General features: G+C 38.5%; 6 protein-coding genes and 1 pseudogene across 8 annotated transcripts in view; 5 read left to right on the forward strand and 2 right to left on the reverse strand.

Moving 5' to 3' along the window:
* Window positions 1-14,125: 14,125 nt before the first annotated feature.
* Window positions 14,126-19,120, reverse strand: cabp5a (calcium binding protein 5a). The gene is made up of 7 exons (XM_052103158.1): window positions 18,989-19,120; window positions 18,710-18,813; window positions 18,047-18,077; window positions 17,083-17,226; window positions 16,203-16,312; window positions 15,356-15,503; window positions 14,126-15,230 (listed from the first exon to the last, which is right to left on the reverse strand). The coding sequence occupies exons 2-7, from the start codon at window positions 18,743-18,745 to the stop codon at window positions 15,202-15,204; spliced, it is 498 nt and encodes a 165-aa protein (XP_051959118.1). The 5' UTR covers window positions 18,746-18,813; window positions 18,989-19,120; the 3' UTR covers window positions 14,126-15,201.
* A 5,201-nt stretch (window positions 19,121-24,321) lies between these two features.
* On the forward strand, window positions 24,322-60,663 carry taok2b (TAO kinase 2b). 3 transcript variants are annotated; one of them, XM_052103147.1, is made up of 19 exons: window positions 24,322-24,739; window positions 25,922-26,062; window positions 26,191-26,262; window positions 30,057-30,158; window positions 30,376-30,421; window positions 36,299-36,395; window positions 36,618-36,731; window positions 36,996-37,087; window positions 39,088-39,181; window positions 39,298-39,379; window positions 39,509-39,676; window positions 41,035-41,241; window positions 41,540-41,899; window positions 42,042-42,170; window positions 45,260-45,463; window positions 49,363-49,602; window positions 55,127-55,339; window positions 55,582-55,764; window positions 57,888-60,663. In XM_052103147.1, the coding sequence occupies exons 2-19, from the start codon at window positions 25,931-25,933 to the stop codon at window positions 58,719-58,721; spliced, it is 3,369 nt and encodes a 1,122-aa protein (XP_051959107.1). In that variant the 5' UTR covers window positions 24,322-24,739; window positions 25,922-25,930; the 3' UTR covers window positions 58,722-60,663. The 3 variants fall into 3 exon arrangements, with proteins under 3 accessions (XP_051959107.1, XP_051959105.1, XP_051959106.1); XM_052103145.1 differs by lacking the exons at window positions 55,127-55,339; window positions 55,582-55,764; window positions 57,888-60,663 and having other exon boundaries at window positions 49,363-53,393; XM_052103146.1 differs by lacking the exons at window positions 42,042-42,170; window positions 55,127-55,339; window positions 55,582-55,764; window positions 57,888-60,663 and having other exon boundaries at window positions 49,363-53,393.
* A 3,155-nt stretch (window positions 60,664-63,818) lies between these two features.
* Window positions 63,819-76,973, forward strand: LOC127626975 (myc-associated zinc finger protein-like). Its single transcript, XM_052103151.1, has 7 exons — window positions 63,819-64,598; window positions 64,803-64,953; window positions 67,507-67,880; window positions 67,994-68,241; window positions 68,355-68,418; window positions 69,497-69,668; window positions 70,926-76,973. Exons 1-7 carry the CDS (start codon window positions 64,566-64,568, stop codon window positions 71,270-71,272), a joined length of 1,389 nt encoding a protein of 462 aa, XP_051959111.1. The 5' UTR covers window positions 63,819-64,565; the 3' UTR covers window positions 71,273-76,973.
* A 4,186-nt stretch (window positions 76,974-81,159) lies between these two features.
* LOC127626978 (ceramide synthase-like) lies at window positions 81,160-94,544 on the forward strand (annotated as a pseudogene).
* Window positions 94,545-97,956: 3,412 nt separating this feature from the next.
* LOC127626979 (PAXIP1-associated glutamate-rich protein 1-like) lies at window positions 97,957-103,639 on the reverse strand. The gene is made up of 5 exons (XM_052103156.1): window positions 103,497-103,639; window positions 103,159-103,310; window positions 100,715-101,045; window positions 98,444-98,532; window positions 97,957-98,356 (listed from the first exon to the last, which is right to left on the reverse strand). The coding sequence occupies exons 2-5, from the start codon at window positions 103,298-103,300 to the stop codon at window positions 98,106-98,108; spliced, it is 813 nt and encodes a 270-aa protein (XP_051959116.1). The 5' UTR covers window positions 103,301-103,310; window positions 103,497-103,639; the 3' UTR covers window positions 97,957-98,105.
* Window positions 103,640-103,889: 250 nt separating this feature from the next.
* LOC127626980 (vacuolar protein-sorting-associated protein 25) lies at window positions 103,890-111,257 on the forward strand. Its single transcript, XM_052103157.1, has 6 exons — window positions 103,890-103,986; window positions 107,222-107,367; window positions 107,519-107,572; window positions 107,673-107,761; window positions 110,245-110,320; window positions 110,476-111,257. Exons 1-6 carry the CDS (start codon window positions 103,940-103,942, stop codon window positions 110,586-110,588), a joined length of 525 nt encoding a protein of 174 aa, XP_051959117.1. The 5' UTR covers window positions 103,890-103,939; the 3' UTR covers window positions 110,589-111,257.
* A 6,650-nt stretch (window positions 111,258-117,907) lies between these two features.
* Window positions 117,908-144,179, forward strand: part of LOC127626971 (serine/threonine-protein kinase WNK4-like) — a 76,934-nt gene continuing 50,662 nt past the window's right edge. Inside the window, exons 1-2 of the mRNA XM_052103144.1 lie at window positions 117,908-118,002; window positions 118,283-118,891. Coding sequence (XP_051959104.1) covers window positions 118,310-118,891 — 582 coding nt within the window. The 5' untranslated portion in view covers window positions 117,908-118,002; window positions 118,283-118,309. The remainder of the gene's footprint in view (window positions 118,003-118,282; window positions 118,892-144,179) is intronic.

Below are 144,179 nucleotides of genomic sequence, written 5' to 3' on the forward strand. Positions count from 1 at the left end.
TGAATCTATTATTTTCTCTGGTTCATTTACATGAACTGTCAGAAATGACAGATTTACTTAAATATGGGGTGCTCATTACGTCGATCACAAGAAAACCACTGGTCTCATTAACAGATCTAAAGGGAAAGGGAGAGAGAGAAAGTACACAAATAAAGATAATCTCACTCTCTTCCAAAATGCCATCATACCTTTTGGAAATACACCTCCTGTCTGATGAGCAGCTTCTTTTTTTGTGCATGTTTATGTGTGATCTCACTGTAATGCGAATAGGCCCCTGTGTGACATTCAAATACACTTGAAAATGCCTGTCTTAGTGAGGTTATGTCTAAATTAAACGCAAACACCAGGACAAAAAAGCGTATTTATGTGAAAATATTGAATTTGTGAATTAGGACTTATTAAGGGACTGCAGTGTAAATGCAGACTAATAGACCTTTCACTGTCTATGTCGTTAATGTAAGCCACCGTGAAGTTCCTTGATAGAGCACATTTGATATTTTACCAGATTGTCAGGTACAGGAAGTGGGTGCAGGACATGTTAAACCACTTTTTTAAATAGCCAATATGCTTTCGTTTATAGTCACACACACACACACATATATATATATATATACCCATTTTCATCGTGCTGCTAATGTCAGAGCCATTTACTGGGGAAACTTGAGAAGTGATCTCAATACTGGCCAGCTTTTACAAAGACTTGAGAACAGAACTAAATATAGTTCACCCAAAAATGGAAATTCTCTCATCATTAACTCACTTTCATGGCATCTCTGATGTGTATGACTTTCTTTCCTCTGCTGTCGAAACTAAGATTTTTAGAAGAATATCTCAGCTCTGTAGGTCCTTTCAATGCAAGTGTATAGTGACCAGACCAAAAATCACATAAAGGCCACATAAAAGTAATCCATACAACTCCAGTGGTTTAAAATGTCATTTGAACCAATGTAATCACTTTGTTGATAAACAAATACAAATGTCAATAATTTTTTTACTATAAATCTCCACTTTCACTTTCAGAATGTGAAACTCTTCAACACTATATATTATAATTATATTCTCCACAATACAACTACTGTATATATATTTTTTATATACTCTTTATTTAATTTTTTTTATTGTAGGTGTATTCTATATTGTGTGTATTGTTTACTGTACATTGTATATTATTATTGTGTTGTGTAAGTATGTGTACATTTGATATGTAAATTGTGTTGTGTAAGCATGTTGTTTACTGTAATTGGTATATGTCTCGTCACTGTCATGACTGATATGTTGCTCGGAACTGCACACAAGACTTTCACCTACTGTTGCAATTGTGTATATGGTCATGTGACAATAAAGTGATTTGATTTGTTCACACAGTCTGGCTTTAAATCCTAAAATCATAAAAAAATAAAATAAATCCTGTTCCAGTTTGTCTCATACCCCACCTAATGTTCACTGGTCTCCTAGGGCCAGTCTCAAGTGGGACAAGCACAGGTGACACTTGAATGAATTAACTTTTATATAGCACTTTTCTGACACTTCACTCAAAGCACTTTACACCATTTTTTTCTTTGCGCCAGTACGCTCACCACACACCAGCTATTGGTTGAGAGGAGAGAGTAGAGTTATAGAGACAATTTGTGGATGGGGATTATTAGGAGGCCAGGACTGAAATGGGCCAATGGGGGTAATTTTAGCCAGGACACCAGGCTTACACCCCTGGTGCTCTAGGATTTTTACGAGAACACATTTTTACGAGAAGTGCTCTAGGATTTTTAATGACCACGGAGAGTCAGGACCTTCTTTTAAAATCTCATCCAAAGGACATTTACTTTTGTATAGTATAATGTCCCAGTCACTGTGATTTTGCATTCATTTGTACATATTCAGATACCTGTACATCCTTTTGAGATGCCAGTTGTGTTTTGAAGGTATTGAAGAGTAGCTAAAATGCAAATAATTAGCATGTTATAAAGTACTGTATGTGTATGAATAGATACATTCCTTATTTTAGAGCACTGAAAGGCTTCACTGCCCTCTATATGTTTTAGTTGAGCCAAGAGGCTGTTAAGTTCTCCCTCATTTATAGATAAGAATTCAAGCCTGTGCTTTTGTGGGGCCCTAGAGTGAGCTTGACTCAATACCGACACTTGCCCACTACCCGTGAACAGAGGAACAATGAACATTTCATACATTATGAGTCTTTCCATATATTTTGTGGCTGGAAGTTTCCATACCCATTTCTCCAACTAGCCAATTGTTAATGCCACCTTTGACACTGTCCCATGAATTGCCAATTGCTGCTTCCAGTCCTTTTGAACCAAATGCTTGAATGGTCAAAAGAGTGGTGGGTGGTAAGAGATAATGAGGTCGCAATTTATCACCTTGTCTTCATCCACGACAGCCACTCTAAGGTAATTGGTTAGTAGGATTGTTTTGATTGGACGTGGTTTGCTGGGCACCACTAACAGACCAACATCATCACACGACACCACACAGAACATACTAGTTCTACACCTACTGTGAAGCATGGTGGTGGCAACATTGTGTGATTGGGGTGTTTCTCTTCAGCGGTGACTAGGCAAATTGTCAGGATTGAAGGGAAAATTGATGCTGCCATGCACACCAAAATTCTTGAGAAAAATCTTTGGCCCTCTGTCCAACACCTGAAGATGGGCTGGTGGTTCACTTTTCAGCACCACAATGACCCTAAACACACCGCAAAATGCAATGTAGTGGCTTAATGGTAGGTCAAAGTCCTTGAGTGGCCAAAGTCAGAGCCCTGACCTAAACCCAAACAAAAACCTGAGGATAGAATTGAAGAGAGCAGTCCATCGCCACACACCCAACAATTTGATAGCTCTAACAATTCTGCAATGAAGAATGGGCAAATATTCCACAATCTATGGTAGATGCGCAAAGCTAGTAGAGACATATCCAAACAGACTGATGGCTTTCATTTAAAGCAAAAGGTAGATCTACGAATGGGTATACCACTTTTCAAAAGCCGTTATTCTAGTTTTTCATCTTTTATACATTTTTGGAACTGTTGCCCCTTTTTTTTTTTTATTTCTTGAATGTTTAAAGGCAAATTTTGGGAGGGTTACTTTTGAAATGTATTCCACTACAGAATACATACTTTAAAATGTAAATTGTTATGAATTTCGTTAGATTACTCAAGGTCAGTAATGTATTCTGAATACTTTGGATTACTTCTTCAGCACTGGTAGATTTTTTTTCACTCGTTTTGACTATAAAATACACATGTTAAAAATACATTCTCTGAAAAACCTAAATATCTTATGCAGTGTCGTTTCTTATATAACCCGCACACACACACACAAGACGAGTCGGAGGAAAAACTGCTTTAATAAAAATAAAGCAGGCAAAAGTACATAACAGGGTAAATCCAGAGGGAGAATCGTCGAGGGAAGCGAGGGTCAAAGCCGGGGTAATCAGAATAGAGTAGCGGGAAGGACTAAACAGGGGAGCTAGGGGAACAAGAGAGCTGGCAAGCTAAGGGGGTAACGAATCACAGGGGGGTCAAAACTAGACGAGACTAGCGGGGGGCAAAGACACGGGAATCTAAATACAATAACCAACACCCGTGAAACGGATGTGCTGTGGTATTTATAGGGGAATGTGCAGGTGTAAACAATGAAAGGTGATGAGACGAGTGCAGGTGAAACTAATGTGCAGGAGGATTGGAAGCGCGTGAGAAACTCGAGGAAGGGAGATTGCCTACAAGCATGTGAGCGAGTAGGAGCAAAGTGGGCGTGAGGGCTCGAGCGAGCAAAAAGAGCGTGAAAAGCTCGAGGGTGGCGGAGCGAGGGAGTGAGGTCGAGGGAGTGTGCGTGTGTGTGCTAGACGATGCGGGGAGAAGCAGAGGAGCGGGGTTCGTGACAGTACTCCCCCCTCTGAATAGGACGGCTCCTGACGGCCGCGGGAGGCGGTGCAGCATGATCGGGGGACAGACAAAGGGAAGTGAGACAGTCCATGGGCAGTTCAAGGTAAGGTCAGGGGGAACATAGTGGACAGGCGGGTGGTCGGGAGATCTAGGGGGCAGCCATAGGGCAGAGACTGGGTCAGGGGGTCTGGAAGGTGACCACCGGACAGGAACAGGGTCAGGAGGCCAGGGAAGAGGCCACAGGACAGGGAGAGTGTCAGGGGGCCACCGGACAGGGTCAGGGGGCCAGGGAAGAGCCGTGAAAGGCGGAGCCGTGGAGGACTTGGGAGACGGAGCCTTGGAAGACGGAGCCGTGAGAGACTCGGTAGGCGGGGTACTGAGAGGCTGAGGAGGCGGCGCCATGGGGAGCCCAAGAGACAGGGCAGAGGGAGGTGGTGCCGCAGGAGGCTCTAGAGGCGGAGGCCTGGAAGGCTCCGGAGGTGGAGCCGAAGGAGGCTTTAGGGGCGAAGGCCTGGAAGGCTCAGGAGGCGGAGCCAATGACGGTGGCACCGTGGGCGGCTCCAGCGAGGTAGACCTGGAAGGCTCTGGAGGTGGAGCCGAAGGAGGCTTTAGGGGCGAAGGCCTGGAAGGCTCAGGAGGTGGAGCCGATGACGGTGGTGCCGTGGGAGGCTCTAGCGAGGTAGGCCTGGAAGGCTCTGGAGGTGGAGCCAAGGGAGGTGGCGCCGTGGGAGGTCCCCGAGGCGACGACCTGGCAGGCTCTGTAGTCTCGGGGGGTAGAGCCGTAGCAGGCTCGAGGGGCGGAGCTCTAGAAAGCTCTGGAGTCTTTGGGATCAGAGCCGTGAGAGGCTCGGGAGGTGGAGCCGTGGGAGGCTCTGGAGGGGGAGCCGTAGGAGGCCCGAGAGGCGGAGCCGTAGAAAGCTCTGGAGTCTTTGGGAGCAGAGCCGTGAGAGGCTCGGGAGGTGGAGCCGTGGGAGGCTGTGGAGGGGGAGCCGTGGGAGGCCCGGGAGGCGGAGCCGTAGGAGGCTCGAGAGGCGGAGCCGTAGGAAGCTCTGGAGTCTCTGGGAGTAGAGCCGTGAGAGGCTCGGGGAAAAAGGTCGTGGAAGACTCGAGAGGCTCTAGAGGTGGGGCCCTGGAAGGCTCGAGAGGCTCGAGGGGGGGAGCCATGAAAGACTCGAGAGACGAAGCCCTGAGAGGCTTGGAAGGGGGTGGAGCCCTGAAAGACTCGAGAGGAGAAGCCCTGAGAGACTCGAGAGGGGAAGCCCTGAGAGGCTTGAGAGGGGGAGGAGCCCTGAGAGACTCGAGAGGCGAAGCCGTGAGAGGCTTGAGGGGTGGAGCCATGAAAGACTCGAGGGACGGAGCCCTGAGAGGCTTGGAAGGAGGCGGAGCTCTGGGAGGCTCGAGAGGAGGAGCTCTGAGGGGCGAGCAGAGGCTGGCAGAGCCGTGGAAGACTCTGGGGGCGGAGCAGAACCCGGCAGAGCCGTGGAAGACTCTGGGGGCGGAGCAGAACCCGGCAGAGCCGTGGAAGACTCTGGGGGCGGAGCAGAACCCGGCAGAGCCGTGGAAGACTCTGGGGGCGGAGCAGAACCCGGCAGAGCCGTGGAAGACTCTGGGGGCGGAGCAGAACCCGGCAGAGCCGTGGAAGACTCTGGGGGAACCTCTGCGGTCTTGAGCACCAGACGAGACTGGGGAGAAGGGGCCCTCTTCCTTCTCTGACGTCTTCGGCCAACAGGGGATGTGGCCATGGGGGCGGTCGAGGCTACAGGCGCTGGCTGGCTGACCGTGGCCGACATGGGCGCTGGCTCGTTGGCCGTGGCGGGCATGGGCGCTGGCTCGTTGGCCGTGGCGGGCATGGGCGCTGGCTCGTTGGCCGTGGCGGGCATGGGCGCTGGCTCGTGGGCCGTGGGCGCTGGCTCGTTGGCCGTGGCAGGCATGGGCGTTGACTCGCTGGCCGTGCCAGGCTTCGAGGCTGGGACCGTGACAGGCTTCGGAACTGGGGCCGTGACAGGCCTCGGGACTGGGGCCGTGACAGGCCTCGGGACTGGGGCCGTGACAGGCCTCGGGACTGGGGCCGTGTAAGGCTTCGGGACGGGGGCCGTGTAAGACCTCGAGACGGGGGCCGTGGTAGGCCTCGAGACGGGGGCCGTGGTGTGGAGCGCTGGTTCAGTATCTGCCTCCCCCACAGTAAACGAGGAACCAACGCACAGCAGGGCGAGGTCAATAAACTGAGCCAGGTTGAGAGAGCAGCGACCACCAGGCATGTATGATGAGGCTGGCTCATTCAGTCCAAATTGAAAAATGTCTTTCAGAACCACCTCATCAAAATTCACCTGGTTGGCCAGGGCACAAAAATCAATAACATAAACCTCCAAGGGTTGACTCCCCTGACGCAACCCCAAGAGTCGGGCCGCTGGCTCCTTAATGTCGAGGGCGGGGTTATGAGTTACACAACCGCTGCCTCGCATGAAAACCCCTTGGTCAGCGTCCGAAGAGCCATAAAACCTCTCCGGGGGTGGAGAGTGCACGGCGCTCAGAAATGCACTGGAGGCATAAACGGACTCAGGGGCAGACACAGGTGAAATAGGGTGAAACAAATCAGAAATAGCGCATACCTGCTGCCCCTGGGCCGTGAGCGCGTGGTCATCTCTCCACACTGTAGCTCCTCGCGCCGAATGTGACGTGCTTCTCCGCTCTAGTGCGCGAATCCTTAGCGCGGGGCATTGTGACTGTCAACGGTGAGGTTGGTTATTCTATAACCCGCACACACACACACACAAGACGAGACAGTCACAATGTCGGAGGAAAAACTGCTTTAATAAAAATAAAGCAGGCAAAAGTACATAACAGGGTAAATCCAGAGGGAGAATCGTCGAGGGAAGCGTAGGGTCAAAAGCCGGGGAATCAAAGTATAAACAAGGGGCAAATCCAATGAGAATGGTCGAGGGAAGCGAGGGTCAAAGCCGGGGTAATCAGAATAGAGTAGCGGGAAGGACTAAACAGGGGAGCTAGGGGAACATGAGAGCTGGCAAGCTAAGGGGGTAACGAATCACAGGGGGGTCAAAACTAGACGAGACTAGCGGGGGGCAAAGACACGGGAATCTAAATACAATAACCAACACCCGTGAAACGGATGTGCTGTGGTATTTATAGGGGAATGTGCAGGTGTAAACAATGAAAGGTGATGAGACGAGTGCAGGTGAAACTAATGTGCAGGAGGATTGGAAGCGCGTGAGAAACTCGAGGAAGGGAGATTGCCTACGAGCATGTGAGCGAGTAGGAGCAAAGTGGGCGTGAGGGCTCGAGCGAGCAAAAAGAGCGTGAAAAGCTCGAGGGGGCGGAGCGAGGGAGTGAGGTCGAGGGAGTGTGCGTGTGTGTGCTAGACGATGCGGGGAGAAGCAGAGGAGCGGGGTTCGTGACATCTTAAACAAGATTAATCAAATTGATCTTGTTTTAAGGATTTTTAGATATTTTTACAGGAAAACAATAAAAAAATTATTATCAACAATACGCTTTTTGCCCTAATATCAAAGGTCTTACTAATTATGATCTAACGTGAATTTCCATGATAAAAAAATATAATCGTGTCTGGTAACATGTGCATGTAAAATGGCTAGAATTAGCATTTTAGCTTAGCATAAAGCTGACAATTTACACAAGGTTTATTTCTATTTCTGCTGCTCCAAACTTACTTCAAACGTACTTCTCTGTCTGCTCGTATGAATGTAACACATCATAAGAAAGTGTTTCACTACTGTTCAAATGCACTTTGGATCACATCATTTATATGTATAAATATTAAATTAAACAAATGAAAATAAAAAGCAAAGTAATCTGATCGGTATTCAAAATACTTTTTGAATGTAACTGTATTCTAATTACCAATTATTTAAATTGAAAGTGTAGTGGAATACAGTTACTTATATTTTGTATTTTAAATATGTAATCCTGTTACAAGTTTTTTGTTACTCCCCAACAATGTATATATCTAACATCATGTATAATATGATTCTACTATAAATAATAACATCAGAAATTTACTAATTCAATATTACTAATGGCCACATTTAAGAATAATAGTAAAGTCATCAAAAATATGAAATAACACAATGGGAATTATGTCATGGCTAAAAGTAACTAAACAAATACTTCCCTACATTTGAGTTTTTAGTTACCACCATTGCCTAGGTTACAGGACTTTAGGCATTCTGTCTCAACTAACAGCATGAAGTTGATCCTGTGATGCTTTTAAAAAGGTATTTGAGGTGCTTAATGTAGGACTGAATCTGTAGACAATTTTATTACCAGGTGTGTCCAAAGTTTTGACAGGTTCTTAGTGTAACGCTCCTGTTCTACCCACTCCGTTCGGGACTCGAATTGGCATCTCCGGCATGGAAGGCGGGTGCGCTAACAAGGAGGCTAAAGGCTACAGCCTTTAGGGTCAGTCGCTAGTGCACCTCTTGAGGTCAGGAGAGGGAGGTTTATACACATTGCACAGCTATCTTTCAGCTGGCCACCATTCTACTCACCCCCAAACCTCACTCCCATCCGGGTCACGGCACCATTGTAACACTGCTGTTCTACCCGCTCTGTTTGGGACTCAAACCGGCGTCTCCCTATATATAAATACAATTAATGTGAGATAATAAGATCATAACTCTTTGTAATATAATAACATGTGCTTGGCATTTGTTCCTTGAATGCTTCATCACAATGCTTAATAAGCTATAGTGGGATTTCTCTTAGTTTGACACTGCCACCATTGGCTAAAAACTCCTAACAGCATCTATCAGGACAAGGAATATCTGTAATATCTGAAACACAGAAGTGATCAACATGCCAAGATTACTCCAAGCTAATGAAGCAACTCTTTATATTACATGAATAAACCTCGCTGTACTTTCGCTTCCACAATCGAGTGACGGAGGTAGCTTTCAGTTTACAGAGCATGAGAGAACATAATTTTGCGTGGCACATAATATCCAGTTCTTATAGAGGAATTCAGTTTTTTTTGAATGCCATAAACATGTTATGGCAATAATATAAAAAAGAGAAACAAGATTTAAGAAAATCCAGACCTACTATCCATTATATAAGGCTACTGCAGATTGTTACTTTAAAACATGTATTTACCACACCACACAATCAAAGAGTATTTAGCAGAGACGGGCCACTTCTATTAAAATGAATGGGAGAAATTGGAACACCTCCTGAGAGCATTCCAAAGATGGCCGCCTGTGGACTGACTTGCTAGAAAGACTTTTGCTGAGTTCGGAATTGCATATTAGACATACTACTCTTACTATTTCTGCCATAGACAGATATAGCAGATGTAGTACGAGTAATTTTTGTATTATGCAATTCCAAACTCTGCCTTTGACACTATTTAAAAAAAAAGTTGTTATTAAATTAAATTGAATATTATGCTCACATGCTGCAAAAAATCTGATTGGTCAGCATGATGCAGTTAAAGCCAAAGTTTTAAATATAAGAAAAATCTAATCGAATTTTCTTCTCTCTTCACTTTTTGTTTAGTACCATTGTTTTGTGCATTTTTATTTCTTTATTGATTTAATTGTATTTTTTAATTTGTACTCACCTACCTACATACTTACTTAAAAGGCAATGAATCCAAAGATTATGCCCATCACACTTTATGCTTTGCCACTGTTAAGTGCCACATATTTACTCAAAATTCATATCCAGCATGGATGCACTGGGATTGTGACTTAGAAGGTTTTATGAAAAAGCTGATTTGCGTCAAAGGTCATGATACTTATCAAACCAATAATGCCGCTGTTTGACCTGCTATGCTGAAGCCTTATTATCATCTTATTATCATGAATAAGAGAGAGAGATTTACGAGGATAAAACAACCTGTCAGGGATAAAACTGAAATTATGAGCCAGAAGCCATAACCATTACATCATTTGGCATCCTGTATCCCTCTTATATAGCTCTCTATCCATCTCTCCTTCCAGCTGTTTAACGCTCTGATTACTCCTTATCCTACGTTCAGCTCAAGTTACTCTAAAAGGAACTTTCTATATATGGAACGACTTTCTCTCCCCTCCAACCACAAAATAAACCACCTGATGTTTGTTTGTTTGTTAATATGTTAGATTGATTAAAAAGAATGGGACCAAGATGAAACCAATAAGTGTTACATAAGTTTTAATCAGGCACCTTTGGGCCACGGCCCAACATAAAATCACGGCCTTGGCACTGGACAGGGTGATGTGAGCGATAAAAACAGCAGGACTACAGTTGTGCGGGACAGATGTGCTCTGTGATATTGAGTGCGAGAGGAACGGGATGTTAGTTCACTTTGAGTAATTGGTGGTCTAAGTCCTCAAATCCCAGCTGTCTACCAAATTCTACCAAAAAAAATAATTTGGGTGTTCTGTATCTGTCTCTAAAATCTATTTCAGGGTTGTAACCACATAAAACACTCAGGAGGGTGCCCTCCAAGCTTTAATGCAGGATTACATACTTCCATTTCTTTGTGACACGAGGGTGGGTAAATTATGATATAATTTTCATTTTTGGGTGATCTATTGCTTTAAGAGAAACACATTTTAAACTACGCTTCTCCTTCCCTTTCCAAGTCACTCATAAATACAACATCAGCAATTTAGTGCTCAAACTCAAAATTGGGTATGAGCACATTTCATGAGAACATGTCCTTGTTATTAATCATTTGTCTGTGTATTTTCAGCACACCCTGTTCAACCACACAAATGTTTGGGTTTCTTAAGACCTTTTGGGATTTTCTTCAGTCTTGAGCTGCAATTTCAAGCTGTTTTTATCATAGCTGTTGAGATGCATGCATGAGGAATCGCAGCACGCTTGGATCTTTTTCATCTCTTAACCTTAATATCACACTTTAGAATTGGCCTTCCTATCATCCCTTGCTTTATCACTCCCTCTCTCTCATTAGACAGAGAGCCCCATTATGTAGGCTGATCCAGGACATTTTGTGATTTTGTAGTGTTTGCTAATCACACTGTGTCCTCTGTGCTTTTCCCTAAATATCATGAGCTCTATCATTCAGGGCTCTGAAAATTCATTTCATCTAATCACTAGTTTCTTAAAAAAAAAGCACAAATCTGGGTTCCAGTGAAGCACTTACAATAGAAGTGAATGAGGGGCCTGGGTGGCTCAGTGAGTATTGACACTGGCTACCACTCCTGGAGTCGTGAGTTTGAATCCAGGGTGTGCTGAGTGACTCCAGCCAGGTCTCCTAAGCAACCAAATTGGCCCGGTTGCTAGGGAGGGTAGAGTCACATGGAGTAACCTCCTCGTGGTTGCTATAATGTGGTTCTCGGTTGGGCACGTGGTGATTTGTGCGTGCATGCTGTGGTACATCTCCGTGGTAACGCGCTCAACAAGCGACATGATAAGATGCGTGGATTGACGGTCTCAGACGCGGAGGCAACTGAGATTCATCCTCTGCCACCCGGATTGAGGCAAGTCACTATGCCACCATGAGGACTTGGAGCGCATTGGGTGTTGGAGATTCCAAATTGTGTATAAAAGGGGAGAAAGAAAGAAAAAAAACAATAGAAGTGAATGAGACCAGTTTTTAAACATTAAAATACTCACTGTTTCAAAAAGTATAGCCACAAGACCTAAACAATATGAGCATTGACATGATTTTAGTGTGATAAAATCACTTACTAACTCTTTTTGTGTAAAGTTAAAGCCAGTTTTCCAACTTTGTTGCCATGACAATATCAACAAAACATAAAACGACTGTACAAATTATGCTTTAAACAACTCCAAATATTTGCCTCATTCACTTACATTTTTGTTTTCTTAAGAAAAGGAGGGATGAGTGGTAATCAATATTATGCTGTCTATTTAGCTTAACTTGAATTGAACCTGGAATATTACTTTAATTTAATTTCACCAAATTATTGTGCTTCTGATTTGCAAATTCTTTCATTGAATTGTATTATGTTTTTATGTATATATAGTCACACCAACAGCTATGTTTCAATGTGACTTTATGAATTTATTCTTTATGAATTTGTCATTTAAAAATGACATAAAACAGCAGCAATATTACATTTTAAATGTTTTTCATATCACATTTCAAATTGCAATCACAAAATGTCATTTTGACCAAGTCATGCAGCTATTTGCGATGATTATGTATCTAGTATTGTGTATAAATTTTATGTGCATATATATTTATGCTGATATTGCCATTATATCGACTGTTGACCAACCTGCTCTCTTGATATTGGCTTCGGCCATTGAAAACCCCATAATAGTGCACCACTATTGAGAATACAGTCTCCTGAAAGGAGTACCTGAAAAGAAAATGTTTTTTATTTTTTATATCTAATTAATGTAATTATCAATTAACCAGTTTATATCTAATTAATTATTCATAAATTATTTAATCTCTATCATATCTATATATTTATATATACTGTATGTATATATGCATATATACATATATACAGTATATGTGTGTATGTATGTGCATGGTTAAGTGCTCATGAAAAATGTGTCTTTAGTGATTTTTTGAAGATGAGAGTGAGTCTGCTTCACGGATTGTTAGGGAGGTCATTCCACCAACGAGCTACAGTGATGCCGAAAGTCCCGGAAAGTGATTTGGTGCCACTTTGTGTTGGTATGACAAGGCGCCGATATATATATATATATACTGCTCTGGAAAAAATTGAGACCACTGCAAATGTATCAATTTCTGTGGATTTAGGTATGGGTTGAGTAGAATGAACATTTTTGTTTTATTCTATAAAGAACTGACAATTTTTTTCCCCAAATTTCCAGTAAAAATATGGATATTTAGAGCAATTACTTGCAGAAAATGACAATGCAGAAGAAAAGATGCAGTGTTTTTGACTTTGAATAATGCAAAGAAGATGCAATATTAATTTTTAAATAACACAATACTAATGTTTAAGAAATCCGTATTTGATGGAATAATCCTGATTTTCAATCACAGCTTTCATGCGTCTTGGCATGCTCTCTACCAGTCTTTCACATTGCTGTTGGGTGACTTTATGCCACTCCTAGCGTAAACATTCAAGCAGCTCGGCTTTGTTTGATGGCTTGTGGCCATCCATCTTCCTCTCGATCACATTCCAGAGGTTTTCAATGGGGTTCAGGTCTGGAGATTGGGCTGGCCATGTCAGGGTCTTGATCTGGTGGTCCTCCATCCACACCTTGATTGACCTGGATGTGTGGCATGGAGCATTGTCCTGCAGGAAAAACCAATCCTCAGAGTTGGGGGACATTGTCAGAGCAGAAGGAAGCAAGTTTTCTTCCAGGATAACCTTGTACATGGCTTGATTCAAGCGTCCTTCACAAAGACGAATATGCCCGTTTTTGAAGCACCCCCAGATCATCACCAATCCTCCACCAAAATTCACAGTTGATGTGAACATTAACTGAAGCTCCTGTCTGCATGATTTTATGTATTGCACTGCTGCCACATGATTGGCTAATTAGATAATTGCATGAATATGTAGGTGTACAGGTGTTCCTGATAAAGTGGTCTGTGAGTATACATACTGTATACATATTGTATTGACTTTGTATGACTGACATGTTTTGATTACTTTTTCCGTTCATTTTTGTTTATGCTGATCTATTTTTTTAATTGATTGTATCTGTCAAAAATGTCTATATCAGGACATCCCACCCAGCATCACTGATGTAGCTCAATTAAGTATGGTCAAACATGTCATTTTTTTTTCCTGCACAGTCCGTGCAGCGTATCCACTTCATTTTCAAATCCCTCTTAAAACCTTTCAAAAAAAGTTTCTTTCAAAACTGAATTCTTGTCTTCACCATCTGCTAGATAGATTATACAAAGATTAAACAGATTTTGTTTTCTGAGAAATAGTAGATTAATGGAGACATTTAGTTACTGGAAGCCTGCAGGTTTGGCTTTATTCATAAAAAAACTAAATGACGTTGCCAAGAGTGACATTGGATTGCGCTGATAGACAGAGTGCATTTGAGAGGTCAGTTAATCCTCACATAGCTCTCAATCATAAAGATTAGCAGACTTGATCCCACATCAGAATGACCACAGGAGTGTTGAGGCATCCTATTGTTGAATTTTTGCAAAGTGAAGTGAACTCACATTCACATGCACACTCCATGTAATTATTCCCAAATGTTGCATTTTATCCATTCGAAAATATATTAAAAACAAACCAAATTAAAGGACAGACACATTATGATCTTGGACCTCAATGGAATTTTTTAATAAGAAATTCACATTTCAAAGAAATATTGCACAACATCCAGTCCTCTCAGTATTGCATTAAAAGCCTGAGATTTTTGCATAGATTGTGAAAAAAAAAAAAGCATTCTGTAATTTTTTTATTACATTTCAGAAGTTCACATTATACTTAAATGAGATGAAGCTAAACTTATATAACTTAATGTCAGGAATGGAAGGCTCGAGCATGAGACTCGAGTCGAGCTGCAAATTACCCCCTGGACTATTTCGATATATATATATATATATATATATATATATATATACAGCACTGTGCAAAGGTTTTAGGCACTTAAGATTTTTCACAAAAACATTTGTCTTAAGATGGTTATTTATATCTTCAGCTTTAGTGTGTCAATAGGAAATATAAATGTTAGACTCCCAAACATTACTTTTGCAAATAGAAAAGATTAGAATAGAAGAACAGGGAGCCCTGCAACAGATGTCATGGCCCCAACAGGGCCCAGAATGAACATAGTGTCTGAGATTGCATAAAGAGACAGAAGCAACTGAGACAGCCTAAATAGATAGAAGAACTGTGCTGAATTCTCCAAGAAGCTTGAAACATCCCATCTGCTAACAACCAAGAAACACTGTGTCCAGGAGTACCTACAAGAATCGGGGCTGTTTTAAAGGCAAAGGTGGCCACACCAACTATTAATTTGTATTTTTTATGTTTACTGGACTTTGTATGACCTTAATTGATAAATGAAAAATATTTATGTCATTATTTTTGAAGAAATCCTCACTATGCAACACTTTCACAAGTGCCTAAACCTTTTGCACAGTACTGTGTACAGTATAATAGAAATGAATAGAAATAAAGGAGTAGTTGGGGTGGCGGAAGGATGCCAGATAAATTGTCACAGGAGTGGTGAAAGCAGCTATTTATATACCTAGCAATGTGATTGACAGGATTAGATGAATATGATCCTCCAAAAACTTGTTTGGAGCTCCATTTATGGGTTTGTTTATAGTGCATTTGCTGTCTTATGTGCAAGCATGGGGTTATACATCTGCAATAACATAACCATGTAAGATTTTCTCAGCAACTCGACAACATCTTCACGAATTCTGTAAAAACAAGCATAATAGCACATCACACTTTCATTCACTGCCATCATCTTATACGTGTGGGAAGTGCCAGGAGGCTTTATTCTATAGGAATGTTATGCATTTAAAATTGTGTTATTGCTTACCTTCAAAGTCTACTGTACCATCACCATTGTTGTCTACCTCTCTGACCACGGCATCAATCTCTTTATGGTTCATATGCTCTCCCAGTAGTTTACTCATAGCAGATCTCAACTCCTCTGTAGTGATCGCTCCATCCCCATCCATATCAAACTGTAGATAGGGATAAAAGAAAGGAAAAAGGAAAAAGAATGGATTTAGAGAATATTTTCTGATCACTTCATTTAGCATGTTCTTTTCATCTAGAGCAAATAGTCTACAGTTAATTTATTACAAGTCAGGTATAATGTACAGTCAACAGAATTGCAAAGTAAACTTAGACAGGGAAATCAGGACCCCAATGAGAAGTGGAGCTTCTTGAATAAGTGGGTCTTGAATAATCCTGAAGGGGTTATGTGATAATGACTTGATGCCATTATCCCACCTATTACATGCTTACCAAACAAGTAAATAAATGGACACATGAAGTAAATTGAAATTTTGTAAAGTGTTTTTAGAGACTTCAAAGTAGCACAACCTAGGAGTTTGGCTGAAAGTTACAAAGGTCACATCTGGTCAATGTTCAGTTTAGTGGTCATTATACAAACATATCTGACCACAGAATGGTGCGATTGACCAATCAGAATCAAGTATTCCAATAAGTAACAGGTAATGTTGTGATACCGGGTCAAATTCTTCACCATGAGGCTACAATCACACCACCGAAATGGGATGCGGTGAAGCCAGTTGAAAGTTTTGGCACTGTATTTGGATGAATCCATATATAACCCTCTGTAGGAACATGCCAAGTCACCTTGATTATCATCATTGTGCATAAACAGACACATATTGACATGTAGTTTGTCTTCTCACCTCTTTGAAAGCATCTCGCAGTTCCTTCACACCAATCATGCCTGCTGTTTCTGCCAAAAGCTTTGGGGCCATCAACTCCACGAAGTCTTCAAAGTCTACCCTTCCTCCCACTGAGAGAAAATATGAGAGACTAAGACACTTTCTAAAAATTATTTTTGGATAGTTCACCCTAAAATGAAAATTCTCTCATCATTTACTCACCCTCATGCCATCCCAGATGTGTATGACGTTCTTTATTCTGCTGAAAACAAACGAAAATGTATAGAAGAATATTTCAGCTCTGTAGGTCCATACAATGCAAGTGAATGGTGGCCAGAGCTTTGAAGCTCCAAAAATCAAATAGAGGCAGCATAAAAGTAATCCATATGACTCCAGTGGTTAAATCCATGTCTTCAGAAGTGATATGATAAGTGTGGGTGAGAAAAAGATCAATATTTAAAAAAAGTTTTTTATTATAAATTCCACTTTCTGCCCAATAGGTTGTGATATGCCCAAAAGATCGCCAAAAACAAAATAAGTGATGTAAAAGTGAAAGTGGAGATTTATAGTAAAAAAGGACTTAAATATTGATCTGTTTCTCACCCACACCTATCATAATACTTCTGAAGACATGGATTAAACCACTGAATTTCTTACTGTATATACTGACTTTATATGCTTTTTGGACCTTCAAAGTTCTGCCACCATTCACTTGCCTAGATGGACCTACCGATGTGAGATTATTCTAAAAATCTTTGTTTGTGTTCTGCAGAAGAAAGAAAGTCATACACATCTGGGATGGCATGAGGGTGAGTAAATGATGAGAACTGTCCCTTTAATGGATAGTGCGCCTATATTAACCCATATGAACCTGATTTTAGAAGTCATCTGAGCCACTCACAATTCATGTTGATGTTCTGGCCCAACTCGATCAGTTCCATCTCGGTTGGCATATAACCCATTGTTCTCATGAGGTTTCCCAGGTCCTTACAGCTTATCAGTCCATCCTTATCCTTATCAAACTCATTAAACGCCTCTCTCAGCTCTGAGGAAAAGAGTAAGAGTAAACAAACACTTCACAACAACCATCAAGAGTACATATAAAAAGCACATTGTTGCATACAGTAACAAACACAATGGCATGAAATATTAATGCAAGATTGGAAAAAGTATTTTGTTTAAGAAAGCTCAAGATTAAGGAGTATAATTAGAGTCTCTGTAATGTTTAACAATATTTATTTGATGTTTATATATTAGTTAATGCACTATAAACTAACATGAATTAACAATGAACAATTGTATTTTCAAATATTGTTCAAAAGGAATAACTTCTTTCTTCCGTGCACTGTGTGCTCGGACAAGTTCATTAAACTTAATATTTATATGGAGACTTGTTGCCCTAAAAAAGTTCATTTTTCTGTTGTAATTTAACCACAGTTGAACCACAACACAAAATGTTGGGTTGACTCAACTTAACTTACTTTTGTTGTCTTTGCCTTGACTTTGAAGTTACATTGATGTAAAATTGATTTTTAAATAAAGAACTCTTGTTGAGACAACAGGTTAAACAACTGAAAATCTGTTTGGATTAAGTAATGTAGACTTGACCTGTTTTGTTCAAATAACATATATAATTAATTAAACTTGTTTTTGAACACAAAATGAGATGTTAGGCACTATGTTAGTGTCAGTGACCATTCTCTTTCTTTGGATCCATTTTTTTTTTTTTTTTGAAAAAAACTGTCTTTCTAACATGTTCTTTTGTGTTCCAAGGGAGACAGAATGTCATGGGAGTAAATGATGACAGATTGTTTTGTTTTTTTGAGTGATCTATCGCTTTAACACAACAGACAGTTTGTATTTACCTTCAATTTCATCATCTGCCAATTCTCTTTCCTGCAAAAGCAAAATGACACAAAGGTTAAGCTCCTCAAACAGGAGGCCTCAATCTCTATTTAGATTTTTGAAATTCATTGAAATCCTATTTCATGTCTGGGACTTATTTTGATAATGACTTTTAAAAGCAGTCACGCTCTGCGCTGTAATATATCCGTTCCTCATTCCTCCCATTTTCAGATGAATAAGAGGGTTTATGGGCTGAAGGTGACTAAGGGTTTACTGTGATAACAGCTTTTACCTCACCTGACTTAGTAAGGCTGAATGTGATTATGTCTGCTGAATCAGGCCAAACATAGATATACTAATACAAAAGAAATCCAGTCAATTTTCTGATTGCACTGCATTTCCTTTTTTCCTGTTATTTGGCCTTTTTCTTTCTTTCTTAAAAAAACAATATGCTACGGACATAACATTTTCAATCATAATACCATTCATGAGTCATGACATATCCTTCAGTATTCATAAAACCATCAGTTCACATGGGCACAAATGAGATCTTGTTACTGTCTAACACGTATAACACTATACAAAAATAGTAAAGGCTATTATTTTAAGCATCTTTATCTTTTTGGTCTATACATAGGTTGCTTTAAGAGGTGTAATATTAAAAGTTGTATATGTATACTTACGATTTTCGCTCCTCGAATGAAGACGCAGGCAGTCATATCTGTGAGTACTAGGATGCTGCTGACCAGAGTGCTGTCTGTGATCGGTGTCTGTCCTAAGCTGTTCACTGTGCCACCAAAAGAACAGATTTACTTCACCCTGCAACTTTCATGCATTTCAATGTGCAATTTGGTGAGTGTGTTTATATAGTTTGTCACATTAGTACTGACATACGTTTAAGTTACAGTATTATATCAAACAGCAAATTAAATTATTTGATAAAATGTGTCAAATATGCATACCCTTTTCTGCACTCAGTCTGGTGTGAAATTCTTCAAATGCGTTCTTGATCTTTCTTTCTTCTTATCTTGTTGCAGTGTTTGCTGACTGTGCTGGTCCAAAGCTAGTGAGTTGACCTTCCTCCTCAGTCAGTCTTTGCCCTCTGATTGACTGAATGTGCTCGTGAGTGCTTTTTTTATGGTGCGTGAAAGAAAAGGGGAGGGGTCACACTGACATCAATTTGAAAGCTGCACAACAAAATATCATCATTAATCAGACTCAAAAATGAAATAAAAGGAATGAACTGCTGATGTATATATATATACATTTTTAAAAAACTGACAGTGTGGATGTTGCCAGTAATTCTCTGTTTAAAAATATGTTGACAACAATTCAGGCATTCTGAAATGCCATTTCGGCACCATAATAATACAGGTGGTAAAAAACATGTGTGTTACCCATCAGGGTAACACACATGACATGTCACTAAAATAAACGGTATTTCACCCAAAATGAAAATTCTCTCATCATTTACTCACTCTCATGCCATCCCAAATGTGTTTGACTTTCTTTCTTCTTCAGAACACAAACAAAGATTTTTAGAATAATATTTCAGCTCTGTAGGTCCATACAATGCAAGTGAAAGGTGGCCAGAAATGTAATGCTCCAAAAAGCACATAAAGGCAGCATAAAAGTAGTCCATTGGTTCAGAACTGATCCAGTTGGTTTTGGGTTTTTACACTATAAATCTTGACTTCAAGAGTCTCCTTGGCGATCATGATTTCAAGCTTGCTTACCCTTACTAGCGCCATCTAGTGCACTGTGCATGTGTCAAGAACTAGGAAGTGCAATCGAGCTTGAAATCATGATCGTGCCCAGAGACTGCAAAGGCGACATGTCCAGTGGAAAAAGAGTTATATTTTGTTCTGTTCTCTCCCACTGGATCACTTCAGAAGACATGGATTAAACCACTGGAATCGGATTGATTACTTTTATGCTGACTTTATTTGCTTTTTGTTGCTTCAAAGTTTTGGATACTTTTCACTTGTATTTTGTGGTGCTACAGGGCTGAGATATTCTTCATAAAATCTTTGTGTTTTGCAGAGGAAAGAAAGTCACACATCTGGGATGGCATGAGGGCGAGTACATGACGAGAGAGTTTTTTAGTTTTGGGTGAACTGTCCCTTTAACTTAACAACATGAAATGTAACATAAACATGACAATGCACATACATAATAACAAAAATAAGAAAGAGAAGTTAATTTGTTAAAATAGAATCAAATGTGATATTGTAAATAATGTGTTAATTATGTAGTGAAAATATTTGATTAAATATTAAAATATTTGACTGTAAAAGAGCATGTATTTTCTTTTGAAAGATAGTTAAGAGGTTTCAAAATGTTACCTTGTAAAATGTAATATACAGTAGATGTTTCCTGTAAATTATAATTCAATTTTATAACTTACAAAAAATATGTTTTGACAGTATTTTATGGTAAATTATACATATTGTCTTGTTAAATCTAATATTATTTTCAATATATAAGATCAGGTAACTTGCAGTAAATTATGTTGAAATGTAAACAAATGTAACAATATTTTACAGTAAACATATCTAATCTAACAAGTTTTAACTATTATTTTTCTTTTTTTTTTCTTTTTTATAAAAATGACTAACATTTATACGGTTTCTTAATCCTAAACAAATAAAAAATGTTTTCGCTTGCATATTTTGTTCTTTTTTAAGCACCGCAAAGATATTATGTTATTGAAAACACGTCGTATTTTAACATTAAAAACATACCCAAATGTATAATGATTGCAGAATTGCATTATTCCAACAATAGATTTATTTAAAGATTTTTTTTTCTAAATAAGTGTTTATTTTAGTGTTGTATCATTGACATCTTCCAAATTAAAAAAAATAAAAAATCTATATTTTTTTTATTTTTTTGAATTTGATACATTCGTCTAAAGAAATGATTTCCCGATTCATTGAAAAATACTAATATGGATTAAAGAAGGCAACTCTGCTGTTTCTAAAGGCGATAATTCATGTCTTCGTGGTTTGGAAAATCCTAGTAAATCCATTCCATATAGGAACTGTTTACATAACAGACATTTTCACATTTCCCAGTTATTCACCTAAGAGAACTTCACAATCTGCACATGACATAGCTGACACATAGTTATCAAAATAATTCAATATACTGTTCGTGAAACATTGTGCTGATCTTGTGCTATGCACCTATATTAGAGATGCTAGTACCTGTTAATACGCCAGAAGCACCACAGAATTATTATTAACCATATCCATAGCACTCGTTTGACCTGACTTTTATTGTGTCTGTACATATTCGTGACCTTTTACTCTTTACCTTGTCACTGTTACCAAAATGTATGCGTTCATCCTCACAAATCTGTTTGCATAAGAGCTTAAGTCCAAAGCTTTGGCACTGGGCAAATTAATACAGATTTGATTATGATTTATTTATTTTCCTCATGGGTTTTTGATATAGGAAGTGGTGCCAAAAAGGGTTATATAAGGCATAAGTTATATTAGTGTAAAGGAGAAAATGAAGAATTATAGGATCATATTCAGATGACAGGGTTGAACAGAATAAAGTTTAAAGAGAAGGTGAAGAGATGATAATGTTGAAAATTGGTGAGGATGAAAGGTATCATTTCAATAAACAGATAAACATATGAGAGGCAGATGGGCTGATCCGTTTCAAGGTACTGGTGTATGGCATCCAAAAATGCTTTTTTTTTTTTTACTTTTTAGAAGGCATTTTATAAATCATATAGAATGTTTGGAAATAGGGTGGAATAGTTAAACTGTGAATAATTTAGTTTAGTTTAGTTTTATTTACTGCTTTGAATAACCACAAAGGCTCACCATTGCATTTGTTCAACATTCAGAAAAATGCTCTCACATTTACATCTCTTTTGTATTTTTGGAGGATGTTGCCATTTTTCTAAACAACAACATTACAGGTCAACTACAAAGTTACTTGGAAAATTGCTAAATACGACCATAACAGTTAACAGGGCTCATTATCAAACAAGAACAACAAAATGAACCGTGTACCCAATATGCTAATTTCAAAGAGCTCTTCCATGCCAATCTGCCCGCTCTGGTAAGCAATCACATTTCCACATTTTATATATATTAGTGGCCAGTTTCCACCGACATGCTTTGAGCTTTGGCTTCTCCCATTAAATAATCTCCTGATCAAGCACCAAATCTGTTGCTTTGCATTCAGACAAAGATGAATTGCTTGTATTTAAATTACAATTTACACTGAACGTGCGTTCATCCTTGTAGCTAAAGTCACTGTGAGCTTCATGGTTTTATGCAGGCTATTTCTGATGATTTTGAAAAGAATCCTACTTTTATTGTTTCTATATGTGTACCCCCTCCACCCACACCAGCCCACTTTCATCAAGAGAAAATGTTCCTCTTAAATAAAAGTACTTAACATTCCAGTTTTTGTCATTTCAGTTCATATCACATGATCAGTCACCATTAATAGAGAGAACTAATAATCTATGAAACACAGTTTTGAGAGTAACGTGAGCACTTCTTGGAATATTGTTAGTATAAAAAAATAAAATTGTGAGTGGGGATTAATTTGCAACTGTTGTCAAGGAGCATAACACTATGTATTGTATTGAAAACTTACTAAAGAGTTACTGCTTTATTATTATTCTCTTTTTTCTTCTTCTTCATTACTCGTTGTATTGATGCTTTGGCAATATTATATGTAAACACAATCGTGACAAAAAAGTACTTTGGAAAAAAAATTGAATTTGAGAAAGAGACAGAGAATACCTTGTATTTATATATCACCTGTGCCTTGATGTACCTCTGATTATAATTTTTTTAAGAATTTTTCATGCTTAATCAATTCCCGTCAATGTTTTTGGTTTGTCCGTTTGATCCTTTACACAAGATAGGACATTAAATGAGCAACCTCATTATTTTTATATGTGGATCAATGATGTGATGCTTCTGGATCTATTAAAGGAATAGTTCCCACAAAAATGAAAAGTCTCATCATTTCCTCACCCTCATGCCAGCTCAGATGTGTGTGACTTTCTTCTTTCTGCAGAACACAAACAAAGAATTAAGAAGAATATCTCAGCAACAATGAAAGTGAATGGTGACCAGAACTTTGATGCTCCAAAAAGCACATACAGGTGATTAAACCACACCAGTAAACACTTCTTTTGGTTTGATTGGCGATCGGCAAACCAGCTTGCAGGTGCATTACTGCCACCTACTGGACTGGACTGTGGAACATGTGGAACATGTATGCGCATGCATCAAGCACTAGGAAGTGTACTCAAGACTGAAATCATGATTGTTGTCTAGATGCTGCAATGACAAGATATTCAGCGAGAATTTTATATATATATATATATATATATATATATATATATATATATATATATATATATATACATATATATATATATATTATTTTATTTTAATTTTTTTTTTTTTTTTTAGGTTCTTCTCACCAAAAACAACTGGATTGCTTCAGAAGACATGCAGGTGTTATCATGCAGGTCTATTCGGACAGGGTCGTGGACAGCAGGGAAAGGACATGCCATTGTTCTCCCGTTGAACATTTTTCAGGGGTTGCCCAAGTGAAATTTAGGTTTGCCAAGGTAAATTTAATGATAATCTCGCATCCAGCGCTTTATCCATGCAAAAGGGTTCTCATATGCAACGCAATATTTTCAAGGTACGATTAAAGCTTGATTTCACCAACAAGTTTTAATTATTATAAACACTGTGCTATGCGCCATAGTAACATAACATTTAATCACACATCATCACCCTAACGAAAATGTCGATTTAGTAACAGTGCGATATTTTGTAATTTTTTTTATTTAGAAAACCCTTAAAAGAAGTCATGGTATTTGATTAAAAAAATAAATTAAAAAAAAATAATTCCCCTGAAAAATATGTTTTAATAGTGTCCACGCACATGAAGACACTTATAGGCGCAAATAAAATATTAGGATACCTTGATGGTTCCCACTGAACATTTTTAGATATTAAATCCATTTTTTGTAGAAATTTTCTGTCATGTTTTTCACAAATGTATGAAACCAGCATGGACGCAAATGTGTTTTAAAACTGGAATTTTAAAATATTCATATTTGTATCACCTCAGACAACCGAGATTGTCAACAGCGTGTGCACATTATGTTAAAATTAAAAATAATAATAAAAAAGTGTCCTCAGCAATGGACAAAACATACTGAAGCAGTCCAGCCCACTGTAACGAAACGAAACGAAAAAAAAAAAAAAAATTCATTCGCTTCACCCGCTCTTCCGGTTTCCGGTCGGCTCCCGCCCCGCTCCGCCATCATGAAGTCCTGAACAAAAAGCGAACGAGACAGGAAAAGAAAAACAGTAATGGACCTTTTGGTGACAGAAAGAGACAAATCAAACGCGTGACACACACGGCATGACAAAACATGACAAAAAAGCGACCGGTAGAAGCGGAATATCTCGCAGTTATTTAAAGTGTTCATCCGCTGTGCTTGCCAATCAGCTGATTGCGACATTATTTATTTAAAAACGGACGGATTCCTGTGCTGTGACCACGATCAGTACACTAGAATTAGATGGGTCGCTATTCAGATCGGACGGTTTGTGTCAAGTGAGAAGAGGGAAGAAGAGGCCAGATCTTCCACAGCAGGCCAGAGAGAGCGAGCTGACTCGAGCGAGCTACAGTGGATCCCATAAACCACGGTACGACAGACTCGTATAAATCATTTAATAAAGCAGCACTGGACGAAATGCACGGGTGAATGTTGCGTTGAAAATGTTCAACTGTGGTTATCACAGCAGTCTTGTCTGCTGCAGCTGTTATTACATTGCATTGCATTGCATGCGGTAGGGTGATTTATTATATTCATATATTTGCACAATGTCTGTTACAGACACACACCAGCTCTAATGTCATGTAAGCTTTTGCTGGGACATTGAGTCGATCATTCATGTGCAAGATCGCAGAGCTGTTGGGCAATGTGTTGCTTTTTCTTCCTCGTGCTCCATCAAATGACTGCGCAACCTATATGTGATCACACCTAGGCATGCTTAACATTAATGGCACTTCCAATACAGCATGTGAACTTAGTTTGAGAACACAAAATTGACCGAACGAATCCCATTTCCAGTGTGACAGTGATACATTTAATTTCCTTCTTCTGCACCTGCTTTTACACACCAGCACATATCAGAAATGCCTGATATTAATATGCATATGACTAAGAGCATCATAGAAAATGTGTGAACCTGAATTGTGAGCCAGGTGTCTGGTCCAAGATCCTGCTTTTAAAGTGTTTCGTGCTCTTATGTATTATATATTGACTGGATAACCATCATACTGTTTCGGTTGTTAATGTAATTCTTCTACAGTACATTATAAACCCTGTTTTGAAATATCATTAGCTTGGGATTGGAGCTGTTTTAGGACAAGGCGCATATTTGGAAGTGTCACATTTAATATGGACCACTAGAGTTTCTATAATGGTTGTTCGAATTAATTATTCATGATTTGTTGTGGTAATATAGGCCTGTCCTCTTTTTATTAGCATGTCAGCACACATAAAGTGTACGAGCTGTATCCTAGATTCTTGTTTGCTGTATATAGTGTAAAATTATATTTTAATTTCTACGTTTGGCTAACATTTAGGCACTCTTATCCAAAGTGACTTGCAGTGCATTCCCTGGGAATTGAACCCATGTCCTTGAAATTACAGGAGCCTTATGTAAATATATGTGTTGTTGCTGATAAAGCGTGGGTAAGTATTGTCCCTGTTTAGGCTAGTTGCTCTTAAAGGGATAGTTAACCCAAAAATGACAATGCTTTTTTTTAGCGTTACCTTCAGATATTAATACAAACACCCTCGTTGCATTGTTTGTGTCAAGGCGCTGGCCATGCCGTCGATTGTGCGGGCTGGGAGTCTGAAGGACCCGGAGGTGGCAGAACTTTTTTACAAGGAGGATCCGGAGAAACTCTTCACAGACCTGCGCGAGATCGGCCATGGCAGCTTTGGAGCCGTCTACTTTGTAAGTGGCCATTAGGACATTCAGAGCTGTTTGCACAGCTCACTGAACAAAGATGAAGTGACTTACTGTGTCTCTCTTTCCACTGGTCTCTCACTTACGTGTTTTTGCCTTTATTCGCTTTGCTGTAGGCCCATGACATCCGCACCAATGAGGTGGTGGCCATCAAGAAGATGTCTTACAGTGGCAAGCAGTCTAATGAGGTGAGCACGCACACACCAACGCACAGTGTTTCTTTCTTTGGATTAGCAAAGGAGTGCGACCTGTATAGAACTAGTTGAAGAAACCTCATGCATTTATTCACAGGGCTGTTTTACTAGCTTTTTATGTAAAAATCTGGTTAGAAAGCTACCTAGACAGATAAAATAAAAAAAAAACAAGGATTCAAATCTGGAGTTTTGTGGCATTTAGTAAATGTCTGTTAGTGTTCTCATAGAAGTTGGCCAAATTATCTTTTAGCATTTTCTTCTGGGTAAAGAGACCAAAAATATTGAGGCATGCATGGGAGTATCACATTTTTTGTCCGATCAAAAACTCTCCCTTTGCATTTATACCACCTTCTTCTGACTGGTAATAGCAAGTAGCAAGTCATGGTGCAAAGCAGGGATGTAAGCCAAAAACCAAAATTGTTTATTTAAGTAATGGGACAAGCTCTTTAGTCAGAGCAGGATTATCCATAAGGGCACTTGGGCCAGTGCCCAGGGGCACCAACCATTCACAACCACTAGGGGGGGCACCACATGACACAAGCTTTAAAAATATTTTTCGTAAATTGTTATATTATTAACTTGAAATTCTTGAAAGACCATACATAACTCGTTTATGAACACTAATTTAACAGTAATAATAATAATAATAATAATAATAAATTATAAATAAATGAAGATTACATGACCACTATCACTCCCCCCCTCCCCAATCTGTCAGAGTTGAGTTGGTCCACAACAAGTACGCGCAAATGTGTCATTTTTTAACGGCTACAGAAAATGACTCAAAATCCAAAATGGACAGACGGCAATTGAGTGGTTTCGCAAAAAGAAGATTAAAGAAAGAGAAGGACGCTAGGCGTTTAGCTACAATAAAAAATGTTCCGGGATCGACAATTTTTTGTTAGATCACTAGTTTTTGGGAGAACACTGGAATTGCAGACACCAGCAGCACTAAGTCTGACACCGCTGGCGCTGCTAGCGGGGAGATGCAGCAGCTGCTAATGTTAGTCAGGGCGTCGGCGATGACCGCCAGGCGAATGAGGATATTCTCCTTGTCCTTGGGGAGACAGGAGCGAGGAAGACTTCGGGTGAGGAAGAGGACATTAATGAAGGTAAATATTAGGGGTGGGATGGTACATGTAAGTTATTCAGTATTGAACCGAAACGATACGAGCGTCACGTCTCGGTGCACGCAATTTACACGGAGAATACACGGTATAAAAATAAATAAAACTAAATAGCGATACATATCGCTCTATTTCGCATAATGAACAGTCTGATCAAGATTGCAATGCTGGAGTGTGTGTGTGTGTGAGAGAGACACTGATCTATTATAGAATGTCATTCTATAGATCAGTGGAGAGAGAGCGAGAGAGAGAGAGAGAGGCGCGGGCGCGATCGAACTGTGTGTGTGCGTGTGTGAGAGAGAGAGAGAGCCGTGGTCGCGATCGAACTGTGTGTGTGTGTGTGTGTGTGTGTGTGTGTGTGTGTGTGTGTGTGTGACATGAGAGAGAGAGAGCCGTGGTCGCGATCGAAGTGTGTGTGTGTGTTTGTGACGTGAGAGAGAGAGAGCCGTGGCCGCGATAAAACATAAAAACATACTCCGTCATTTTGTTCATACAGGACATCATTCAAACTGCAAAGTGTTTACTTATATTTGTGTACACTCGCAATAAAACACAACAAAGTGCTTTTGTCACACTCTAAACTCTTGTCAAACTGTAACCTACAACTGTCACCCAACAAAACACACACACACACAAATCTGTTTATTTTTAAGTTACACATTCTACATTGATTAAAAATCAAATGTGTTTTAATGGTGGTATTAATAAATGGAGACATTTGAATATAGTGCTCACTGCTCATTTGCCTACATGTATGTAGTTGGACAAGTTAGGAAATTACATTTGAGAAATCACCTTGATTATGTCTTGTCTGATTGGGGGGGGGGGGGCTTTTGACGTATAGTGCCCAGGGGCACCACACTGTCTTGATACGGCCCTGTCTTTAGTACGTTCCGCCCTTTGGTGATAAGGCTATCCCAATATGTGTTGCAACAAGCTTGGTGTATAAATTAATCCAAGATTGTGAAGACGCAAAAAATTTTGATTCAATATTTATTCATTTCATACCAAAGAGAATTGTTAGTCTTAAAGCGACAGTACCAATATAGCACTTGATATTTCAATGTAAATACTTGTAAATAGATATATAAGTTATGCATGTAAACAATAACCATGTTACAAGAAATAGATATGCAATATAATATATTAGGACTGGGTAAAAATATAGATTTTCTGATTGCGATCTTAGTTTGAACGCAATCGATTCTTAAATCCCGAGATTGATCTTTTCACTCTGTGGCAACCCTTTATAATACAAGAAAATCACTCGCATATGCGACCAATGTCTCTGATTAGCCACTGGCTAATAAATGTTGAGATTTCACTCTCCAGTGGAGAAGATGTTATTAGCACAAAGATCTTTGGCTGCGTGTTGAGAGTAAAAGTTTGGTTTAACTCATTCTGTGTTTCCAAAGACGAGATCCACGGATCTATTTGTCATTGAATAATGCCTCTTTAAAACCCTTTGTTGTTTACAGGTAGTCGTTGATTAAAACCTTAAAAAAGAAACATTTGATTCTAATCACACATGTATGCGCTAAAGAAAACATTCATGCCTTCTCTCGTTACGACCCTTACTGACTGATGCCATTAGATTTAAAGAGACGGTACCGAATAATCACGTGTTCTACATATCAATGTAAATACTTGTAAATAGTAAAAATAATGCAAACAGTAGTAAACAGTAAATATGCATAAGCAACAAAATATATGCCATTTCAAGACATTAATTAAAAATTTCAAAAGCTAAAATGTGACCCATTTTGTTGAAAAACCTATGATAATATTATTTTATTAGATTCATATTTTTGAATTGTACCTAGAAGGTTTGCCTAGAGGGTTCCTTTTATAATTATGAGCATGAGCTGTGAGTGAATTTCTTTTATATGTAAGCAAAATGGGCACTGTAACAGAAATCTACCCATATGAATCGAATTGAGATCGGAATTGAATCGAGAGCTTGTGAATCGAATCGTGAAATCTGTATCAAACCCAGTCCTATAATATACACTATGTCAAGAGAATTATTAATGGAACTGAACATTTTTCAAAAGCTAAAATGTGACCAATATGATGGAAAAGTTATGACAATATAATTTGTAAATGTAATATTTTCGAATTGTACCTATATGGGTTACCTAGAAGGTTAGAAGTCCCCTGTATAATTAACAGCATTAGTTGAGAGTGAATTAAGCTTATGTGCGTTCTCAAGTTGATCGACAAGTGATGTTTGTATCTAAAAATTGATTGGCTCTTTTACCTGTAAGGCAGAGCTTCCTTTCTACATCCATTGACTCTTGGGCATTCCAGTCTCCAATTCATTTGACTAAAATTGGCCTGTCTCTGCTAAATAGTTTCTGGTATATCACACGTATAACTTAGCACTGTATTCAAATTATGCAAATCACGCAGCCAAAATAAACTGTTGTGTCATTTAAACAGTGAAAGCTACTACCTTTTATTGTACAGCAGAACTCTTTAACACAAAGTGCTGCACCATGCCTCATTTGCAAGCCCACCACAATAACAGACAACATTTGAAAGGAAAAAACTGCATGGCTATGTTTCACAGACTTGCAGGAGGATTTGAACTGAAATGTCATGTAACTTGATGCTAAATAAGCTCTTGATTGTTTCATTGTTCTCTTGTTCCTGCTGTAGAAATGGCAGGATATCATCAAAGAGGTGAAGTTCCTTCAAAAGCTGCGGCACCCCAACACTGTGGAGTATAGAGGCTGCTACCTGCGAGAGCACACAGCATGGGTGAGTGTTTGTGTGGGAGGTAGGCCATACGCATTTGAAAAGCCTCGTTCAGGGAAGGGAATGTACTGACCCGCTAACACTTTCCATTTATTACAAAAGAAGCCCTACATGCACTACTTGTTAGTTACAAACTGCAGTTATACATTTTCTGCATCTCTACCTTTCTCTTTTCTCTCTCTACCACTCATTCATCATCCTTTCCTGCTTTGTCTTCTAGCTGGTGATGGAATATTGTTTGGGTTCGGCCTCAGATCTGCTGGAAGGTGAGTGAACATTTGGAATATGAATTGTCTCGGCCACATCCACACCAAGACGTTTTTGTTTGAAAACGCATCTTTTCTCTATGTTTTGGCCTTCTGTCCACATTAAGATGGCGTTTTTATAGTGTGGACATATTTGTTGTCATGTGACGCAGTCATATGATCCATTCAACCCAAACAATCAAGATGGTGGCCCATATTGTACAGTGTTGTTGTGCCTTGCTATTCACTTTGATAGCGTTGATAACAAGATAAATGAGATTATGATAAATGTTTCTTTAGACAACCTTCACATTGCATTCCTTCAAAGACCACAGGAAATTTTCTTGGAATTGCTGTCTGGCGTCGGAACACAAAGACAATTGCGTTTCAGACCGAACATGGAACGGTGATTTTTTGCATGTACAGTGATTGGATTTAAGCATTTACATATGTTTCAGTGTGGACAAGAAACTTTTTGAGCGTTTGAAAACATGTGGAAAGAGAGCATTTGGAAAACGAAAACACAGTTTTCAAATGTATCCGGATTAATGTGGGCCTAGCCTCAGGGATCTTCTGGATGTTGTGATTTAGGCCTGTTCTGTTAGATGATGGATATTTGTGTTGGCGAGTAATTGATTTCATGATGTCTCATGCACCACCTCACACAGGTGCTCATACACTCTTGTTGTTTCCTGTTGTTTAGCGGCAATTACATCTTCTAGTGCTTCTCTGTGACCGCAACAGCTCGACTCTGAGTGTTGCCATCTTGTGGACCCACAAATGAGTGCTTATAATTCCAGGCGCATGCACATTATGCATGCTCAGAGTATGTGCAGTTAGATACATCGTGCTGCTTGCGTTCAGTGCTAAAGCACTCTGCTAATGACGGAATTTGCATCTAGAATTGGTGTCTGACCAAAGTATACTTTGGGCTTGTGAATTATATTTCTTATTTTCAAATATTTCTTCCTCAAAATTATTAAGGGTGCTTTCACACTAGCACTTTTGATGCGCACCCTGGGTTGAATGACGTCAAAGTTCAGGTCGTTTGGATGACGTGAATGCTGTTTTCCGAACTCTGATGCGCACACTGGAACCGTACCAGAGTCCACTTGAAAAGGTGGTCTGGGGTATGGTTAATGTGAACGCTGGTACGGTTTGCTGCTGATATGAATGCAGTCGTAACAAATTGCTAAAGTGAACCGCTTGAGATGTATAATTTGCGTCTTTGCAGGCTCGCGTTTGCAATTATTGTGGTAAAATGCATGTCGCATAACTGTTTGTGTCCAAATAAATCCCCTTCAGAGAGCAGCTCACATTTTCACATCTCTTGCAACGCATCCGTGGCCTTGCGGTAGACAAACGCTAATAATCATCACCACATTGCACCTACAATACATCTGCGGCAGACAAACAAGTGTTGTTCTGTGCATGGCAAGTTTTTGAGGTAAATCCAAAGAGACAAACTTTAATACTTCACTTAACACAGTGAAGACTTCTCGAATTGTTACTTAGTTGGTAAACAGCTGCCGATTGTACTCACATTGATGTCGTAATCAGACTGCAGTTTTGAACCCAAATAATATGATGTGAACAGGGACCAGCGGGGGCAGCAGGAGGGGGAGGAAATTAACTACTGGTTCAGTCCAAGCAATCGAACCAAGTGTGAAAGCACCCTAAAAGTATTTTTCATGGAAACTTTAAAGAACCTGAATTGTTAGGAGGAATCTGAACCAGAGTTGTTAAAGCTGAAGTTATTTCTGCGACATTAGCGCCACCAAACGGAATTGCAAAATAAATGTTGTTTTCAAAACAGCTTTCTGAATATGCCCCCCACGTGCCATTGGTCAAACAAAGAGATTTTTCCGCCCCCAACTCATGCCATTGGTTGAGTAATATTGTTGGGGCACCCAAGACTTTGAGCATGCAAAATATTTTGGACAATACAATGGACCAGGAAATGATGTCATGTGCTAGGGCTTCTTTTAACAAATAAATGACAAATAACGAATAATTTTACATTCAAATGTAAAAATATATTATCTTCCTTCTACAATAAAACGCACAGCCTTGATATGTGTTCTTTTGTATTTGTGTTTTCACTGTACCAAATTTTCAGTAGTCGGTACCATTTCCAGTGAAATTTCATAGTTCTCAATAAAAATATCAGTACCGCAGCATAAATATGCTAATATGATGATGTGCTATTGAATACTACTGTTTAGCCTATTTAAAACATTACTTTACAATGTAAATAATAAATGAAAAGAAATTCATGTTTCTTTCAAGAGTTTCTCAATCAAGGATGCATTGCTTAAGTGTTTTGAAATCTGTTTTATTCTTTACCAAATCATGTTTTCCTTTTTTCCAGAACTCCATGTTTTAGTTTAATTAATTTTAGCATCAAAATGGTGTCTAATCAATAGAGGTTGACCAATAGTGGATTTTACCGATAACTAAGTTGGGCAGTACCTGCCGATAACCGATTAATCAACCGATAGAATGAAAACATAACACAAAAATAAACAGTACTGGCTGATCCATGAAAAGTTATTATACTTTTTTAAATATAATATATATTAATATTTATTATATTTGAATTTAAATATCAGCTGATTTTTAAATTGATGGTGTTTCCGTAGTTCATAAGAGGGTGCAATTAATACAAAAACCATTCATCACCATTATATTATTGCATAGAACATTCCTATTCTGGCTGTTTAAAAAAAGCATTTCATTTTCGACTAATGTGCATATTCTCAAATGTTAAGTCAAAAGTAAAATAAGGGGGAAAACGCTTCAATTGACAGTTCACATGGTGTTACACGTCTAGAAACACACGATTTCTACTACTCCAGACTCAAGCTTCATAATAACAGTGAAATACTGAATATTGTTTTATTCAGTACAGTTGAATGTAGAGTAGCTATATTCACAGATAGCAGTGGTATCCGGCTAAACTCGGTGGTGAAGCGGCTCAGACCATGTGCCCAGGCCAGGGGCTGTTAAGACAGACAAAATACAACAGACTGGAACCAAACGCGAGAATTTCGAGACACGCATTTCCAACAACTCATTGCTTAATCTCAGTGGCAGTTCTAGCTTGTATGGCGCCCTGGGCGAACCCCTCTTTGGAAAAATAAAAAGTACCATTCTGCACTAACACATTTTTATTCAGACATTTGGAACAACACAAATTATCAAAACATTTACAGCTATATACATATTAAAATATATACAAAAATAACACTCGTAAATATAAAAAAAGTAGAAGTAACAAAGACAAATAGAAACAAATGTAGTATATAGATAAAATAAAAAAGAGAATCAAATTTTACACTATTACCCTATTGCTAACAAAAAACACACAAATAAAACTAAATTGCACAAATCCTATATAACACAAAGACACAAATAGAATAACACACTTCTAAAGAAGAGAACCCAATTTTTCCTAAACTGGGCACCTGATGGCTTAGACCTTTTCTTATCTATTTGTGTTGATTTGGCTCTCGAGCATCAACAATCACTGTCAACCAATCAAGACTAAACCAATTCACCTTGGGGGTGTGCAGACTGTCTGGTTTTATATTATTCTTAACGATTTCACACAAACCAGAAAAAAATGCAACAATATGTCTGTGAAACTATATATTCACAGTATTATGAATGAATTGTTTTATTTTGTAAAATTTTGTAGTGTGACTTATTTTCATTATTACTGTACAAAGTTAGTGCGCTATTTGATAGATTCCCCCCTACCTCGGGCTTCCAGTGGTTAGACCTGAACTACCCCCACCCCACTCCCCATCTCATACTTCTGAGTGGAAGGACTTCCCAGGTAGTAGCCTGCCTAGCTCACAAAAAAAAGACTACAATCAGGGCGCCCACTCCGACAAGGTTAATTGTCCCACAGTCCCACACGGTGACATGATATCATTGACGTGACGTGCAAATGAGCGATAGAAAACTGATTGCACAAATATCACCATTCCGAATTTCTTTTTGTGCGGGTGCCCCGTGCAAAGTGTTAAGATTAATGCGCAAATGCTGTGATTTAATTATATAAATACACTGCCGGCCAAAAGTTTGGAATAATGTACAGATTTTGCTCTTATGGAAAGAAATTGGTGCTTTTATTCACCAAAGTGGCATTCAACTGATCACAAATCATAGTCAGGACATTAATAATGTGAAAAATTACTAATACAATTTGAAAAAAAAAAAAAAAGTTCAGAACTACTTCACAGAGTTCTCATCAAAAGATCCTCCATGTACAGCTTTGCAGATCCTTGGCATTCTAGCTGTCAGTTTGTCCAGAGACTTGGGTGACATATCACCCCACAATTCCTTCCAGCTCTTGACATAGATGTGTCTTGTTGGGCACTTCTCCCGCACCTTACAGTCTAGCAGATCCCACAAAAGCTCAATGGGGTTAAGATCCATAACACTCTTTTCCAATTATCTGTTGTCTTATTTCTGTGTTTCTTTGCCCGCTTTAACCTTTTCTTTTTGTTTTTCTGTTTCAAACGTGGCTTATTCTTTGCAATTCTTCCCATAAGACTTGCACCCCTGAGTCTTCTCTTTACTGTTGTACATGAAACTGGTGTTGAGCGGGTAGAATTCAATGAAGCTGTCAGCTGAGGGCATGTGAGGCATCTATTTTTCAATCTAGAGACTCTGATGTACTTATCCTCTTGTTTAGTTGTACATCTGGACTTATACATCTCTTTCTGTCCTTGTTAGAGCCAGATGTCCTTTTGTCTTTGAAGGCTGTAGTGTACACCTTTGTATGAAATCTTCAGTTTTTTTTTGGCAATTTCAAGCATTGTATAGCCTTAATTCCTCAATGATTGACTAATGAGTTTCTAGAGAAAGCGGATTCATTTTTGCCATTTTGACCTAATATTGACCTTAAGACATGCCAGTCTATTGCATACTGTGGCAAAACAAACACAAAGACAATGTTAAGCTTCATTTAACCAACCAAATAGCTTTCAACTGTGTTTGATATAATGACAAGTCATTTTCTAGTACCAAATTAGCAATTTAGCATGATTACTCAAGGAAAAGGACTTGGAGTGATGGCTGCTGAAAATGAGGCCTGTCTAGATTTGATCAAAATTGGCTTTTTTTTTTCCAAATAGTGATGGTGCTGTTTTTTTACATCAGTAATGTCCTGATTATACTTTGTGATCAGTTGAATGCCACTTTGGTGAATTAAAGAACCAATTTCCTTCTGAAACAGCCAAAACTGTACAATATTCCAAACTTTTGGCCACCAATGTATATAGTTTACATGTGCTGTGTGGTTCACAGTAGATTAGTGCTCTGCTCTGTCATCTGATACAATGTGAATGATTCACAATATGTATGAGCGGTCGGATTTATACATTCGTTCAAAGTATGCAGCTCTTCCACACTGATTGCAGCCTTTAATGGTTTAATAAATCATATGGATATGTCACTATTTTTATTTCAGTGTAAGGATTAACAGAGCACGTGCTCAAAATGAGCATTTTAAAGCAGTCTTGTGTCAGTCATATTATGCGCTGGTACCGTATTGAGTCTGTGCTTGGTACTGCAGAAACACCGGTATCCTTACATCTTTTTTTATTTTAGTATCGACTTGGTACTGACGTATCGGTACTGTTGACAACACCACTTTGTAATGAGCCAAGAGGTCATGATGTTTCGATTTTCTGTTTACCAGCTCAAGAGTTCAGCAGCCAAACACAATATGTCTTCGCGTTTCAAACAGTACATGCATACTAAATGGCAACAAATGTTTTATAAAGGGTGATAGGTGTGATTATATTCATTATGTAACATTGTTTGGCATAAGTTTGCAGACAGCAAAAACAGGATCTGATATTTACTTCTTCCCCTTTTCCTTAGTGCACAAGAAGCCATTACAGGAAGTTGAGATAGCAGCAATTACCCATGGTGCACTACAGGGCTTGGTATACCTCCACTCTCACAACATGATTCACAGGTACAGAACGGCTTGGAATGACTTCCCATGGCAGTGCTAATCCATCTATATGTTCTAATTCTGTTTTGTGCTTTGGAATTATATGTATTTTGAAAAGCACTATGCAAATAAATATTTAGATAACTTAAATTAGGTTAGTAATGTGGTGTACATTTGGAGATCAAATTCTGCATTTAATTGCAGCATTAAAGATTCAAAGAGTATATGTGTCTTCCTTTACAGAGATGTGAAAGCAGGTAACATCTTACTAACTGAGCCTGGCCAGGTCAAACTTGGAGATTTTGGTTCCGCCTCCATTGTTGCTCCTGCCAACTCCTTTGTTGGCACACCTTACTGGTACAAAAAGCTCCCAATAAATGACTTACCAACATAACCAGCTGACATAATTTCGAAGAAATATACAGAAATGTATATACTGTAATATGCATGATATATAATTTGTTTTATAGAGTACTCACACTCTAGATTACTTCCCCTGATTGTATGAATGTCCATATGTTTTGTAGGTAAAATCATTGTAGTAGTGCCCCTTATGTCTAATCACAGATGATCTGGTTAGTTATTATCAGTTATTTTGACTGAGTTTTGCTCTTTTTGTAGGATGGCTCCAGAGGTAATCCTCGCCATGGATGAAGGGCAATACGACGGGAAGGTTGACGTGTGGTCACTCGGCATCACCTGCATTGAGCTTGGTAAATAATCCCTGATGCACAAGAGCATTCACCTATTCACTGACTGTAAAGGTGAACACAGGTTCAATTAGTCTTTGAAATGCATGAGACTGTACCTTTTCCTTCAGGAATATTCCATGTGTATGGACAATATCTGTGGCACACAGTCTATTACCATTTTTAACTCATCCCTCTGTCAGTTTGTAATGGGTTAATGTGGTATGGACAAAATCTTATAACACTGGATGAGGAATTTTATGTTAAATAGTTTTGTTTTTTTACTGGAAATTCAAGAGAATAAATGTTTTTTGTTTTTTTTATTATTATTATTTTTTTTTTAATAAATAACCATGTGGTAATTATATTATTGGAATTGTTTTCATTTTTATTTCAAAAGTTGATTGATGCAAACTAAAAGATACGATTATTCATAAAAACAAATAAGTTATATACATTATATAACACAAAAAGATTCAAAAGAGTACAAATATATTGTATGAATAGTTCCAAATTCAGAACAAAAAATTCAAAGGCGTTGTAAAATAGCCGATATTCAGGGGACACACATACGCACTAATCTGTCTAATAACTAAAAGTTTACCGATATAGCTGATGGAGACATTTTTCCGTATATCTCTGTCGATACTTCAAATGTCGTGAAAACTAGTTTGGAAACACCTTTTGTTGAGAAAATTGGCATTAACGTAAAAATATAGTGTTACATGACAAAATGACCCCAATCGTTAGCCTGTGTTAATCATGATGAAAATTTATTGTATGTGAAGCAATACTCGCAATGTTATGGATTGGTTTTAACAGCGTATCTGCACCGATCCAATGCTGCAACAAATCTGCGTCATGACACTTCCAGGAGTGCCAACACAAATATCTCGTATCATGCTCCTGTCATCGACAAGTGCACAGAGAACAAATGAATAGCCACTCTTTGCCATTAATTTAATCGTGGTAGCCATCCTTTTATTTATTAAAGTTTCTTTTCCACACCATTCAAAATAATAGATGGCAGTCATGGAATTAGCCCACAATACAAAAACTTATAATTTCTGTGCACAAAGATGTTTTAAATGAAAAATAAATACATAATACTAGGAGAGAAGCTTCAGTGTGCTTGATTCCCTGTATATAAAAAAATGCTCTGTATTAAATTAATTACCAAACGAATAAAGCATTCAAATAAAAATAAACTACCAAATGAAAAAAAAGAAAACAAGCTTTTGAACATTTTAAAACATTTATATATTTTCAATCTAATTCTCTGTACCTCGGATCGCATTTGCTGAGATTATTCAGAAAATGTAAATTGCATTATGACGCTAAAATTAATTTTAGATGACAATCAAGTTCAGTTGGTCGTTAGAAGTTGCTGGACGAATATTCGGGACATAATGTAGTTGTAATGGCAATGCTTTAGATTAGAGGATTGTTCAAAATATCCAATTATATATCAGGAACGTATCGTATGTAAACCCTGATATTACACCGCATCAATTTTTCTATAGGCAAAAGATACGCACAATTTTTGGAAGGCAAAAGATACACACATTTCTGTATGGAAACGGCTTGAGGGCAGATTTCTTCTACGATAAACCAAAACTTATCCGAGAGTGTTTTTTTTTCATGCACACCATTTTTATCGATAAAAGGCCATTTGAATGGAAACAGGCAGAAGACTGCAAATTTTAAATACAATTTATAAAAATAATTTTTTTTTACGCATTTTTACAGTGTGAAAAGTGGATGGAAACTAGATTACTGTTATCGGCTGATGCGGATAATCTCAAAATGGCCAAATATCGGCCGATTAATTGGCCTGGTCAATATATCGGTCTATCACTAGCAAGATCTCTACAGGTTGACACTTCATAATGCACGTCGTTATTTTGTAAAAAACAAATATATATATATATATATATATATATATAAAATGTTTTTACATTAATACAATTACAATGGAAACCTGGCAGCTAACTGTTTGCTTGTGTCCTTTCCTTCTATTGTAGCGGAGAGAAAGCCTCCCTTGTTTAACATGAACGCTATGAGTGCCTTATACCACATCGCCCAGAACGAGAGCCCAGTACTGCAGTCCAATCACTGGTAGGGAACCAGACCTACCACATCCAAGTACCAATATGGATGGTGCCTTACCACTTTTGATTTACCCAAATTTAAATCACAAATATATTAATATATTTTGTGCCCCAACATCTCAGGTCGGATTATTTCCGTAACTTCGTAGACTCTTGTCTGCAGAAGATTGCACAGGACAGACCTACCTCTGATGTGCTGCTTAAAGTAATATTCTTTTGGAGTTTTGAGGAGTTATCCATTTATGCACTAATTACACTTTTTGAACATTGTGGATCCCTACAGTACGTTTTTTTTCTTTTAAATAAACCTTTACTTTCCACGCTGTTTTCCCAGCATCACTTCCTGTGCCGCGAGCGCCCAGTGACTGTGGTGATGGATCTGATAGCACGCACTAAAGATGCCGTGAGGGAGTTAGATAACCTGCAATACCGAAAGATGAAGAAGATACTCTTCCATGAAACACACAATGGGCCTGCTACTGAGGGCACAGAAGAAGAAGAGGTGAGATAATCTTTCAGCGTCTGATCATTGTCTGTCTTGTTGTCAAATAGAAAAGAAAGTCAGAAAAGAAAGTTTTCAGGACCCCGGGCATTTGAAAGATGGGCATAATCATTGAATCTTTTTACACTGCAATAGACAAGCTATTTTTGGTGCTAGTTGATCGATAAGCCAATTAAGATGTCTGTCTGGGCGTCAACCCCCTGTGGTATTGTTAGAAGAATTTGTTTAAACAATAGATGTACAGACATTTTTCAGAGTTTTGTAAACTGTTTTGTCTGCCGACTGGCTATGCAGACGTTTACCAACTCATGTTTCAAATGTTTTATTTTGGACTCTTTGTTCTTTTTTCTTTCAGTCTGACATTGGGAGTGCTTGATTGCTTTGAACTAGCTACACTTAAAAGTCAACATGAAATCCAAATTTACTCTATTTGCTTGCTTTGGCCAAGTCCACACTAATACGTTTTGTTTGAAAATGCATCTGTTTCTCTACGTTTTGGCCTTATGTCCACACTAAACTGCCGTTTCTGACAGCCAAAACTGAGCTTTTCGAAAACGCTGGATACATTTGAAAATGGCATCTTCAAGTAATAGTATGGACAGGAAAATATCAAGATATCTGAAAATGTTGTCATGTGATGCAGTCATGTGATTCATTCAACCCAAAACAATCAAGATTGTTGTAGCGGCGTTGTTTTGTCTGCCTTTTGTTTTGTACACCCTCACATCGCATTTCTTTAAAGGCGATGCGACGTTTACTCAGAATTGCTGTCTGGGGAAGGAACACGAGGACCAGATCATACCGTACATGGAACTGTGATTTTTCGCAAGTACAGTAGGGGGATTTAGGAGTTTTCATACAGTTTCAGTGTGAACGAGTAACTTTTTGAAAATGCTTGAAAGGACTGTGGATGGAGAGCATTTAAAAAATGAAAATGTAGTTTTCTAATTTATCCGGATTAATGTGGACGTAGCCTAAATACAGGGGTCTTGGTCTTTTTTGTGTACTATTCAGCTGCACAAGTTATTCCAAAGAAAAAAGTTGTTTGTCTTTGTAATCGTTCATCAAAATATAATAGCTTGCTCCACCTCTGAAAGATGTTCCTTTCTGGCTGACATCACCATTTATTTTTAATTAGTGAATATCCTTTTTCATACATAAATACGTTTCTTTAGAAAAAAAAATGGTTGCAAACTTTGTTTCATGTAGACCTTTAAAAATAGATTTTTTTCTGATCACAAGAGTAAGTAGAAATTGCGTTGCGCACACATTTGTTAATACACCTCTAATCAGCATGAAAAGCTGGTGCCATCTATCGGGATGTGCGTTTAGTTTTTAAACACACTGGTGTCTTGCAGGATGTAGAGCAGTACATGTTGCGGATGGGAACAGTGAACAGCATGGAGAGCTCCCATTCACTGCCGTCCATGTCGATCAGTGCCAGCTCCCAGAGTTCTTCAGTAAACAGCCTGGCTGATGGTTCGGATGACAGTGGGGAGATCGTTATGATGCAGGAGGGAGAGCATACAGTCACCTCCAACAGCTCTGTTCTGCACAAACCTCTGGTATGTGTCAGTGGGGTTGTTTCAGGTTTCTTTGTGGTGAACTGAAGCTATATTATTCATTAACATATGATTACTGTTTGTGCTACAAATAACCATCACCCGATCCTTACTCAAATCTTTCTCTTTGTCTATTTTCGCTGGGGTGCTTTAAAACGTTGTCACAGTAGACCAGACACCTTGTGTTTTATCTGCCGAAATTACAAAGCATTTTGAATTGAAATTCAGTAAATGACAACTCAACCTCTGCTTCTAGATATACTTTTATGACTTTTAATTGTCCCTCTGATTCCCCATATAGAACCACGATAACATCTATGATGACCCCTACCAGCCAGAGGTAGACTCCCAGCAGCAGGGCCCGTCTGGGGGTCGCAGACGCAGAGGACGGGACCATTTCGCCACCATCCGCACTGCTTCTTTGGTGACCCGTCAGATCCAGGAGCACGAGCAGGGCTCAGCACTGAGAGAGCAGATGTCTGGGTACAAGCGCATGAGGAGGCAGCATCAGAAACAACTGATGGCTCTAGAGAACAAGCTGAAGGCCGAGATGGATGAACATCAGCTCAGGCTCGACAAAGAACTGGAGACGCAGAGGAATAACTTCAGCAGTGAAGCAGATAAGCTCAGCAAGAAGCACCAGGGCATCCTGGAGAAAGAGGTGAATGAGGGCGAAGCTTGTGGTTTTAGCTATTTTAAGGAGTTGCAGTCTGACACTCTCCACACCTGTTTCTATCTTATCTGTAAAAAACTTTTTCTTTCCTGTTGTCTTTTCCTTTCCTCTCCCTTCTCTTCCTTCTTAGACTAAGGGCACTCTTTCAGAAGAAAAGAAGTTTCAGCAGCATATTTTGGGCCAGCAGAAAAAGGAGTTGACCAGTCTAATTGAGTCTCAGAAACGCCAGTATAGACAGCGAAAAGAGCAGCTTAAAGAGGTAGTCAACGTCTTTAAGACATAAATTCTGATACCCCTATTCCACTGACTGCCAGTGCTGGTTCCAGAGCCTGTGCTCAATCTGGCCCTGTTCTGAACGGTTCCACTAACTTTTAAAAACGTTCCTGGTTGGAAAAATCACCTTTGCACCAGCCCCTTAAATCTGTTGGTTTTGAAACCATGAGGGGAGTGGTTAAATGTCCTAACCAGAAATGATTCCAGTGTTAAGCAAGCATCTGTCTGTCCACACTGAACATGAAACTGCAGTGCGACGCAGCACAATCATAAATAATAAGAATTAGGGCTGTATCAAAACAATCAAATATCGATCGTCCATCCTTTCAATAAAGAAGCAGGTCATCTAAATAAGCGCAAACTCAGAGCAGTGTTCCTCAGTGCAGTCACAGACGCTTCTATGATGAGCGAGTGAGACTAAGGCTATGTCCACATTAACCTAGATACATTTCGAAAATGGTGTTTTTGCTTTCGAAAGGCTCATGATTGTTATGAAAGCATACGATAAGGTTTGGTGAGAAACTAACTGAAATCTAATGTTTTATTTAGTGAAAATGTTAACTGACCATCCATTGATCTCCTGCGTGTGTTCATGATGGGCACGAGAGCAAAAGTTCATGCAGCCCCCCTCATTGGGGCGTTCAAGTGAAAACTCATTTTGTTTATCTAAAATCAGGTCCTCCACAGCGATAGCGACTCGGCGACAACAGAACACAATACAGCTGCACACAAAACAGAGAAAGTTTGTAGTCAAAAAATTCATTAATTTCTATGTCCAGCCTTACCTATGTCCAGAGTACTTGGAAATAAAACAAACATAGAAGAGGCTACAGGCAGCCACAGTCGCACCGTGTCCTAACCTGACGGCAAATGACATGTGATTAAAGGTATGTTTTTTTCCTAAAAAGCAGTGATGAGCGATGGTATATTATTTCGATCCCTTGTTTTCTATTTTTGGCATTGCTCGAGTAACTCCTTCCACTGTGAACTGGTACCGGTCCAAAAACAAAAAAGTAAATAAATAAAATAAGTCTGGGCATAGAAATGCATTAATCTTCGACTACAAACTCTTCAGACATGTTTAGTAAGTTCTGTTCTCTGTTTTGTGTGCAGCTGTGTTGTGTTCTGTTGTCGCTGTGGAGGACCTGTTTTTAGATAAACAAAATTAGTTTTCGCTTGAACGCACCAATGTCGCAAGGGGGCTGCGTGAACTGTTGCTCTTGTGCCCTATCAGGAACGCAGTCCGTAAACATTTTCACTAAATAATACATTGGATTTTGGTTGGCTTCTCATCATATGCTTTCATAACAATCAAGAGTCTCATGGAATAATGTATTAGACATTTGTATTCTTTTGAAGCTTGAAGAGGTGGTCACTATAAACTGCCATTGTATGATATCATTGAGCACACATTTTTTTTCACAATTTCTCCCCTTGTGTTAAGAAAAATAAAGTCCTACATAGTGTTATAACAACACAGGGCTGAGTAAACAATGAATTCATTTTCATTTTTGGGCGAACTATCCCTTTAAAATATCTGTCTCTGTTTTTGGTCAACTTTAGTTGCATAGACACTTTTGCTGTTGGATTGCCAACCTGAATATATATTATATTATACTAAAGTATGCATTAGTAAGATATTTCTGTCATTATTCCTTCATTTTCACATGTTACTTTAAGGCTCTCTCACCATGAACCTTATTTCACATGAAGAAAGACCTTTTGATATTCTTTGTTTCTTTTTCTATCATCTTGGGTGTGTTAGGGGTTTTCCTGTGTTTAGATTAGTTTGGGTGTTGGTGGTGACTGTGAGTGGTTGGGGACTAGATCAATCTCCGGTTACTCTTGACACACCCCTTCTGCCCTGATCAAGCTGATCATATTATCATCGTCCACAGCTGTGCTGCTGAGAAGGCATGGCATAAAAGCCAGTGTTTTGAGTTTAGCAAGCAAAGTAGATGTTGGTTGTAGCAGCTGATCAGGCTGCTCTCCACACCTTTTACTTTCTTGGAAACTCTTAATTTTGTATTATTTTCCTCCTTTGAGGTAAAAGTTTGCCTCCTCTTTAAATTCTTTTCAAACTGTGTTTTTTTTTTCACTGAGGCAACAATTTGCCTCGTTCTTTATTTTCTCTTTAAGAGACTTTATTTGGACTCTTTAGTGGGTGTCATGGAAACATGACACCTTTTTAAGAAATATGTTCGAGTTCATTTTTGAGTTTTAGTTAAAAGTTTAATTTGTTTATTTTCCTTTTATTTCCCCCTTGTTGTGACCCATCAGGGCGACCACTGTCCAGTTCTTAGAGGCCTGACACGTGTTTGAACCCACAATGACAAAAAAAACATTTGCCATTACACGGTTGTTAAACAAAAGTTAAACCTTTGCATTCACTTAAGACCTCGTTTATATTTGAGCGGGAGTTTGGCACGAACCACCGCAAACAGAGTGTACATCATAGCTTAAAATGCACAATAATCGCGGTTAGATTAAATAACTGCGGTTAGATCAAATAACTGTGATAAGACAATTAATCGTGACAGGCCTAGTCATTGAATAATGTTTCTTTTAATACCCTTTCTGTTCTCCACAGTCAGTTATTGATCAAAAACAATAAATGAAACATTTAATCACACATAGCACTGATGCTGTAAAGAAGTCATTTGACCAAAACAAACACTATAAATATATATATATATATATATATATATATATATATATATATATATATATAAAATAAAATTATTCAAATTAATATTTCTGTAATTTTACAAGTTAGAAGGTCCTGGTTAGAAGAAAAAGTGATCAACATGGAAGAGATACATCTTTATCACTTTGTGTCAGGTTAGGATTTCACAAAGCATTATGTTTGTGGGCAGGTTGTGTAGTAGGATAGTCAGTTATGTCATTGTTAGTTTCTCAAATCAGTGGAAATGCTGGTCTGTGAAAAGGTATATTAGTCTATCTTTTGAAAGAATAGCAGCTGAATCACTGCTTTCTTTCTATTTAAGTTGCTGTTCAGCTATGGATTTGCTGAGATGTTCCACTGAAATTTTGAAAAAAATTTTGTGTGCACAGGAACTGAACGAGAACCAGTCCACACCAAAGCGAGAGAAGCAAGAGTGGTTGGTTCAGCAGAAGGAGTGTCTCCAGCAGATCCAGGCAGAGGAAGAGGCGGGTTTACTACGACGACAGAGACAGTACTACGAGCTGCAGAGCCGTCAATACAAAAGGAAGATGCTGTTAGCCCGCCACAATCTGGAGCAAGACCTACTCCGAGAGGTACAGATCTTGTGATTGTTGTTGGCCAGACAGATTAACAGTGCAATATTTGACTAAAGTGATATTATCACAGGGTTCCCACAGTCATGTAAAACCTGGAAATTTCCATCTTTATTCAGTAATCACAAATGACTCAAGTCAACGTTACCATCAATGACGACAATAAAAAATGTCAACAACATTTTTCATCGTCGAATAATCATTTGATTTCATTTAACGCAACATGAGATCATTTGAAACTCTAATGGCGCTGAAAAGCAGCTCTTCAGCTTGCGCTTGATTGAGTAGAGGAAGAAAGAACAGCTCACAGTCCAGACGCACTCCAAACACATTAAGGTGATATAGATCGCAAAGTATGAGGGAATTATAATAGAAAAGTACAAGATAATTAAATACAGAATCAGTGCCGTCGTCATGTTAAATAAAACCTAGCCATACCTGGCGTTCCGCTTGAGAAAAACTTGCCTGTCAGAGAGTCTAAAGTAAACACCCCAGCATTATATCTTAAATGAATCCTTTATTAAAGTTCAAATAATAAGAAAGCCGGTTCTATAAATAAGTACAAACTCCGAAACTGCTATTTCTCTGTGGACACTGCAGCTCGATTATAACATGATTGCTCGCAACGTTGTGAATCATAATATATCTGTCATGGTTTCTATCTTATCGTGAAGAAAATGTGCTGCATATTATTTTCTGTGAGAGTAAATTAAAAAGAAACTCGCCACTAAAATGATATCCTTATCCATTGTAAATATTCAGTGTAGCTGTGTACAAAGCACCATCAATACAAAGGTCACTGCCAAACCAAGCAACTTCATATTGGTTAATGCAGTGAAATCGCCTGTCACAGTTCACCAGACTTGAACTCCACGCGAAGTTTGCGAGGGTAAATTGTTTGCCACCGGAAGTCTATCGTGTGAAAATCACGATTGCGCAGATTCCCTATGAGATGACTATATCTCAGCCACGGATTTCCATGGCTGTGCAGAGGAAAGTGTGACCATCTATACGCTGCGTTTAATCAAAATTGGATGTGGAATATTCCGACATGATATCTCTAATCTCTGACCATAAAGGCATTCCATTGTTTAGAGGATGATGTTTAAACAAACAAAACTGCAATCCTTCTGTTAGCTTAGTAGGTGTTCAGTTGTCACCAGATATATCTCCTAACAAGGTACGAAATTAGTAGCCTCAGCGCTTCTCATGGAAAATGTGCATGCATAGAGTTATCACTCTTCTCTGTTTCAGTCATCTGAAAACAGTTTTTAAGAATAGTGCCATGAGAACACTGTAAATGATCTCAGACCATCTGAGGAGGTGCTCTGAGTTTAGTTTGCTTTATTTCCACGAAGCAGTTTGTGTTTTAGACCCCATTTCCACCTGGTATTGCGACGTGTCTCAGGTGATCCGATTACATGTGGTAGTTGAGACACATCGCTGTTTACACCTGGGGCAGCAGGTATAAAACTTCTCGTCTAGTCTAAAGCTTTGACTTAGCAGTCAAAAAATTCTTACCAAAGAGTGGGAGCTTTTTATAAATATGTTTAAATCAACTTTCAGCGCAGTCTATGACTGATTATTAAGTGCTGACTGAGGTGACACTGAAAGGGTTAGTTCACCCAAAAATTAAAATTATCCCATCATTTACTCACCCTTAAGCCATCCTAGGTGTATATGACTTTCTTGTTTCAGTCAAACACAATCTGAGTTATATAAAAAAATATCCTGGCTCTTCCAAGCTTTATAATGCGAGTGAACGGTATCTTAGAATTTGAAGCTCAAAAAAGCACATCCATCCATCATAAAAGTAATCCATATGGCTCCAGGGGGTTAATAAAGGCCTTCTGAAGGGAAGCAATGCATTTTTGTATGAAATATATCCATATTTATAACTTTATAAACAGTCATTACTGGCTTCTGGTAATGGCCGTCCACGCGTTCACGAGAGAGTTGAGTTCCGGCATATGACGTAGGTGTAGCGTAAGCTCCTGTGAGAAGTGATAACTTGGACAAGTTGTTTTGCAAAATGGAAATGGAAACTTGCATGACTTATCAATGTTTTGAGCTGGGGTTAAACATCTCTCAAGCACGTTAAATTGCAGAAGGAATCTGTCAAAACACTTTGTAACTGGTTAAATGAAATGAGGAACAGGAGACGGTGATTCCAAGACAGGAATGTCAATTTGTATTGATACAAAACGTGTTTGCTTAAACATCTCACATCTCTGTACCATTTTTCAAATGAATTTTTTCCCTTAGAAACACGTTTTCACTACTGTAAAGTGGTGTCACTGATGGAGGTTGCAGTGTTGGTGCAAAGATACTCACTCAATACAATTGTACAGAGTGGTTATCTGAGTAACCGTAGCCTTTCTGTCAGCTCGAACCAGTCTGGCCATTCTCCGTTGAATTCTCTCACATTTAAGGCATTTCCATCCACAGAACTGCTGCTCACTGGATGTATTTTGTTTTTGGCACCATTCTGAGTAAACTCTTAAAAACTGTTGTGTGTGAATATCCCAGGAGATCAGTGGTTACAGAAATACTCAAGCCACCCCATCTGGCACCATCAATCATGCCACAGTACAAATAATTGAGATAAAAATTTTTCCCCATTCTGATGGTTTATGTGAACATTAACTGAAGCTCCTGACCTGTATCTGCATGATTTTTTGCATTCCACTGCTGCTACACGATTGGCTGATTAGATAATCACATGAATTTTAAGTGTACAGGTCTTCCTAATAAAGTGCTTCGTGAGTCTATATATATATATATTATATATGTAAAATAAAAGTGGCTGGCAAAAATCTAAATGGCTGGTAAAATTGAACATTCTACAATTTGTACATAATTTCGTACCCTGTCGTCTAGCAACCAAATTGATACATGATGCTGCAATGCTAGTATGGCTGCACAATATTTGGAATTTATCTAAATATCGCAAATGTAAATATTGTGATGTGCATATCTCAAGGGCTTGTTATAACTGAATAATTTGAATACAGTAACGTTATTGGCGATGCAGATAGCAGAGAATAGACCGTGCGGGCGTTTGTGGGTAGTGTGCATATGCGACTGTTGCATTGTCGTTTAAAGTTTAACAGACTGGGCGATAACATGAGTGAAGACTCATTTCAGTAAGTTGTGCTGTATCTTTCAACATTTCTCTCAGTCTCAATTTCAGCATGGATTAGGAGCAAGTACAAAACGCATATTCCTACGGCAAGCTCTTCTGTACATCTTTTTCAAAATAAAAGTTTCAATGAATTTTGAAATGAATACAAACGTGAATTAGTGTAAAACTAAAATAAAATATTTTACAGCAGATTATTTTAGGATATCCCCTAATACAGTATGATGCAAATAACTATATTCATATGCTTTTTACAAAAGTATGAAATAATTGAAGATTAATTTTTATATCTGCTACATAGCTAATGGTAAAACTATATATTTTACGCAGTCTGTATGCAATTTGTAATATAAGACAACTATGCTTGTGATCTCTTGGATAGTCAGTCCTTTTTTATTCCAATAAACATTTTATTTGAGCTATGGGTAGTTCTCCACTCTGAAGACGCCATCATAGGATTATCGCATTGCATTTCGAATTTTCCAGCAACTTATCGCATATTGTATTTTTCCTCCATATTGTGCAGCCCTAAATGCTAGCATTTTTTGTACAGGTGTACGACGTGGAAAAAAGCAGTATCATTTACTGTGTTTTGAACACCTGGCTATGCAAATGTTTGACTAACGGTTTTTATTATCACGTAATGTAGGAATTTTTACTCATTGATGGATTTTATTTAATACAAATGTCTGACCAGAGATGCTTGATTGCTTTTTTTTAACCAGCATGACTCGCTTTAACCTGCATCTTCTCTTAGGACCTGAACAAGAAACAGACTTTGAAGGACCTTGAATGTGCCATGTTGCTTCGACACCACGAGTCTACCCAGGAGCTGGAGTTCCGGCAGCTGGCCGTGGTGCAGCGCACACGCGCTGACCTTATCCGGACACAGCACCAGACCGAGCTCACCAACCAGATGGAGTACAACAAGCGGCGTGAACAAGAATTACGGCAGAAACACGCCGTGGAAGTCCGCCAGCAGCCAAAGAGCCTGCGAGTGAGTGATTGTGACATTATGGAAGTGGAGGAGACTATTGACGGGGAGAGGTTTGTAATTGAAGTGGTTGGGCCAAAGGAACCACTGGAGGATGAAGGAGAAATGATGGATGGAAATGAAAGGCAGCGGGTAGGTTCTGTTGAAGAGACAGGAGATGAAGAGGACAGAGAAGTTCTTGAAGGAAACAAATCTTTTAGTGATGACACTGAAGAGACATTTACTGACCAATGTGAAAAGATAGACAGTAGAGAGAAAGAAGTTGTTTCAACTTCATCTAACAATACCAAAGAAGGAAGTTTAGAAGAACAAAACGAGGTCTTGTTAGAAAGGGAAGTTAGGTCTAGAAATGAGGACCAGGCTGACGTAGACGAAGGAAGTGATCCAAGACTAGTAGAAGGCCATCAATGGGTAGTTGACGATGACGCCAGTGAATCAGAAAGTGAGGAGGAGGATAGGGGTGTAGCTGACGGTTGTCCATCAGAACTAATACATGCCCCCTCGTTTGAGCGCCACCCTCGACAGCGTGATGCAGATGAACTCTCTGAGTTTTACTTCCCTGATACTTTAGAGGAGCTGGAACCCCCACCCATCCACACTCCTCCCTCCCCATCCTCTTCCTCCAAACCTTCCTTTCCCTCCATATTTTCCCACGCAATTTGTATCGTTCTTTCACTCTCCGCTGCTGTACAGCCATCTGTCCTCACCCTCCTTTTCCTTTCTATCTTCCTTCTCTCCCTGCGACGTTCCCCTCCTCTTCCATCACTCGCGTCTGTCCTGCTCTCCGGCGAGCTTGCCTTCCTTACCCTCTTCTTTTCCTACTTGTTCCTGCAGTCCTGTTGCTCACTCTCATTTTCCATGTACCTTTCCTTAATCTATTGGGGCTCAGGCCTGTTCAGTCTGGGTCTGTCATTAAGCCTAGGACTCTATTATGTCCCAGTAGCCCTGGTCTCTGCGTCCTTCCTCAGCTCACCTTCCCTGTTCCTCTCCCTTTACCTCATAGTGGTGCTGGTCGTCCGACCAGCCAGGGTTTTCCTCCAAAACACCCCGCGCAAACTCAATCGCCTATGGATGCGTGTTCTCTTCCGCCTGCCAAAGCCGCTCTTCACCGTGTGCCAGTCTCTCCTGGGTGGTCTAACAGAGCGTAACCTCTATGACATGTTCCCCAAAGCAGGCCGCAACTGGGGCGGGCGACAGTCCAGAATCCCTGTGCCTTTAAAGAGCCTTTCTGAAAAGTATCAGGCCAAAAGCAAATACTCCATCCTGCTTTCGCGCTTCCTTCTTTTGGGCAAGCGGTTTATCAGGCGACCACTGGGCACTCTGACAGACCTGGCTAACTCTGTGGTGCTGTGTTTAGCCAAGCACGTATTGAGAAAACTGCCGCAGAATTACCTGGAAAGGCTGCAGGCCTTCGGTTTGTTGCGCAGAGAGAAACCCAGCAAGCTGCCAAGACTCCTGCCTAGAGTTGTGAGGGAACACAGACGTAGGATAAGGGAGAGAAGAGAGAAGGAGAGAAGGAAAAGGGTGTACAGGGAAGAGGGGAGGTGGGAAAATGTTTTGAGGAGGACAGCCTCAGGGAGGAACTTGAGAGGAAAGATAGTGCCATGGAGATAGATGGAGTAAAGGGGAGGGAGGTGATTGTGCAAAATGATTGTGTATTATCTGCCATCTATGTGAGCATGCACATTCCATTCATACATCCCTTTTGTGTTTATATTTTATTTTCCTCCAACTCCAACCCTTTTGGCTGATTGATTTTATTAGTTTTTGTTCACATGCACTCTTTTTGCGCCTGTTTTTACAGGGAAATGGTCCATATTAATGTACTGTTTTAATTCAAATCACTCATTCACGATCATCAGTGAATGTAAAGCTTTAGTCGATAATTTGCTTTTTGTAAAAGTTTCTGAGTTTTTATTTTTTACTTTTGAGTTATTTTATCCTCATAACAAGAGCTATGTGTGTTATGGTGATTGAGGCTATGTCTGTGCAATCGTTTTATTTTATTGGGTGAAGGGAGTCTTTAAATTTCAAAAGTGAATTTGTGCGATATTGCTCATTTCAAAATAGCTCTCCGTGAAAATGACCATTTAGCCACGATCGCATTTATTTGTTTAATAGATAATTTACTGCACCTATTGTGAAAGTAGATTATATTACAATGCTTTACACTACAAATCTCCCCCCAAAGAACAAGCCTATTTTAACCAAAAGTGCAATAGAAGTTCCTCAGTAATGTGGCCATTTTAAAAGTCTTTAGAGTATAAAAAGTTTTGGTTTCAAAATGGAAAATAGGCTGCATATTGTCACAAAAACAGTGTTTTTATACGATTTCAAAAGCTTCAGAACAACACAGTTTTTTATATTGAAATGTGTGGAGAGAAAAAAACACCAATAACAGTTCTCTCACTGGAAGTTTTAGAGGCGAGGCAGGACCTCATAAATTGCAATGATCTTGCAAGCAATCAAATGCCCTAAATATATTAAGAAAAAACTGTGCCCCTAAACTGCCTCATGTTGTGAAGTAAGCACCGAGGAAAGTTAAGCTCCTTTTATGTTGTTGCTGAATGTTCAGTATATCATATAATAAACAGTTTTTTTCTCCGTGAAGTGGATGAGCAATCCTAAAATCTGTTAATCCAGCTTTGCCACTTTAGCAGTGAACTTTATTGAATGTTACTTTAAACATTAATCTTTTAAGTGAAAATATAAGTGAAATATTTACTCCAAAACTTGGGTGAACTATTATGAATATAATATATGATATATGCAATTTTATTGAGGTGTTTAGAGGACAATATTAAACCAGATCCATCTCTTTTCTTGTAGTGTATTACTAAATAGTTGAGTTGCTTGTGTGGCACTCAGAAATTCATATACTTGAGATATTCTAGCCTTTATAGCATCCAGCATACTCAATAAATGGGCAAATGTGTTTGTATACTGGTGTGCTAGGGCATACATGTATTATATATATATATATATATATATCTGTTATTGCACTAGGGGCAATGATCTGATCATATTTACCATGTAAACAAGTGTTTTTGGTCATATCCCTATGAAAGAAGAGGTTTAGCATGTTTAGATCAGCATGTGTTAAACTTTCTAAACCTCATATTTATAGATTAGCCTTGTATGCGTGGCACTGTTAAATTTTATTTATTAGTACTCATATCTAAGTCTATTGTGAGAAGCCATTATGACAATCATAACTTCAAATAACTTAAGTTTGGACAAGAAGAATGCAAATTTACAACCAAAGATTTAACCTTAGAATGTGATGACAACATGAAATTATTGAGGTTGGTGGTTGGGATTTATATAAAAAAAATGCTCTGAAATTTTCTATATTTGTAAAAAATACAAAATGTTTTTCATAGAAATCTCAAGATTTTCAAAGGGACCATTTGTATAGTACAATGGAAAGGAGACCATCTTTTCAGACATAAATATGTCCGGTAAATTTAATATCTAGGCAAAAAAGATGCACAAGGAAAGTATTTCAGTTTTAGCAATACATGGTCCAGCTGTTGGCAATTTACAAATTTAAGTTATCAAATTGTGTTATTTTTTTTTTATTATTGTTTACATACTGTATGTTGTGCTCTCGTTTGTGTTTTTTTTTTTTTTTTTTTTTACCAAATACTATCAGTAATTATTTGAAGAATGTTTGTGGTATTTTGTGTTGCATTGCACCGTCTGTTTCAAGGCCATTTTGTGTGCGTTTCATCCTCATTTTTTGTGTTTGTGCATGAATGGATGTTTACTTAAAGTAGCAACAAAGATTTCTGTTATACGTTACTGAAATAAATTTTCTTTATTATAATCATTGTCCTTGGGTTCATTTTATTTTAAGTTTGTCTGAATTATTCTTCATCATCATCAATGTGTTTGCTATTCATATAGTCCTAATGTATTTTACATTTTGTATTCTGATGAGATTTTGTTTCAACAATACATGTACTTCGAAGCCTCGTTTATCACTTAACTTTTAAAGAAATAGTTTACCCAAAAATTAAAATGTTGTCATAATTTACCCACGCTTTTCTTATGCAGAACACGAAAGGAATGTTTCAATGAATGAATATGTCTTTTTAATACAATGGCAGTGGATGGTGCCTTACTTTAAATCTTAAAAAAGGATGTAAAAGTATCTTAAAATGCGACTCGTGCATCATTTATCACTTAACTTTTAAAGAAATAGTTTACCCAAAAATGAAAATGTTGTCATAATTTACCCACCCTTTTCTTATGCAGAACACGAAAGGAATGTTTCAATGAATGAATATGTCTTTTTAATACAATGGCAGTGGATGGTGCCTTACTTTAAAGCTTAAAGGATGTAAAATTATCTTAAAATGCGACTCGTGCATCATATTCCTTGTCTGCTGAATGCATACAATAGGTTTTGGGGAAATACATCCTTAAATATAAGTAATTTTTCAGTGAAAATCTTAATGTCTTTGTATTAAAAAGACAGACTGACATTAATTAAAACGTCTTTTCTCATACAGGATTGGAACGACATGAGGGTATGTAAACTGGAATTTTCATTTTTGGATAAACTAGCCCTTTAATAGAGGACTTTATTATTGTATTGAATAGTTAGACCAAATATTACTTCTCTAAGGAATGAAATGGTGTACTCTGATAGGTGAACAGTATGGAGGAACTTTGACCACTCCATATTGTGAAATTATTTATATGGAACCTATGAACATTTAAAACTATTTTTAATGTATCAACAGGTTTGTAAGTAGAGTACAGTAACCTAGGCCACAATTCCAATAACTGTTGAATTCTCACACTTAAGCTTTTGTTTGTATGCTTGAGATTTGCCCAAAATTAAGTACAGTCCTGACAACTCTCTGAAAGCTTTAGCATGTTAATGTGGGTATGACATATTTATAGTATATTGGTCTTGACTGAAAAGATCTGCTACACTGCTGCAGAGCAAGTACAGAGACTTGCTACTGCTAGAAAATAAACATACATACAGCTAAGCATATGGATATGCTGCTGCACAATTAGAAAAACATTCTGCATCAAGTATGTATAACCTGTTTTTGCCCAAATATACATACAGTATATACTATCCACATGTAGAAGATCTAGACAGGTGGAGCTGGGTTGGAGGAGGGTTTCAGAGGTAACAAAGTGAAGCCGACTTATGCAACGCAGTATATTGGTTACCCGATTACACATCAAAGGACCTTTTAGCTTACACCATGTGAGCCGATTGGCTTGACGTATCACGTGTGAGCAAGCTGATTGGCTTACAGATATCCAGTTAAAAGAACCTATCAGCGTGTGCCATTAAGAGTTTAATGCCTGAATTTAGTCATTTCGTCATGCTGTTTCCTATATGTCCCACAATGTGTGGCTACTTTAAAATACATAAAATCATTCTAGTCATTTTTTTATACCAATGACAGCACAATCATGCTATGATACTTTTTCCTATACTCTTGCCCCTCACTCTCTTTTATCCATTTTATTGCCACCATCTACCTTGTTCCTGTAGTCCAAGGAGTTGCAGATTAAGCGTCAGTTCCAGGACACGTGTAAAATCCAAACACGTCAGTTTAAAGCTCTGAGGAACCACTTGCTGGAGAACACCCCGAAGTCGGATCACAAGGCCGTGCTGAAGCGCCTCAAAGATGAGCAGACCCGTAAGCTGGCAATTCTGGCCGAGCAGTACGACCACTCCATCAACGACATGTTGTCCACACAGGCTGTGAGTAAGGCAAGGACACATTAAACACAATTCCCATCCCATTTTGACCACCAAATCTCTTACTCAAACTTTACATCATTGGTGACATGTTCTTAAAACAGTCTGTGGTGATGTATGTTAGTCGTAACACACTTTACAATACCAATACCCACATCTCTTGAATACCCTGTCTGTTTAGGGTAGTTCCTCTTAGAGATGCCACAACTCACTGACCTTTGGCATTTTGTGCTATTACTCACTAGCTTCGATTGGACGAGACACAGGAAGCAGAGTATCAGGTGCTGAGGATGCAGCTGCAGCAAGAGTTGGAACTTCTTAATGCGTACCAGAGCAAGATCAAGATGCATACTGATACCCAACACGAGAGGGAGGTGAAAGACCTGGAGCAGAGAGTGTCCATTCGCAGAGCACTACTGGAACAAAGGGTAAAAAGTGACTTTATTTATGGGTGTGTTGTCAAACAAATGTATTTGGTAAAGCAGTGCTTCTCAACTAGTTATAATTCACAACCAAAATTTCATATTTGGCATCGAGTGGTGATCTTAAATTGTTTATTGTACAAAAGTAAACAAAAATGTCCTTGAATCTAAGGTTAAAAAACAACCCGCCTAGTTTGATGCCAAAACAGTGACTTAACCAATGGCGTGAGTTGGGGTCGGTATTATATTTGAATTCGATATACATAAGATGGGGGGGCGTATTTGGAAATGTTTTTTATTTTTCCAATTCCATTCGGTGGCGCTGGTGGTGCAGAAATTACACACGTCAGCATATTAATATTACCATAAACTAGAATTTGATCATTTGTTGTGATGTGTTGAAATACCGTTGCTTTTATTTGACAAACTCAACAGGCTTACATGGCCACGTTCTCACCAAGAGATTTTCGGGCCTCTCGTAGAATGTTGTTTTCTTCCACCGAAGACGTAGCGTTTCATAACTCGCTCTCCGTTACCACATACTTTGGAAAACAGTCACGTTAGAAAACAGAGTTTTCAAATGAAAACAGATTATGTGGATAAATGTTTCTTTAATTTAGATGATTTCATGCTCTCGGGCAACCAATAATTCACTGCATAAAACACATTGTGGTTTGGCACAAACCATTTATATCTTTGTTGCAGGTGGATCCCATATTTAATGTAGTTAAAATTGTATTTTTACATAGTTTTGCTAATGGTTTTCAAGGATGAGGGCATGCCATGCAACCTGTCCTTGTTGGCCAGCTTCTACCAAGTGACAGATGAATTTGCATCGAGAAAACCATAGAGTTTGATTGGACAATTAACCTTTGATATCAGCAAAAGGAAGCCCCCTTTTAAAAGTTTATAAGCCTACTTATTTGCTATCCTAGAGATGCTATTACATTTGCCTGGCGTAATTCCGCAGTCATCTCAATGGGATTCCTCGCAATTGGAATTTTGCCTGATGGACATTCGGTGGCAAAGAATTTCCCTATGCGAATTTCGGGAGTTCAAGTTTTGATGTGCAAATTTGCAGTGTTGGCCAATAGTGGAGTGGTGCTTTGTATGTAGCTACACTGAATACTGAATTATTTCAGCAGTGAGTTTCTTAACAACTTCACTCTCCCAGAGTATAAAGTACAGCAAACAAAAAGAGTATGCTTGACATGTAGTTTTTGCGTATTTCACACGTTCTTAACATCAAGACACGCCTTCTTTGCCTGACGAATTTTGCCATGCAAAGGTAAATGTGACCGCGCATGATCATTTGTGTATTTAGATTTTTGCACGTGCGATCCAGTTCTTGCAGGCCATTTCTGAGCACTTTATAGTAGAAGATGCTGCAGACCAACATGTTCTGGCTCACTCTGTGGGACATTACAGGATCACTCCACTACTGTGATCCAGACACCTGAATATCTCTTTAACATGTCGAAAGTGCACTAGAATAGATAGCACATCTGAATATATGGCAGGTTATAATGCTCTTCTCCATTAATTCCTCATGGTAGTGCAATCCTCTAATCCGGGTGGCAGAGGACAAATCTCAGTCATCCCACGCATCTTATCATGTGGCTTGCTGCGTGAGTTACCACAGAAACTTAGCACGTGTGGAGGCTCAGGCTATTCACCGTGGGGTCCACGCACAACTCGCCACGCACCCCACCAAGAGCGAGAACCACCTTATAGCGACCACGAGGAAGGTAATTCATGTGAATTTACCCTCACTAGCAACCAGGCCAACTGGTTGCTTTGAAAGCCTAGCTGGAGTCACTCAGCACACCCTGGATTCAAACTCGCAACTCTAGGGGTGGAAGTCAGCGTCTTTGCTTGCTGAACTACCTAGGGCCCTTAATAATTTGCGTGTTTGTATGGAAAGGAATGACGATTACTTAAATTTAAATACTGAAGCAATAACTAAATTACTCCTGCTTTAACTAAAGTATATTGTGAGCGGTCAGTGAAAGAGATGCAGGTTTTTGAACTGAAACACCACTCACAAAAGTGCCACAACTGTTTTGTGAATTTGCACTCAAATGTTTGTCTCCATTGGTCTGTTTACAGATGTTTTTGTGTCTCTATAGATTGAGGAGGATATGCTCGCCCTGCAGAATGAGCGCTCCGAGCGCATCAGATCCCTCCTGGAGCGCCAAACGTCTGAGATCGAGGCCTTCGATTCCGAGAGTCTTCGTCTTGGCTTCAGCAGTCTGGCTCTGACGGGCATCCCTTCTGAGGCTCACCCAAAGCAGGGATATTCATCCAGCCAGACCCCCCGCCCTTCCGGCCACTGGAGTCATGGAGGGGCACCACATCCCCACTCCCGCAGGGGTCCAAGCAGGGCCGAATCCTCTTCCTCATCCTCTGCCTCCCACGCCCTCTGCATTGCACGAGATGGCCCGGTCCACCACTCTTCCCGCTCCTCTTCCTCCTCCTCCTCCTCTTCCTCTTCCTCCCATCACAACCGCCTCCACCTTCCCCAGCACTACCATCACCAGAGCACACCCCAGCTGTACAGGGAGAGAGAGAGGGATAGAGAGAGGGAGCGGGAGAAAGAGAAGGAGTGGGGTGGAGGGAGCAGGGGGGACCTCGCACATCCCCACATCTTCTCTCACCACCTTCCCTCTCGCTCCTCCTCCCAGTCCCTCGCTCTCCTCCCTCCTCCTCCTCCTGCCCCACCCTCAATCTCCCTTTCCTCCTCTGGTCAGTCGTCCTCCTCTCAAGGAGTGTACGGAGGAGGGGGAGGAGGGCTGGTGGTGCGGGGCCCTAGCCTGATGGCGTTGAGGAACAGCCCTCAGCCCCTGCGCAGAACAGCATCTGGGGGCGGTCCGGGGGGGTCTGGCAGCGGAGATGGAGTCCTGAGCCGTAGTACCTCGGTCACCTCACACATATCCAATGGGTCTCACCTGTCCTACTCTTAAACGGAACAGAGTAATATGGAGGATGAGAGGTTTATCGTCTTTTTAATGCCAGTTGAATTTGTCCAAGCAGTTATGAAGAAAGGAAAAATATGAAAGAGCACATTTTACTTGTATTGCATTTTTCCTTGTTGGTTGTTGTAGTCGATTATTTTAAAAATATTTTTTGTAAGGGTGTCCAAAATATACTGGCTTGGAACATCACCACTTTAAGGAGTCTTAAAGGGATGTTGTGCCAGATAGATTTATTTATGAGGCACATAACAAGACAGTATGAACACAGAATGTTTTAAAGTTAAACCATTACTTATACAAATCTGGGTGTGTCGAAAGGTTCTCTGTCAGTCATTTTTATGAATACATTTATGTCTATGGGAGTTGCTCCAATGCAAGAGATTAATGTTGTAAATACATTTGTATTCACATGTTATCCAGTCACATTTGACATGTAAGGCTACCTTTCCAAAATTATAGATGTTTGGAGTCCTTCTCCCACCAATCTATATATATATAGTATCTAAAGTGTTGAAGCATTGTGTCCACAGATCTCTATAGTAATAATTATCAAAATTTGGATAAAATGTGAACCAGATATACATAACGTTTCATTGCTGTGGAAAAGAAAAGGATTGAAATTGGAGCTGTAATTGTTATCAGGAAACATTTTTCAAATTTCACAAAAATCTGTTTGGACCACATGAAATAACCAAATAATATGTGCTTTGTCACGTCCAATGTGCGTTTTTGGTTTTTGATGATTGTTAATACATGATTATTAATAATTGTTAGTCATTTTGGTTGTATGTGTTAGCTGAATGACACACAGTCTGGTTATATTGCCACTTTTGTGCACAATTTAGATTTAATGGAAAATCTGGCTTACTCAGTTGGGTCAGCATCCTTTAACACAGACTTTATTTAATTACAACAGATTACAATAACTAATCTTTTGCAAAGAAAATAATCCTCCTGTATGATTTTGAGTGATGAGAGGTTGGGTGCATTTGATTCAACTCCTAAGAGACATGCAAGAGAAGCACTGTAAGTCATAATATGATGAAAGACTCTGTATTCTACAACAAGATGTGAAGAACTTTGTGGGGAAATGTGTGGGTTCTGTCCAGATCCAAGATGAGAGCACAGTAGTGTACATATTTCTCTGTGTTGCAATGTTTTCTGTTCTCCGGCGAATATGAGTGCATCCTCTTGGGATGTGATTCTTCAAAGTGTGTTTGAACACGAAGAGAGCATACAAGCATTTAAAAGATACTTGGCTAAGAGGGTATATCCCTTGCACCGTGCATTGCCAAAGCTGTTTTCACAGACACATCAAGAGATATTCGGGAAGAACAAATTTATGAACTCAGAATCCAGCAAGAAACACCAGCTCTGATATCTCTCTCTCTCTCTCTCTCTCTCTCTCTCTCTATGTATAACCTATGACTTAATGCTTGGTTTAAAGTCAAACAGTGCATGCAGAACTTCTAATGTATCAAGGATGTTGGGTATAGTGTTAGAAGGGCCAATGAGATTGTACCATTGAATGGGTGGACTCGTTTGTGAGATTTGCCGTGATATTCATGATCTTAGGGCAGTGTTGCTGATCCCATTATAATGTTGAATGTTAGAACTAAACTTGAAGCAAGTTGAAGAGCAAGGCCAAGGTGACGGTTAAACTTGTCTGGATCCATACATGGTGATAAAGGAGGCTCTCTTAGTTTGTCAGGGGTGAGGTGTTGTGATTGAGGGACTCTGTCTGTCATCCTGTGTATGTATGTGTTGATTGTAAAACAGATTGTTTGGTCAAAGTGGAGGTTCTGCTGAGAGGACATTTTCAGTTCATCTTAAAATGTATGGATTACTTAAATCAAGCAGTTTCTAGCTTGAAGGGAGAAACATGTCGAAGTAAAACGAGAAGCAACTTGAATGACAATAAATTGATATTAACGTGGATTGCCTCACTGTCTTATGTTTTTCACACATTTTCCAAATGTTTTTTTAATCATGTCTCGGTATAGACAATGGGAGTAATTAAGAAAGTCGTTAGAGGAGCCTGGGTGGCTCAGTGAGTATTGACACTGACTACCACCCCTGGAGTTGTGAGTTTGAATCCAGGGTGTGCTGAGTGACTCCAGCCAGGTCTCCTGAGCAACCAAATTGGCCCGGTTGCTAGGGAGGGTAGAGTCACGTGGGCTAACCTCCTCGTGGCCACTATAATGTGGTTTGCGCTCTCTGTGGGTCGTGTGGTGAGTTGTGCGTGAATGCCGTTGAGAATAGCGTGAGCCTCCACACGCACTATGCCACCACGAGGACTTAGAGCTCATTGGGAATTCCAAGGGAGAAAAAAAGTTGTTTGAGTCGTTTAAATTCACAAATATCGGTTGTCACTTTGTCTGACACTGATGACATCCCCTTCAAGATAAGCTTGAGCTTTAGTTAATGGGTTATTTATTTATTTTTATGTATTTATATACACTACTGGTCTTTATTATAATTTTACATTCACATTTTAGAATAATAGTAAAGTCATTAAAACTATAGAATAACAAATGGAACTAAGGGAATTATATTGTGACTCAACAAAATCCAAAATAAATCAAAATGTGTTATATTTTAGCATCTTCAAAGTAGTCACCCTTTGCCTAGAATTTGCAGAAATGTACTCTTGACATTTTCTCAACCAACTTCTTGAAGTGTCACTCTGGGATGCTTTTTAAACAGTATTGAAGGAGTTCCCATCTATGTTGGGCACTTTTTGGCTAATTTATTCCCTTATTTGGTCCAAGTCATCAATTTCAAAAACTTTTTTTTTTAAATTACATTTTAGTTTTATAATGAAATAAATTAATATGATGGCACAATTATATTTTTTTGTCTACAAAACTAATTTCAAACATTTAAGCATACGCCTTAAGATCAAAAGATTTTTAAGATCATGAGAAACATTTCAGTCAAGTGTTTCAAAACATTTGACCGGTAGTGTACGTATATATATATATATATATACATGCATGCCAGGTGGGCCTATAATAATATACATGTGAGGTATTTGTACATTCATAATTATAATAATAATAATTAATTAAATAAAATGAAAGCACAGGCTCACAGCAAAGATTATTTAACAGAGATGGGCCACTTCTCTTAAAATAAATAGGAGAAATTGGAACACTCAACCAACAAGCTCTGAGAGACCAACATTCAACAGCTGTAGAAAGGAGGTCCCACCTTACCGTTAAAAGAGCCAATCACCTTTTAGATACAGACATTACCTGTCAGTCAACTCTTGAACATGCATGCTCATTAACTATGAAAGCTGTGAAATTTGCGTTTTTTTTTTGTGTAATACAAGGTAAAGAATCACAATTTATGGTACCAGTATTGTCAGATTGTATTGTTGATTTGAAATATGTTCTTTGATCATAATCTTGACCAACCAATTTTGGTCTTTCTTCATTAAAGTAGACAGGAGCTGCAATGACATGACTGGAAATAGTCTCCCGAGAGCATTCCAAAGATGGCCGACAGAGGACTGACTCTGCGCTAAAGCTAGCGGCAACACAATGCTTGGGTTTGAATTGAAATGTCACATCTTTCAGCTGTTAAACGGCGAACGCTTCCATGTAGTAAAAAACGTTAAGTGTTCCATTTGAGACAATACTACTTTGCAAATTCATACACTACATGACTGAGTGCATAGTGTATTCTGTAAGTGCACAGTGTAGAGTCTCATTTGGAACACAGCTTTTGGTCACAGTTTTAACAGCTTTTATTTTTCTCCCCTTTTCTCCACAATTTGGAATGCCCAATTCCCAATGCGCTCTAAGTCCTCGTGGTGGCGTAGTGACTTGCCTCAATCAGGGTGGTGCAGGACGAATCTTAGTTGCCTCCACATCTGAGACGTCAATCCACGCTTATCAAGTGGCTTGTTGAGCGCGTTACCACAGAGACTTAGCGCGTGTGGAGACTTCACGCTATTCTCCGCGGCATCCACGCACAACTCACCACATGCCCCACTTAAGGTGCGTATACACTGCCAGCGACTTTATCGCTGCAGGTCGCCAGTGGCTGGCGGTGAAGTCGCTAGTGGGTGTTCCCACTACTGGTTTTTGCTGTTGACAGCGAATCTCTTTTCTTGCCACTAAAAACAAACATTTTGGAGGGAAAAGACTAAATATAAATGGAATCAGTACATAAAATGCTTTATATCAAAGATGAATGAGAAACAAGGCGTGCTGTTTGCCAGAGCGGCTGTTTATCTGCGGCGAAAATGCAAACGCCGGTCTGTCTGGGTCCATAAAATCCCCGCGATCTCAGATACACCTTTCCACGCAGTATTTTTCTTAAAAATGTCCTTGTACGTGGGAAGAGACATATCATAGAGCACTGGAAAATTTCTAACAGCAAAAATTAGCCTTTCATCCACCTTTCCGTTACTGCAGGAGCTGAGAGAGAGAGAAAGGATCACGTGAGCTCTCCCGTCTTCTCTCCTATTGGCTGTCGCTTCCGTTAGTCGCTCCAAAGTTGAACTTTTCTCAACTTTGTCGCGTCGCTGGACACGCCCACATCTAGCGCCAACGGTCGCGACAGCTCGTGTCGTCGGAAGTCGCTGTGCTCGCGTTGAAAATGAATGGTATTGAGTCGCTGTCGCGCGCGATGTCGCTGGCAGTGTGTACGCACCTTTATAGGTGTGGTAGTATAGCTTTCGAATTATAATAAGGTTTGAATTGGATATAATTATTTTAAATATGAAAAACACAGGCTTTATTTACTAAATTTAGATAGCATACATAAAATATTAACAAAATATTAAAAACAAAATAGGAAGAAATTACTATTCAAAATCCACAAACAAATGTTTGGTAATAAATTTACAAACAATTAATTTATAAACGGACAGTGTCGCAAGATATGTAGTACAAATTTGTTTGAAGCATCACATAAAGAGTTATTTTTTTAACCCGCTCGATCAGTGGCTCTATGACGTAGGCAGTGTACTACTGTAATTCATTTCTGTCGGCTTATAATTCGATAGCAGGGAGGAAAGCGGCGGAAACAGGAGGTGGGGGAAAAGAGCCATCCCTTTAAGAACAACTGGGACATAGCGGAGCGAGGGAAAACTAAGGAGAGGAGGGGGTAGAAGAAAGAGGAATTATAAAAGAAAAGGAAGAAAGAGACAGGGAGGGAGGGAGAGAGAGCGAGTGCGTGATAAAAAAAGAAAGATGACATCCTGTGAATTGAAGCGCCGAGGTGGAGTGGCGGGCTGTGGCCGGGCTCGAGTGTTATTCGCCGGGGTCAGAGCTTGAATCCAACAGCGAGGCTTCGACAAACACCCGATTGGCCTGTCGGGGGGAATCGAAGAAGAAGAAAAAAAACACAGATTTATGCCTAGCAAGATTTAAGTTTGACTTATTCAAATACGTCAAACGCATTACGTGTAACCGTCTTTTAACGTCTAAATGCAACAACTCATTTTTATAATGCATGATGTAAGATTGTAGACATAGAAATAACATTATTGATTTCGTGTGCAGATATAGATTTTTTAAGTCATGCAAAATATTAAATACTAGGTTTTTGTTGTTGTTGTTGTTGTTGTTGTTGTTGTTATGGCTCGTTGATAAGGGTTCAAATTGGATTGAAGTGGATACTTAATTGTGTGCATTATTGCCTGGTAATCTGGGCCAGTGATTAAATAAACAGGAAGAGATTTTAAACATGTTATCAAGGAGAACAGTTTAAAACACGTTCAGTATTTGCAAACTATAGACGATTGTAAGGATGTCAACGGTGCGCTATTAATCTTGATTGTGTGGTTGATTATAACATTCATCGCTTTGGAACAAAATGGATGCCGCGTGGAGCAATTTTCTCTTTCAGGTGAGATTAAACATGGCTTGTTTATGTATATGTGTGGATGAATGTTGCCTTATTTGTTATTACCAAGTTATATCAGTGCCTACAATTAAAATTATGAGCAGCTGCAAAGCGTTTCACTCCAGTCAGGCATCCTGGAGTCTCTGAATTATACCTACACAGACGTTTTGAATTCAAACTTAGTACTTTGTGATTGTTCTTTCCCAGACCACACCTTCTCAGACCCAAGTGGAGGGTTCCCTCCAATCAGAACTTCTGTCTGTCCACACGACCTCTCCTCAAACCCCACCCACCGAGCACATAGATCTGCCCCCATCGACAGTGGACACTGCTGCTCTCAATGAGGACCCAGTACCTGGTGGGTGAGAGGGAGGGATGGGGAGAAAATGAGGAAACTGTCTGGGAGGGGTTGGAGGTTTTCTGTGGATTCTCTGTGTGCACATAGAGCAGTACAATATAACTGCTTCCTGGAATAAACTTTTATCTTCAAGTTAAGTCATCCAGGTAACAGGCTTTTCGGGTCTATGTCGGTTTTAGTCTTCCACCTCTGTACAGGATTTCCATGGCCATGGAATACATGGATGTATCAAGGAATTATAAAATAGAGATTTCCAACTCTAGAAAAGTGATCAAAATTCTGTATTCTTTATACTCAGCTCTGAAAGATTTCATCAGCTAGAAATAGCTCTTTGCTAGCTCTGTAACAGTTCAACTGGTGGGCCGTGACCCTAATCTGGAGGTGAAGAAACACTGGTAAATGCAAGTAATAAAATTTAATCAACCATATAATGGTCCATATTTAAGATTGCAAAGTAATTGGCTTATCAACTTTTAAAAAAGATGGAAAACGCTCTCCATATCGTTGTTGTTGTTGTTGGCTTTAAACAAAGTCCCTTGTAGTTCAATGCCACAACAAAATTGGTATTTTCTTCAAGCCCCAATTTTACAAGTTGGGGGCATGTAGATTTAAGGATCATGGTAGAAGCAAATTGTTATTGGTAATAATTCAATTTAGTTTGTATGCATTTTTTGTATTGTTAATGAAAAATAGCAATAATAGTGAGAATAAGCCTCATTTAGCTGGTTAATACAGCAACTAAAATGGTTTGCAACAAAACCACATTTACCATTATTATATGTGGTTGCACAAGAATGATTAAATAGATAAAGAATGAATTACACACCTTGACTTTGCTTGACTTTGCTCTTCATTTTGTTGCATTGGTGCTAAAAAAAGCTAGCTTACACTAGTATGCGAAAAAGAAATATGAAATTGCTAAACAGGTCTGTTCTTTCAGACTAAATCACTTGAACACACGTCACATCATATTTACGATTTCTGTCCTCATAAGTATGAACGTCCAAGGAGGACTTGAACACACCATTAGTCCATTCTGCCATTTTCTATGTAAAGAAATGGCATAAAAGTACAGCTCTTATCTACTTTAATGGGGAAAGACAGAAATCTCCAAAACGGTTGGTCAAGATCAAAGAACATATTTAAAAACACCAGTAAAATCTGACATAAATTGTGCTGCTTTAGCTCTGATCATGCTAAAAACGCCATTGTCCCGGCTGTTTCAGCCAATGTGGATGCGTGTTCTCGAGTTGACTGACATACAATTTCTGTACCTGAAAGGTGATTGGCTCTTTATTTTACATACGCCATATATGGCGTTTTTAATTTCTCTCATTCATTTTAATGCAAGTGGTCCGTCTTGGGCTTAACAGTCTTTAAAACTTTGCTTTAAAGTAGTGATAGAGCTATATATCGGCCAAGCTGATATTTGGCCATTTTGCGATTGTCTAAATGTCTTCGCTTTGTCAATTAACAAAAGTGTTAAGTTTCCCTTGTTTCAGTTCCAAAATTACCAAAAGATTTGTCAATGGATAGCCAACACTTTCTTATAAAGTGCAAATTTGAATAAATAATGCATAAAATAAGTGTTTGTTTCACTTCAGAAATTTGCTGTTGTTAAAATGTATAATGTTTATCGGCATTTATATCGGCCATCCTGCTCCCTAGACATCGTCTATCGGCCTTTGAAAACCCATATCGGTTGATCACTACTTTTAAATGGGGTCATGACATGCCATTTTTTATTATTTTAATGTTACTTCTGGTTCCTTAAAATAGGAGTAAAGTTTTTTTGCACAAAAAAAAATATATATATTTGGAAAACACAGTCATTTTCCACCCTCATTCTGACCCTCTGTCAGAAACACCCTATGTATTGTTTTGGTACTGCTTCTCCTTTAAGAGTTGACAGTAAACGCCCACTGTTATGATTGGCTCTCTGCTGACTCTGACCTGCTCTCTCTACTTGACATCTCACTGCTCACCGCTACTGGGTGGGGCTATGGAAGTTATTTGGTATAGTGGGCATTGATGTGTTGTTACGGAGGTGGTCTGATGCAAATGTCTACCACAGTGTGACATCACACTGTGCAGGAAATAGAAAACAAGTCATTTTGGCTGCTTGTTTTCAGCAAATGCTCTTTTTGCAGTGATGTTTTGAGTTCTGAAACTTACAGTATGCCTTTAGTACAATGAGCTCTTATTCAGAGAGAAATTTGGTTCCTCATGTCATGACCCCTTTAAAAGCTGTACATCCAGTCAAACTTGACGGTTTTGTGACAATTCAAATATAGGTAGGCGGCAACATGGACAGGTTGCGTGACATGCCCTCAACCCCAAAAACCATGACCAAATCTATGCAAGTAAAGAAAATACGACTCTTGAGTACATTCTGTATGCTACGTTTGTTTCTGTGTTAGGTCGCCACACAAGAAGTTTTAGAAATTCATATCCAGTTATCACAAACTACTTGAAAAGTCATGGTCATTCATTGGTCAAAAAGTCTGTTATTTTATCCATAACTCTCTTTCTCGCTCTCAATCCATCCTACAGTAAAGCCAGTGTCCAGGCCGACCCGTGCAGCTCATATCTGCTCTATATGCAGCAAGCAGTTTAAGAACAGCTACAACCTACGGCGTCACCAGTCTGTCCACACTGGTATCCGCATGAAGGGAGGCTCCCAGAGCAGAGAGGCTGTGGCCAAAGAGAGTTCAGAAAGACACTCTATCCCCCTCTCTCTCCTCCAGCTCTCCATACCCCAGCAGCAGCCCCAAACGCTGCCTCCTGCTGCCATGCTGCCCCCTCCCCACACACAAGTCCTGCCCACTCAAGATGGAAATGAAGTTGCTATGGAGAGCATGGCCTCCACTGTGACCGCCCTCCCTCCACCTGCTGCAGTTGTCATGGCAACAGTGGAGCCTTTACAGGTGGGGATCCATGTGCATGTTTGTTTAATGCAGTGTCAGGTGTTTACATCAGCAATAACTAAATTAGGGCATTCTTCAGACACTTAAATAACTTTTTCTTTCTCCACCCTCAGAGGCCAGTAAACCAGAATCCCAACCCTGTTCGAAAAAACCACGCTTGTGAGACCTGTGGGAAAGCCTTCAGGGATGTGTACCACCTGAACAGACACAGGCTCTCTCACTCGGATGAGAAGCCATTCTCCTGCCCAATCTGCCAGCAGCGCTTCAAGAGGAAAGACCGTATGAGCCACCACGTCAGATCCCATCAGGGAGGAGTGGAGAAACCCTATGTGTGCACGCACTGTGCTAAAGCTTTCTCACGGTAATCTTTTTGATCTCACATCCCATACATGTACTTAAAGCATACTTCAAGCTGCTACAATGTGCTGTATATTTTTTGTATGATGAAGATGAATGTTTCTCACTCTATTAAAGGCCTGACCACCTAAACAGTCATGTCAGACAGGTCCATTCTTCAGAAAGACCCTTCAAATGTCCGGTATGAAAGTTTTGAGTTGTTGTGTGCATCTTTGCTATTCTAAATGTCAAAACCTAAATATACAATGCATATAAGTAAACTTATACTCTTCTAAAACTTTTTTAAAATATATTTTGTACTTATTTGTGTGACTATTGTTTATCTAAAAGTTTATCTGAAAGTTTATATTCGGTATGTTAAAAACAGATATTCTGGGCCAACTTTAAACCTTTGTTTATATGTCAGGGACTTGTTAAAAAAATGTATTAATGAAAAAATTAAGAATATAGTCACTCCATTACATATTGTGCCTAATAATGTCGTTTAGTCCTGACTATATTCACAAGTTTACTTGATGTTTGTACCTTTTATCTTATAGGAAAAGTTCACCCAAAAATGAAAATTCTGTCATCATTTACACTCATGTCATCACAGATGTGTATAACTTTCTATCTTCTGCGGAATACAAACAAAGATTTTCAGAGGAATATTTCAGCTCCATGCAATGCAAGTAAATGGTGACCTAAACTTTAGTCCTAAAAGCACATAAATGCATCATAAAAGTAATCCAAACGACTTCAGTGGTTTAATCCATGTCTTCTGAAGCGATATGATAGATGTGGGTGAGAAATGGATCAATAATCAAGTCCTTTTTTATTATAAATCTCCACTTTCACATTCTTCCTCTTGTTTTTGAATTGCGATTAGCATTCTTTCTGCATTTCGCCACCTACTTGGCAGGGAGGAGCATATATAGTAAAAAGAGGACTTCAATTTGTATCTGTTTCTTACCCACACCCATCATATCACTTCTGAAGACATGGATTTAACCACTGGAGTCTTATGGATTAATTTTATGCTGCCTTTATTTGCTTTTTGGACCTTCAAAGTTGCATTGTATAGACCAACAGAGCTGAAATTTTCTTCTAAAAATCATTTGTGTTCAGCAGAAGAAAGTAAGTCATACACCTCTAGATTGCCATGAGTGTGAGTAAATGATGAGAGAATTTTCATTTTTGGGTGAACTATCCCATGTTGAGCATAACATACTTAAGTACAAGTAGTTGTTACATGTGGAGGTGTATTTTGTTTGGTGCAGACATGTGAATCGAGCTTTGCCACACGGGACCGACTGCGCGCTCACATGATCAGACATGAAGAGAAGGTTCCGTGTCACATCTGTGGCAAACTGCTGTCTGCTGCTTACATCACGGATCACATGAGGGTGCACAACCAATCACAGCATCACTCCTGCCATCTCTGCAACCGCAGTATGTCATTTTATATATTATATTTTATGCTTGTTTCTCTGTCCCATATCCTTCTCTGCCTGTGTATCTATCTGTTAGGATTGTCATAATACCAAAATTTCAGTAGTCACTCCCAGTTAAATTTCACAATTCATGATAGCTATTTCGATACCATAGCAAAAACTAATATGCTATTGTACACACTGTTATTTTAAAACCTATATATTAATTAGAGCTGTCAGTAAATAAAATTAATTAATTCCATGACTATTAAAGGTGCTTTAAGCGATTTGAGCTGTTCTGAAATTTCCACAAAATGAGCGGTTTGATTAGCCAGGCCCCCTATTTCCAAAACCCCACCCTCCAAAGATACCAAATTAACTTTATTGAGATTGACACCGAGCAGAAGCAGTTGTCAAAAACAAATGTTGCAAATTAGTGCCCTCAACTGACAGCTGTTATGAGAAACATTGCATAAAAATGGAATTAATCCAAAATAATTCACAGCAGAGAACACGCAAAATGATTGACAGGCAGAAAGTGCCAGAGACCGTGGCCCACAGACAACATTGCTGTTTACAGAGTTTAGGGCTGTCAGAGACTGGTGAGATATCTCACAACAATTATTTCATTAATATCTTTCAGAGAGTAGGTTGTTTTTGCATACCTTGCTTGTAGCACCTTTAATTAATTTAATAATTCTATTAATTACATTTATCAATATTTGCTGAGAAAGGCACCCAGATAAAGAGAATTCAATATAAATGAAACAATACACTGACTGCATGCTGACTGCCCTCTACTTGCGTGGATCGTAAAACCACCAAGTTACATTTCAAGTTTGAATTGCTCCAATGGTAGGTAAATACATACTTTTGGTATAGAATTTACATAAGGGTCACAGGAGATGATTAATTGTGTTAATTTTATTAATTTGTTAATTTTTACATAGTCACACTAAAATAACAGTCCTTATGTTAATATAAATATGAACAAACTCTATTAAAACAAAGGAAATGTAGTCTTTAGTAAACAATACAAAAGATCTATTATGCTGCATTTTAACTGCAAGATCTAATGCACGTTAAATGTCTATCTGTCCCTCTGTCGTCTGTCTGTCTATCTATTATATAGTATTTAACAATTATTTATTGCATAAACAAAAACTTGTGTAAATTAATCACACTGACTGTAATGATCATTAGCGAGTAATAATCATCAGTTAAAACAATTAATTAACATGCAGCACTTCACCTCCCAAACTCACCACCCCTTCAGGTTTCACCACGCTGACGTACCTGCGCGTTCACGCTCAAAAGCACCATGGTCAGGAGTGGAAGGAAAGCACAGGAGGGTTTGGCACCACAGGTTCTGGAGGTGTCCTGGTTTGCCAGCTCTGTGGTGTGCACTGCAAGACCCCTACCCAGCTGCAAGGTCACATGGGTACCCACAATCTTCCCACGAGTGACCCCAACCCCATCACTACCACCAGCGAAGCAGTTCCAGGAAGCACGATCACCCTGTGCAACATGGTTTCGGCACCGACAGTGTTCGTGAGTGGAAACACAGTTGTGGATCTGCTTGTGACCGACTGCTCCAGCATCATCCCTCAACCTCAAAGCTAGCAGAGCAGGCCTGTAGTGCACACATGCTAGTAACTATATTCGCAAATACAACACAGCTAAATAAGTAGCTGTTACCCATTCACCTGTATGACTCAAAACGTATGATCGTAAACACTAAAGAACCACAAGAAGCCAATGAGAATCTGTAAAGAAAAAGGCATTTTAAGTGGACGTTGCTCACAATTTTAATGACATGAACACACAGAACCACACATGTAATGACAACTACATTAGCATGATATATTTTGATAAAACACCTCTCAATGATGCACACAATAAGACCGATGGGGAGAATTCAATGAACAGTTGCGCCACATTTGTGCTTGGTATTTCACCACAAATTCCTGCGTTTTATTCACTAAACACCCGTAATCAAGTTTAACCAGGTGCAAAATGCACTGAATTGGCACTGCGCTGTATTCAAATTGAGTCAATTTCATTCTATGTAGGAAACACAGCTCATTTCTATGTAAATTAGGCTTTATTATTTACAAAATGAAGCTCTATTTGCGTGCCACCATTAATGTTACGTTAGGACCGCCCACTGGAAAGCAGATAGTAAACTGAATTTTATAAAAAGAGATGTTTGTAAACATTTTCTAGGAATAATGGCAACAGTAATTCATCAAATGAAGATGAAATTAGGAGAAGAGCGTTACAACCAGGCGGTTAGTCAAGTGCACTTTTAGCATTTTAAAGAGCCAATTCAGGTGTCTGGATCGCAGTGGTGGAGCGGTGCAGTACATACCCAATGTATGCAAGATCACGGTATCTTCCACAACCTATCGCTCTAAACCAATCCGCAAAATTGGGAATTATGTCTTGCAAATTACATTCAGCACAAAAGTTTTGGATGTGTTTGAGCCATTACCTGATTTGCATAATTCCTTTAGCGAATCGGGTGCTTGAACTACGCAGACAGCGCATTCAAATAAACCGATATCAACGAGCGCAATTTGTTATTAGTGAATTCCCACCTTAGTTGCTTTACACTTAGTCCTCCCAAAACCATGTAGTTATCCAAGTAATATGTACATTTTCTTGTCCAGCTGAGAGGGAAGGAGGACAGTATTTTGTCTTCCTAAAATACCTTGGATTGACAAGAAGGATCAGGGCATGAAGGTGGAAAAGGAGAGAAGCAGAGACTTTGAGAGCAGCACTTTTATTTTAATACTATTATAAAAATTGCCACGTTGCACTGGATGGATGCACTCTTTGTTTTCTTCTTTTCTCCCTTTCACCTTCTCATTTTTCATGGCTTCAGGACTCTTTGATGATACTGTGATTGTGTATTTCTACTGTATATCCTCTGCTTGTAATATGATTTCCTGTTTGTTTGCCAGACCTTTCTCTTTCAAGATATGTTTTTATATGTCATAATATCTGACTCTGGTCAAAAACAAAAAGCAGAAAAAACTAGAGGTTTGATGAGAGGAAAGTTACAGAGATAACGTCATGTTTTGTTATGAACAGAAACACACAGGCATAGTTTCTGTTTGTGTGTACCTGTTAGTGTCTGTACAGTACTGGCCAATTAATGAAACTCATGTGTTTGTCACAGTGACTCTGAATTTGTCGCCAACTATCCAGACTACCATTATTCTAAAAAGATGTTCAAACTGACTCTAACTTGCCACGAAAATGTGACTGGAGAAAATTTTCAATGAGAGTTGGCAATTTCTGCCGACATAAGTGACAGCGACTGCCCATGACGTGATATGGGCATGTCCAGCAAAACTGATCGCACTGTGAATTCGGTGGTAGCAGGTTGAAAGTTTTGCTGCTGAAATCAGTCTGTGTACTGAAACAAATAACTGCCCCAGTTGCCTAAGCTGGAAGTGTTGTTGAATATAAGGGCATGTGTGAGCTCCAGTTTCTGAAGAAGGATATAGCTACAGGCATTGCTCGAAAATGGGGCAGGAGCTCCAAACTGCCATTAAAGATATAGGGAGCTCCTTACTCAACACTCTCCCTAACCTTAAACGTGAGTTAAAGTGACTCCCCCTTTTGGAGTTGCCGCAACCTTTTGAACATATTGGAGTAACCCCACCCTCTTTTCGAGATTCCTCCCCATTTTTGGAGGTCTCCAGCCTGCAGCTATACCTACTTGGGTTTCCAGGCGAAAAGTCCACAGATTGGCACCAAAGGAGAGGTTTTTTTTTTTAGTTGTTTATGATGTAATACTGTCAACAGGAATGCATATATTTTTTTTTAAACCATGCTGCCTAACCCCAACCCTAAACTATAAATGTAATTTTAGAGCGACTAATGCAATGTTTATGTGAACGCGATTGCTTCCTGCTATCTCGGAGGTTGCTCTCACAATGCGCTACCAGTAGCACCACAGGGAAAGGTGATCGCATTTGAAATGATGCAAAAATGTCTGATGGGGAATGCCGCTGTAACAGAAATTTGGCAGATTGGGGTTGATTTAATTGCGAACATTCAGAAGCAACATGTCGATTTACCGTGTGATCATCAAGTGAAATTTATGCAATTGAGCAGCAACGCGTAAGGGAACTAGCAATAGGAGTCAAGACACTGGAGCTCATGTGATCTGTGGGTAGGTTTGTTCCTGCATTGATAATCGTTCATCTTGCTGCATATGATGCATTATGCACAGCTGCGATATATATACAAACACTTTCTCCAACAGAATGAGTTTTTAATAGGAAAATGTATGCTTTGTCAAAAGAGAATGACATCTTATTTAAAAATTCTTTACCAGTTGTGCAGCCCAAAAATAATGTTCTAGCGACCAGCATTGGGAACATCTAATAGCGTCCAATGGAAAAGATCTGTCTTCTGTCGTTTTTCGAAGATTGCAATTGATTTTGGGTTGGTATTAGTGACCTTGTACCTTCCTGTGATGGCACCACAAGTCGTCGCTCGGGGACAAAACTGAAAAAAAGCCGGATATGGAAATCTAAACGAAAATACTCGTAAATATGTTGTTTTATGTTAATTTTACAGCAGACTGCTAGCTTCTTTGAAAGGCCTGTCCAAGAAGTTTTACAATAGCCACTTTAACACATAGAACTTGTTAAATTGCCGTTACATTGCCAGATTGCCTTTTCTGGTAAATGTACCACATCTGCTATTCCCACATGCAACGACTTAATTTATCTGTTTTACAACCATTCATACTTCAGCGTCAAAATGCTGTTAAACTCTGATGTCATTTGCCAGAAAGGACTTTGGTCATATGTGTACCTCGTTCATGAAAGATGATAGTTAATGGAATCAATTCCTGTTCCTGCAAGCTGCTGACAAATTTCATTATCCACTCAGATGAAGAGAAGCTCTTCAGCTTCATAATCTTTCCAATTTAAAAAAATAAATAAAAAAATGTACCCCTGAGTCACTAATGTTACACGGTGCGGAGTAATTGTGTCAACTCTGTCAACTTTGTAATTGGCCCAAAGCATCAGCGCGTCCTGATCTAGTACATGCTCAAACCGTTAAATCTTAAGGCTTTGATCACACATAGCATCACTTTTTCGATAATGTTACAATCACTCATTTCGAGAAATTGCAGGGCTGATTTACCATATATCCCAATGGGTCCTGTTCACACATGACCTCTAATTGGAAAAATTGCGTTAATAACCTGGCATATTTCCAGATGAGCAGTGAAGTTGAGCGAACATTCAACATGTTTAATAGATGATTTGTGTATCTGGATCACCGTAGCTTGGTTTCAATCCAACAATTTTTTGGCGCATTTTGAAATGGCGCATGAGAATTCCTGAATGGAAATGCTTGACAAGCGAATAAACTCAAAATTCACTTAATTTATTGTTCTTGGAGGTGGTGGATTTTCTGGAGTTTTGCATTATTTAAAATGTGCATTTAGGAGAGAGAAACAGTTTATCCACAAAAAGATGTGTTTTAACCATTGTCATTGATTTGACCGGCCTAACGAAAGGTCAGACTTTGGCGTACAATGCTTCGAACATTGCCCTTAACATTCTGAAGTGTTTAATCCACAGCTGGTTGTTAAAGTGGGTCCTTATAATCTGCCAGAACGGTTTTGAACACGGGTGCTTCCAAGTATTCGGAGGCTGGTAGCGTGTGGGCATCACAGCCATTTCAGCCTTCATTATAAATCAGATAACACTGTTATTCTGCAGAATCTCCTGGCAGCATTTAATAAAACATTTTACAATTGCTCCAATCCTGCAAATAAAACTCATAAAGGTCATTCAGCTGCTTCATCATGACAAAGCAGCTCACTCAAGTTAATGCGCATGACTTAGGAATACATGCAACGATTTGTATTTTCTTTTGTCACATTTTTTGAAATTGCTCTTAAATGTTATTTATTCTTAGTGAATTCCACCCTTTGCCTTTTTGCTGGACTTTGAGTGAAAGATCTGTGATTTTTACCATTCATCAATAACATTGATTTAGGTGTTGAACAGAAGTTGAATGGACTTTTGTTGCATTTTAAACAAACCACCAGTTGACATATTTATAATTTGGCCATGACTGTACTGTGGGAGATTGGTAGGTGTTTAGTGAATGAAAATGTACATGTTTTTCTTCCTCTCTGATTCTCTCTGATTTTTCTGATGTCTAATCTGTTTCCGTCCAGAGGAGAACATGATTGAAAAATGAGAATCCTCTGCCTGACTTTTCCTGAGAAACAGATGTTGAGTGCTGAACTAAGATATTCAAAAAGAGGTATATTTAGATCAAATGTTTAAAAGCGATGCGGTTTAACTTTAGACGTTGTTTTTCATTGCAACAGGCCATTAAAGAAAAGGAGTGCAACTGTTGTTACTGCTTCCACTAAGAATTACAGGAAAACCTTTGTTTGTAGAAGATTGTGTTTTCATTTTTTTTCTGTCCTGAATGTGTGAATGGTGTGTTTTACAGAAGGGCTTAATCATGCACGCTCAAGTGAAATTAAGAGTAACACACAGAAATTAAACACTACTAGCTCAAGTGTCAAAGTTGTCAAAAACAATGGAGAAAAAAAGAGTTGACTTGGTTTTGTACTGGAGTGATTTGTTTGATCAGTTTAGTGTTGGTACTGTATACTGGTATATCTGGTTATTCATGAACTTAATTTTAATATAAAAAATTGTTCTTCCTGTCTAGAAATGTAGTTGTTTTTATAAGGTTCCAATCATCATAATTAGGTCCTTCTTTTTAAGTTAGCTTTAAGATGAAATATTGTAATACCTCTAATCTCTGTACAGCTCTGGCAATGCATCTCAATGCCTTATTGTATTCTACCACATTTAATTCGTCAAACTCAAACTATTTTAAATTATAGTTAACAAACCATTTAATAGGAAAGAAAGATAATAATGGGATGTATTTATATTTATATTTTTGTATTTCTCCACAGTATGCATGTCTATAAACAGAGCAAAGCAAAATGTTGATGCTTACCATGATCATGAATATTATGTTATTATTTTGTAGATTATGTAGATCATGTTATCATTTTGTAATTTTGACTATTAAAAGGAAATGGAGTAATCATATCTCATTGGGTTAAGTGTGATGCATTGTCAAGATCAGATAACTTATGTGTGTTTAAAAGAGAAAAGTATAGCAGTACACAAATCTGACCTACCCCAATCATATTTATCCATCTACAGTAATGATCCGTATCTGTCTACCAAATCTACTGGCTTCCTGGAATTGATATGGGGCTACATAATGTATATCATTTTAATGATAAAAGAATGTAAAAATGCTGCAGTAAAAGAAAACATTGATTTGCTTAATGGGTATGTACCTTATAATATTTAAGGTAAAATTATATATATATATATATATATATATTTAGAAAGACAATACATGTCATTTTATGGTAAAATATTGTGAAAGTATTATTTTACCATATAATTATTAGTAAAAATGTATTTATTTAAAATGTTGTACTTTTTCTTAAAATTAGGGCAAAACAATAATCAGCCGTTCCAAGAAGTGCCTGTTTGACATCACATTTCATTATATTTTATAGGAATGGTTATGTTTCTTATTTTTAATATCAGTTATGTACATTTGGGTGTTTGGGTACAACTTGTGTTGTATTTTATGTAGTTTAGTTAGTTTATGGCATTATTTTAGCGTCACATGTGCCTGATTGTGATTAACCCTTAAAAGTATATCTCTGGTTTTAAAGGAATAGTTCACCCAAAAATGAAAATTTGTTGATAATTTACTCATCCCCAGTTTCTTCATCAAAACAGAATTTAAGATTTTTAGGATTTCATTTTCATGCACAGACCAAGCACCGTTCACAAATCCAAACCAATATAAACTAAAATAAAAAATTATTCCAAATAAAAAAAAACAGTACTGCAGTAAATAACCATCCTTTATTTCTGAGCAATCAGGAGTTCAAGCCACACCATTTGTAGTTAGTGAAACCAAGTGCGAGAGCATTTACAGGGTTTACACAATGGGATCAATGGTACAGGTGATATCACATAGAAGAGAAGCTTCACAAACTTATGCAGGCAGTGATGAGCAAGTGACTTGAGTGCAGCTGCAAACAAACTTTTCACATATAATTGAATTAGCTGGAAAAACAGCACAGGCACAGCCGATGAGTTCAGATATCGACCCTTTGTTTCTTTTGATGGTCTACAACCCTCAGGGGTAAAATGTTCACTGCACACCCTCCAATATTTGAGAGAATATAGGGGTGTACTGATATCCATGTTCAGCGCGATAAGCCAGAGCTTCAATCGCTCATGATCATATAAGCAATCAGGGATGGGAGGGTTACTTTTGAAATGTATTCCACTACAGATTACAGAATACATGCTGTAAAATGTTATTTTTAACATATTTCATTAGATTACTCAAGGTCAATAACATATTCTGAATACTTTGGATTACTTTTTCAGCACTCGTAGATTTTTTTTCACTTGTTTTGACTATAAAAACAAAATACACATGTTAAAAATACATTCTCTGAAAAACTTAAACAATTTATGCAGTGTTGATTCTAAAACAAGATTAATCAAATTATATTATTTTAATTGATATTTTTACAGGAAAACAATTTTTTTTTTTTTTTTTTTAGCTTGGCATAAATCTGACAATTTACACAAGGTTTATTTCTATTTCTTCTACTCGAAACTTAAGTAATCCCGTTACTTGTATTCCGTTACTACCCAACCCTGTAAGCAATCGATGAAAAGTTTATATTTTTCCCAGCGTGCATTTTCTTTGGGGTTTCTGAAGGTTGAAGCATCCAGGATACACACACACCAAACGACAATTTTGAACAATACACTTCTACAAATACAAATGTACAGCAATGACAAACTGTTGTTTTCTTGTAAACAATTATGCATTTCCTGCCACCATATGACGCGTGACCTTACCAACCCTCTTATGAGCGCGCATCACAGAGATGTACGGAAGCGAACATTTGTAGTTAAAAGTATTTAAGTATTGTTTTGTTTCTAAAAATAATAAATCGGTTGGGTTCAGAAGAACTTTATTTGTCGATTGGAGTCGTGTGGATTATTTTGATGCACCCTAATTTTGGACTGTAAAAAAAATGGAGTACATTCACTTGCATTGTTTAAAGGAGGAGGCCTGAAATGAAATCCTAAAAATCTTAAATTCTGTTTTAATGAATAAAGAAACTAATCTTAGATGGACTGAGTGTGAGTAAATTATCAGCAATTTTTCATTTGTGAGTGAACTATTCCAAGAGACCCGGGACTTCATTCCATCCCCTCTATCTAATCCATTTAATGGAGTTGTGGCCACGCCTCTTTAGTATTCCTCAATCTATTATAAATGTTGTAAAAAAATATATTTTTTATAATGGCTAGAGGACCAAAAGCGTAAAGGGTCATTAAAAGCCCTAGGTATGTAATACTGTCATTTTTTTCATTCAAGTTTATATCACAAGATATATATTTATTTATTACAAGATAAATTACTACTATATCATGTTGATTTTCTTTGCAACAATGGTGAATTATCGATATCCTATATGCTTATACACATTCATATTATACATGCATTTCTTACTCAAGTCACGTTGATTTACTTGATTTACATCTGACATTTGACAAATAAACAACATGGAAGTAAACTATAGCAAGTACAACACATGAACAGTATGATATGACTATTGTCATTTGGATGTGCTACTGATCTTAATGTATGTTGTGCATCTATTTAGACTCAAAAGTGCTTGAGAAAATACATATGTGTAGATTATGTGTAGCTCAATATGTGTTTGAAAGCCAGTTGCGCCTCATGAAATTTAGTGTGAAAATAATGAATCCCGTTCTAAATTTGGCATGATTTGTTGCATCATCTCTTTAAAATATGCGTGCTCCCGATCAGCAGTGGTGAGAACCAACCGACAGCGGTCCGAGGGACAAACCACAAACTGGTGACAGGGTGATGGGCAACCAAGGCTCATCGATGTGTGAGGCAACAAATTATATCCAGTCTAGTCCAAACCAATAGAAGGTTTACTGTGGCATAAGTTACAGAAAATTGGAATGATAGTTATTATGGAAGGGAATTGTCACAACACACAGTGCATCAAAACCTGCTGCGTAGCCGCCGAGTGGCCAGAGTGCCCATGATGTCTACTGTCAAAGTGTCAATGTACAATGGGCAAACAAGTGTTGGAACTGGACCTTGGAGCAGTGGAAGAAGGTCACCTGGTCCGGTGAGTACCATTTTCTTTTACATCATGTGGACAGCCGTGTATGTGTGCAGTGTTTACCTGGGGGATGTGATGGCACCAGGATGCATTGTGGGAAGACGTCAAGCCATTGGACGGAGTGTGATGCTCTGGGTAATGTTCTGCTGACACGTAATGACACGTGCCAACTACCTAAACATCGTTGCAGACCAGGTGCACCCCTTCATGGCAACGGTATTCCCTGATGGGTGTGGCCTCTTCAACAGTATAATGCGCCCTGCCACACAGCACACATTGTTCGGGAATGGTTTGAGGAACATGATCAAGAGTTCAAGGTGCTGCACTGGCCGCCAAATTCCCCAGATCTTAATCCGATTGAGCATCTGTGGGATGTGCTGGATCAACATGTCCTATTCACGGCGGCTCCACCTCGCAACTTACGACTTCAAAGATCTGCTGCTAGTGTCTTGGTGCCAGACACCACAGGACACCTTCAAGGGTCTTGCAGAGTCCATGCCTCAGCCGGTCAGCGCTGTTTTGGGGGCACGTGGAGGACCAACTGTATATTAGGCAGGTGGTCATAATGTTTTGGCTCATCGGTGTATGTGCCGGGTCTCTGAAGACCCGAGTATGTAGAGTGTTTGGTGAAATAGCCATGCATTTTAGGGTTAATTATTGCTCATGGAAGTGACACCTTTGATGAACTATAATTCATGTAGCCTTTTGTAGTTGTTATGTGATTAACAAATACATTTGAAAGAAAAAACAAAATATTATAGTTCCAGAAGGATAGAAAATCAAGTGTTTATTATTTACAGGCATCAAAATTACATCCCGTAAAATCAGAGACATGGTCACTGTAATTTTTACGGTAAATTTATCAGATTTTTCTTATTTGATTTTTTTTTTTTTTTACAGCATACACTGAGAAAATAAAAACACTGAAAGGGGGTCGCTGTCCTTTTCTGCATATTGCCTCCCATTCGGCCCGTATCTCGACTGGCCCACTGGGAAAAGTCCCGGTTCTCCCTATAGCCAGTACGCCCCTGCATGGAAATAATGAATTCATAGTTCCAAGTATGGTGCAACAGTTTTTGTATACATATAGGCTCAAGGGAGTGCCACTGACGTTTTTATTAGCTTTTTTCCCAAAAGATTTAGCTGAATCCTCTAACAAACAATTAGTGGGTCCCACATGCGTTTTCATTTTGTTCTCCTGAGGGACGAACTCTCCGTTCTGCTCATTGTTTTTTATTTTTTTGTCACAACAAGAGCGTGAAAATCGCACCTCAGATGGTCTGATGGTTTTCTCAAGCGCTCAACTGACCTACATGACAACATCAAATCGGTGGAAAGGTCGACGTTCGAGAAAGAGAGTCCTGTGTGCGTTTTACGAAGCTAAATAGCGTAGTGCGTGTGTTATTGATCACGAGCCGTTTGATTTGTTTTGGTAATGTAAGCAGTGCAGATGGTGATGAACACGCGCTCTGTAGCGCTGCTGTTCTCTGTGTGATCGATAATGTAGGGTAATATCAGACAGTATAACGGAACCGAACTTTATCTAAACGCTTTGGAGGAGACAAGGTCGTACACACATTTTTTAGTGGCTCAACTACCCGTTTGCTGGAGCTTAACAGAAAACTGACGGTTTTGCGCAAGTTAAAGCGCAAGCGCGCGACGACGAGAGATTTGAACGGCGATTCTGACAGTGTGTTGGAGTGCGAAAGCCGGACTGAGCACAACAGGCTTCAACGACAGATTTATTCAACCCAAAGATACTGCAATTATAGAAGAAACATCATGTCAGTAGATAAAACATGCTCCCGCTCTTCGTTATTTGTTTCGACGGGGACACGAGGGTCGACAGGCCGCTGACAGTCACGTATGTTCATCCTCTTCTCGCTTCATTCATTTTGTCATTCAGAACATGTCGCATATTATGATTATTAATTTGGCAGCGGTAATGAGGATCACGGCCTATACCAATGCAACCAACCATTATTTTCAGTTATCTCATGCAAATAGACGAGCGCCGTCTTCCATCAACCAATAACGTGACATGTCGGGAGACGAACGCCAATATAGACGTTTGTCACTGAATATAATTTTGAATAAACGTCCATTTTGCATGTAGATTGAGTCACCGTGCTGTTACCGGTTTCCTTTGCCTCCGTTTTTATTTTAATTTTATTTTTTGGTGATTACATGATAGCGCATTGCGCATTTTTGGCAACAGCCAAGGAACAGCTGTGATTCAAGTTTATCTACGTCAGGTTCCGAATGCTAGAATAGCCTTGTGTGAGTGTTTCTGTGAAATATGAATATTGTAGCTGCTGTAATACAGAAGAATGATGCTGTGTGGAGAAGGCGTGCAGGGGATGGATGGCCGCATGCGTTAGTGATGGTGATGATGGGATACAGGTTCCATCCTTTGTTTTGGACAACAAAAGGGGTCTGTCTGTCAAAGTAGCCTACAACATACTGTACTGGAGCATTTACGATATTTCCACATTTATTCATAAAATATATAGGTTTTAATATTCATGTATTTATATTTATAAAATAATCATATTTTATTAATACATTAATTTATTTTACATCGATCTATCTATAATTGTTACTAAACATTTTTACAATAAGCCTATATTTGTTGTTTTCTATTTTCCTAGCAAAATTGAACATTATTTTGTATTCCCACTCAAAAACTTTGAATGTTCAAGAATGTCCAACGTGGCTAAAGGCACGCCTTAATATAAATTTACTAATCAAGATGGAAAAAAGCAATGTCTTATATTGAATATTGATGGAGAAACATCATTTGTGTGAAGATAAATAATAATGGAAGGTTGATTTTGATTAAAATGAATAAAATAAAAAAAGGTTTTACTTGGGCTAAAAGGCCCTCAGGGGGTTTATAGTGATATTGTGTAAATATGTGGACAATAGTTATAGGGCAACATTTAGGCAAATACTTTAGCGACAGCAAGATGCTTCAGAAAAAGGTTAACCATTTTCTGTTAATTTTGGTCACAGTTAGCATTTTATAACATCTCAAGGTGTTCTATAAACAAATTAATCTCCATTGTGATTGCATGAGTCAATGGGAGCCCACTTTGAACATTTTTCAGAACAAATCTATTCACACCGCTTAAGAAAAACAATGCGTTTATGGGAGTATTTAGCAGGGGGGTGCTTTACCCCAAATACTATCCTGTCACTTATTGGACAGTTATTAAAAAACTTTTGATTTAATGACTTTGAACAAAACTGAAAACGACAAATAAGTATTTAAAAAAAATTTTTGGGATAACTTCAGGGATTCCCATTAGCTATATGACTTTGTAAAATGTAAAAAATGATCATATTAGATCATATTACACAGAAAAATTAAGTATATAAAGTATATAGCATAAAAGATCAAGCACTTTCTACATGAAATAAGAAATTTTAAATGTGAACTTGAAAATATTGAATAAATTCTACATTGAAACATGTAAAATTGAATGCTCTTGCTTATAAGTAAATATTATTTATGATTTTCTGTTATTTTTACAATGTCTCATCATGTATTAATCCTAAAGTAGAAAACCTTGTCATATTTATTCGCTAATTTGAGTAAATTTCACAGGTAGATAAAATAAGTACATTTTACTTAATTATTTTGAAGCTAGTGTTCCCAGCATACACTGGGATTAAATGATTAATGACGTTGTATGAATTCACTGTTTGCAAGTTTATTTACAGTTTTATAGTTAATTTTGTTGTTACTTTTGGTAACTTCTTGTTTTTGCATTCTTATGTTCATTTTCTACTCAAAATGACCTAATGACTTAATGCATTAAGTTTCCCCGTAGGAGGCTTCCGTATGTCATGTAGTGTGATTAAATGGGTTTTTAAGGAAAATTCAAAACATGACATATTCTAATAAGATCTTTATTAATAATGAAGTTTACTTAAACCATGTATACCATGTATAACTTATTTGTATGTAAAAGTTACTGAATTTACTAAAATGTTTTTACTCACTCACTTTAATAAATATTATGTCATAAAGTTAAGTAAATTTTACTCAGTTTTATACCATTAATATTTACTTAGAAGTGTGCAAACTAGTAATTTTTTTCAAGACATTGCATGAAATGATCTCATGGATCAGGAATATTTAGCAGTGTATAAAAAGGTGTTAGGGAAAGTACTGTGGTTGTTAAAACCATAGTTCAGATTTTGTAAGTGGGGATCATAGCCAAGGTTCTTGTGCTTTTGAAAAAGTAAAATTATTTCAGTGTGTACTTAAATGCATACTAAATAAACATGCATTATTGTTAATGAATATGTTAATATGTTCTATTGAAAATATAATTAATATGTACTTTTGCTGACACAGGGGCCATCATAACAATATTTTAAAATGACTAAGTTACAGTATAAAAATACAGGGCATGTGTGATTGAGGGCAAAAATGCAGGATAGTATTGACTCAGAACATCACTGTTGTTCTGACTTTGCCATGTGACTTTGTTTGCATGTGTTAGACTTCTGTTGCTTGTGACTGGCCACATGTGGCAACATATGGAGCGTACATAATAACTTGGTTTATGCAACACAATTCCGACCCAAGAGAATCCTTTTTTCCTTAATTTGTTTTATATATGAGTGTTTCTTTATAATTACTAATCCACTGTAATAACTACTAGGAATATATTGTCTGTTTCATTATTTGTTTATTTTTTACTCATCAGAACCTTTCAGTTTCTGAATGCTGTTTTGTTACAGAAGGGTAAGCAGGACAGCTGGACTGCTGGGCGCTTTTTTGAACACAGTATTACCGGAGTTCACCTGCCATAGACCATGTTGTCCATCATAGCAGCGGGGTCTGTGTTTTTCCCAGGCCTTTTCCTGTTGTCCAGGCAGTGCCTCAAATATGTTCCTGGGCTGAGGTGGAACGAGGGGGATGCAGTCATTGTTTCAGCCCGGTAAAAAAGCCTTTGATCTGCATTTTTAAAGTCCATCAATTGAAATTTGTTACCCTTCTAGTATTTAGTACAGTATTTTTCATTTCAAATTATATTATCAGCAATTTTGCTCAAACTTATAACAGTTTCTTAGTATTTGCTGTCCCCCTTGCAGTTTAATGACAGCATGCTTTTGCTGGAATGGACTCTACATGCTGTTTGTGCAAAGGAGTTAAAGGGATAGTTCAATCCAAAAAATAATGTTCTCCCATTATTTACTCACCCTCATGCCATCCCAGATGTGTTATGACTTTCTATCTTCCACTGAACTCAAACAAAGGTTTTTAGTAGACTATCTCTCCTCACAATGCAAGTGAATTGTGGCCAGAACTTTGAAGCTCAAAAAGCACATTAAGTCAGCATAAAAGTAATCAAAAAGACTCCAGTGGTTAAATCTTTGATTCAGAAGTGATATTATAGATGTGGGTAAGAAACAGATCAAAATTGAAGTCCTTTTTAAATATAAATCTCCACTTTCAAACATCCCTTCTGAGTGCTCTTCTTCTATTGTTTTTGGCAATTTGCATTCTTCGTGCATATCACCACCTACTGGTTATGGAGGAGAATTTATTGGAAAAAGGACTTAAATATGAACCTTTTTCTTTTCCACTCCTATTATATTGAAGATATGAATTTAACCACTGGAGTCTTTTGGATTACTTTTATGCTGCCTTTATGTGCTTTTTGGAGATTAAATTTTTTTATCACCATTCACTTGCATTGTGAGGGCCTACAATGTTACTCATGCATTTATAACAAAATTCCTTCATATTGAATTAGGCAGTCTTTAACAAAATAAAAAAAAGCGAAACATTTTAAGTTTATTTAATTTAATTTAGTTAAAAATTACACACATTTTTCGGAATTTTGTAATGAAATTGAAATGTATAAATCTTAAAAATAGGCTAAATTGAATTTGCTTGCATAAGATAAGCGACCTAGAAGTAGTGCAGAATTAAAATATTTTACATTGTATTACGTTCTTTGTTTTAAATTAGTCAAAATCCTTTTCTTTTTCTTTCCAGGTTTAAATAAATATGTAAATAAAAGATTTTAAGTGTGGTCTAAGACTAGTTTTAACAGAGAAATTACATGTGTGGTGGTTGTACTTACTCCACATGCTCTGTTAAAGGTTGGTGTCGTCCGTCCAAGCTATTATGGCTTCTGCAGCTGGTTACATCATCTCCAGATCCTGTGAGGACATAATTGAAGACCAGTAGGTGCAACAGTCATCACACTTAGCTACGTTTTAATGGGTTTATATAGCACATATACAAAGTTATAGACCCACTCACTTTCTTTTCTCTACACATTCTTACATAACAGGCATTGGCTGACCAGCTCCTACATCCTTTTTGCCGTGCCGTACTTTGTGTATGACATCTACGCAATGTTCCTGTGTTACTGGCACAAGCTACAGGTCAAAGGTCATGAGGTGGACAACGGATCAAAATCCAAGGCTATGGCAGTGTCTGGCTATCTCCGCAGAGAGTTCCTCATGATCTTGCATCACGTTGTCATGGTCACCATGTGCTTCCCCATCTCTGTGGTAATTTTCATTACAGATACATTAAAGGGATATTAGAACTATTCCTTTTACCAAATTGACCACTTCAATCTGGGTCCTTATATTTGGACCTTATATTTTGCATGTATGAGTCAGCATTTTCAAAATAGAAGCCCCATATTTTATGGACTAATTTATCAATAGCACGAGGTTACTGAAGAATCTGTATTTAAACAGACATCCAGTAATCAGAGAATATATATCAGTATGTATACACATGATGCCTAATGTTTTCTGTCTCTCTCACATTGACTTCCAGTTTTGGAGGCAGGGAAAGGGTGATTACTTTCAGGGTGTCATGTTCCTGGCTGAACTTAGCACACCGTCTGTCTGTCTAGGCAAAATCCTCATCCAGGTATATTCATTATTGAGTAGATGAGTGCTTCTTTGTCCACCCTGTGGTATTTTTACCCCGACTTATCATTCTGCCATCAGCTTTAGTCCTTAACAATATGTGTACAACATTAAGCACAACATTAGTTACATTGTACAAAGTGTAAATACAATTTACTATGAATAATGTATTTAACATTATTCATAGTAAAGTGTATTTATAGAAGTGCTGACTTGTGATATACAAGTCAGGCCTGTTTTACAAAGACAGTGTACAGAAGTCTTATGAACCCTGACAAAGTAAAAAATTGTTCACCCAAAAATTAACTGCAACTTCTTCAGCGAAACACAAAAAGAGATATTTTGAACAATCTCTGAGCTGCTGTTTTCCACACATTGAAAACATATTTTGACCAGGAATTATCAAGGTCCAAAAACGTACCATAAAAGTGGTCTATAGGACTTGTACGCTATATTCCAAGTCTTCTGAAGCCATATGATACTTTTGTGAGAAACAGACCAAAAATGAAGTCTTTATTCACTGAAATTCCCCACCGCCACTACCTCTTAAAATCTAATTCATGCATGCGCATATTCGCACGTTGCATCAGGTTTGGCCAGTCAACCGGTATTAGTTCTTGCATGTGTTGTAACTTGTAACCGATTACAACATGGCAAGTTTGAAGATAGGCAAAAACAATGAGATTTGAGTCCCGGGCAGAGGGGAAGATTATCAGTGAATACAGACTTAAATATAGTGCATGACTCATACGGACTACCTTTATCGTACTTTTGGTGCTTTTTATTCCTTTGTCCCTAGACATAAGTGAGTCATTTATGATAGAATTTTCATTTTTGGGCGAACTATCCATTTAATAATTCTTTATTAAAGAATCCATTCATGTTGAAATACACACAGTTTTAAAAGTATAGTCACAAAATGTTAACATTATTTTAGCGTGATAAAATCAGGGATTTACCGACGTTATGCGTCATGATAGTAAAGTTATAATATTGGCTATAACTTTACACAGTTAAAGTTAGTAAGTGATTGTATAACACTAAAATCATGTTGACATGTAAAATGTTTACATTTTGTGGCTATACTTTTGAAACAGTGTGTATTTCAACATGAATGAATTTTGGTCTGGCCTCATTAATTTCCTTTGTAAGTGCCTCACTGTAACCACTATATATATATATATATATATATATATATATATATATATATATATTTATTTAATTTATTTTGTAATCAATATTATGCCCCAAATGCTTTTGATTGACCTTAACTTGTAATGAACCCTGAACATTTCTTTAACAGATAAATCAGAATTTGAATTGATGTGGTATGGTAAATTAAGATTAGTAATTTTTTGTATTAGCAATATGTTTGACTAGCCATGTTTCTTTATCCCAGTCGCCCTCTGAGTGCCTCAGAGCCACAGCTGCCTCTATCTGAATATAGCTCCCTGAATTTAGAATAGATTTAACACTTGATACAATAGACAACTCTCTATCCCTCTCCAACACACACCTCCTCCAAGTCTCAGTATATGGCATAGAGTAGCACAGCTTGGAAGTTGGCACTCAGCCAGGGTAGAGGATGTGTAGTTACCATTGCTGAATGCATGCCAAAGGTGCATCAATTACATGTCAAATATCCAACATTATGTTTTCTTAAAGGGGAAGTATATAATTTCTGTGGCATTAGTAGCACAAAATGGAATTGCAAAGATAATTAGATAGGGCAATTTTGAAGTTGGCTTGACAAAGCCTTGGCTGAGAAATGTATACTAGTTTTAAAATGTTACGGTTTGATGGATATACAGACATTACAGTTCAACAACAACCAGCCAATCTAGATAGACTGTCATATAGATAGAGAGAGAGCAACTTAAAGATTTTTGAGGGATTGTTTACGTTTGAATATTTGTCAATGAAAGTCAATGAAATTTTCCCATGGGAAGTCAACCTATGAATTATAGTTCTCTCTGCACATTAAACTGGGAGAGAAAAAAGTATTTTAACATCAAACAAATTACATCACCTTTAAACTTAACAAGAATGTTTTGTTTGAATTTTTTTTTAAGTGTTTCATTTCAAAATATATCACTAAATCCTTTGGTCTTTTGCTTCTTTTCCCATCTATCATCAAATTGTATTGCTGTCTTACCTATTCTCTCTCTTTTTCTTGTTCTTTTTCACTAAGTACAAACAACAGCACACACTTCTTCACAAAGTGAATGGGGCTGTTATGCTGATCACTTTCTTCCTCTGTCGAGTACTTCTCTTCCCCTATCTCTACTACATTTATGGAAGGTATGTCTCTTTTTAAAGCTTTCTTTAACATTTAACTCTCCTCCTTTAATTGTTCCTTCTGAGATGTCCATGGTGCACACAGTGTCTATCACAAGGTCTGTCTTGGGTGATAAGATCATAAGCAGTCAGATGGGACAGATCACATTTACAATTGGTATTTACACCGTCTGGCCCCCAAAAAGTTGCATACTCTAATATTTCATTGGACCGCCTTAAGCTTTGATTATTTTGCACATTCTTCATTTCATTGTTTCGACAAACTTATGCAACATCACAACATTTATTTCCATCCAGTGTTGCATTCATTTTAGGCCGAGATCTTGTATTGATGACGGGAGTGTCAGACCACTCTGTACATCCCAAAGACTTTCAATGGGGTTAAGATCAGGACTCTGTGATGGCCAGTTCAAGTGTGAAAATGATTCCTCATACTCCCTGAACCACTCTTTCACAATTTGAGCCTGATGAATCTTGGCATTGTCATCCTGGAATATGCCTGTGCGGTCAGGGAAGAAAAAATCCATTGATGGGATAAACTGATCATTCAGTATATTCAAGAAGTCAGCTGACTTCATTTTATTGCCGCATGACGTTGCTGAGCTTAGACCTGACCACCTGAAGCAACCTCAGTTCATAACACTGCCTCTAGTGGCTTGTACAAAGGGCACTATGAATGATATGTGCATCGCTTCATGTGCTTCTCTTCTTACCCTGGCATGCACATCACTTTGGAATAGGAGAAATCTGGACTATTAGGAACTATTAGGAATAGCTTTCCTAAAAATGTATGTCCACATATGTGGACAGTGGGACTAAGTTGTGAAATGTTAAATAATACTAAACTACAAAAAGTCAGATTTGTTAATCAAACTGTTTATGTTTCCAGGAGTGTTGGTTATTCATGTTTTTGAGATGTTACAGATGGTACATAAAAAATTAGCTTAATTAATTCTGATATAAAGTAATGGCCAGCATCATCCAATTACTGCCAACCATGTTAAAATAAAATTTTGCATGAAAAATTCTGAATATATTTACTGATTACCATTGCCCCATGTCTGCAAAACATGTTGAGTGGTCTAAACATCATCTGCAGCCTGAAACAGAAATTTTGACCGGGTGTTTGGAGTGAATGTACTTAGCTGCATATGAAAGCTATAGGATGCTCCCTTGCTCCTTTGCTCCCTAATGACTTACCCTCCAGTGTGCTTTCAGTCTGCACTGGTTTTAGAACAGTGTGAACTGCACCTTAACACTCCTTATAAAGTCTCAATGCAACATTTTCCAGCTTTTGGATGCATCCACTGATTCTTAATGTGGTATTGCACAGTGAATGTAGAATATTTGAAGGAAAATGAGCCTATAGTCCAAGCAAGTGGTCATTGTGTTTAACAGCGTTCCGTTTCGTTTTTGTACTATTTATAAAATGGCATATCGGATAAAAATAGAGACTCTAATCTTTTGACTCAAACTGGTTTTAATGTAAAAACTTAATGAGGTTTCTTACCAGATATAGTTTTGTTGCTGTTTCTCCAAAAGACAAACTCAGCTGAGATTGGCGCCATGTTGTTTTGTCACATGACAAAATGTGCGTTGACATTTTAACCTTTTAATGACAACATAGAGTCTCTGAACTGAGATCAGTTGGTTTAAATGAAATTAAATTATGCATAGCCTTAAGCGAAGCCAAAACATAATGTCCACGCATATGGATGCAGGGTCTCAGGAGGTTACATTTTAGTTGAGTAACCGAACTTTAGATGTTCATGCTTGCATGTTGATATCAGGCAAACCGGAGAAGTCTTGTGGCATGTTTATGGACATTTACAAATTTTTTGATTGGAACAACTGTTAGATGTTGCTGTTTGTTGCTGTTTGTTGACCTGGCCTTAAAATCACTGTAAAGCATGGCCTCATGTGGCTTCTTCCTTTATTCGACTACCTCTGAATGTGGTTGGCAGGATCAAATCACAAACCATTTTGGACCCTGTTTACAGCTTTATTATGTGATGTCCACTTGTGATCGCTTTGCCCGATATGCATTTTAAAAACAGGTGTTATCGGGGTCTTAATTTTCCTCTTTGTCTTCCTCCAAGCTATTTCATGAATCTGCATTCTGTGCCCATTCTCTTGTAGGTATGCCTCTATCCCTTTCTATCGGGTTCCTTTTGCGGTGCCCTGGCACTGTAATCTCGGAGCGGCACTCCTAATGGCCCCTCAGCTCTACTGGTTCTCCCTGATCTGCAGGGGGCCTTGCGCCTGTTCACCGGCAGGTCCTCGCAGTCCCGCAGACTGAAAACTCCAGTCAAGCACGATTCTGAAGGACACGCGTCGTGTCCTCAACAAGCCAATGGATACAGTCCACGAATGGTGGGTCAGGACACGCCCACAATGTCACACTGAAGGGAGGAGCTGATGTGAACCAGACTAAAGAAAGACAGTAGGAAAAAGGGGAATGGATGAACGCAATGGTGAAGCAGAAGAGGAAGGGCATGGTGGCAAGGATATACACGGAGTGATTAAAACAGTACTGAAATTGACTAGATGCACTGATGCCCTGTACCACTTTACAGCACAGCATTATGTTTAGTTACTGGACTTGTGTACTGTATTTAAGACTTGCTTTAGTAGATCAAAGGAAGCTATGCTGACAAAAAAAATCTGAAATGGAAATGTCTATACAATAGCCACACTTGTGTCCAAAACACATGTTTGAGCAACTGAGGCAATAAGTGCACATTTTCTGTGAGAACATTTCCGAACCAAGAGAAGCACTTTTTGTTTGAGGCATTTTGCTATGGTTAAGGAATTTCAAAATTGGGGGTGAAGGTCTAGTGCCTGAGGTCTGTTCTTTGCGCATATTACTGTAGTGTTGCGAATGCATCGTTCATAGAAATGCCATAAAATACATCTAATTGGTATTTAGTACTGGTCTGCTATGAGCAACCCAAGGCACCAGGCATTATCATGCTTCACCTTTTCTAGAGAATAGAATAAGATGGTTCAGTTAAAGGAATTGATCACCCATGAATGATTCTGTCATCATTTACTCACATTTATGTTGTTGTTGTTGTGTTTTTTGCCATCTTTTTCTTCTTCTGTGGAACACAAAAGTAGAATTTTTTAACATTTTTCACACAGTTGTTTTCCATATAACCTTTTTTTTTTATTGTTATTATCAAAAAGTGTATTTTGACCAAAACTGTCAAGCTCTAAAAACGTAATGAAAGCACCCTGAAAGTAGTCCATATGACTTGTGCACTATTTTATGTGTCATGTGTTATCTTTACTACAGACCTTCCCCTCCGCTGCAACTCTCTTTATTCTGCATATTCGATCTGGCATGTCAGGTTCTGTTACAACGTAGTATGATGCGTCAACAAGCATTTTTGAAACTGACCTTAAATGCAAATGAGATTTCAGAGCGTTGTTGGAAGATAAGATAATCAGTAGATAACAAGCGAGAGCGAGATAAAGGGGAGCCGGAGATGCCAGTTTGATGGAAAGAGAGATGCACACTGCCGTGCTGCATGTGTGTGTGTTTGTTTAAGTTTGTTTTGTGTTGAGTTTGAAATTAAACTTTATGTTGACTGTTCAGCGGTTCCCGCTTCCTCCTTGCCCATCCTTTAACTGTTACAGTGGTGCTGATACCCGGGAGGGAGGAGGGATGATCTGTCATGGAGGCCTCGCCACTGCCATCTGCCAGAGGAGCAGCCGCGGATGTCTGCCTGGGGACAGAGGGGCTGCTGCCGAGAACCGGAGGAACTGCTGGCATCTGCCGAGAAGGGGAGGAGTGGTTCTGTCCGCCAGGGGTTGGAGGGGTCGCTGCCATCTGCCGGAGGAGGAGCGAGCTGTCGGGTGGGGGGTGGGGGAGGAGGAGTGTGATGAGGAGAAGGGCGTGGCCGGGCCATGAGGGTGCATGGCTGGCGCTGAATCAGAAGATCAGCGGGAGAGCAAGATAAAGTGGAGCCGGAGATGCCAGTTCGAGTGAGAGAGAGAGACACACAAGGCCCTGTGTTTGTTTATTCGATTCCGCCTTCTCCTTGCCCATCCTTTAACTGTTACAGACCTATCTGGATCAAATGAAAGAAACACCAGTAAAATGTAATTAAACCCTGACTGTCAGAGTAAGAGGCAGGTCAGGGTTTAGGAATGTATTATTTTGTAAATGCTAGTACATTGTTTATACCTGGTCAAAGCATGAATGGAAAGTAGCTACCTTGAATGTTCTCCGATTAGACCTGTAATCCACAATTAATTGACTTTAAACTCAACAATTGAGTTTTACCACATTTACAGTTAGCTTAACGATATCTATGATATATAACCTGAGATCTGAGCCCAGAAAACCCTGCATACATTTTTAAGGGACATGTTTTAATATATGTATTAAGCTGCCTTATCCCTATGGAATCTCAGACAACCATTTTCTTTATTCATTTTGCTTTTTGCCTGAGATGGGTTACCTTTATTTCAGCAAATGTGATACAAGATGCGACTCAACATAGTCAATTTTACATTTATTTGCAAATGTATTTATTTCTGTATTTGTTTTTCATCATTAAAGGGATAATTCACCTAGAAATGGAAATTCTCTCATCATTTACTCACCCTAATGCCATCCCAGATGTGTGTGACTTTCTATCTTCTGCTGAACACAAAGTTTTTTAGGTGAACTATCCCTTTAAAGCCAATTTGTTTGTCTCACTTGTATATGTTGTGTATGTTCCTAACCATTAATTATTGTGGTTTGTTTGAAGATATTAATAACGTTTTTTATTATTGTTGGCCATGTCAATCACAGGTTTTTGTTTGTAAGTGGGTCGCTCAAGCTATGTACTCTCAGTCTAGTCATAATTAATTAGCTAATTATTTTGGCCCTGTTTATTTCATTTAATTAAACCGCTTTCAAATGCTTGCAAGTTCAACTGTACAACGTCTCGAACAGGAATGGATAACATTGTGAAGAATCTGCCATGAGGCCTGTTTTGAAGCTTAAAATAACTATATGCTGATTTGAAATTTATTTAACAAAAATCATACAGGTGCAAAATGTCTATTGTGCTGAATCAGGTATATGACTTTGCATGTGTATGTTCCATCTTTGTCCCTTGTGAACCCTCTATAATGTACCAGTACCACATGCTCAGATACAGAGCAGAACTCCAAACTATTTAATCCTAGTGAACTGCAACAATGGCTTTTGATGGTTTTCTTAAAAGCATTTATGTTTTAGTTGGTTTAACTTTTGTCTTTTTTATTATTTTTATTTACATATGTAAACCTGTACCCTGTTAACATACTAAATTGTATGCACTGTTGTAATTCAATCTCAATGCAAAAATATATACTCTTGTCTCACATGCTGCATGGTATAATGTCAGTTCTCCTAATTCATTTGTGAACGTGCTGTATGGAGTTTAATCAAGACCCTGATATTGTCGAGCTCTAGTCTCAATTTCTGTTATCATGAGGTCTGCGAAGACATCAAGCTTATATCTGAGACAAATCAGGATTATTACATCAAATATCCTCTTGATTCTTCTAAATTTGAGAGCTTGTACCAGATGGGTAATATTTAGAATCCAGACAACACAATTCAAATTAATAGGACACAAAATGTTTGGCTGCTGTACTGTACCATCATAATTCTCACTAATACGGCAGCTTGTGTTCAGCAACAACACTGGGGACAAGCGATTACCCAGTCTGGTACATTTCCATGCTTTAACATGGGATACAATGTCCCTGACGGAAGTCTTTCCCGTAGCTGCTTTTAGCAATTTTTCTTAAACGTTTTAAGGGTTCCCACACTTTTGACCAATGAACTTCCATGACCTTTCCAGTCATTTGTAATTAAAGGAGAAAGCTGAATTATGTCACTTTTTTGTGTTAAAATACTTTCTTCTATCCAGCTTAATATGTAGACGCAACTTATTCAATTTTCTCGAAAACTGAAAACACTATGGACCTATGAAACTCCCTGTGTTTGTTTTGAGAGAGACACTTTGATACGCCCCAACAATGGTACTCAACCAATGGCATGAGTTTGGGACGGGACTATCTGACTGTTTGAACAACTACCAATGAGGGGCGTATTTGGAAAACATTGTTTATTTTTGCAATTCCGTTCGGTGGCACTAGTGTCACAGAAATTACTTCAGCTTTAAATTCAGACCGATATGCTAATAAATCGAGTCTGATTTGTGAACCATTTTGAACAATGTGATAAGGGGGACCTACTAAGGTCCTCTATTTACTACTAATTTGGCCTGGGAGTGAGGGGGCACCATTCAAGCAAGGACTATGCCTTGATGAAATACAGTGGCAAGAATCAAAGTTACAAGTATAGACAAACACAATGTGCTTAACCCTTTTGTGTCAAAAAAAGAAAAGAAGAGTTGTTTTTTTTTTTTAACCACAAGTACATCAATCCTGATCATAACCACTAAATATTCGTTCATTTTCAGAATTTTAACCCTTTAAATGTAAGTTCATTCAGAAACAGAGCCGATGGTCGTGTATGCAGTTTGCTGCGAGTTTCACACCAGTTCCTGCTATTCCTCTGACGCTCTGCATGCTGTTGGATTTGACGGCGCACAACAGCGGCTTTATCCTTCGTGCACGGCTGTGCATTGTTGCCCCTGGGCGCTTCAACAGCGCAGACAAACTCAGAAAGAGTTTCTTCAAAAAGAGTGATTTTATTAAAAGGCAGACACATACCTGATCCTAAGACCGCGACCGGGCTGCATGCCCAAGGTTCCTACCACACCCTTCAGAGATCAGGTAGTGAACCTGCAAGCGCTGCCCCGGGAGGAGGCAGACCCAGCCCTTCCGTTGCTGTGTCCGGTACGTGCTTTGCGTATCTATCTGGACCGCACGCAGAGCTCTAGACATTCTGAGCATCTCTTTGTCTGCTTCGGGGGACAGCAGAAAGGGAACGCTGTCTCCAAACAGATGCTCGCCCACTGGGTTGTCGATGCCATTTCATTGGCTTATCACACCAACCCTTGCGGGTTCGAGCGCACTCAACCAGAAGTGTTGCGTCCTCGTGGCCACTGGCCAGGGGCACCTCCCTAGCAGACATCTGTAGAGCAGCAGGGTGGGCAACACCTAACACCTAGCGCCCTTTCCCTCAGCCGAGGTAAAATAGTGCGCCTTTGTTCCCAGGAGACCCCATCTCTCGGATCCCTGGTTGATTCCTCCCTTGCCCTCTTGGGTCCCAGTTCAGCGGTGGAACTCGCCGACCCAGGCCACTATGGGTACTCAATCTACCCTGTACTGGAATAGGTGCTCCACAGGTTAAGGTCTCCTGTTCGGACTCCCCCTGTGTGTAATTTCCGCAGTACTGTCCCCTCACGAGCGGACCCCCGTGTCTCCCTTAGGCAGTTCCTGCTGCCTCGGTTGCCGTGCTGTAGCATTCCCCCCTCTACGAGGCTGGATCTACCACCGCACCAACTTTTCCACATAGGACCTAAGCGGCCATGCGATGTATTCGCCACTTTTATCTCCCCTGCAGGGTAGGTGTGGTCTCCGCAGGGTCTTCTCCCCCTGAAAGAATAGGAAATGGGGTAAGACCCCCTTCCCTTAATGCGTGTAAGGGCCCCGGCCGTAATTGCTCTAAGCGAGAAACATAGAGAGAAAAGAGGCCAAGCCAGGCTTGGCCCGTTCCCAGGTTGGCAAGCATCACCTTGTTCCCCCTCACTAGGGTAACCAGAAGGATTATGATGACTTTAATGGGGCATTGGGGAAGGGTACATGCAGCCTGATACAGCTGGTCGCGTTTGCACGTAAGAATACCTGCTCGCTCCTGTATCAGCAGTTCACGTACACGGCTCAGTGCATGGCATGATTGAAGTGGGACCCCTAGTGTCGCTTCTCCGACACAACGTGGAGAGAGCGACAGAAGGGGAACGTCTAGGTTCCGTATGTAACCTCCGTTCCCCGATGGAGGGAACGAGACGTTGTGTCTTCCCCGCCACTGTTGTGGCCGGACCATTTCCGGCTCCTCAGAAAAATCCTGAATGAACTCCCATGTATGCCCCGCTTAAATGCCCGTATGTCCGGGGGCGGGATATGCAAATACCGTCTGCCAACTTCTCATTGGCCTATTTTCATAGAACAGAGGCATATATCGGCGCTCAAGAGAGAGACCCCTAGTGTCGCTTCTCCTACACAACGTCTCGTTCCCTCCATCAGGGAACGGAGGTTACACACGTAACCTAGACGTTTTTCACACACACTCTGACATCCATTCCAACATATCCACACAGTTTTAGCTGCATCATTTGGCCTGTAGTGCTCTATAATACAGCAAACAGAAAATAGGGGAAAAGCATGTATTTGCTCCATAGGCTGAACATGAGAAAAATTGTGCCATCTGGTGGGAAATATAAAACATTTTAATTTTGAAGCCAGGGCTCCGAAATGAAAGCATGATTTCATAGAATTCATGATTTTATGCTTAAATGGCACTGAGATCAAATATTGCAAATATGTGTATGTGAACTTCTGACTTCAACTGTAGATGCAGGTAATTCCAAAGGGTTCACATACTTTTCTTGCCACTGTATTTTACGCTGTAATAATGTGTAATCATTATAGAAATTTCCTTTATTTTCTTATTTGTGCTCATTTCCACAACTTTTACTGGCCTGGACAACAACTTTGAAACTCCCTGATCTGTCCACGTTTTCCATGACCTGAAATGCTGAATGAGTAAATGGAGATGAAGTACAGATGATTAAAGCCTAAAAAAATTATATATATATATATAAACAGCAGGAGACCAGGGTCTAGGCAAGACATTTATTTACAATGTAGAAAAGATATATTTTTTTAATAATAATAAAAAAAAGACAACATCAGTATAATAGTAGCATCTCATGTTTAGGGTTTAAACCCTAAAAAAATGGCTGTTCTTTCAAAAAGTCTGTTTCTCGTTTTCCCTCAGTATCTCCTCTGTCTGGGACTGAAGACAGTGCTGGGGTCACGGTCTCGCTCCCTTTCTTTTTCCCGCTCCCTCTGACTGTTTGGCGATAAGGGCTGAACAGCGGCAAGCCCTGGCCGTGTTTTATCACTTTTAAAAAGGTCACGACCCGTCCTTAGAATCTGCTCCTCAATTTTTCTGTGACGCTTCATGTCTGATAGCACTTTGTCTAGCCGAGCCTCACGTTTGACCGAAGAGCGGGCTGAAGAACCTGGAGATGAGAGAAGCAACGATACATATCAGCATGAATGACTTTTTGTTCCCAAATTGATACATCCTGAATTTTTTTTTATCATACCTGGTGTTCTTCGCCGATTGAGAAAAGCATTTTTAGGAGTTGAGGCAGTTTGCTCTTCATCAAAATCAAACTCCGTTGGTGAGAGGGCCCTGGAGAAAATACACAGAGAAATGTAAAAATGTTGTTTAGAAATATTTGATAAATCCTAACAAAGAGGATGGAGGTGCTTCATTAGTAGTAACAGACCAATAAAACAATTTACTGAAATGAAGTCTTTATTCACAAATTAAATCCCTGATGATCTGAGTATGATGCAGGTTGGGTGTCAATAACATCATTGTTTCTTGCATGTCTTGTGACCAAACGACTTAAATTTCGATCCATTCTTCACAAAAAGTGATAGTATGGCTTGAGAAGACTTGAAATACAGTACATGTGTCACATCGATTACTTTTACTGTCGTTTTATGTAGGGATGTGCATGAATAATCGGCTAATCGAGTACTCATTCTGCACCAGCTAGTAAAAGATCTACTCGAATAATGGCAAATTGATTTTTCTTTGCGCATTTGTCTGCCATGAACACTAGGGCTGCGTGGTTTACAAATGAAGTATTGCGATACCAAATAAAATGTAAGCGGTACGATATCATCTTGTTGCTAATTCCGGTACCACTTTAATGCTGTCATTGGCTAAATGAGTTGAGAAGGGACAAATTTGAGATGAAATCAATGACAATTTTTGAAAATATAAAAAACCTCTGGATATGGCCAAGTGTGATCATTAAACAGCAGAAGGATGTAATTTAATTACATACAGTCACATGTGCTGCATGCTACAGAATGGACAAGAGGTGCCGCTCCGCTGTCATATGATTTCCACAAACACCCTCACACACAGACGCACGTGCATACACTCACACAAACTCAACACACACTACTGGTGCTTCATTTTCATGCAGTGTGTTTAGAGTATAAACGGCTGTTAACACTTAAAATGAACTCCTCGAGTGCAGCTGAGAGATTTCAGCTCGAGAGTCACCACTGGACTATCCCAGCATTAACTCTTTCCCCGCCAAACACGGAATTTTCCGGGTTTTATGAAAAAACGCTTCCCCGCCAAACACGGAATTTTCCGGGTATCCGTGTTTTAGGTGGTATACGGTAAGGAAGACCCGCACGCATGTTTTGAAAGAGTACGCAACTCTTTGATCAAAGAAACAGACAGCGATCGTCTCAAACGTGAAGAAGTGGAACACCATACTAATACTAAAGCACTTGTTTGATAAAAATGCCTTTTTCTCAGCTTTTTGTCCGAAATGTTGTTTTTGACAAAACCTACCTCTGTTCAAGTGGCAATAAAAAAAGAACAAATGAAGATAAAATAAAATCGTTTTTTTTAATAAAATAAAAATTTTTGCCTAAAAGCAGAGGCTCAGATCTTTATTTTGATATATAGCATCTTCATATATTCATGGAAGAAAATATTCTGCGGCCCATTAAATTTAGCGAAAATCATCAAAAACCCTGGCGGTGGCTGGCAACTTTTTTTAAAAACGCTGGCGGGGAAAGAGTTGATGGGAAGCTTGAAATTATAAACCCGTAAAAACAGGAAGAACTCAAAGGGCTGTCAAAATAAAAGTCCAGCTAACATGAAATCTCTATTCAAATGGATGTGTAAAATTGAAGACAGAAAAATATAACTACTGTATAAACAATTTATATTCAAAAAGTAGCAATAATACTCATAATAACAATTATGTAGTATTAAATGGTTGTATTATTATTTGTAAGCAATGTCACAAATGCAAGCAGCCTTTGTGCCATAGCTAATCAGACTTTCTTTTTGTTTTCATTAATGTCATGCTGTGAAGCTCTGTTGTGCAACATTTTATTGCAAAATAATATTGTAATTTTTGTAAAAATAAATAATAATTATTATTAAAACTGTATGTATCAATTTGATTAAACACCATTTGAACATTTAATTAAAACATTTAATATGGAATCCAATGGAAACGGAAAACGCATAATTTGTATCTGTGAGACTTTATGCAGTTCTTTTAATCAAGTCAATTTCTGTGTAATTTCATAAAAAAATTTTTTTGCTATCCATTGACAAATCTATTGACAGATTTTGGAACTGACACAAGGGCAAGTTAGCACTTCTGTTTATCGGCCAAGCCGACACTTGTTATTGGCTGATAATCGCAAAATGGCCAAATATCGGCTGATTAATTGGCCTGGCCAGTATATCTGTCTATCGCTAATTTGGTGCGACATTAGGACATTTTCATCTTTGAGTGAACTATTATTCCTTTAAGACCACTCACTTGTGCTCACTCTCTTCCTGTTTAGCCTCCTGTGAGTCTTCTCCATCTCTCTCGGGCGATGGAGTGCGTGGAGGGGTCGGAAGTCGACGTGGAAGAGGGACCCACTTCAACTCAAGCGCTTCTCCTTTGGCCAACAGCTCATATAGCCGTTTGATCTCTTCTGGTGGAGGCATCCAGTTCTTAGGATCCTCCATCTCCTCATCGCTGTAGGGCATCTCCCAGTCCTCCTCCGCCTGCTGGTGGTCTCCTCCACCTCCATTAATTTCTCCATCAGTGGTTATACCCTCTTTCGTCTCCTGTACTTCCATGGATTCTTTGCCTCCCTCTACATCTTTCATACATGATGGAGAGTGTGGAAGAGGAAGAAACGGGAGCATAACATATACACATGAATTGTGCTGCTCTTAGGATCATGTATAGTGAGATACAGTAACAGATGATTATTAGATATATGGAGGAATATCATGAAACATGCATAAAGAACATGTCCAGGTTATATCCAACACCAAAATCAAAAGGAAATGATTTAAAGCTGATGTGTGTCATCTGTTTATGTTAAAAAGAATATTATTAATATAAAGTGGCACTTTAAAGACTTACAAAAAGGTTGCTGAAGCGTTAGTTAGAACAGGATTAAAATGATAATTTTTTGCATCGCCATCGTTTTCCAGCAAATATTTTTTTGTAAAGAAAACAAATAAAACCATAAAACGTATAATATTCAAAATATTATTCCTGGCACATATATACATCTTTTTTTTGTGGCAGGGCATGTAAAATTCTACAAGCCCGATTGATTCTTACTGTTGAGCCCAGAGTACCTTGAAGGGATAGTTCACCCAAACATTTCTTCTGATTTACTCACCCTCATGCCATCCCAGATGTGTATTAGGGTTGCAACTAATGATTATTTTGATAATCGATTAATCTAATGATTATTAGAATGATTATTCAACTATTCTGCGATTACCCTCTCTCACCTTTCTGTTCACTTCAATCCATCTTTAACTCATGAAAAACAAACTCTCTCTTATTAATAAAGCTGCTTATTGCCAATTTTCTTCACGATAAGAAATGCTCAGTGACATATATTATGATTCAATAAGTCACGAGCCATCACGTTATAATCTAGCTGCATTCAGTGTGCGCGCTCGAGGGATCCCCGCGACAGAGTGTGACTCAGCCAGGTGCAGTTTTAATCTCTCCCTCTTATATCGGAAAATTTGCGGAACTCATAGAAGAGGTGCTGACCGCACAGAGAAATGCCAGTTTCAGAGTTTGAAGTTATTTGCATGACCTGCTTCCTTATTATTTAAACTTTAATAAAGCTATAAAACATTAAATATAACTGCATTTAAGATTTAACGCTGGGGTGTTTCCGTTAAAGATGCTCGACTCGCAAGTTTTGCTTCAGTGGAGCAGCAGTTCCGGCTCCACATATTCCACAACGAGAGTGCTTCTGTATTTACTAATTGAATATTTCTGCATTATAATTCCCTCATACTTTGCGATCTACTTCAGCTAAAGCTGTTTCGAAAGTTTGGAGTGCATCTGGACTGTGAGCTGTGTAATTCTTCCTCTCCTCAGTCAGGCGGGAACTGCGGTGCTGCTCTCGCGTGTCATCGTTAGAGTTTAATGTGATCTTGTGTTACGTTAAATGAGATCAAATGACTATTCGACAACAAAACTTTTTGCCAACATTTCTTTAATGTCGACGTTGCGATAATGTCTAATCGTTTCGTGTGTATGTTCGTGTGTAATAATGTGTATGACTTTATTTCTTCTTCAGAACACAAACAAAGATTTTTAGAAGAACATTTCAGCTATGTATGTGAATGGCGACCAGAACTTTGAAGCTCCAAAAAGAAAGTAAAGGCAGCATACAAATAATCCATATGACTGCAGTGGTTAAAAAGGATGTCTTTAGAAGCGATATGATAGGTGTGGGTGAGAAACAGATCAATATTTAAGTCCTTTTTTACTATAAATTATCCTCCCTGTCCAGTAGGAGGCGATATGCATAAATAATGTGAATCACCAAGAACAAAAGAAGAAGAATGTGCAAGTTGAGATTTTAGGGAAAAAAAGACTTAAATATTAATCGGTTTCTCACCCACACTTACTATATCATATCACTATGGATTACTTTTACGCTGCCTTTATGTGCTTTTTGGAGCTTCGAATTTCTGGCCACCATTCACTTGCGTTGTGAGGACCTACAGAGCTGAAATATTATTCTAAAAATCTCTGTTTGTGTTCAGCAGAAGAGAGAAAGTCACACACATCTGGGATGGCATGAGAGCGAGTAAATTCACTCGAGAATTTACATTTTTGTGTGAACTATCCCGGCAATAACGTCAAAGCCAGAGGGAGGCAACACCATGTCCAGCAAGCATGGTAATACCATGATAACATTTAGTAAGTGACAAATGTGGAGTGCATACTTGTGCAATTCTCTGTGTTAGTGTCCTCTGCCGTTTCAGTTTTGTCCTCGCCTCTATCTTGATCTTCCTCCTTTTCTGCAGTTTTGTCCTGTTCATTGACTGCCATCGACTCGACGCGCTCCGCAAGCGAGGACTGCATCATGCTGCAAAAACTGCCCAAAATATTCATATGAGTCAGTTGCATTTCAAAATAATTATTTCATATTTCAAAAACGACCCAAATGCATTTTTTTAAACTTGTTTACATTTCTAGTTGGGCGCCTTACGGGCTGACGGGGTTAAACATCATTTAACAACATCATAATTTACAGGAAAGAATGACCAGAGGCTGAACTTACAGATGTTCTCCAACCGATTTAACAAACAGCTGCGTGAAATACTAAAAAGGCATCAGTGTGCTATTATTTTAGATAATAGTACTGCATAATTGAACGTGAGCATTGAAGACTGTTTATCTCGGCGCCTTCACATCATCCGCCTTATGTCCCGGATGAGAGTATCAGATCACTGCGCCATCATGCGTTCGAATGACCGACTGAAATGCCTTATTTCCCCTTGTAGTACTATGTCAGCTCTTTGAAAATTCATTCGATTAAATGTCACTGATTTTCGATGACTGACTGGATTATTTTCCTCATTTATGTAAGTGGCTTTGGATAAAATGGTCAATGAATAAAAGTAAACGAAAGGACTCTTAATTTGGAGTGACTCTTAATTCAGACCGGAAACAGGTGAACGGAAGTGACGTAGCACACATCAACAGAACAACTACAAACCTGCAATGAGTTTTGAGTGGCCCTGGCAGTATAACTTTCCTCCTTTCTTCACGTAAGTCATACATTATCACGACAGTGTCTGCAGATGGAAAAGGAAGTTTAGTTTCCAAAATATTGTCGGAGTTGTTCATTCTAGTGAAAAAATAGAATTTTGTATGGCGAAAAAGTCGCTGTTTGCTGTCAGCTGTAGTTCTGCTAGGGAAGTAGTCAATTCCTTTCATTGTCACTGAATGAATTACGCTCTCAAGAAACAGAAGGAAGTAAATTAATTAGGATTAACCTTGATACAACTGATTATACATAGACAGCTAGTTTGAACAGAAAAGTAATGGTCCTGTGGTTTGGGGAAAAAAAAAAAAAAAAAAATTATATATATTTATATAAAGGTACTAAATAAAAACAGCGCTCCCACGGTCATGGAAAATAACAACAAGTAGGGAACTTTAAATTGGGGAACTTTAAATTGGAAAGTTCCCCAGGAACTTTAAATTGGCCTGGAGAAGTCATGGAAATTAATAGGTCCCTGTAGATTTATATAGTTAATAAAATTGTTTAGTTCAGAATGAGAATGAGCTTTATTGCCAAGTGTTCTAATGCACACACAATTTTTCTGTGATAGGAGAAACAATTGCACACAGAACATTACAGTTAGATACAGAATATAAAACAAGGTAAGAGTATAAATAGACATATTAATGTTGGACATATAACAGAATAGTGGTAATGTACGTACAAGGTAGGGGTATGTACAGTTATGCTCAGCTTTAAAATATTTATTACATACATAAGATGATTTTCGTTAGTCCAGTTTCTGTAATATTACTTTTTTTAATCCCCATTTCTGCTCAATTTGGAACAAGCAATTCCCACTACTTACTAGGTCCTCGTGGTGGAATGGTTACTCGTCTGAATCCGGGTGATGAAAGTCTCATTTGCCTCCGCTTCCGAGACAGTCAAGCCACGCATCGTATCACATGGTTTGTTGTGCATGACACCGCAGAGACTCACAGCATGTAGAGGCTCATGCTACTCTCTGTAATCCATGCATAACTCACTACGCGCCCCATTGAGTGCGAGATCCCCTAATCACGACCACGATGAGGTTACCACATGTGACTCTACCCTCCCTAGCAACCAGGACAATTTGGTTGCTTAGGAGACCTGGCTGGAGTCACTCAGCATGCCCTGGATTCGAACTCACGACTCCAGGGGTAGTAGTCAGCATCAATACTCGCTGAGCTACCCAGGCCCCCAACTATAATATGATTTCTTTAAATACTTATCCACTAATTTAACAAACAAACTAGGGCTGCAACTAACGGTTATTTTGGTGATCGTTTAATCTTCGGTTGTGTCTTCGATTAATCGGATAAAAAATAAATTTGATTTCCTGTATTTTTATTAAAATATGATATTAAAAACAAATGATAAAGTGTGTAAAGATTTGAGTGGAAAAGTCATGGTTAGTCATTGGTCAATATGTGCTGGAATCCTAAAAATTATGCGGTTACCTCCTGAAAATGATGCCTAATTTCAGACTGTCAGGCAACATATGCGAACATCTTTGGAGGCACCAGAAATGTATATGTAATTCTATACATATTCACTACTAATAATTAATTTTGTTCATTTGTAGGCCTGGGTACTATAAAATGAAAAAACTTGAAGACAAACAAAATATGAAAGTGATATTTGTATTAATATATTACAAAAATAAATGAATTTCGCAATAATATTGGATATTTTGTCCCACTGGAATGCTCATTTGAAAGGAAGGCATTGATTCGTTAGGATGCAGATGTAAATTTACTGGTTTTAACAACAGTAAGTTATCTGTAACATCTATAAAAAGTTCAAATTATTCTGACATTGCTACTTGAGTCGAGTCCGAGTTGAGACTACTTTCGTCAGGCTCTTAGTGATTTAAGTTCAGTCATCAACCAGTTATATTTTATTATCACCCTTGTTTTTTGGATTTACGCATTTCAATTTCATAACAAAATTCCATAAATTAAATTGTGTTATTTAAAAAAAAACAAAAACAGCACCCTACACATGTAAAAAAAAAAGTATAAAAATAAACTTCCAAGTTTTTAATAAAAATCTATTATTTTCCCTCACTCCCCTAATGTAGCATATTATAATTTAATGTAATAGAGCTTTAGTAGTGATGTGATAATAGGTATTATGAATCAATTTCTGCCTAAGAAAGAGAGCGAGAGAGAGAGTTAGCCAAATCTGTAGTCGCAACAATGTGACCTAAAACAAAATGCCGCAAAATGCAACCATTTCATTGCAAATTGTAGCCCTGCATAATTAATCATTTATTATAAAGAAGATAATTTTTATGATGTTTCTGCACATGTCATTATTGAGATTAGGGATGTCCCTCTCACTCATAGATACCCATACATGTTTTTTGTTTTATTTTTAATTAAATTCCATATATTAATTCAAGTTTGTTTTAATTTTATCAATAAAATGGTGCTTAAATTAATTAAAACTTTAATCAAATGAAAATAGAACAATTTATTTACAGCATAATATTGTATTCTTTTTATCAAATGAATTACTTTTATTCAGAACCTTATAGCTCAAATCAAAATTGAATATTGGAGTTATTTTTGTCAAATAAAGTGCTGCATAACAGAGCATCACAGATGTGAGATATTGCTTGAATATAACACAATTACTATTGATCTATTATTATTATTAGTAGTAGTAGTATTACAGTGAATATGACCACTATACAGTAGTGATCCATTTCTGTCTTTTTCCATTTAAATTGAGCTTTTATTTTGAAGTGTTTCTGCGTTGTTATGATGGAAGCTTCTCAATGCAGAAAAGACGCTCGCTACGTGACTCAAAGTGATTATTAACCGCAAAAGGCTGCCATTTAATTAAATATGTAGTCTGCATGTGCCTCATGCTTCAAAGTGAATTTACGCTCTGCTTTGTCATCTGCTACAAACAGAGCGTGTGACGGAAATGATGATGTATGAGTCAAGGATCTCTTAAATATATGAGCACTTTGAGTCTTTATGTCAGCACAACACCAGCTCCTCACTTTTACAAACACTTACATTTGAAGAGTGCAGCACATGCAAACTATATAATTATATTGCAGCTTTTGCGGTTTAATTAGTGTGCTGAATATTTACATAATCAGTTTTTGGTATCGGATCATGAGTACATGAGCACTGTATCGCACCTGATACCGGTATTGGGAAATCCCTAATTGAGATGGATTGGGATCTTCAGTGTAATGCTGTTATTTTCTGTTACAGATTGCAGCCGAATGTTGACACGAGACAGAAGCAACTGGCGGCATGGTGCTCGCTCGTGCTGTCCTACTGTCGCCACCGGAAGCTCTACACTCTGGATGTGCTCGAGGCGCAGGAAAGCCCAGTGTTCAACAACAAGAAAATTGAAAGTATCCTTTAATGGAAGCCCTGTGCCATTTTATTTTTTTTAATCATTTGATACACTCAAACATTGTGGTTTAAACATGTGGAAGGCTGTTTATTTTTGGTTATAGTTTGACCCATGACTTTTGCTTAGGTTCCATAACTCGTGTTGTTCAGGAAAACTTTCAGTTGAAGCTATACAAGTAGTTTTTGAAGAGCTGAGAAAGAAAGGTGGGGTGAATCATGCCGTGTTTGTTGACAAGAAGAGACATGTTCCGAGAAATGGAACTGAGAACATGGTGTTAAAATCTACTCTTTGCTTTTACTTCAGGGAACCTGGAATGGTTGGATAAGAATAAAACACGATGTCTTATAATGTGGAGGAGACCAGAGGAGTGGGGCAAACTCATTTATCAGTGGGTGAGAATATCCTGTTTATTTTTAAAACACTACTATTTGGCTGCTTTCAGCATTTCACAGCATAACCTAAAACTGTGATAAACAGTAAGTATGGCTGTGCATTGACTTGTAGTAGAGTGTTTTGAATAGTAGCTCGACCTGAAATAACAGAGTTTGATCTTGAACCTTTGAAGTTGTTGGTGAAAATGTAAATTAATTGGGGTAATAATTGCAGTAATTGGGCCCACTTTATATTAGGTATCTTTAACTATTACAGTGAGGGAAAAAAGTATTTGATCCCCTGCTGATTTTGTATGTTTGCCCACTGACAAAGAAATTATCAGTCTAAAATTTTAATGGTAGGTTAATTTGAACAGTGAGAGACAGAATAACAAAAAAAAATCCAGAAAAACGTATGTCCAAAATGTTATAAATTGAATTGCATTTTAATGAGGGAAATAAATATTCGACCCCTCGGCAAAACGTGACTTAGTACTTGGTGGCAAAACCCTTGTTGGCAATCACAGAGGTCAGACGTTTCTTGTAGTTGGCCACCAGGTTTGCACACATCTCAGGAGGGATTTTGTCCCACTCCTCTTTGCAGATCTTCTCTAAGTCATTAAGGTTTCGAGAATGACGTTTGGCAACTCGAACCTTCAGCTCCCTTCACAGATTTTCTATGGGATTAAGGTCTGGAGACTGGCTAGTTCACTCTTTTGACACCCTGGGTTGCCAGATTTGAAACGAGTTAGTGGGCAACAGAGTGCGCTGCTGCCATGGAAGCCAACAATACATCTAGCTAACATCATGTGGAGTTATAAAAAATCCACATGAGCTGGTTTGTAATTTGCAAACAATAAAAAAACATTGGAAACGGATACATTATCTGATAAACTTACACTGTAAGGCTCGTCGCTTGCCATTGTCAGTTTGCTCATTCCTGTTGTGTGTCCTCAACCTGGCAACCGGAGCTTGGGATCTGGGGAGGTGGCGGCTAGGGAGACAACTCTCTCCAATATTTTGAATTTGGAGTGCAGTACCCATTTTATACACTTGATGTCAATGTTACATATTGCTCCTTTAAAAAATGTATTTTTTTTTTTTTAAATCACTCAAACTTTTTTTTAAACTAAAATATTTTAACTTGTTTATCGCCATGAAAATAGCCTTAGAAGCTGGCATGGCATAAAATCACTAAATGACTAATTAACTATCTCATAATTATGACTTTTTGTAAAACGGATAGTTCTGGTCCTGGATGATGATTGGACAACAGCGGTGTTTTATTCATAAAGCACAGCTCTGACCTCTTCACAGAACTTGTATTTGTTTCACTCCACAACACCCATAGCTGACAGGTATTCATGTTGCCTAGCAACGTTCTGTTTACTGTTTACTGCCAGAGACTGGCAGAAGGATGGCATTTAATGATTTTACTTACAAAATATACAATTTTAACAAACATTTGTGACCTTAATATTTTTAATATGTTGACCGTTTTATAAAAGCAATAAGGCACTCAAGACTGTGCCATTTTGTGAATCTAGTCACAGTTGAATGGTGAAGCTTTGCGTCATGCTGTGCCTAACAACGCCCTTCAGCCATGACTATATTCACAATATAGCATGGCCTCTCATGCCTTATTGCTTAATTATCTCATTATTATTACTTTTTTTTAATCTCATAATTCTGACATTATTTCAACAAAAAGACTTATAATGAGTTGATCACATTATTATGACATTTTATCTCAAAATTACAACTTGGCATCTCATGAATATTACTTTGTATCTCAATTTTGACTTAACGTCTCATAATTATAACTTAGCATCTCATAAATGACTTTTTATCTCATAATTTCAAATTTTTATTTGCCTGACTTAGCATCTCATTATTATGATTTTTTTTATCTCAAAGTTATGACTTTATATCATATTTTTAACTTACTAAAGCACAGTTTTGTTTTGTATGTGGCTGAAATGGGCTTCCATAATTAAGTATGAATATACTTCATGTCGTGGATTGCAAGAAACACCTTTCATCAACAAAATGCATTTATTACGTGCTGGGTGCATTTTGTCCACAAAAGGTGTTTCTTGCTATCCACAACATGAAAAATATATTCAGCCTTGTGTCTGCGAAATGTAAGGAACTTTTTTAAGTGTAAAGCATTTAGGTGTAATTGCATTTCATCTTGAAATACTGTTTGTGTCATGTAAGCCCACAAAATTAGGCATTTTACACTTGGTGCCCCATAAAATTAGTTATAATTGATTACTTAAATTCTTTGTAACACGTTAGTTGTCTTGTTTTATTTGTATTTTTATTTATATATATATAAAAAACGCTTATTCCATAGTTGACAGTTGATGGCCTAATTGAACTCTCCAGATGCTTACTTAACAGTTAAACTCCTTGTTCATATTGTTTATATGATGCAAATGAGCTGTATCGTTAGCATGTTTTATTGTAAAATCTATTTATTTCCCAATTGTTACTTTTAGGTTTCCAAAAATGGTATGGTCAACACAGTGTTTACACTTTATGAACTCACTAATGGGGATGACACCGAGAAGGAAGGTATGGAAATATGTTTGCCATATTTTTATTTCTAACATACAATGTTTTGATCAAACTTTGAACTACATCAGCACAATATTTCTGACATACCACCGAACTTGCCTAGTTTCAGTGGTTGGCACTCGTTAAGTGGATAATTAGACTGTATCTTTCAGAATTTCATGGATTGGAGGATTGGATGTTGCAACGCTCTCTGCAGGCCCTACAGGCTGAAGGGAAGGCAGAAATGATCACCATGGATGATGGAAAAGGAGTCAAGTTCTTTTGAATCAGATTTTCTTAATTCAGACTTTGGGATGGGGTGTTGGGTTTCTGTCAGCCCAGCATGATCTTTTTCCTCACAGTCCACTGGGATATTTTTGGACTCAATATTACACTCCGCTACTTAATCAGTCAAAAGTTAAAAAGTCGATATTTGGCAGATGGGCCCAAACAAAGATTTAAGGGACTTCCTTGTTGGAACATGTTTAAATTGGTGGTTTTACACCTGACAAAACTGGAGGTATGTGAAGATTTTGTTCATAAACATTATGCATACAAATCTGAAATGTAAGACCAAAAGTAGAGAATATCAGCATCTTAATGTACACACAAACTTAAATCCTTCCTAAATCCCATTTGGTGTACATGGTTTTTATTCCACTCCTTTTATTGCTGTGAATCCTTTAAGTACTCTATGTTCTATGTACAACCAAAATGCCAGAAGACAGTCTAATAATCTTAGGCATGCCGTTTGTGGATCCTACGATGCTTCCTGGTAAAGAGACAACGTCCTTGAGTAAAATGTCTTGTTTCTGATGCCAGTGAAATCAACAGTTTGCTGAAATTTCCTGGTAGCATTCACTCCTCTTCCCTCGCTGTTACTTTTTATAACAGTGTAATACTGTACAAATAAATGAGAGAGATGTTTTCGGTTCTCTCCCGCAAACCTTAAAAATGCTTTGCGTTATGTTTGATTGAAGAGTATTAGTCCTTAATATGGGATTTTCATATCAGAATACATTATATGAACGCTAGCAATGACAAATATAGAGTAGATAGATGCTGAGATCATTGAATGACTAATAGCTGTTGCTTCAGACACTTTTACATTTTATTTGCTAAATTCCAGCAACAACCTTCTGTGCCTATTTGTGAGAAAGATGAAGACAGACAGGTGGCGCTGTTGTGCATGTTAAAGTCTGCTGAGCATGAGTTTACAACACAATATATCTCTGCAATTTACTTGTTGACACACTGAGTAGAAGAGACAGACTAGGGTACAGATGAAGATAGGAGGTATGGTGGACTGTAGCACAAAAATGCAATATCCAGTAAAATACAGTGTTATGTACAATTAAATATGTCTAAAATAACTGAAGTTTATTATAATGTAAATGAAATAACAAAGACTAGACTAGAACATGGGTTATCAAACTTTTTGTTGCCAAGGATACCCAAATATGATGATCCCTTGTGAAGGACCCCTCACAATATAAGTCAGCTTTATATTTTCTTTTATAAAACATAAACATCAATAATTAAATTTAGCAAACAACATGTTGTCTTTATTATATCACTTAGTATTTTTTCTCATTTTTATTGCACAAAATATTTCAGCAATTTCAAATATTGTTATATACAGTATATATGTACAATACTGTGCAAAAGTTTTAAGCACTGGTAAAAAGTGTCTTCAAAAATAATGACATAAATATTTTTCATTTATCAATTAATATCATACAAAGTCCAGTAAACATAATAAAGCTAAATCAATATTCAGTGTGACATTCAAAACAGCACCAATTCTCGTAGGTACACCTGGACACAGTTTGGGTGTCTCCAGTCTAGTGCATTAGAATAAGACTGGACTGCACTCCTTAAAATAACTCTAACTAAACATGATTCAATCATGCTTCCACTTGTTTAAAATAAGTTATCTTAACTTAAAATTCTTATGTAATCTCAACACAAACATTTTGTGAACTACATGTCAATGTAACTCAAATAAATCACATATTTCTTTATGTTCTAACTAGTTAAAGTGAATGTTAGCATGCTACATTTCGGAAGCACTACAGAGTGTAGTTTAGTAAATATTATATGGTTAGCACAGCATTTTCTCAACAAAGAACATTAAACTCTAACAAGTATCCTCCTTTATATTCATCTTGTACAAAAACGCATCAAATAACACTTAATTTGAACATTTATTTTCCCTATCGCATGCAAAGCATGCTGGAAAATAGAAATCGCCTGCATATTTTCATCAATGCTACTTCAGCACCACAAAAATAATTCACATCAAAGAATTCAAACTCAAATGGATTAAGTAAACATCCATTTTACACATTTAAATGGATAGAACGCAGTGAAATCAAGTTGTAACAAATTTTCTAGATTTGTGTTGCTTTAGTTGAATTGAACAAGCAGCAAAAAATAATTACTAACTACTAATTACATCTTATAAAGTGTAATTAGATTACTGTACTAATTACTCTGTCTGAAAAGTAATTGCATTACTTACTAAAACCCTTATCAACCTTGAGCAGATGAAAAATACAAGGATAGACATGAAATTGTTCTTTTTAATTCTTTCAAATAAATCGTATAAAATCAAATGAATTATTCATGAACTGGACAAAGAATTTAAAGGGGCAGTGTTAAAGGAGAAAACATACATTTTAATATTAGACGTTAAATTTAGATTTTAAATTCACTATAAGAATTGTTCTCGAGTATATACAGTATTTAATGCAATTACATCAGAAGTAACTATTTAAATGACCGAAAATGTAAGAGTAATCCCTTTACTTTTTCAATGGAAAAGTAATTTCATTACAGCATTACACCCAAAACTGAATATATTAGTAAATATAATATTCAATAAAATCTAATATGGAATGTGCTAAACAATGTGGTATATAGAGTGTAAGTTGTATAAAATATGCATATACTGTATAATGATTACATTAAATAAAGCTGGCAATCATGATGTCTGTCATACTAAATAGTAAAATATTAGCATTTAAGAAGTAGTGCAAAGGAGGGGAATTGCTCAAAGCAGATGTTATGTGCCAAGCTCTGAGCTATCTTCCTTGATTGTATGAATGGTGCTTTGTACCAGTTAGATGAACATCATGGAACACATAGCCGGCACATGCTGGAAAGCAGCTGGAACTGGTATTGGAGAACATGTGAGCTGTCCCTCATAATGTCCTGGCCTTTCTCCTGGACTGCTGTTCATACAATGAGACTTAACCCTCATAGGGAGCACGTTTCTATGGTTTGCAGGTGGTTTCTGTTCTTGGCTGTGAGATAAGTAAAGCAACAGACAATGAAGAAACACAGAATACTGTCAATATAAGGGCTGTAGAAAGGATGTAGGATGCTTTGGCCCCTGAATGGGTTTAGTTCCTTAAGGAAGTATTGTCGTTTTGTGCTTTTTTGATTATGCATTCTACATTTTGCTTTAAGCTGTTGTTGAAGATGGTACCTAAATACTATACTGTAGTTCTGGACTGGTCCACAACCTCCACCTCCTCACCATGATGATTGGGTCCTACAGTAGGGATCTCTTCAAGACTATTATCATGTTCAACTATGAACACTAAGCACTGCACAATTTAAACACACTGACTGAAGATGGGATTGAAGATTAATCCACAATGTAAAGCAAAGGTCTGTCAGTTTCCTTCATTCTATTGTAGACATTACCATTGTGAAATGTAAACAATATGCTTTCAATATTCAATATTTTTAGATTTTAGCCGATATTTTAGTTGTTCCTATTTGATGTGGAATGTTATCCTTTTTAAATATATTTATAATTATTTAATTTTTAGACAGACACATTTTTTGTATGATTTTTTTTAATGAAACCAACATAAGTCTAAATTAGGCTACCCAGACTCTGTGGGAATGCAGTCATGGCTTTCAGCTCATATCTACTGTAGATGTTTGATTTCCTGTATATGGGTGTTTGTGTATGAATGATTATGGAAGTCAAGAAAACTTGAATTGTAAACTATTAACCTTAAAGAATGCCACTGGTCCACAGTACATATGGGAGACAAAATCATTATGAATTTTTCTTCGAACACACCAATTAGAACTCAAATAGAGCTGTTCAGCTTGTAGTCCAAAAACACGGAAGTCTAATTCGCCATGGGAAAATAAGGTCTGTGGTGAACATTACTCGATGATAAGTGGACGTTTTGTTCTACAACATAAATTACACACAGTCATATCTCAACCTTATTTTTCACATAAGTTCAAGAACCCAATTATAAAACCCCATAGGACAATCCAGAGGGAACCCATGGCAAATTAGACTTCCGGGTGGGTTCGCCTACAAATTGATGTCATGGCTGAACAGCTCTATAACACTTTTCTGCCATCGGGCCGAATGTTCCTGAGTACGGTGAGTAACGGTTCCAATAGCAGTTCCACTTGAGCAGTGTTCAGTATGGTACGATTACTGGCCCAAATTTCTTAGAGTGGTTAGTTAACTATACTTGGGATAGAGAAACCTTCTGGTGGAATACCTATAGTGATATGACGACTAATGATTAATCATTTGCTCAGTCAGTTTATTCTAATCCTGTCAATCTCCACAGTCCCACAATGGAAAAAGAAACCAAAACTGTGCCATTGAGCCTGTATTGGTACAGACTGGCATGGTTCTGCAACAAGAATCGTTCTGCAACAAGAATCGTTCAGCAACAAGAATCTTTCTGCCACAAGAATAATTCTAATGTTAATTTTTAAAGATTATATACACTCACCTAAAGGATTATTAGGAACACCATACTAATATTGTGTTTGACCCCCTTTCGCCTTCAGAACTGCCTTAATTCTACGTGGCATTGATTCAACAAGGTGCTGAAAGCATTCTTTAGAAAAGTTGGCCCATATTGATAGGATAGCGTCTTGCAGTTGATGGAGATTTGTGAGATGCACATCCAGGGCACGGAGCTCCCGTTCCACCACATCCCAAAGATGCTCTATTGGGTTGAGATCTGGTGACTGTGGGGGCCATTTTAGTACAGTGAACTCATTGTCATGTTTAAGAAACCAATTTGAAATGGTTCGAGCTTTGTGACATGGTGCATTATCCTGCTGGAAGTAGCCATCAGAGGATGGGTACATGGTGGCCATAAAGGGATGGACATGGTCAGAAACAATGCTCAGGTAGGCCGTGGCATTTAAACGCTGCCCAACTGGCACTAAGGGGCCTAAAGTGTGCCAAGAAAACATCCCCCACACCATTACACCACCACCACCAGCCTGCACAGTGGTAACAAGGCATGATGGATCCATGTTCTCATTCTGTTTACGCCAAATTCTGACTCTACCATCTGAATGTCTCAACAGAAATCGAGACTCATCAGACCAGGCAACATTTTTCCAGTCTTCAACTGTCCAATTTTGGTGAGCTCTTGCAAATTGTAGCCTCTTTTTCCTATTTGTAGTGGAGATGAGTGGTACCCGGTGGGGTCTTCTGCTGTTGTAGCCCATCCGCCTCAAGGTTGTGCGTGTTGTGGCTTCACAAATGCTTTGCTGCATACCTCGGTTGTAACGAGTGGTTATTTCAGGCAAAGTTGCTCTTCTATCAGCTTGAATCAGTCGGCCCATTCTCCTCTGACCTCTAGCATCAACAAGGCATTTTCTCCCACAGGACTGCCGCATACTGGATGTTTTCCCTTTTCACACCATTCTTTGTAAACCCTAGAAATGGTTGTGCGTGAAAATCCCAGTAACTGAGCAGATTGTGAAATACTCAGACCGGCCCGTCTGGCACCAACAACCATGCCACGCTCAAAATTGCTTAAATCACCTTTCTTTCCCATTCTGACATTCAGTTTGGAGTTCAGGAGATTGTCTTGACCAGGACCACACCCCTAAATGCATTGAAGCAACTGCCATGTGATTGGTTGATTAGATAATTGCATTAATGAGAAATTGAACAGGTGTTCCTAATAATCCTCTAGGTGAGTGTACATGATACTTAAATAAACTCAATAAATTTAAATGAAAATATAATTGAAAATGTCACAGTTTGAAATGTCCATACGATCATATGTTTAATCATGTACCAAGTGATATATGCAAGCCTTCTGCATGGAAATTCAACGTATGCTATATAGTCTATGAAACGACATCATCTTGTGTAGTTATCAATAGAAAGATAACATAGAGCACAAAACACGATGATGGTGACAATCAACAGATTTTGTTTTATTATCAAAGACTGTTCATTTTTAGTAATAAATTAACTTCAGATTTCACAAAACAAGAAATGACCAAATGCAATAACAAAATAAACAAAAACTTTGTAAATAAACATGCAAACAGTGCGACAATGCAAGCTCATTAATTATTCAAGGACAGTGTATGCTGGGAACACTAGCTTTGAAAAATTAAGTAAAATGTACTTATTTTATTTAAGAGTGAATTTTACTCAAATCGGCAAATACATCTGAAAAGGGTTTCTACTTTATGATTAATGCATGATTACACATTGTAAAAATAACAAACAATCATAAATAATATTTACTTAACAAGCTAGAGCATTCATTTGTACATGTTTGAATGTAGAATTTACTCAATCTTTTCAAGTTCACGCTTAAACCAACTTATTAAATGTTGAAAGAACTTAATCTTTTCTGATATATTTACTGCACCACAGAATTTATTTTCAGTGTGTACTTCGAGTATAAATTGTCAAACTTTTTTAGAAAAAAAGCAGCATATTACACTACATCTTAGATTATATTATATTGTATATACCTATTGGACTATCAGTCATTTAAAATGATTCATTGGGCAACAATCCAATTAGATTTGAGTTTCTATAAAAGTACTACAATCGAGTTTATTCAGAACTACACTGAAAAAAATTACTATTTTGTGGTGAATTAAATATAGCAGAAAAGATGTAATACTTTCTACAATTAATAAGTTAGTTTAAGCAGAAACTTAAAAATATTAAGTAAATTCTGCATTCTAAAATGTAAACATGAATGTTCTAGATTATAAACAATTATTATTTGTGTTTGTTATCTTTACAGTTTGTCTTCATGTATCAGTTCTAAAGTAGAAAACATTGTCAAATTTGCTAATTTGTGGAAATTTTAGAGGTAAAAAAAGAAAAAAAGACGTACATTTACTAACTTAAATGTGCTTTCACGTGACTGAGCCATTGAATTAACCGCGCCCCCTCATCGCAAAACCCCGCCCTTCAAGGATAATTTTGAGGCCAAAACTGAGAAAAAGAGCAGCATTGTTTGTTGCTGTCAAATTCAACAGTGACACAATAGCGCCCTCAACTGACAAACATTATGAATCATAGCCTCAATGATAAGCTTCAAAAATAACAAAGGAGAACTAGCAAAATGACTGACAGGTGAAAATCATCAGTTTCATGTACACTGTCCGGTGGCCAAGTGCCAGCTCCGCAGCTCCTATAGTAATAAGCTGGAAATCGTGTGGGCACTATCTCACACAAAATATGGTGGTTTGACGGCACTCGGGAGTTCGGATGAAGGGGGCGGAGTCTACTGTCCCTCAGACTGGTGCTGTGGCTTTTAAGAGAGTGAATGTACGAGCGCTTCTGCAGATCAACTGAGTGTGCGCGTGTGTGGAGCCTGTGTCATGAGCTGCATGATTTGTGGAATAATTTAAAAACTGTTCTAAATAAGGTAAATCGATATAAAGCCCGTCTCTCTCTCTCTCTCTCTAATGTTTTTTTTAATTTATTTTTTTATAGTTTATTTATAGATACATAGAAAAGTAGTTGTTGCAATAAGTGCAAAAACAGTATATATCAATTTTTAATGATATTATTACAATACTAGGTCATAAAATAAATATTGCGGGGCACACATGTTCTTGTTCTGACAACATGAGTCATCACAGCTCGCGCGTATTTGACGCTTTACGTTTAACGCGAGCGCTTGTTTAATTCTCTTTCCTATCCAGTTTGTGATGTCTTGAGCAGTCCTCGTCATGTCGCATGCCGAAGTTGAGATTCCTGGACTTAGTTTTCCAGGTTTACCTGTTGAATTAGAGGACGACTGTCTCTCCATGGTGCCACTGTTGCGGACGCACTCCCTGAGCGCGAGACGGAACTCATACGTGCTTCATAAACTCAGTGTGGATATTGACGCACAAATATACAACGACACACTCTCCAATGCACTTTCGTGGTCTGCTGAAGACATATTAATATCAGAGAGAAGGACAGATGACGATAAAACAGATCCTCCATCTCCAAGTTCACCATCTCCAGTCCCAATCCCAAATTCGGCACCACCAGCGGACTGGAGAAGTTCTGTCAATGTTGCCCAGGATGCCAGTACAGATTCGGACAATGAGGTACCCAAGGTCGAGCAGGTGGTTCCACGCCGCCCGTTTTTAAGCAGACTGGAACAGGATGAGAAAGAGGACATTGAGACCAAAGCTGTGGCCACCTCGCCGGACGGAAGATATCTGAAGTTCAACATTGAAATAGGGAGAGGGTCATTCAAGACGGTCTACAAGGGTCTGGACACGGAGACCACAGTGGAGGTGGCATGGTGCGAGTTACAGGTAAGGTCTTTTACTTTGGTTAAGGTTAAAGTTAAACAGTAGGCAATGCCAATCAGAATTGAGTCATGCAATTCATCTTTATAGAGGTCATCTTTTCGTCATATATTGGGGGTGATCAAAAGGATGACATTTTGCAATTTGATCCTTTTGATAGAATGAACCCATTAATGCATAACATTGTCTTAGTTTCTCGGGACCTTATTCGTGGAGTTATACGACACCTCTTTAATATATCTCAACCTTTCTCTTATGAATAGTGTAAAATATGCATACCATGATCGATTGAAACATGTAAATGCTTCATGATGCAACCCCCCCCCCCCCTCCCCCCTCATGTTCAAGCCAAATCTACACCCTTGCATACAAATGACTACTATGTCAATGTTAATCTTTGCAATAATTGGCTGAATAGTCGAACAACTGATCTAATAATTGTTTGATTGGTTGATTATCAAAATAATCATAGTTGCAGCCCTAACTGAACCTAAATTGTGAAGCTCCAAAAAGAACATAAAGGCAGCATTAAATGTTATCCATAAGACTCCAGTGGTTAAATCAGTGTCTTCAGAAGTGATTTCATAGGTGTAGGTGAGAAACAGGTCAATAGTCCTTTTTTTTCTTAAATATAAATTCTTCTCTCTGCCCAATAGGTGGCGAAATGCACGAATAATGCAAATCACCAAAAACAAAAGAATAAAAATGTAAAAGTTTAGATTTATAGTAAAAAAAGGCTTTAAAAAGTATCTGTTTCTCACCCACATCTATCATATTACTTCTGAAGACATGGATTAAACCACTAGAGTCTTATGTATTACTTTTATGCTGCCTTTATCTGCATTTGGAGCTTCAAAGTTTTGGTCACCATTCACATGCAATGTGAGGACAAAGAAGGTCATACACATCTGGAAAGGCATTAGGGTGAGTAAATAATGAGAGAATATTCATTTTGGGTGAACTATCCCTTTAATGCTTTTTTGCCCTTTAAAATACAATTTTGTAGTCATCATAAGTTGACAACTAGAAAGTGTCCAATTTCGCTTTGACTTAATTTTGAGCAATGTGTCTATTGTTTATCATTTGAAAACATGCCAAACTTATTTTTGTGAAATATTTTGCTTGAAAGTGTTTGTGCTATAATTCTTTCAAATGGACGCCACTTGGTTTGATATTTTGTAATATAATGCAATGACATTTATACATTTTTAAGTGTGAAAATACTTTTGTGGGTACTGTATGTTTCAAAACATCACCAAAACAAGCATGGAAAAACACAGCGTGGACAGACTTCTGTCTTGAGGTCCAATCAGGCTCTATATTGTAATCTACAATCTAATCAGTCATGCCAGGTGCCACGACTAGAGCACTAGCACTCTAATCTATGTGCAAATGAGCAAAGCCATTCTTCGTTCTGTATGGTGTGAAGACCTGAAAACCTTTTGCAGTTGTAAATGTATATACAGGGCGATTTGAGATTTAAAATCATGAATTCAGGCTTGCCTGTTCTCTCCTGATCTTTTTGTTTTTATCTTTGAGTTTGAGTGGCCCTCTTTCGTCCCAGCAGCTGTCATGCACGTCACAGTCAGGTGGCTACTCTTCCACACTTAACTGTGTTAATACGTGCAATTCATGCCATTCTGCATTCATTAAGAGAAACGTAGACCATGGACTAGTTTTCATCCTTCCCCAGATTCAAAGTGTTTTGTGCAACAAAAGAGAAACCACTGAGCAAAGACTAAATGGAGTTCTCAGTTATGTTTTATTTACATATAAACTTTGTTTCAGGTGTTTCTCCTAAAATTCCAAAGGGGAAATAGAAAAGACACAAATGAGACCGTTGTTGACATACTCAAAAGTCATTGATATGAGTTACTGTAGCCTTTCTGTCAACTTGAATCAGTCTGGCCATTCTCCGTTGACTTCTCTCATCAACATTCACAGAACTGCTGCTCACTGGATGTTTTTTGTTTTTGGAACCATTCTTTGTTAACTAGAGACTGTTGTGTGTGAAAATCCCATCAGCAGTTACAGAAATAACAGCCCCTCTGGCACCAACAATCATGCCACGGTCGAAATCACTGAGGTCACATTTATTCCCCATTCTGATGGTTGATGTGAACATTAACTGAAGCTCCTGACCTGTATCTGCATGATCTTATGCACTGCACTGCTGCCACAGAATTGGCTGATTACATCACATGAATAGGTAGGGTTACAGGTGTTCCTATTAAAGTACTCAAGTGAGTGTATAACAGAAAAGATTAAGTATTTTCTACATTGAATAAGTTAATGTGTGAACTTGAAAATATTTAGTTTAAGTGTGAACTTGAAAATATTAAGTAAATTCTACATTTGTATTCCATTCAAATGTTTTAAAATGACTGCTCTAGTTTATTAGTAAATATTATTTATGATTCTTTGTTATTTTACAATGTGTCATCATGAATCAGTCCTAAAGTAGAAAACCTTGTCAGATTTATTTAGCTAATTTGAGTAAATTTTACAGGTGATTAAAATAAGTACATTTTACATAACCTTTCGAAGCTGGCGGTCCAAGGTTGCACCAGGCTTGAATTATTCATGAGCTTGCATGTTCCACTATTTGCACTCATTTTATTGTTGATTTTGTTGTTACCTTTGGTAACGTCTTGTTTTGTTTAGAAGTGAATTTTCAACTAAAAATGACTCGTTCATAACAAAAAAAAATGATGGTTACAGTTACTGTCATCATGTTTTTTGCATCAAGTGTTGTGGTCTGCGTGCGCAGCTCTGTATCTGTTTTCTATCCCCAGTAATGCAAGGTGATTATGGGTATGGATAGATTATATAGCATGCATTAGGCATCCCTCTGGAATGCTTCCTTATGTCAAGGTAGTACATGATTAAACTTTCAAAATGTTGTTTGAAAGAACTTGTTTGAAATTGTTGAAATGTTTTTCGCACTTTAATAAATAGTATGCCATTAAATTACTTGATTTTATACCATTCAAATTTAATTAAATTTTACTTAAAAATTATGTAATAACTTGTGGAAAAAATCAAGTACAGTAAATCAGACTAATCATATCTTTTAGTGTAGAAAAAACATTAAAATAAGATAAATTGGGTCTTTGTCTCAGAAGACTAATCTGAGATGCTATTAAAAACATTTGTGATTTTTCTTTCTAAAGTGTCAGTTTAAAAACAACCAGCACACTTATCTTAAAATGCAGTGATTTTTACTAACACTCCTTTTTCAAAGGAAGACATTGTTGAATTGTATCATATCTGTATGGTTTAAATGAACCTTACTGACCTGAACATGCATAGAAGTGATGTTATCAGTGTTCCACTTACTTGAACCATTTGATCCATTTCATATAATGGTGGCTTTTGGAAAACATGTTTTGTTTTGATAGAACACATATGAATAGAACAAGCTTGAGTCTTCAACTTTTTGTGATGTCACCTCCATCTCACACAGGTTTTTTTTTTAAGTGTAAACAAATAGATTAGATGTGCACTTGAGATTAATTCTTTCCAAACTTTTATTACCTGTCCTATGATGGTCTTTTATCAAGGTGATTGAGGTGAGGAGTATTATTTTATTAAAACCAGCCCTGAGATTGATGCAACAGGTGTAAAGCAGGGCAAAGTAGTGTAGTATCAGGACGTGCACCTATGCAGTTGGCCTATTTTAAAATACAGTATATGGACTTCATTTCAATACCTAGTGAGCAGCTTACATATGCCAGATTTTAAGGCATCATAGGTGTGCTCCTAAAGAGAAGGCTATTCCAAAAGTTAGGCAGCATATTTATGTAAAAAAACAAATTGAGGAAAACTAAATGGCAGAAAGGTGAGAAATGTCATTAAACTCTCATACTCCACAATATTAATCTGCCGGAAGACTGTGGCTATCCCCTTTGTTACAGCAATCGTGAACCATTTCATATAATAATTTACACCAGGGTGGCAGTGTCAGTGTCTAGTGCATCTTTGAACTCCACATGAAAAGTGCTTGCAGACAAAAATGTCACATTCTGCGTTTTTGTGATAGATTTGTAGACTTGACTTGCTTCTGTGGTATTTAAAATGTGCTTTACATAGGCTGAAAAATACTTTTTTATCATAAGTCCCATCTAGGCTTGTTTTAACATCAAATAGCAAGGAGTTCCTTTCCCGATCACTTTATAACTGACAGGGAAGAGCTGTTGTATGTGTGTGTTGTGAAGTGTGTGTCAGTATAATGACTCCGGGTGGACACATCGACACATTACAAAAAGGTTCCGCCCTTCAAATCTGTGCTTATGCTGGTTTATACTGTATTAACAGTATATGCGTTAATCGCATGCGCTAATTTAAACTCTCATTTAAATCTAATTAAAAAGCATATTAACAATTGAAAAACAGAGCAGATGCATGCAAAAACTTGTTCGATGTAGGCCTTCTAAATAATTTCCACTTCATTTAGGATGCTGCCTTAGAAGGTCGCCGTCTATTCAGGCAATAGCAAGGCAGCTCACTAAGTTTTGGAACCAAGCCATGTTTTCAGTAGCACTCAATGCTCCCAATGCTCGAAGGTCAGATTCACAGTCATTTAAGGGCACAATCCTTAACTACCATAACAACAACTTGAAGTAAAAGGATAAAAGTGAGCTTTAGGCAAGAGCTTGAACCACAGATGCAGTATATGTATTACTGTACTCCCAGTAATTGGTGAACAGCTGCTGCATTTGCAAGTCTCTCTTTTAAATCACTTAGTCATGAATTCAGCTCATTCCTGCTGCATTTTGGGCCTTATTAATAACACAGGTTAAGTGCTAATTAAATTATTGTGTATGTGTTTGGCTTGAGTCCGTCTAGAGTCCTTAGTCAGCTCTAATGGGATTTCAAATGGCTGCTGCTGCTGTCACTCGTGCTGCTTGGTCACGATGACATCATCATGATCTTGAGCTGAACACCAGCTTCTGGTGGTTTAAACCTATTCTAATCTGGCCTCTTGCTTGTGTACACACACATACACACAAATCCAGACACAATCAATACTGGCCTTCTAGATCAATTCTCCACATTTGGTGCTACAGGCTATATATGTGGTTTTCATTGCATGCAGCAGAAGGAGTTCTATTTTTATTCTGAAAAGACCAGCTTAGACCAGCATGAAGTTGCATGGTGGTTTATGCTAGCTGAACCAGCATAGCTATTGTTTACTATCAAAACCAAGTGTTTCTAAAGAAGCTGGTTGACCAAGGAAGCTGTTTACATGCAGTGATGGTCTTTCCAGCAAGGTTGTCATTTGTCAGCACAGATATTGGTGAGTATATACTCTGCTTATGCATATTCGTAATCTGGCAATGAATATGCATAAGCAGAGATCTCACCAGAACCCAAACAACTCCTTACAGTGAATGTAGCTTCATATACTGTATATAGTACATGTGATCACAATGTAAACACAGCAGATATGTATGTCTTACATTGGCTGTGGATTAAAAGACCTGACCATGTGGAAAGAGCATGTCTGTGCTATATAATTAAGAAAATATTTGTTACCTGGCAACAGCATTCCTATCAGAGGTTTGCCAAACAGGACAGACTATACGGAGAAAACATGGCAAAGAGAGCAATCCACGTAAGATCTTTAAGTGCTGAGTGTTGTAAATGGGAACATGATAAATATGATGGCATTACCATTAGTGCCTTAGTTAGGACATTGGTTGTAGACAGGAAGGGCAAAGAGAAGAACATGTTTTTATTTCATGTTCGTTGATCATGTAATGTGATTTTATGCCTCGCAAACTCAAAAACTTGTGTGATGTATCGAACATTGTTGGTGTTAATTCTGCTGATTTAAATATCACCAAGGTCATGTTATCAAGCTTGATAACTAGGGATGGAAATCGCAAGGAATTTAATGATTCGGATTCTGATATATATATATATATATATATATATATATATATATAAAGATATATATATAAAGGGAAAACACATTTTGCAAGAGTCTGTTCTGTTAGGCTGGTGATATATACAGTGAGGAAAATAAGTATTTGAACACCCTGCTATTTTGCAAGTTCTCCCACTTGGAAATCATGGAGGGGTCTGAAATTGTCATCGTAGGTGCATGTCCACTGTGAGAGACATAATCTTAAAAAAAAACTCCAAAAATCACAATGTATGATTTTTTAACTATTTATTTGTATGATACAGCTGCAAATAAGTATTTGAACACCTGTCTATCAGCTAGAATTCTGACCCTCAAAGACCTGTTAGTCTGCCTTTAAAATGTCCACCTCCACTCCATTTATTATCCTAAATTAGATGCACCTGTTTGAGGTCGTTAGCGGCATAAAGACACCCGTCCACCCCATACAATCAGTAAGAATCCAACTACTAACATGGCCAAGACCAAAGAGCTGTCCAAAGACACTAGAGACAAAATTGTACACCTCCACAAGGCTGGAAAGGGCTACCGGGAAATTGCCAAGCAGCTTGGTGAAAAAAGGTCCACTGTTGGAGCAATCATTAGAAAATGGAAGAAGCTAAACATGACTGTCAATCTCCCTCGGACTGGGTCTCCATGCAAGATCTCACCTCGTAGGGTCTCAATGATCCTAAGAAAGGTGAGAAATCAGCCCAGAACTACACGGGAGGAGCTGGTCAATGACCTGAAAAGAGCTGGGACCACCGTTTCCAAGGTTACTGTTGGTAATACACTAAGACGTCATGGTTTGAAATCATGCATGGCACGGAAGGTTCCCCTGCTTAAACCAGCACATGTCAAGGCCCGTCTTAAGTTTGCCAATGACCATTTGGATGATCCAGAGGAGTCATGGGAGAAAGTCATGTGGTCAGATGAGACCAAAATAGAACTTTTGGTCATAATTCCACTAACCGTGTTTGGAGGAAGAAGAATGATGAGTACCATCCCAAGAACACCATCCCTACTGTGAAGCATGGGGGTGGTAGCATCATGCTTTGGGGTGTTTTTCTGCACATGGGACAGGGCTGACTGCACTGTATTAAGGAGAGGATGACCGGGGCCATGTATTGCGAGATTTTGGGGAACAACCTCCTTCCCTCAGTAAGAGCATTGAAGATGGGTCGAGGCTGGGTCTTCCAGCGTGACAATGACCCGAAGCACACAGCCAGGATAACCAAGGAGTGGCTCTGTAAGAAGCATATCAAGGTTCTGGCGTGGCCTAGCCAGTCTCCAGACCTAAACCCAATAGAGAATCTTTGGAGGGAGCTCAAACTCTTGTGTTTCTCAGCGACAGCCCAGAAATCTGACTGATCTAGAGAAGATCTGTGTGGAGGAGTGGGCCAAAATCCCTCCTGCAGTGTGTGCAAACCTGGTGAAAAACTACAGGAAACGTTTGACCTCTGTAATTGCAAACAAAGGCTACTGTACCAAATATTAACATTGATTTTCTCAAGTGTTCAAATACTTATTTGCAGCTGTATCATACAAATAAATAGTTAAAAAAATCATACATTGTGATTTCTGGATTTTTTTTTTAGATTATGTCTCTCACAGTGGACATGCACCTACGATGACAATTTCAGACCCCTCCATGATTTCTAAGTGGGAGAACTTGCAAAATAGCAGGGTGTTCAAATACTTATTTTCCTCACTGTAAAATACAGCTAATTAAAAAAAAAAAAAAAGAAAAAACTCAAAATGTGTATCATTACCTACACATGGTCATATCAACAACCATCTAGTAATTATTATGATTTAAGTCTCACGTCTTAACAGTTCTAAGTTCATTTCAACTAGTTTTGTCAAGAGTACCGGTATACACTAAAATAAAAAAAGATGTCACAATACAATGATACGTTTATGCAGTACCAGTACTACTGACGTGCTACTTGTGTACAACTTAATGCGCACTGTCTGACTGACACACAACTGCTTTTAAATGGTCACACACATTTGACATATTAGGGGAAAAAACTGAATGCACAATTAATTAAATAAAAATCATGATATGTCCTATTTTAGTTATTGAACCACCAAAGGATGCGATTAAATTCATTTATTGTCTGCATGTGCTGCACACATTATATTGAATGTGTAAAGCTGCTCATATTAAAACACTACATTATGAGCCTATGTATGTATATATATATATATATATATATATATATATATATATATATATATATATATATATATATATATATATACACTCACCTAAAGGATTATTAGGAACACCTGTTCAATTTCTCATTAATGCAATTAATTAATCAACCAGTCACATGGCAGTTGCTTCAGTGCATTTAGGGGTGTGGTCCTGGTCAAGACAATCTCCTGAACTCCAAACTGAATGTCAGAATGGGAAAGAAAGGTGATTTAAGCAATTTTGAGCGTGGCATGGTTGTTGGTGCCAGACGGGCCGGTCTGAGTATTTCACAATCTGCTCAGTTACTGGGATTTTCACGCACAACCATTTCTAGGGTTTACAAAGAATGGTGTGAAAAGGGAAAAACATCCAGTATGCGGCAGTCCTGTGGGCGAAAATGCCTTGTTGATGCTAGAGGTCAGAAGAGAATGGGCTTACTGATTCAAGCTGATAGAAGAGCAACTTTGCCTGAAATAACCACTCGTTACAACCGAGGTATGCAGCAAAGCATTTGTGAAGCCACAACACGCACAACCTTGAGGCGGATGGGCTACAACAGCAGAAGACCCCACCAGGTACCACTCATCTCCACTACAAATAGGAAAAAGAGGCTACAATTTGCAAGAGCTCACCAAAATTGGATAGTTGAAGACTGGAAAAATGTTGCCTGGTCTGATGAGTCTCGATTTCTGTTGAGACATTCAGATGGTAGAGTCAGAATTTGGCGTAAACAGAATGAGAACATGGATCCATCATGCCTTGTTACCACTGTGCAGGCTGGTGGTGGTGGTGTAATGGTGTGGGGGATGTTTTCTTGGCACACTTTAGGCCCCTTAGTGCCAATTGGGCATCGTTTAAATGCCACAGCCTATCTGAGCATTGTTTCTGACCATGTCCATCCCTTTATGGCCACCATGTACCCATCCTCTGATGGCTACTTCCAGCAGGATAATGCACCATGTCACAAAGCTCGAATCATTTCAAATTGGTTTCTTGAACATGACAATGAGTTCACTGTACTAAAATGGCCCCCACAGTCACCAGATCTCAACCCAATAGAGCATCTTTGGGATGTGGTGGAACGGGAGCTTCGTGCCCTGGATGTGCATCCCACAAATCTCCATCAACTGCAAGATGCTATCCTATCAATATGGGCCAACATTTCTAAAGAATGCGTTCAGCACCTTGTTGAATCAATGCCACGTAGAATTAAGGCAGTTCTGAAGGCGAAAGGGGGTCAAACACAGTATTAGTATGGTGTTCCTAATAATCCTTTAGGTGAGTGTATATATAAAGAAAAATTGGTTCTGGTTTAAAAAAATGTTTTGTGAGAATGACTGTTCATGGAAGCTCCAAACAAATCAGTTATGTTTTTCACCATATGCCATCATTTTCAGCAAAGAACATTTTTCACCTTATAGTTGTAAAACTTCCAGCTACTACTGCAAAATAAAAACCTAAAAAATTATAATAAAAACATTACTTCTATGTAATATTCTGACACATACAATTGCTACAAATTAAAATGTATTATTTTCTGTTGTGCAGCTAATGAAAATTATTGAACTATTGCTGAGGCCTTCAAAAGTGTATTTTCTTTGGTCTTTTCTTGTTTCTATGTTTCTGCTGTGTCATAAAACATTTTATTTCTGAAAAACAGCAGGGAGAAAAGTCTAATATTTACCCTATTTCATACTCTGATGTTTGTGGCTGCACATCTCCTCCTCCTGTCTGGACTGTTGTAAATTTCCAGTCAACCATCTTGTGTACAGTTACCAAGCGCTTGGACCCTGGCCATTCACTTCCTGTACATGCTGTGGGTCTGGTCTGGCCCGGCCCGGAATACATTGCTGGGTAATCCAATGAAGAATCTTGTGTTAGTTAAAACACAGTGCTGTAGTAAAGAAAATAGATGCCAGCTGAAATACAGCAGTCAAACTTTCCTCCCCTGTTAAAAAGACCAGCGTAACCAGCATGCAATTCCCATGCTGGTCTAGGCTGTTTAATACAGGTTAAAATGAAAAGTAGGCCATGATATCAACACCCGCAACCCACCATGTGGGTAGATCACGGCAGTGGCGGGTAACTCTGTCACTCTTACTAGCCACTTACTAGGGTTTTTACTGCATTGAATATTTTGTCAATGTCAGGTTGTAGCCAAAGCAAATTTAATTGTATTCAGCTCGTGATCAGCACTTTATAGGCACTTACTATACCTCTCATATCTTACACGTGCATCTGTGCGAGTCAAATGAAGTGTGGTTTCATGTGAAACAGCAGAACACAGTGTGCTCCAGAGACGGGATAGCCAGAGCTCTGGGATAGCGTGAGTCAATCAGGATTCACTCGATATTGCGACAGAGACCCTAAAACTTATGTGACCCATTTTAATTCTACAGAAAATGCACTATATGGAGGAAGTTCTAGAGAGCACTGACAAGGTAAAGATGATTTTTTTTATACACTATCTGGCAACTTTATAGATTTATATTAATGGCTCTATTTTTGTGACCACACTACGCGCAGCGACTGTGCTCTCCGTCTTATCCAATTTTCGTGAGAGTGCTAATTCTAATCGCAATTTTCGTGCCAGGGCAAAGCGCAAGTGGGTGTGGGTGGGAGTGTTTGCACTATCTATGGGAATATGAGCTCAAACTGTGAGGGTATTGTAAGTTAATGAAGTGTCGCTAAGGGAAACTTTCTATTTTCCTGACAAATAGGTCGTAGTGCTAAGACATCTGAGAACCATGTCTATTCTCTGCACAATGTCTAAACTCAGTTCCTGCATTTGCAGTTTGGGTATACCACCACCAGGTGGTAATATAAGGAGCGTGTCACTGGGAATAGAATATATACTAGGACAAAGACAATAACTGGAGAATAACCTAAGACTTAAATTGCACTTGACCCAGCCCATTATCGCTTTGCATGTGCAATTTCGCCAACACCCGACTGCACGAAAATACCAAAACCTCACGGCCATGCCCACTGACTGCACGTATGACGTATCGCCAGTGCTGGGTAGGTTACTTCTGAATTGTAATCTGGTTCTGATTACAAATTACATGACTAAAATTGTAGTCATTAATGTAATCTATTTGGTTTAGATTCTTTTTTGATTACTTCTGACCTGCTTTTTTTCTTTGCCTGTTTCTCAGTCAAATAAAAAGTGAACTTACAATTTTTTTAATCTAGCAATTTCGGTATCCATGTGTAGCAACAGATCAGACCAGTTATTTTTGATAATAATAAAATAATAATAATAATAATAAGGCCAAGTACAAAAGCAAACTCAATAATGAAATCGGTTTGGCATTAATGTGTGAAACTACTGCTCCATGTAGTGCAGTATTAGCTGATAATACTATCAGGTCTGTGTATGCAACCTAAATTGGGTCTTTCAAAAAGGCTGCCAGTATCTTATCAGCAACTACCTTCTGGGTGAATATGTTCCTTTATAGGGCAAAAAGAAAAGGGTGTTAAACAGCCCTGCAACCACACCCATCACGTAGAGCCGCTGTACACTGTGTTCATGCATTTGGACTGTACGTTCTGTGCTAACTGTTAAATAAGATTATAGCTGTTTCTTGAGTAAAAGATCAGAATAGTGCTCTTGTTTGTGTGTGTAGAGTATTTCCAAACAGATGATTCTGTGCAACGTGCAACAAGAAAGAAAAATGTACTTTGGTGTAAGACTTGACATATCTTACTGATGCTAAATACATGGACTCACATTTCATAACTTTTTTTTTCTCCCCAAAAAACACACACACAATTAATATTTAAGAATGCTAAGAATAATGAGTACCATACGAATAGAGTATTTGACCAATATTCCAAGTTTCTTTGAAGTCACTGGATAGTTTTCTGTGAGGAACAGATTTAAGTCATTGACTACTCTGTCATATTTCTCAAATCTCATTGACGTCAATTCAAATATTGTGCTTCAAGAGATGTCATGCCAGGTTTGATGTCAATGATGCCAAACACCACTGGCTCTGATCACAATGCCCCAAGGATGAATATGTGGAAGCATGAGAGGTTTAGATTTTCACCACAATAATGACTTTATTCAATTTTGTTGCTTTCCGAAACAACATGAGGTTGATTAAATGATGAAAGAATTTAGCTAAAGAACCTTTTCCTTTAACCTTGTTAACGCTATCTCAACAAAACAGTGCCCTATATCCTTCCAACTGAGCTCATTATTACAGTAACTGTAAACCCTTATTGACAGTTTTTGGTTGCATCCTAGATTTGCTGAATGTACAGGACTTTAAACTAAAACAACTGTTTTGAAATCACTCGTCTGTGTCAGTTGACATTAGCTCAAAAATGATGACACATCTCTTGTTATCTTTATTCTTTGTTAAAATCTGTGTTGGGAATATTGGAAATCCTATATCTCAGGATAATTCTCAGTGCTTCTCAAGTTCTGAATTGCAGGTTAGGAGGTGTTGCAGGTGTTTTGTGAGTCATCTGGGGAAAGAAATAATGCTAAGAAAATCCCCAAATAAAAGTTTTACCCCTAAAGAAATGAAAAATACTTTTGAGAAAAGAAAACTTTTAAAATCATGAGCACTCAGTCCAGTGAAGACCCCATAGTTATAGCCAGTCATATCGGTAGCCTAAAGATTAGGTCACGTTCAACCTTACACATCAATTCCATTCAAAACTCTCCATTTGCTCTCTAAGGTAGTTTGATGAAACAAGAAAACCTTTTCATTAAAATATACTTTACAAATGAACAAAGATACTTTTCATTAGAAGTAACTTTATTAGCTCTCATTTCCACAAGAATGAGTCACTTTGCAAACAAAATGTCTGCAGGTTGATTTGAAGGGTGCTGAACCAGTGAGCGAATGGAGAAAGTGCTCTAATGGAGTGAGTTAGTCAATTATGTTGTGTTTACAATCATGACTGAAAACTCAACATCTTGAACAGATAGATGAGGGGAGAGAGAAAATTAGAGTATCAGAGCTTAACCTTAACAGAGAACAAAGAAAGGGCTCAATCTCTTTCCAAACTTTCCCCACATAGATTGAAGCCTTCCAGCTCACAACTATTAGTTAATTATACTTTTATGTATTTTTCTCTGCTTAAGGAAAACATTTAGCCATTCTGACTAATGAAAACTCCTTTACTCAGAATATCAATAAATCTGAATGGAATGGAGACAGACCAAACAGATTGGCAAAAAGCATCAACTTTTCCATACCACAAAATGCATAGGCAAATAGTGAGAATAAGAAAACCTGTGCTCTAATATTTCCCCCTAATGGTCTGTGATTAGCTTGGTGGTTTGGCAGCATAGTAGTAGATGATTAGATGTGCTGTAAAATTACTGTATACATGATACTGTATATACAGCCATTGCCTTTGATTGAACAGAAGCACTTACTGTAAGTGCAAATGACTGAACATCTGAACAATTGTCAGATGGTGATAGATGATTAAGATCTTAAGAAAATAAATATGGGAATGCTTAGTAAGTGAAATGGCTATCAAATATTGCGCAACATTAGGGTTCTGAAAGTAAAAACACAAATTTGTTTTCTCTGTAGAGAAATAGATTTTTAGTGATAATGTTTAATCCTTTCAAGACAGGCCTACCATGAGTGACAGTATATGCTTCTGTAGAATATTGTTAACATAACATTAACATAACCTTGTAATTGTGAAATGTCCGGTTAAGAACTACACTACCCACAATCCTGAGAAATCCACCAGTCAGAGTAGTCCCTGTTGGAAACAGGAACTACACCAAAAGAGCCTAGCTAAGATCACATAAAGCTTGCTGAATTACGTTATTAAGTCTCTTAATCCATTTATATATTAAAATGTAATGTTATAATTTGCAATTAGCTTCAAATATATAGTTTTTTTTTAATTTATAATCAATGATTTTAGATTTATATTTTTCCATCTTTCTGATGAGATTTTGCCATTCGTAATGCTTCATGGGATGAGCGGTTCATTCACTTATAAAATATGTATTTTTTTGCTTTAAATCTAAGGTTGTGACATTGTGATTCATTCCAATCTCAAACAGAACTCTTTACAGAAGAACATTTTGACATGACTATGGAGAAAATTAATTGAAGAAATACTTTAGAACCAGAGCCATTGAAAAAGTGGGCGGTCACTGTTGCGCTCAATTGTTTGATTAATAAGTCTTTCCTAAAAAAGGAAAATATGGCTATGAAGACCCCATCTGAGGGATTTGAACAATGTTATTAAAAACTGTACATTTTAAAGATAGTGAATGACAGCGACTGGCTGATAGGGCTGAAGCTCCGGATCTTTTGTTAATAGCCCCGATTGTTTTTTGTGATGAGAGAAAAAAATGGCAGCCTTACATCAGGGTACACAAGCAAAAAGGCAGGCTTCAATTCTGGCTTCAAATGTAAATTAATTCCGTTCAGTGAGCCCAACTTGCATTATGACAGTTCGCACTTTGACTTTTACCTGCTGTTCGTGCTCAAGTTCATCAGACACGTCATGAACGCCTTGAATGGGAGCTTTCCATTTTCACTCACAGGGGTGCAGCTTTTCTGTATGAGAGGCACTGAGGTTTAAAATATGTTATTAATTATTAATAAAGTCATAATAGTTTGAGAATAAAGTCGTAATAGTTTGAGATTAAAGTCGCAATAGTTTGAGAATAAATTCGCAATAGTTTGAGATTAAAGTCGCAATAGTTTGAGAATAAAGTCGCAATAGTTTGAGAATACATTCGTAATAGTTTGAGAATACATTCGTAATAGTTTGAGAATAAATTTGTAATAGTTTGAGAATAAAGTTGTAATAGTTTGAGAATACATTCGTAATAGTTTGAGAATAAATTCGTAATAGTTTGAGAATAAAGTCGCAATAGTTTGAGAATACATTCGTAATAGTTTGAGAATAAATTCGTAATAGTTTGAGAATAAATTTGTAATAGTTTGAGAATAAAGTTGTAATAGTTTGAGAATACATTCGTAATAGTTTGAGAATACATTCGTAATAGTTTGAGAATACATTCGTAATAGTTTGAGAATAAATTTGTAATAGTTTGAGAATAAAGTTGTAATAGTTTGAGAATAAAGTCGCAATAGTTTGAGAATAAAGTCGCAATAGTTTGAGAATAAAGTCGTAATAGTTTGAGATTAAAGTCGCAATAGTTTGAGAATAAAGACGCAATAGTTTGAGAATAAAGTCGCAATAGTTTGAGAATAAAGACGCAATAGTTTGAGAATAAAGTCGCAATAGTTTGAGAATAAAGTCACAATAGTTTGAGAATAAAGTTGTAGCATTTTGAGATTATAGTCGTAATATTTAGAGAATAAAGTAAAAATTATTAGAAAAAAGTCGTAGCATTGTAAAGTAGTAAAATATTTAGATAAATTTTTTTTTGGTTTTAGGCTAAACGGAGCGTCATTATCACAACGATAAAATGGATGCTGAGAAATGCAAGAGATGGATGTGGAGGATGTATTTTTATCATACAATATAGGATAGTATTTAGCAATAAAGAAATCCTTGGCTTTTTGGCGCACCAACACAGAGTTATTAGTATCCGGACTCTGCAGCGGTTATGTAGGAAATTTAATCTATTTGCTCTCTCGCACCACCATCCGCAGTCTGCCTTTATCCTTCTCGGAGGCTTGATTAGCCTGATAAGGGGCCGGGTGTGTAGGATCATGATTTAAACTTACAGTAAGTAACTGGGGGTGTCAGTAGGCAGCACAATTTGGGACCCTAGTCTAAGCTGGTATTTTCAGCAGGGTAAACATGTTCTGAGGAGACATGGCCAAAATGTGCTGTCATGACATCCTTTCTCTAGCTTCAGAGAAAGGAAGTGTCTGGACAGACATCTTCCACTCGTCCAAGCGGTCTTCCACTCGTCCCCTCCGAATACGGATCAGATGGTGGACAAAGCACTAGAAATTAATATTTTAAAATTACTTACAATTCATTACTCATGTTCATTACTCAAAATTAAATATTTTACCCAATATTTTTGTGTGCTTTGCATTTTTATGCTTATTAGAGTATTGCATTGTTAGCTTAGCAACATATTAACTGCAGACTATATTGAAATCAATTGTCGAGTCAAAGGAGCACTATTTTATATTTAACAGAGTTTCTGCCTATGTAGAGTGGTCCAAATTGGTCGCTTGTGAGGTTCCATCTCAGGTAGGATGCTTCATAAGAAGGCAGATGCCTATGTAGGCAGTAAAAAACAAGTAGGTTTTTGGCACAGAGCCATAAATGCACTAAGCAAAACAAAGACTCCTGTGTGTCCAGTCTTAGCCAGTCTATATTCTCATAATTACATTTTAAGGTGAGTTTAGGACATAAAAGTATAATAGATAATTGTGAATAATGGGAATAGGTCTACTGCTCTTCATAATTATGGTATAGCTACCATGAAGGTACATTGATCACAGACATAATTATTCAGTTACATTTTCTCAGAGATCACAGAGAAGAATTTTTTGTAGCATTAGCTTGAGCACAGAGACAAGTTTCTTTACAAAAAATTTCTGAAGTTAAGCCAGTAGACATCAACGATTATCTGATAATACTTGAAACCACAATGTTGTTATTGTGACTGATTATTGCAATTGAAATGATGCTTGTTTCATATTTGTGAAATCACAAGGTACATGTGCTCTGTGTGGTCTCCACAGAATCACAAAAATGATTTCAAACCATACTGCCTCTCCAAGAAATCTTATTTTGTTATTAATTAGAGCTGCGTGATTTGGACAAAAAAAATCGTATTAACAACAAATATCATGATTGTGATTTGGACTGCAATGTGATAAAAACATAAAGGCTAAAAAAAAAACAAAGGCATAAAATTGCATTGTAACAGCAGCTCTCCTGTTAAGCAGTGTGTGCAAACACAACAAAAAAGTAACTAGGGATGTCATAAAATATAGATTATAGATTATTTATCAGCACGTATATTTTTGAGGCATCGATATATAAAAATTAGCTGACATTTAAATATGAAGCCAAATTTACGTGCTTTCCAATTCACTCAGTTGGCCTTCTCTTAACAGTCTGGCATAATAACGTTGGGAGACCACAAGAGGGTGATATAACATTCACTTAAGCCAGGTTGCGGGTAGCAAAGGTACAGGTATCACACACACAGGACGAGCTGATGCAGGTTATGAAGGTTTTTGTACTTCAAGAATAAACAAAGTGACAATGTTGAGTTTGCTTATTAGTGTATGAAACTGGTGTAATTGCACAAACTGAACAATTAGAATATTAGCAATTTCTCTGTATGTAGCGTTGAAAAGGTCATTCATTCAAGTTATCAACAAAACGACATACTTGTAACTGAATAAACATTGTGTAGGCTATATGAGATACACACAAAGACAATATATGATCCACTGATCCAGAATTGTGAGGCAATGTCTGTGTGTGCATATCTTCAGAGAAAAAAAATATTTTCTAATTTTAGAACACACCATGCCTTCCGCCAGACACGTCCGGTGTGCGATCCTCTTTAATTTACCATGCCACTCACACTTTGGCAAAGTTGTGTTGAGATTTTGAAAAGATAAAGATTGTTGTGCAATGAGCAGCCCTATTTACTTCTGAAATCCTGATATACACTCACCTAAAGGATTATTAGGAACACCTGTTCAATTTCTCATTAATGCAATTATCTAATCAACCAATCACATGGCAGTTGCTTCAATGCATTTAGGGGTGTGGTCCTGGTCAAGACAATCTCCTGAACTCCAAACTGAATGTCAGAATGGGAAAGAAAGGTGATTTAAGCAATTTTGAGCGTGGCATGGTTGTTGGTGCCAGACGGGCCGGTCTGAGTATTTCACAATCTGCTCAGTTACTGGGATTTTCACGCACAACCATTTCTAGGGTTTACAAAGAATGGTGTGAAAAGGGAAAAACATCCAGTATGCGGCAGTCCTGTGGGCGAAAATGCCTTGTTGATGCTAGAGGTCAGAGGAGAATGGGCCGACTGATTCAAGCTGATAGAAGAGCAACTTTGCCTGAAATAACCACTCGTTACAACCGAGGTATGCAGCAAAGCATTTGTGAAGCCACAACACGCACAACCTTGAGGCGGATGGGCTACAACAGCAGAAGACCACACCGGTTACCATACATCTCCACTACAAATAGGAAAAAGAGGCTACAATTTGCAAGAGCTCACCAAAGTTGGACAGTTGAAGACTGGAAAAATGTTGCCTGGTCTGATGAGTCTCGATTTCTGTTGAGACATTCAGATGGTAGAGTCAAAATTTGGTGTAAACAGAATGAGAACATGGATCCATCATGCCTTGTTACCACTGTGCAGGCTGGTGGTGGTGGTGTAATGGTGTGGGGGATGTTTTCTTGGCACACTTTAGGCCCCTTAGTGCCACTTGGGCATAGTTTAAATGCCACGGCCTACCTGAGCATTGTTTCTGACCATGTCCATCCCTTTATGGCCACCATGTACCCATCCTCTGATGGCTACTTCCAGCAGGATAATGCACCATGTCACAAAGCTCGAATCGTTTCAAATTGGTTTCTTGAACATGACAATGAGTTCACTGTACTAAAATGGCCCCCACAGTCACCAGATCTCAACCCAATAGAGCATCTTTGGGATGTGGTGGAACGGGAGCTTCGTGCCCTGGATGTGCATCCCACAAATCTCCATCAACTGAAAGAATCTATCCTATCAATATGGACCAACATTTCTAAAGAATGCTTTCAGCACCTTGTTGAATCAATGCCACGTAGAATTAAGGCAGTTCTGAAGGTGAAAGGGGGTCAAACACAGTATTAGTATGGTGTTCCTAATAATCCTTTAGGTGAGTGTATATCGATAATCAATGGGAAAATCTTCTGATTATCGATGCGTTAAAAAGGTATCAATCTCAAGCCTCTAAGTCTCTTTAAATCTGTTTAACAATTTTAAACATTTACCCACTAATAGGGCAATTAGGTGCTTAACTTTATTCATCATTGTTGTTTAAATGGGTAGTTGAATCTATCTTAAATGTTGTCTTCTTTTACTATTCTTAATGTCATTCCAAACACAAAAGAACTACATTGCAGAATGTCCAGTTGTAACAAGGACTCAGGCAAGTTGGGATCCATCTGCGGTTCTTTATTGAATAGCAGCACACAAGTCGTACAGGTAAGGTCGTGGGCAGGCAAACAGAGAATATATGCCTGGAGGGCATCGGCGGACCAGTGAGGCTGACCAGTGATACCCCAGAAAGGCTACCGACTTCAAGTGGAACTCGCACTTCTCTGCCTTGGCATACAGCTGGTGTGCGATCAGGCGTTTGAGCACCTTTCTTACGTGACAGATATGTTCCTCGAGCGAGTTGGAGTAGATCAAGAAGTCGTCAATGTACACAATCAGGCAGCGATTGAGCAAGTCTCTGAACACCTCGTTGACGAAAGACTGGAATACGGAGGGACTGTTGGACAATCCGAACGGCATCACCAAATATTCATAATGGCCGCTGGTGGTGGAAAAAGCGGTCTTCCACTCGTCCCCCTCCTGAATACGGATCAGGTTGTAGGCGCACCGCAAATCCAGTTTGGTGTAGATTTTGGCGCTTCTTAGTTATTCCAGGGCCGAGGGGACGAGAGGCAGGGGGTACCGGAAACTTGACAGTGACATCGTTAAGGCCTCGGTAGTCAATACACGGACGGAGGGAGCCGTCCTTCTTGCCAACGAAGAAGAACCCGGCTGCCGCCGGAGAAGTGGAGGATCGGATGAAGCCCTTGGCCAGTTCCTCCTCGATGTAAGTCTTCATGGCGAGGGACTCGGGTTCGGACAAGGGAAAGATCCGACCTCGGGGCGGAGCGGCTCCTGGCTTGAGTTCAATGGCGCAGTCGTAAGGTCTGTGAGGAGGGAGCTGGGATGCCTTGGTCTTGCTGAAGGCCTCCCTCAAATCGGCATATGCAGGGGGTATTTCGGTGGATTGGTCGGGCGATCCCAGGACCTTCGTTGTCCCCACGGTGGTGGGAAGAGTGGTCCTTAAGCATCTTGCCGAGCACTCGGAGCCCCACTGCGTGATTTGGCTGTCCCGCCAGGAGATACGTGGGTTGTGAAGTCGGAGCCAGGGGAGACCGAGGATGACTGGATGATGGGGGGAAGTGACAACATGGAAGCGTGTGGTCTCAGTGTGTAACACTCCCACCTGCAGGAAGATGTCGGTGGTGGTGTGACTCACTTTACCGGAGCCCAAGGGACGACCGTCTAGCGCCGCCACTGTTAAGGGAGGACAGCAGGCCGTCAGGGGAATGTTATGTTGCTTACAGAAATTGGCATCAATGAAGTTGCCCGCTGCTCCTGAATCAACCATAGCGTGGGTGCTTACACTAAATGACTGACAACGGAGTGTAATGGGCACCACTAGGCTGGTCCCGGTTAGGGTTGAAGAAAGCAACAAACTCACCCCGGGTCCTTGTTGTTCGGACGGCCACATCGGGCGATGGGCGAGACGGCGCTCTCTCTCTTCCTGGGTCAGATGGATTCGGTCTAGCTGCATGGGTTCTGGGGCGGCATGCTGTTGAGGTGCTGTAGCGGGCTGCAGGAACCACCTGGCTGGTCGTCTGGAGCAGAAGAGGTTGTCTACGTGAATTGCCAGCGAGATGAATTGGTCCAATGGCACTCTCTCATCGCGACATGCCAGCTCCGACTGCAGATCCGAGTTAAGCCCCTGGCGGAAGAGGAGTTTGAGTGTGCCCTCGAGCCAGCCGGTGTGGCGAGGGTGCGAAAGGTGAGGGCATAGTCAGCCGCTGAACGATTTCCCTGGTGGAGTGCCAGAAGCTGTTCCCCAGCGCACTTGCCATCTTCTGGATGATCAAACACGTCAATCAAACTCTGCATGAATGAGTCGAAGGTGAATTGAGAATAACCCTGGTTGGTCCAAATCGCGGTTGCCCAGTCGAGGGCTGAGCACTGAGCTGACGAAGAGAATCTTGCTCTCGTCGGTAGGATATAGTGCCGGTTGCTGTGTCAGAAAGATGGAACACTGCATCACAAAGCCCCTGCTCTTCGAGGGTGTCCCGTCGAATTTCTCCGGGAGTGCAAGTCGAGGGTTGGCGGCGGTTTGAGGAGGAGAGATGGCTCAGCCGCTAGGCTGGTTTGGGCCGCCGTGGGTGCGGACGTGGGTGCTGGCGCAGATGTGGGATGTTGCGAGGCTTGAATGGTGCGCATTATCTCCTCAACGGCTGATGTCAGCTGCCCGAGCTGATGTTGCTGTGCGGACAGAAGGACAAGTTGTACAGGCAAGGTCGTGGGCAGGCAAACAGAGAATATAGCAGGCAGGCAAAAGCATAACTAGAACAGGCAGGGGTCTGGGCAGGCAGCAAACAATCGTAGTACGAGACAGGCAAGAGGTAAACAAGGCAGGCAGCAAACAATCAGTGTCTAGGTAACAGGCTAGGTTGGCACACAGAATAGCTAGAGTATGGGTTTAACTTGCTTGGTTATGTCGCCGGGGCTAACAAGACTTCGCAATGAAGGACTAAACAGGCACGGTTAAATAGGGCAGGGTAACACAAAACAGCTGGGGATTAATCAGACCTAGGTATGCGGGCAATAGAGAAATGTAGTCTAAATGATCAGTATTCGGGTGAAAGCGATCTCTGACGGCTGAGGGAGGAGGCGCCTTCACCGGTGTTCGTGACACCAGTGAACTCTTTCATAATGGCAACTGCACTGTTGAGCTCCCAAAATGAAAAAAAAAAAAAAGTAGTTTGTTTGACGATGTCTTCCAAAGCCATACATTTTTTTAGTTTTTTGTATGAGACGTAGCTCTTAAACCTTACTGAATTGAAATATGACATGTCAGTTGCCTAATGCTAGGTTTGATATCAATGACAAGACATGTGAGAACAATGGCGCTTGACATCATGACTTCAAACCTGGCACAAAGCACGCATTGATGCGCCTTGGATGCTGGTGTTTGAATGTCCCAAGACCAGCATAATCAGCAAGACTACTTTGTTCACTAGCTTCTTCAGAAAGACCATGCTGGTCCACCAGCTTCCCCAGCAGTTTTACAGGTGAGCACCAAATCTATGCTGGTCCACCACCTAGATCAGCAACAAACAGACCATAGTCTAGATTGCAAATGCATAGTTCTCAAAGCTAGTCTTTTCATCAGGGAAATGAAACTACAGTGTGTAAACTGTAGTACTGGATTGTATTTAAATAAGATAGCTTGAAACTTTGACCATTATTCTATTCTTCCTCAAGAATAATGATTGATCTAATTTATTGATTTCTTTAAGTGACAGTCACCTGACAATGAATACAACTCTTCTGCTTTTTCGTTTGTTGGAAGTCATTTTTCATTGATGAGTTGTCTTAAGGTCAACGGTTTCGTCTAATGGTCACACTCACAATTTTCAATTTAATTTACTGCCCTGACTGTTTACATTTTTAGAAAAACTGAGACAGGTTAAATGTGTTTATGGACAAGCGTAACTTATTGTGTCTCCTCTCTGAACACAGATATTGGTGATACACTCCATATTTTGTTAACCTTTATTTTTAGCTCTTTCCCAAAGTCCTCCTCTTATCGACTCACCCTCATTCCTTCCACACCTCCCTCTCTCTCTTGGTCTCTTTCTCTTTATGTCACTCGCTATCAGTTTCTCATAGCATGAGTCTCTGCCTCTGCTTTTGAAATAGTAACAGTATCAGCACTTGAATGAGAGCTGTTTGAATGCCAAAGTCATTTGACAGTGTGTTTCCAGAACAAGGTACATTCAAACTAAGTGCTGACATGAGGCATGGAACATCACCAGTCCATCTTAGATCCTTCTGACCATATTCAATATTGGCAGTAGTGCTATCGCAATAGAGCGCAGCAGTAGGGTTCTGGATGTGAAAATCCTATTTATTTTCTCCATAGAGAAATGTATTCGGTAGTGATGAATTTTAAAACAGACCTACCATAAGTTCTGTGGTTGTTAAAGGTGCTGTAAACGATTTTAGCTGTTGTACTTCAACAAGACTCAGCCTTTGGATTAGCCACGCTCCCTCTTTCCAAAACCAAGCACTCCAAAGATACCAAATGAGGTTTATTGAGACTGACATTTTGCAGTAATGGATGTTAATAACAACAGCAGAAAAATAGCACCCTCAACTGACAACAGTTATGAACAACATGGCTTAAAAATTGCAGCAAGTCTCAATAATTTGCTGCAACTACAACACTATGAGAACGTGCAAAATGATTGACAGGTCGAAAGCGTCATTGTCGCCATTTGCGGACACATATTTGTTTGCTGTTTATACAGTCTAGAGCTGTCACAGTGACAGAAGAGGTATCTTACAACACTTATTTCAGTAATATCTTTGAGGGAGTAGGAATATTTTTTGCGTACATTTCCAATAAAAAATTGCTTACAGTACCTTTAAGTGATGTGTAAGCCACAATCAGTGTGATTTCAACTTAATAATAAAAAAAAAATGTCGGTATTACCAGTGACTATTGAGGGAAACATGAATTCTGCTCTCTACCAGAAAATCTCAAAGGAGAACATCTGATTATCAGTCCTTTAGTTGAAGCTCAAACGCAACTGGATTATACAGCAAGACATTGATCCAAAGCATAGGAGAAAATCCACTTTTGAATGGCTCAAAAGAAGCAAAATCTAAGTTTTGGAGTGGCCTAGTCAAAGTCTTGACTTGAACCTGATTGAAATGCTGTGGCAGGATCATAAACGGGCAGTTCATGCTCAAACCCACCAATGTGGCTGAACTAAAGCAGTTCTGCAAAGAAGAGTGGGACAAAATTCCACCACAGCGTTGTAAAAGACTGATCTTCAGTTATCAGAAGTATTTGGTTGCAGTTGTTGCTGCTAAAAGTGACACAACCAGCTATTAAGTTTAAGGGGGCAGTTAGTTTTTTACATGGGCGATATAGTTGTTGGATTTTTTGCTTCAATAAAACAAAATATATATTTGAATACTGAGTATTTTGTGTTTACTCATGTTGCCTTTGTTGTATGTTATATCTCGTTTGAAGATCTAAAACAATTTAGTATGAAAAATACACAAAAATAGAAGAAATCAGGAATGGGGCAAATACTTTTTCATAACACTTATTTATTCACTTACATAATTCGCAATGCTTCAAATAATTTAAGTACACAGTCAAATTTCATGTACTTTTTTGCTTATCAACGTTTGCAAAACTCCCAGGACTGGTTGGTTTGAAACCCTTTATTTAAGCATTTTTTAAAATCCCTTTGGAGAAAATGAAGGGGAAATTAACCTACAGAACCAAGGCAGCGTAGTGCTTTATAGACAACTCTTTTGCCCTCTCTAATTATCTCACTATTATTCTATTTCTGACATTTTATATCACTCAAATCACAACAGAGTGTCACAAACTATTGCCTTCTTCTAAATGTCCTGTCTGTAATCTCCCTTTCACACCTCAGATGTGAAACAGTGAGGCTAACCTTAATTTTAAGGTTTCCTGTGTTCTTGCCAACATATGCGCACACACACACACACACACGCACGCACGCACGCACACTCACACATGTTTGGTTTCCATGTTTTATGGGGACTTTCCATAGACATAATGGTTTTTATACTGCACAAACTTTATATTCTATCCCCTAAACCTAACCCTCACAGAAAACTTTCTGCATTTTTACATTTTCAAAAAACATAATTTAGTATGATTTATAAGCTGTTTTCCTCATGGGGACCGACAAAATGTCCCCACAAGGTCAAACATTTCGTGTTTTACTATCCTTATGGGGACATTTGGTCCCCACAAAGTGATAAATACACACACACACACACACACACACACACACACACACACACACACAGACAGATAATCCTTTCTATTGAAGTACAGCACTGCTGAAATTCTCCAATCAATAATGCCATAAAACTTAACCCAGCTGAAGGATAAACAACTTAATTACAACTTAAAAAACTTCAGTATGCTTTTACCTCCTCTGAAAGTTCATTACAATAAGTTCCAGCTTCTGAACAGCTCTTTCATCTGGAATTTCAACATTGTCATCTGTGGATTGAAGCTGTCATATTATTTATACGCTTTGTCTTTTGGGGGTGGTTTCTTGCCTACAAGTGTCACCACATCAGACTGTAACCTTAGCTAAACACTCGATCACCTATGACTGAGTGAGCTGACAACACAGAT

This window comes from Xyrauchen texanus, chromosome 33 (genome assembly GCF_025860055.1).
Source record: "Xyrauchen texanus isolate HMW12.3.18 chromosome 33, RBS_HiC_50CHRs, whole genome shotgun sequence".
In the NCBI taxonomy this organism is placed as follows: Eukaryota; Metazoa; Chordata; class Actinopteri; order Cypriniformes; family Catostomidae; genus Xyrauchen; species Xyrauchen texanus.

Coding starts and splice junctions, on each gene's coding strand:
- cabp5a (XM_052103158.1), bottom strand. CDS start 18,745: ATGACTGCCTGCGTCTTCATTCGAGGAGCGAAAATC. Junction 17,227..18,046: donor GGCAGATGATGAAATTGAAG/GTAAATACAAAC, acceptor TCTTTTCCTCAG/AGCTGAGAGAGGCGTTTAAT. Junction 15,504..16,202: donor TGCGAGATGCTTTCAAAGAG/GTGAGAAGACAA, acceptor CCCTATCTACAG/TTTGATATGGATGGGGATGG.
- taok2b (XM_052103145.1), top strand. CDS start 25,931: ATGCCGTCGATTGTGCGGGCTGGGAGTCTGAAGGACCCGGAGGTGGCA. Junction 26,263..30,056: donor GTGGCAAGCAGTCTAATGAG/GTGAGCACGCAC, acceptor TTCCTGCTGTAG/AAATGGCAGGATATCATCAA. Junction 45,464..49,362: donor AGCAAGACCTACTCCGAGAG/GTACAGATCTTG, acceptor ATCTTCTCTTAG/GACCTGAACAAGAAACAGAC.
- LOC127626975 (XM_052103151.1), top strand. CDS start 64,566: ATGGATGCCGCGTGGAGCAATTTTCTCTTTCAG. Junction 64,599..64,802: donor GGAGCAATTTTCTCTTTCAG/GTGAGATTAAAC, acceptor GTTCTTTCCCAG/ACCACACCTTCTCAGACCCA. Junction 67,881..67,993: donor CAACAGTGGAGCCTTTACAG/GTGGGGATCCAT, acceptor CTCCACCCTCAG/AGGCCAGTAAACCAGAATCC.
- LOC127626979 (XM_052103156.1), bottom strand. CDS start 103,300: ATGATGCAGTCCTCGCTTGCGGAGCGCGTCGAGTCGATGGCAGTCAAT. Junction 101,046..103,158: donor TAACACAGAGAATTGCACAA/GTATGCACTCCA, acceptor CATGTATGAAAG/ATGTAGAGGGAGGCAAAGAA. Junction 98,533..100,714: donor CAGGAAGAGAGTGAGCACAA/GTGAGTGGTCTT, acceptor TATTTTCTCCAG/GGCCCTCTCACCAACGGAGT.
- LOC127626980 (XM_052103157.1), top strand. CDS start 103,940: ATGAGTTTTGAGTGGCCCTGGCAGTATAACTTTCCTCCTTTCTTCAC. Junction 103,987..107,221: donor AACTTTCCTCCTTTCTTCAC/GTAAGTCATACA, acceptor TTTCTGTTACAG/ATTGCAGCCGAATGTTGACA. Junction 107,762..110,244: donor GCAAACTCATTTATCAGTGG/GTGAGAATATCC, acceptor TGTTACTTTTAG/GTTTCCAAAAATGGTATGGT.